The sequence below is a fragment of the Cetorhinus maximus genome, chromosome 23 (genome assembly GCF_964194155.1).
Source record: "Cetorhinus maximus chromosome 23, sCetMax3.hap1.1, whole genome shotgun sequence".
Lineage (NCBI taxonomy): Eukaryota > Metazoa > Chordata > Chondrichthyes > Lamniformes > Cetorhinidae > Cetorhinus > Cetorhinus maximus.
Window position 1 is genome coordinate 8,621,630 of NC_135901.1, and position 144,179 is coordinate 8,765,808.

At 43.9% G+C, this 144,179-nt stretch overlaps 4 protein-coding genes, 2 non-coding genes and 1 gene segment (V, D, J or C); 3 read left to right on the plus strand and 4 right to left on the minus strand.

Moving 5' to 3' along the window:
* Window positions 1–19,048: 19,048 nt before the first annotated feature.
* LOC144698209 (uncharacterized) lies at window positions 19,049–20,315 on the minus strand. The gene has a single exon (XM_078570176.1). The coding sequence runs from the start codon at window positions 19,881–19,883 to the stop codon at window positions 19,209–19,211; it is 675 nt and encodes a 224-aa protein (XP_078426302.1). The 5' UTR covers window positions 19,884–20,315; the 3' UTR covers window positions 19,049–19,208.
* A 3,995-nt stretch (window positions 20,316–24,310) lies between these two features.
* LOC144697776 (uncharacterized) lies at window positions 24,311–41,932 on the minus strand. The gene is given in 4 exon segments (XM_078569774.1): window positions 24,311–25,515; window positions 30,878–31,942; window positions 33,567–33,893; window positions 40,920–41,932. Coding segments are annotated over 4 exon segments (2,148 nt in total). The 5' UTR covers window positions 41,591–41,932; the 3' UTR covers window positions 24,311–25,430.
* On the minus strand, window positions 24,317–24,815 carry LOC144696870 (uncharacterized). Its single transcript, XM_078568583.1, has one exon. The coding sequence runs from the start codon at window positions 24,813–24,815 to the stop codon at window positions 24,453–24,455; it is 363 nt and encodes a 120-aa protein (XP_078424709.1). The 3' UTR covers window positions 24,317–24,452.
* Window positions 41,933–46,154: 4,222 nt separating the features above from the next.
* LOC144697778 (uncharacterized) lies at window positions 46,155–60,675 on the plus strand. Its single transcript, XM_078569775.1, has 3 exons — window positions 46,155–46,708; window positions 51,955–52,138; window positions 60,529–60,675. The coding sequence occupies exons 1-3, from the start codon at window positions 46,245–46,247 to the stop codon at window positions 60,673–60,675; spliced, it is 795 nt and encodes a 264-aa protein (XP_078425901.1). The 5' UTR covers window positions 46,155–46,244.
* trnav-aac (transfer RNA valine (anticodon AAC)) lies at window positions 51,116–51,188 on the plus strand. Its single transcript has one exon. It is a non-coding gene; the product is annotated as a tRNA-Val (tRNA).
* On the plus strand, window positions 52,820–52,892 carry trnav-cac (transfer RNA valine (anticodon CAC)). The gene has a single exon. It is a non-coding gene; the product is annotated as a tRNA-Val (tRNA).
* Window positions 60,676–63,753: 3,078 nt separating the features above from the next.
* LOC144697779 (Ig heavy chain C region-like) lies at window positions 63,754–82,399 on the minus strand. The segment is given in 6 exon segments: window positions 63,754–64,169; window positions 65,412–65,723; window positions 66,075–66,380; window positions 66,594–66,893; window positions 78,943–79,305; window positions 82,336–82,399. Coding segments are annotated over 6 exon segments (1,734 nt in total).
* Window positions 82,400–144,179: the final 61,780 nt, after the last annotated feature.

A 144,179-nucleotide genomic window follows, 5' to 3' on the forward strand; every position in this document is an offset into this window, starting at 1 on the left:
ATCCCTCTGTAGACTCTTTGTGTCATCCTCACCACTTGCCTTTCCACCTATTTTTGTGTCATCCACAAACTTGGTGATAGTACATTCACTTCCTTCATCCAAGTCATTAAAATATATTGTAAATGATTGTGGCCCCAGCACTGATCCCTGTGGCACTCCACTAGTTGCAGTTTGCCAACCTGAAAATGCCCCATTATCCCAACTCTTTGTCTTTTATTAGTTAGCCAATCTTCTATCCATGTCTCACAGCTTTGCCTCCACTGGGCTGATGCTCTTTGAGCCTGGGAGTGCACATTTCCACTGAAAAGATCCACAAAAGCTGATGAAGTACATTTGTTTTATCTTGGATTGTAAGTCGTGTTTTTCCTACCACCACAGGTAGATCTCAAATAAATATATTTGTCTCTGTTCCATTGAGTCTACAGCACAGGGCCAGGCCAGTCAGCTCAATTCGCCTTTGTCAGTATTTATGTTCCACATGAGCCTCCACCCACTCCATTTCATCTCCCCCATCAGCAGATTCTTCTAGTCCTTTCTCCCTCATGTATGTACCTAGCTTCCCTTAAATGTATTCGTGCGATTCACCTCAACCACTCGCTGTAGTAGTGAGTTCCACATTCTCATCATTCGCTGGGCAAAGATGTTTCTCATGAAATCCTTATTGGATCATTGAACCCCTTCATAATCTTAAAGACTTCCATCAGGTCACCCTTCAGTCTTCTCTAGAAGTGAGAAAAATGCCCCAGCCTTTCCTGAGGGTTAAATGCTCTCAGTTCTGGTATTATTCTTGTGAATCTTTGTTGCCCTTTCTCCAGTGCCTGTATTTCCCTTTTCTAAATAGAGACCACAAATATTGACAATCTTCCCAGTGTAGTCTAACCATGGTTCTGAACAAGTTGAACATAACCTCCCTGCTTTTCAACTCTATCCCTCTGGAGAGGGACCAATATGGGCCCCATATTGAAGAAAAGACATCAAGTTCTTTAAGAGGCTGGAGAGAGGATTTAAGAGAATAACACCAGGGATGAGGGACTTCAGTTAGTTGGAAAACTGCAGCAGCTGAAGTTTCTTTCGATCATAGGGTCATTAGGGTAGGGAAGATGGCCATTTGACCCATCAAGTCCACACTGACTCTCTGTAGAGCAAACAAGTCAGTCTCATTACCCTGTTCTCTCCCTGTATCCCTGTAGTTTTATTTTCCTCAAGTGCCCATCCAATTTCCTTTCAAAATCATTCCAACACCTCTGCTTCTACCACCCTCACAGGAAGTGGGTTCAAGGTCATTACCACTCGCTTTAAATGTACACAAGACTCCTAGAGCGCAGAATGAGGCCATTCATCCCATCATGCTCAAGCCAGCTATCTAATTAATCGCATAGCCCTGCAATTTTCTTTTCATTTCAAGAATCTGTCCAATTCCTTTTTGAAAGATAGAATCAAATCTGTTTCTTACACAGTTTTCAGGCATGTCATTCCAAATCACAACAACTCACTGTGTTTTAAAACAAATAATTCAGGATTTAGTGTGTTTGGTGTCAGAGACATGGTTGGAACCAAAGTTAAGGCTCAATCTTTATTAATGATTTTTGTTGTTGGGACTGAGTGTAATATATCCAAATTTGTGGATAATTAGAAAAAAAAATGCATTTTTATACCACAGGATGTCCTGATGCATCTTACAGCCAACGAAGTACTTCTGAAGTTTAATTGCTGTTATCGGAAACTTCAGGTAGCCCTGGGTAATCAAATTCAGGTTTAAAAATCAATCACTTTCATTTTGTATTCACTGTTATAGCCAACAAGGTCAAGGAAGACATTTTATCCTCTTACATGTGGCACCTTTCTGCCTTTTCACATTCTGTAACTTTTCTTTATTGAATATAGATTGAGTTTGTATTAAAATCTAGTCATGAAACATAATTATTCAGTAATGACCTTGGTTAATGAATCAGTAATAGATAATTATATTGAAAAGGTCAGATCTTTATTTTAAAAATTAACACTGGATAATCCAAAAAGAAACTGCAGAGCTAGCAGAAATTGTTTAAACAAAGAAATTCTTTTCTAATTTTGATAAGCTACAGGACATCATATCCTGCCAAAGTACAGCTCAAGGATAAGGCTCATTGTTCAATCTGATCAAGATTAGTAAGAAGCAAAGCTATTGTCTTCCACAAACTCTTTTTGAACCAGACTATCTTGTATTAACAAAATATAATAATTAAAGGTTACTGTATTAATTAACTACTAGTCAACAACGGATGATTGAATAAGTAATGAGCCTTGAGTTACAATTAATAATGAATAATGAATCAGTAGTTATAACAAAAAGGTGAGTTTTATTTGCTGTAAAGATGAAAAACCTTAATTGCTGTGTGTATGTGAAGAATGTGTATGTGAAGATAAATGTAGCGGCAAGAGAGATCTTCAAAATCTGCTTAGCCTCAAAATTGAACTTTATGAATAAGGGATTATATAGAATCAGATGAAAGGACAGTATGAAACAGTTCTATTGTTCTCCTGTCTGAGATAATGAGTTAAGGTGATGTAAGTAATTGGGAATCCAGTTAAATTAATCTAGTAACCAGAGTGACCAATTGTCATGCTACGACAGGCCCCACTCTGACTTGAGTTAATGGTCACTTTGGGGATAAAAGTAGAGATTCCAACGGTCTTCCTTGCTATCCACGTACTGAAGATTCCCAAGGCCGAGATCCAAGGAAATTACTGACAAAGAAGGAACCAGATCCCGAGGCCGAAATCCACAAGAATTACTGTCGAAGAAGGAGCCTGGGAGGGTCACGCTTCTATGGGCTGATCACACATATGAAGTTGTAAAAGTCAATTTCTTAATGTTTTTAAGGAAACACTTTTCTTTCAGTAAACGTTTTACACTAACTACCCAGAGAATTCTGCCTTTGCCTTAATTGGTGAAAGTCTTGTCCGAAGGAAAGCAAATTTATTAAATGGCAAGTTGGAGTTGGCTGAAATCAATTAACTTACAGACCACAAGATCAGATAATAGAAATTTCAAATTTAAATCTTGCATTTATATAGCATCTTTTATGGCCACAATACATCCCAAAGCCCTATACAGCCAATGAAGTACTTTTGGAATGCAATCACTGTTATAATGTAGGAAACTCAGCAGCCAATCAGCAGCAGCAAGATCCCGCAAAGAACAATGCTATAATGACCAGATGATCTGTTTTTAGTGATGTTGATTGATAAATATTGGCCATGATACCGGGGTTAACTCCCCTGCACTTCTTCGAAATAGTGGCCATGGGAACTTCTCAGTGTGCCCAAGGCAGCAGACTGGCACTTGCATTAACATCTCATCCAAAAGACTGCAGCTCCAACAGTGCAGCACTCCCTCAGTACTGGCACTTGGAATGTTGCACATGAGTTTGCCCTCAGGCTCCTGGACTGGCACTTTTCCAAAACGACTTTCTGACTCAGAGGTGAGAGTGCGATCCACTGAGCCACGGCTGACACGATAGACAATACAAAGTTAGAAAGGGAAACATACCCTTTGCCTCCAGTGCCTAAATCTAAACCTTAAAAAACCCCATATTAAAAACAAGTATTTGACAGACAAATATTCAAATTTTGGTTTAGAAACACAAGTTTCGACTTCCCATTTGAGCCTCCAGCACTTTTCTGTCTCTATTGCTTGTGTCAATGAGCCGAGAGCTGAATTTAGCTGAGAATAATGGGGCCTGTGCCCCAGTTGGGAAACTGCCATGAGTGTCAAACTAAAAGAGACAGGAAGGTTCTGGTGGACTAATATGGAAATTGGTCTCCAACCAATTGGGGAGGGAGGGGGTGAGTGGGGCTGATGGTGACGCGACCCTGAGGTTCAGTTTCCTCTTGTCCAAAGTGGGGAGTCATGGGAACAGGGTACAGACGAGATAAAGAGAAACCATTTGGGTCCTGAACATTTTACATATTGTTGAAAAAAGAGACATGTTTAAGCTTTTCATCTTGCAATCATCAGGATACTTGCAAGAATACCAATGTAAGGAGGAAAACAACAATTTATACTATATGTGAGGAGAGTGCTGATTGGTAGGCAAGTGACGTTGCCATTCAGAATGTACCATTATTGGTGACTGACAGGTAACTGCCACATATTGTTTGAAATTTAAACCAGGCATCTTGACCCTGATTGGTCAGGGCATTGCCCTGAGGAATGAGTCAGTGAATGGCTGTCACTTATTTTGTTTAGCTGAAACAGATACAATGTGTGTACATGTTCTTTCTGTCTGCAATGAACAGGACCCTGTATTAATAGATGTAGCTTCCAGTACATGCATATGCACTACATTGCAACCTGGAATTACAACCTTAAATTGGTTGTCAGCGTAATTCTTAGCACATTGAGGGTTATTTATTAAGTGATAGGGGGAGGCAAAGAAGAGGTTACCAAAGATGTCATAGACAAAAGGACAAAGGGGTGTTGACGGTGGTGATATTAGCTAAGGAATGTTCTAATGGTGACATTAAGGGTAGAAAGCAGGACGAGCGAGGTACAGATAGCCCTAATGGGGTTGGGGTGGGGTGAAGGGCATCTCATGAATGGGCCTAAGGCCATCACTTTCAGCCCTGAAAAGTGCCCAGTCTACCTCAGGTTATCTTGGAAGGGCAAGGTATCTCAAAAATTTGAGCAACAGGTCAAACAGCTGTTTCACGCTGCTACTATGCAGTAGCAATATAAGTGGTATTCACCACTAACAGGATGCTGCTGTCAAACCAAAAAAACATTCTATCACACAAATGAATAATGTAGTATGTGAATTTCAGTGCCAGTGTGACGCTAGGTATGTAGACTGTACATCCCAAAGACTGGTGGATCATATCAAACAGCATGTCCCAGCTGCTGTTCACAATGGGCACGGTACAGACTGTACCCAACCAGCCCGTGCCTGCAAACCTCAAAACAACAGTGTCCCACATTCGACGTGATTCTGCAATTGGACAACATTGGCTAAATAATCCTCAATGTGCTAAGAATTACGCTGGCAACCAATTTAAGATTGTCAGTTGAGCTTGCAATTTAGTGTATTAGGATGTACTGGAAGCTACATATTAATGCATAGGGCCCTGTTCTTTGACAGCCATTCACTGACTCATTCCTCAGGGCAATGCCTTGACCAATCGTGGTCAAGCTGCCTGGTTTAAATTTCAAACAATGCTTGGCAGTTAACTGTCAGTCACCATCAGTGGTGCATTCTCCATGGCAACGCCACTTGCCAACCAATCAGCACTCACTTCACATACAGTATAAACTGTTGTTTTCTCCTTTATGTTGATGTTCTTGCGAGTGTCCCTGATGAGTGCAAGGTGAAAATCTTAGTCATGTCTCTTTGTTCAGCAATATTCAAGTCCTATCTTACCAAATGACTATTTTGCATATCCTTTTACTCTGGCTACCCTTGGTCCTCAAGAAATGTTCTTTTTTTAACCATATTTTCTTTCATTAATAGACTTTAAACAATAAAAATATTTGATTTTGCTGAACTTTTCATGAATACATTTAAGAACTTTAGGGAAAGCAGATGAGAGTGTTTATTAGACTCTTTAACAGAAAGTGAATCCCTCTTAGGTAATTGGCAAAGTAGCCTTAGGGGGGAAGATGAGATTTTGTTATTGACACAGTAATGTTAGAAAATGGAGTTCAGGGAATCAAATAATCCTTTATTCCCTTTTCCCAAACTCTGAAATGATTCGCAGTGATAACCCTTATTGGTGACAGAGGTTAGATTTTATTCAGTATAAATGAGACCTGACACTTACTCATGCCTGAGCAGCAGTATCAAAGTGCAGCAGCATTACCATTGCACTCTGGGTAGAAGCACCATCTCCATGTAAATGCTCCCTGGTTGCCCCAGACGCTATGGCACCAGTCAATGTAATGTATAAAACCTCTGCAAATCTCTGTGCTTGGGGAATCCCTTCTTATACTTTTATACATTACAAAGTCCATGGAGACTGATTTCACCCAATCATTGCCTACCAAACATTTGAATGGACCAATTACAAAACCTGTCATTGAACCATCTGTACCCATCCAAGCCATGTCAAACTCTCAAACAACTGGGCCCCCACACTCCATCCCTGGTACAGAGAGTCAGCATTTCCAGGCCAAGCAGTGAAAACATGGTGGATTTGACACCCAGACGTCATCTATAATTAATGGTACTCTTCTTTTCTCTGTCCTCCGGGAGCTGATTATCTCCCTGTTCCCACATAGAAAGTCATCTGTTCTTAGTTCTGCTAGATTTCTGCTGAGGTTTGACCCCTTTTACACCTTTTGGATCAATAAAGCATTGGTCAATGAAGACCCAAATCACAATTTCCTATCCTGTCACCTGGCAATCAGCCTTTCACAGAGCATAATCACAACAGGAATAAAACCAGAAGTGTAACAATAAAATTAAAAATAAATGTACCGCCAGTTATAGAATTTAATTTAATGTTCACTAATTAGCAAGAAAACCCAAAGTAAGGGTCTCCCAGGATTCCTACACCTTGAGAGGAGAAGAACTCTCTGTCTCCGACCCCTCATTCAATTTCACTCTGTTATTTTCCAGTTCTGTTCTGACCCTGACCGGGGTAACATCTACTCAATCTTTTCCTCTTCTGAGGGAACACTATGAGTTCTTAGTTACTAATACATAAGGATGTACACTTCAAGCAACAGATCATGCATGGATGCACAGGGTTCTCCAGCTCTCTCTTTACCCCCATCCAACTTGAGGACAGTTCTTACTGAGTATTATTTTTCCCAAGCCCTTAATTATGCAATCCAAATTTTTATCCCTTTTACTTTAATTTTACTCCTTTTGACCATGACCAGTGTTTAATTCTATCCTGGTTGTTTTAAAGTTAGTTTCTCTATGGAGTATGTGTCAATGCCTTGATAGTGTCAAAATGTTGTCTCATTCCCCTGGCCACATGAATCATTTCATGTCATGCTATTTGTCAAGTAGCTGCATATGTCTGGGACCCAGTCTTCAGTGGAAGTTCATCATGCATTTCCCAATGCTAGTTGAAACACATGTAAGAAATGATATCTGCACACTCACACCAGTATCCCAAGCTGATGCTACACATTCTTGACATTCAGGTCATCTTATCAAAAGGTCCAAGGGAGTGTCATGGTGTTTGTCAAGTGGCTGTGCTTGTTTGAGGCCCATTCTTCAGAAGCATTTCGCCATGAATTTATGTGTTGGTTGCTTCACATGTAACAAATTACATCTGCACACTCACATGGGTATTCCAATATCATGCCACATATTATTAACTTCCAAGTGCTCTTATTAAAAGATCAGAGTGGGTGTCAATCTTGACATATTTGCCTATCTCCCCCAGTAAGGTCCTGATGTTTCATGTAGTGACGATGTGGTGTTCTTTAATTTAAAAAATCATAGGCAAAGGATGCAAATATCTCTGAGAAATCTGTCAACTTATTCACCTCATCCACACTTTCCTGACTTTCACTAGAATGTAGGTGGATACCAGATTGATATATTCCATTCAACAACACCCAAGGTGAGTTATTCCAATTCCTTTAGTGTCCAGAACAATATGTTCATCATATCTTTAAAGCAGCAATCAAGCATTCCTATTTGATTTCAGGCATTAACGTATTCTGTTTGCTTGTTCTTTATTTTAGATATCAGGCTGATGTTGTTCTCCTTGGAGTAAAGGAGCCTGATGGGAGATTTCATAGAGGTGCACACAATTTTAGATAATGTGGACAAAGAAAAGCTGTTCCCATTCGCTGAATGTACAAGGATGAGGGGACACAGATTTAAGGCTTTGGGTAAGAGATGCAGGGGAATGTGAGAAAGAACATTTTCATGCAGCTCACTGCCTAAGAGGAGCAGGGATGAGGAATGATTTCGAAAGGAATTGGAAGGACACTCGAGGGGAATAAACTTTCAGAGCTACAGGGATAGAACCAGCCTCCACCACCAATGCATAGTGGCAGATGCACTGCAGCAACTCACAAAGGCCCCTTCAACAGCACCTTCCAAACCTCTGACCCCGACCATCTAGAAGGCCAAGGGCAGAACAACATGGGAACACCACCACCTACAAGATCCCCTCAAGCCACAAACCATCCTGACTTGGAAATATATCGCTGTTCCTTCACTGTCGCTGGGACAAAATCCTGGAACTCCCTCCCAAACAGCACTGTGGGTGTACCTATGCCACAGGGACTGCAGTGGTTCATGAAGGCGGCTCACCACCACCTTCTCAAGGGCACCTAGGAATGGGCAATAAATGCTCACCCAGCCAGCAATATCCAGATCCTGTGAAGGAATAAAAACTAAGAATAGACTTTTTTGCTCTACTGAGCCCTGGCATGGACTCATGGGTTAAACAGCCTCCTCCTCTGCCCTAATAACTCAATGACCTAAAGAAAATAATTTCAATGAACTGAAGTCCCTCTTGTCAATCCCTGCTGCAACCTTGCTAAGAACGTCACATCTTTCCTACCGTGTGGGGCCCATATATAGGGTTCCTTTCTAGAGAATTGAAAAGCAGGGAGGTTATTCCCCACTTGTTTAGAACCATGGTTAGACTACACCGGGAGGACTGTCAATATTAATGATCTCCATTTAGGCAAAGAAAGCAGAAGCACCGGAGAAGGTGCAACAAAGATTCACAAGAACTGAGAGCATTTAACCCTCAGGAAAGGCTGAAACGCTTTTCTCTAGGGAAGAGAAGACCATAAGGTGACCTGATGGAAGTCTTTAAGATTTTGAAGGTATTCAATAACCCAACAGGGATTTCATGACAAACATCTTTACTCAGCGAGTGGTGAGAGTGTGGAACTCGCTACCACAGCGAGTGGTTGAGGTGAACAGCATGAATACATTTAAAGGGAAGCGACATAGATACATGAGGGAGAAAGAAATAGAAGGATATGCTGATGGGGGAGATGAAGTGGGGTGGGTGGAGGATCATGTGGAATATAAATACTGACACAGACTAATTGAGCCAACTGGCCTGGCCCTGAACTGTAGACTCAATGGAACAAAGACAAATATATTTATTTTAGATCTATCTCTAGTGGTAGGCAAACACTATTCACTATTCAGGATAAAATATATGTACTTCATCAGCTTTTGTGGATCATTTCTGTGGAAATGTGTACTTCCAGGCTCAAACAGCATCAGCCCACTGAAAACAAAATCGTGAGACCGGCCAGTCCAGCAGAAAGAAATCCTCCGATCCTCCCACTCCAATTGCAGAGTGAACATGGTTCAGTCCTGGGTGTGATTAACAGCAGCAATAACAGCAGAATCCAACCCCTGTAATTGTTTGTGAAGTCGCTGGTGTCTCAGCAGACTGGATAGCTGAGTGAATCCATTCCCACACGGGGTCTGGGGCCTACCCCAGAAGTTGATCCAGTTCCCAGTCCAGCCGCGGTTTCCATTCCTACCCCGTGCTCACAATCTCCTCCCGCCTCCCGAACCGTCTGCTCCTCCTCACTCTGTCACCATGACTGACACTGAGCATGCTCAGAGCGCACACCCACACTGCACCTGCGCACTGGGAGCGGGCTCGCCGAACGCCGCCATTTTGGGAGAGCAAGGCGGGTCTTGTTCAGGGAGCCGGGCGCATTGGCGGCCATCTTGGTGAAGGCAGGGGGAGAGAAGGCGGGGCTTCCTCCCCGGTGACACGCCCGGGTTACCCGGACAACCGGCCGCCGCCATCTTGCGCTGAGGGTTTTCCATCCGGGTCTTTAGTGAAGGAATGGAGAATGAGCTGGAGTCAGTTTGAAAACTGTTCAGAGGAAGGTCTGAAATCAGATTTACATCCAGATACCTGTAAGGACAATAAACTTTACATCAATTATGTGTTTAAAATGAAATCAGAATGCTGGAAACACTCAGTTCTGAAGAAGAATCATATTGGATTGGAAATGTTAAATCTGTTTCTCTCTCTTCACAGAAGCTGCCAAACCTGCTGAGGATTTCCAGAACTTTTTGTTTTTATTTCAGATTTCCAGCATCCACCGTATTTTACTAAAATTATGTTTCTTTGCAATTTTTTTGCATAAAGAGTAAAATAATTGTGACCATTTAAATGTACAAATCAGTGATATTTATTTGTGTAACTGAGACTCGACTCAAGTTAACCCGCACCCGACAGTGACCTCTCACCTGGCAGCTCACAATGCCCGGCTGATTGACGGCAGCTGCGAGCCAATAGGAATAGAGGGGCGGGACTAGAGGACCGAACAGGAGCTGTTGGGCGTCGAGCCAATCGGAGTGATGGGGATGGGGGAGGGGCGGGTCTAGGCTCGGACTGAAGCATGCGCAGTACTAGAGCCGGAGCTGGAAGAAGGAGCGGTCGAGTTGAGATCACAAAGGGTGAGAAATGAAGTCGGCGCCTGGAGATTGTGAACCGGGGGGAGCCTGGAAACTGCGCGCGAGCTCAGACGGCGGGAATACGGTGGCCCAGTGGTAATGTCACTGGGCTAGAAGTCCAGAGACCTTGGGATGTGGGTTCAAGACCCAGCATAGCTGCTGGAATTTAAATTTAGTTAATAAATCTATAAAGTTATCATCGATTGTGGTAAATTCCGTCTGGTTCACCAGTGTCCCTTTAGGGAAGGAAATCTGCCGTCCCCACCAAGTCTGGCCTACATGTGACGCCAGACCCACAGTGATGTGGTTCACTCTGAATCGGCCCAGCAAGCCACTCAGTTATGAGTGCCATGTTATGTGGGCAATGCCCACATCCTATCATAGAATTAAAAAAAAAACACATGGTGTGTGCGGGACTGGAAACCCTGGTAAGAGGCCTGGCTTATGCAGGCAACTGCCTGTTGCCATCTTAGGAGGGGAAGGTGGGATGAATGGGTAGTGATATTGGTGAGGGAATTGTCATTTGTGGGAGGGAATTCCAATCTTGTCCCAGCTTTTGTGTCAATAATTGTTTCCACATTTCACTCTGAAAGACATGGCTGCAATTTTTAGACCATGATCGTCCTCACTTCCCCAGATTCAGTCAGCTTCAAAGAAGAGTCATAGTCCTGGACTCTGGGGGCACAGTGTAAACATGAGAGCCAGACCTTTCAGGAGTGAAGTTAGCAAACACATCTACACACAAAGGGAGGTAGAAGTTAGGAACTCTGTTCCACAAACAGTAGTTGATGCGAGATCAATGTTAATGTTAAATCTGACATTGAACGATCTTTGTTAACCAAAGGTATTAATGGATATGAAGCGAAGGCAGCTGTATAGAGTTAGATCACAGATCAGCCATGATCTCATTTCACGGTGGAACAGGCTTGAGGAGCTAAATAGTCAACTCCTAGAATCATAGAAACTTACAGCACAGGAAGAGGCCATTCGATCCTTTGTGTTTGCACTGTCTCTTTGAATGAGCAGTCACGTTTAGTCCCACACACATGTTGTGTTCGTAGACCTAAGAGTTCCTCATTCTCAAATAACCGCCAATTCCCTTTTAAAATTCCTTATAGAGTCAGGTTCCAGCACTTTTTCAGGTGTGAGTTCCCAATCCTGACAACTCTTTGTTGGTGCCGAAACTGTTGAACTCGATGCTGAGTCTGGAAAGTTGTAAAGTTTCAAATCAGAAGATGAACTGCTGTTCCTCGAGCTCCCATTGAGCTTCATTGGAACAGTTCAGGAGGCCAAGGACAGAGAGGTCAGAATGGGAGTGGGGCAGAGAATTAAAATGACAAGTGACTGGAAGCCCAGGGTCAAGCTCACAGACTGAATGGAGGTTATTCCACAAAGTGATCACCCAATCATGTTTGATCTTCCCAATGGAGAGCAGACCACATGGTCAGCACTGAAGACAGTAACTAAATTGAAAAAAAAATTACAAGCAAATCACTGTTTGTTATGAGCCGAGGAAAGATACTTCATTTGAAGAATAAGGGTTACAAAGTAAAACAAGCCGATTTCCAGAATATTAAAACTTCAGTCCAGTTACAAAGGTTATTAACATCAGCAGAAACAAACCCAAACTATCAGAATGAACATGGTTCAGTCCTGGATGTGATTAACAGCAGAACCAACCGCTGGAGTCTCTGCTGAACTCGCTGGTGTGTCAGCCAGTTGGATGATGGATTAAATCCCTTCTCAGACATGGAGCAGGTGTCCGGCCTCTCCCCAGTGTGAACTCGCTGCTGTGTGTCTTGGAGCTGATGGCTTCCCCCATGCACCAGCTGCTCTTGTCTTTCTATGTGGGTGGGGGCTATGGGAGATTCTACCAAAAATTCTGGTTGAATTGCAGATCTATGAAGTCCATCTCCTTTTCCCCTCCTCCACCTCTCACTCTTTTCCCATCGAGGCCAGAGTCTTGTGTCAGCCCAGATTGGGAGGCAGGTTCCCTTCCCTGAAGGACATTAATGAACCAATTGCGTTTTTATGACAATCCAGCAGTTTTCATGGTCACTTTTTCCTAGTGCCGACCCCACAAATTATCGGATTCATTCAGCTCAATTTCACAACCTGTCTTTGTGTTTTTGTGGGTTCTCTTTCACAGTTCTTCATTTCTGTTTTAAATTCATTTTACAGGCTGTTAGAAGGATTTGCAGTTGGGAAAGTCAAATCAAAATCACATCAAAATCTGCCAGAGTCTCTCGATTCATCAGAACCTGAAGATTGACAGCCTTTGAACATGGAAGCAAAAAGCACTGTTCACACCAGGGAGAAACCATGGAAATGTGGGGACTGTGGGAAGGGATTCAGATCTCCGTCTGATCTGGAAACTCATCGACGCAGTCACACCGGGGAGAGGCCATTCATCTGCTCCGTGTGTGGGAAGGGATTCACTCAGTTAATCGGTCTTCAGACACACCAGCGACTTCACACTGGAGAGAGGCCATTCATCTGCGCCGTGTGTGGAAATAGATTCACTCGCTCATCCCACCTGCTGAAACACCAGCAAGTTCACACCAACAAGAGAGAATTTCAATGCCCCGACTGTGAAAAGAGCTTTAAAAACCCACATGGACTGAGGGAGCACCAGCGCATTCACACTGCATATGCACCGTTCAGCTGCTCACAGTGTGGGAAGAGGTTCAGTACATCACCCCACCTTCTGACACACCAACGACTTCACACTGACGAGAGACCTTTTAAATGTCCAGACTGTGGGAAGTGCTTCAAAAGTTCTATGGATCTGCAATACCATCAACGTGTTCACACTGATGAGAGACCATTCAGATGCTCTCACTGTGGGACTGGGTTCAGGCAATCATCTCACCTCACTGCACACCAGCGCACCCACACTGGGGAGAGGCCATTCACCTGCTCCAAGTGTGGAAAAAGATTCACTCAGTCATCCAACCTGCTGACACACCAGCGAATTCACACTGGGGAGAGACCATACACCTGCTCTGAATGTGGGAAGGGATTCACTCGCTTTTCCCACCTGGTGACACACCAGCGAGTTCACAAATGATTGCAGGGGTTGGATTCTGCTGTTATTGCTGCTGTTAATCACATCCTGGACTGAATCATAAAGATAAAAACAAAAAGCTAAAAGCTGCCGAAGGGCCATGAGGGCTCGAAACGTTGACTGATTTCTTCTCCGCCGATGCTGCCAGACTTGCTGAGTTTTTCCAGATAATTCTGTTTTTATTTTGTTCTGGACTGAATCATGTTCATTCTGACAGTTGGGGTTGATCTCTAATGTCAGTTGCCCAGTTCAGACTTAGCGTGTACTCGTACCATCTCTCAATTATGAGTGAATAGATCATCATTGTCTGCAAACCTTGTTTTTAAATTTAAATCCACACAGAAACTGTATCGAACTAAAGATGAATATTAAACAGATCACAGTGCAATCCTGCAGCTCTATATTGACTGGAGAAAGTCTGTCCTGTAACTCGAGGATGAGGCTCGGTAAACTCTGAATGTTTGGAATCACAAGTAGGCTCGAGCTATTTGAGAGGTGGGCTGTTCAAAACTGTTAACCGTTAAGATATTGAAGGAATTACTCTGAAAGTAAACTCACCAGTTGATAACCTCAGACTCTGCTCCCTGCTGTAATTAATACTCAGCATCCATTCGTGCTGATTTACAGTGAATCACTGAATATCCTGTGGAGTCTTTGTTCCTTGTTTTGTGAAATAGCTCTCCCCATTAGTGCTGAACTGCTGGATAACTCTGATTACATTTAGACACGTCTATAAAGAGTCTGTGTGCCCACATTTCGCTGTGATTTGTAAACAATAAACAATGTTCATGGCCTGACTTGTAGTCTGGTATCCGGGTGATTTGTGAAGAAAGATTTAATTCACTCACTCAGCAGCTTGAGGGGAACCAGACTGAGGTTTATTGAACATAAGAAATAGGAACAGGAATAGGCCATTCGGCCCTTCGAGCCTGCTCTGCTATTCAATACGATCATCGCTGATCTTCTATCCCAGGTCTGCTCTCTCCGTATCCCTTATTTCCCTTCAAAAATACTCAAATCTCTATCGACCTGTGTCCTAAATATAACTGAGAACCCACCCTGAGGTGGAAAATTGCAAAGATTCGCAACCCTCTGAGTGAGGAAATTCCTCCTCTTCTCAATTTTAAATGGTCAACCCCTTATTCTGAGACCACCCCCCAACCCCCCACTCCCTTCTAGATTCCCCAGCCAGGGGAAACATTTTCTCAGCATCTACCCTGTCAGGCCCCTTAAGAACTTTAAATTTCAATTAGATCACCTTTCATTCTTCTAAACTCCATTAAATTTAGGCCTAGTCTGCTCGATCTCTCCTCATGGGACAATCTCCTCATCCCAGGAGCCAGTCTGGTGAACATTTGTTTCACTCCCTCTAGGTCAAGTATGTCCTTCCTTAGGTAAGGAGACTAAACCCGCACACAGTGCTCCAGGTGAGGCCTCACCAATGCTCTGTGTAATTGTAGTAAGACATATTTACTCTTATACTCCAATCCCTTTGTAATAAAAGCTAACAGACCATTTACCATTGCTTGCTTTACCTGCACATTAACTACCTGTGATTCATGTACAAGAACAGCCAGGTCCCTTTGAATGCAAATATTTCCCAGTCTTGCACCATTCAAAAAAATATCCTGCTTTTATAATTTCCCTCTTTTATAATTTCCCTATCAATATTGATAACTTCACACTTCACCACGTTGTATTCCATCTGCCATGTCCTTACCCACTCTCCCAATCTATCTATCCCTCTGCAGACCCTTTTCGTCCTTGTCACCATTTACTTTTCTAATTAACTTTCTTCAACAGCAATCTGGATACATTACACTCAGTCTCCTCATCTAAATCATTGATATCGATTGTAAATAGCTGAGGCTTAACTACTGATCCTTGTGGTACCCACAAGTTACAGCCTGTCAATCTGAAAATGTCCTGTTTATTCCTATTCTCTGTTTTCTATCCATTAATTAACTCTCAGTCCATGCTAGAATATTACCCCAATCACCTGACACCTGATTTTGTGTAATGACCTCTTGTGTGGCACCTTATCAAATGTTTTTTGAAAATCCAAATGCACGACATGTGCTAATTCCCTTGTTATCCACCTCACCCGTTACACCCACAAAAAGCTCTAAACAAATGTGTCAAACATGATTTCCCTTTCATAAATCTGTATTGACTCTGTTTAATCAGTTAATGATTTTCGAAGTGCCCTGTTACCACATCTAATAATAGCAGTTGGCAAAATGCTAGAATCTGATGTTAGACTAATTGGTCTATAGTTCCCCATTTTCTCTCTTCCTCCTTTCTGAATAGTGAGGTTATGTTTTCTACCTTCCATTCCTTGGGAACTGTTCTAAAAAAGCTAAGGAATCCTGGGATATCAAATCCAATGTATCCACCATGTTATGATCCCTGTGGAGATCAACAAACCAAAAGAACCAAATTTACTGAACAACACCAACAAGAAAACCATTGAACAAGATTTCACCTTTGATACCTTTTACTTTAATAATCAAATCAAAATCAACATAAATTAAACATGAATTAACAGGCAAATTGCAGCCAATATTAACTAAAACTTATATATTAAAGAGCAGATGCAACAAAGGGAGATCTGCATTTTTCAGAAGTCTACCCAGCAGATATGGCACCAATTTCAGCCATAAACTCCTTCAAAACTCTGAAAGTCCTCAGGTGGAATTCCAGCTTCTTTTCTTTCAGGATTTAGGTGCCGATTACATATTTCACTCCTGGGAGTGGTTTGTTTCTTGAAGGTGAGATTATTATTAAAATGACAACACACACTGTGTCCACCCAGGGATCTCTCTGGACTAACCGGCACCACACAGGGTCATGTGTCTATGAAGAGGAGGTTGTTGTCCAGTATTTCCTAACCAATTCTCTATCTAAGTGATAGATTGTCTCTAATTCCAGGCACTTTCATTTTGTTAGAATCTCTTGTATGGAACTTTATCAAATGCCTTCTGGAAGTCAGTATAAGTAACATCATTGACATTCCCTTAACTACCACATTAGTGACCTCCTCAAAAATACAACACAGTTATTTAGACATGAATTAACCTTTTACAAATCCATGCTGTCTCTCTCTGATCAGCTCATATTTCTCAAAGTGATAATGGGGTGAATAATTCAGAATTCACAAACCTCCTGAATCTTTCCTATTTATGGCAGACAGAAGATGTAGAGTTAATCTCTCTTTCTGTTTCCCTCTTTCGCTCTGTCCTATATTTCTCCCTGGATTTCTTTCTGTCTCTGTATCCTCTCTCTTGGTCCTTCTGTCTTTTGCTTTGAAACAATTTCTTGTCTCTTTTTGTGTGTCTCATTCTCTCTGACTATATTTATCTCTCTATTTGTCTTTCTCCCTCTCTCATTCTGTCATGTTGTCATTCAATCTTTCTGTCTCACTGTCTCTCACTCCCTTTCTGTGACTGTCTTTCTCGCTCCATCTGTCTCTCCCCCTCTCTCTCATCCCCTGTCTGTCTCTCATGTTCTGATTGTCTCTTATGTTCCGACTCTCTCTCACTATCTGTCTCTCGGCCTCTGTCTGTCTCTCAGTCTCTGTCTCCCACCCTCTGTATGTTTCTGATACTTTTCTGTCTTTCAGTCTCTGTCTGTCCTTCCCTGTCTGTCTCTCACCCTCCATCTGACTCTCACTCTCCGTTTGTCTGTCACTCTCTGTCTGTCTCTCACTCTCCATCTGTCTCTCACTCTCTTTCTCTCACTCTACATCTGTGTCTCACCCTCTGTCTGTTTCTCACCCTCTGTCTGTCTGCCACTCCCTGTTTGTCTCTCACCCTCAGCCTGATTTGCACTGTCTCTTTCTCACTCTGTCTCTCACTCTCTGTCTGTCTCTCACCCTCTGTCTGTCTCTCACCCTGTCTGTCTCCCACTCCCTGTCTGTCTCTCACCCTCAACCTGATTCTCACTGTCTCTTTCTCACTCTGTCTCTCACCCTCTGTCTGTCTCTCACCCTCTGTCTGTCTCCTACTCCCTGTCTGTCTCCCACTCCCTGTCTGTCTCTCACCCTCGGCCTGATTCTCACTCTGTCTCTTTCTCACTCTCTGATTCTCACTCTGTCTCTTTCTTACTCTCTGACTCTCACTCTCTGTCTGTCTCTCACTCTCTGTCTGTCTCTCATTCTCTGTCTGTCTCTCATTCTCTGTCTCATTTCCTATCTCACTGGCATTGATTCTCTATTTCAGACACAGAGTCTCTGCCACTGCAAGATGAACACAACACCCGAGATGAGCCCAGACCTCACATTGAACACAATTATACCAACATTCCCAATCATTTCCAATCAGAGTCTGTAAAGCTGACAATGAATAAGGACAACATTAACCAGAATGGAGGGAAATCAGACTCATCCTGGTATGAGTCAGGTACTGAGTTCGAGCCCCACCGATCTTCCCTTTCTGTGATATCACCATCCCCTTACTACGAGTGTTGGGAAATGGCTGACTTGTGCGCAGCAACAATGTTGATTTCTCCAGATATGTAAAATTTGCCACAATATAAATCGCAATTTAATTGGGTTTAACTGTGTGTTTGGATTCTTGGCACCTAGGGAGAGGTGAAGGTGTAGTGGTATTGTCGCTGGACTAGTAATCCAGAGATGCTCTGGATCTGTCATGGCAAATGGTGGAATTTGAATTCAATAAAACTCTGGAATTAAAGGTTTAACGTTGACCATGAAACCATTGTCGATTGTTGTAAAAAACCCATCAGGCTCACTAACGTCCTTTAGGGAAGGAAATTTGTCATCCTTACCTGGTCTGGCCTACATGTGACTCCAGACGCACAACAATGTGGTTTACTCTTAAATGCCTTCTGAAATGCCACTCAGTGGTATCAAACCACTACAAAGTCACTGGAAAAAAGGAATGAAACCAGACAGACCACCCAGCATCGACCTAGGCACCGGAAATAACAACGGCAATCTCAGCCCCATCGAGCGCCATTCCTTTACTGTCACTGGGTCAAAATCCTGGAACTCCCTTCCTAACAGCACTGTAGGTGTACCTACACCACATGGATTGCAGTGGTTCAAGATGGCAGCTCACCAGCGCCTTCTCAAGGGCAACTAGGTATGGGCAATAAAGCCAGCCCAGCCAGCGAAGCCCACATCCCGTGAATGAATTAAAATAAACCTTCAGAAAGTGTCATCGACTTCAGAAAGTCTCTCCAGACTCCTGTTCAATACATTTGCTCAGTGGATTTAAATTTAAACCAGGTTTACAGATGTGATGCTGTATTCACACATCAAAGGCGAGAGCGATGCTGTGGGACATACACTAAGTCCAGTAGCTGAAAATGATTAACAGACTGGGTTTTGTGTTCAGTGATCCCAGGAGTGTTACTGACACCTTCCCTGCATCCCAAAGCTAGGGGAGCCACTCTGAAAGGTATGGGGAGCTGTGGCTTGTCCATGAGAGTAACTGAAGGTTTGAGAACTGAAGTAATCTAAAGTTGGAAAGGAGAAAAGACCCAAAATAGAGCAGTCAGTAACAGGATATCAAGTAACCTCCTCTTATCCTGGAGAAATTAAAGACTCAACAAAGTGTGTGTCTGAAACAACATGAATTCATTTGACAGATATCAAAATATTGAACTCCAGCCAGTTATAGGGGTTATTAACATCAGCAGAAACAAACACCAACTATCAGAATGATCGTGGTTCAGTCCTGGATGTGATGGACAGCGGCAATAACAGCAGAATCCAAACCCTGCAGTCACTGGTGAATTCGTTGGTGTCTCAGCTGGTGGGATGACGAAGTGAATCCCTTCCCACACATAGAGCAGGTGAACGGTCTCTCCCCAGTGTGAGTGCATTGGTGTTTCAACAAGTCACTTTTGCTTTTATAGCTCTTCTCACAGTCAGAACATTTAAAAGGTCTCTGATCACTGTGAACAAGTTGATGTTCAGTGAGGTTGCATAAGTGAAGGAATCCCTTCCCACACTTGGAGCAGGTGAATGGCCTCTCCCCAGTGTGAACTCGCTGGTGTCTCTGTAGGTTGGATACATTATTAAATCTCTCCCCACACACAGAGCAGGGGAATGGCCTCTCCCCAGTGTGAAATTGCTGGTGTGCCAGCAGGTTGGCTGACTGAGTGAATCCCTTCCCACACTCAGTGCAGGTGAATGGCCTCTTCCCAGTGTGAACTCGCTGGTGTCTCAGCAGATCCATTTTGCTTTTGAAGTTCTTCTCACAGTCAGAACAGTTAAAAGGTCTCTGATCAGTGTGAACAAGTTGATGTTTTGAAAGATGTGCTGACTGAGCGAATCCTTTCCCACACACAGAGCAGGTGAATGGCCTCTCCCCAGTGTGACTGCATCGATGAGATTCCAGCTGGGATGGAGTATTGAATCCCTTCCCACAGTCCCCGCATTTCCATGGTTTCTCCATGGTGCTGTCGTCTTTGTGTGTCTCCAGCTTGGACAATCAGTTGAAGCCTTGTCCACACACAGAACACATGTACAGTTTCTCCCCACTGTGAATGGTGTGATGTTTTATCAGCTTGTGTGACTGGTTAAAGCTCTTTCCACAGTCAGCGCACTGGAACACTCTCAGTGTCTGTCTCGGTGCTTTTCTAGTCACACTGTAAAAGGAATTTAAATAGAATTACACAGAATATTCAATGCAGAAACAGGTCATTCTGTTCAACTGGTCCATGCCAGTGTTTATGCTCCACATGAGCCTCTCACTTCTCTCTATCAGCATATCATTCTATTCCTTTCCCTCTTGTGTGCAGCTTCTTCTTAACTGCATTCACGCTGTTTTGCCTCAACTTCTCCCTGTGGCAGCAAGTTCCACACACTCTGGACAAAGACTTTGAACTTAAATAGTACGTTCTTGGGTTGCCGATGAGCACTGCTGCCTCTTTTCTGCATTTCCTGCAGAGGCTGAATCGTTGCTGATGAGAAAGCGCTGAGCTCTGTAGCTGTACTCCAGTTTTGTCATCTCTGGAATTCAGGTGTATGAGGAAAGTGAGCTCAGCCTTCTCAGCTCCCAGAATAAAGCTGATACCTTGTGAAGTAACTTCAGACAAGTGCAGTGGATCACAAACAACTATTGTATGAATCATTGTCTGGCTATGCTGCTGTAAAACACCTCTGGATGTTAATGGCGCTATGTGAATGAGATGAAAAGTATCTTCAATGAACAGATTGTGAATTGGAATTCTCTAACCTAGAGGGCTGTGAGTGCTCAGTCATTAAGTATAATCAAGACTGAATTCAGCAGATTTTTGGAGATGGAAGGAACGAAGGGAAATGGGGACAAGGAGGAAAAATGGAGCTGATGTGGATCAGCCATGATCTTATTGAATGGTGGAACAGGCTCGATGTCCTACACCTGCTCCTATTTGTGATGTTTTTAAGTTGTTCTTGCTGAATAGAGAACTCTTTAATTTAGTGGAATGATCAGCAACAACCTAAGATTTTCTTTTGGTTGCATTCATTTTCAGAGAATCTTCGAGGTGCATCGCACAAGAGGAGGTCATTTGGCCCATCATTCCTGTACTGGCTCTTAGAAAGAGCAGACTTGCTCAGTCCCACATCCCTGTTTTATGTCCGAAACTGTGTAACCTCCTCATCAGGTAACTGTCCACCTCCCTTTTAGAATTAGTTATGGAATCAGATCCCACGACCTTATCAGGCAGATCGCGACAACTCTCTGAGGTTTACTCATTACCCATTATGAAGGTTCAAAGAAGGTTTGAGCAGTGTAAGATGGTTTCAAGAATATCAACATCAAAATATGTTTAATTATTACAATTATTGGCTGGGAGGGCAGTTCTGTCAGTGTCCAAAAGATACTTGTCTCCTGGTCACTGGGAACAATGAAGCCCCGCCCACTTCCGGTTCCCTCACCAAGATGGCCGCACATGCGCGTCTTCCACGCATTGCATCTACCAACATGGCGGCCGTTTCCCCACCGTCAGGGCGGCTGTGAACCTGGTCTGTCAATGCAGGGCAAACAGCCTCCTCTTCTCCGAAGCTTTAAGCCTACACCTGGTGTTAATGAACGTTAACAGCACCATCCCCGCTTCCCCACCACCCCCATTCCACCCCGAGCCGCACAATATCTTTACCGCCTCCCGGAACCAGCTATGCACCGGCCCGTCTCCGCCATTGTCACCGCGCATGCTCAAAGCACATCTGGTACTGCACCGGCGCATTTGACCCTGTCGTCATTGATAGGGGACTTTCTGGCCTGCGGGGAATCTGGGTGAACAGACCGCCATTAAACCACGAACTGGCGATGAGAAAAATGTATTAATGCCCAGTCTCTCCACGTTGATGCGAAGTACAATGACCACCACTTTTCTGTTACTAACTCCAACCACCGGTTAAACCGCTAAATGTTTTCTCACAGTGTTTTCTAAATCCAATGCAGGCCTGTCATTTAGAGGGAAAGTTACGAGGCCTCATTTTTTGTCACAAAACAAAAACAAAAATACCTGGAAAAACTCAGCAGGTCTGGTAGCATCGGCGGAGAAGAAAAAATTTGACGTTTCGAGTCCTCATGACCTTTCAACAGAACTAAGTAGAAATAGGAAAGGGGTGAAATTTCCTATTTCTACTTAGTTCTGTTGAAGGTTCATGAGGACTCGAAACGTCAACTTTGTTCTTCTCCGCCGATGCTGCCCGACCTGCTGAGTTTTTCCAGGTATTTCTGTTTTTGTTTTGGATTATCCAGCATCCGCAGTTTTATGTTTTTATTTTTGCCTCATTTTTTGTGTCCTATCAAAAAATCTCATTAATAAATTGGCAGCATTATCTGCTTCAAGGTGGAAAGGGGTGAAATAGCTGCTGCCGATACACCAATGCCCATGGGACAGAGAAATTCACTTCACCAATATATCTGGTACAGGACTTAGTCTCGATTCCCTCCATCCACTGGTGCACTGTCTGTGCCGTGTGCACAGTCTACGAGATGTGTTGAGTCCACATCTAGAGAACAGAATTAATGGATAGCTACCTACAAATCAGAATTCAGAATATAAGAGTTAAGAGATGTTTCTCTGGTGTACTGGGATTCCCAACACTATGAATCTTACCTCCTGGGATAAAGTAATGATCCAGTTTGTGGGGCACAGGGGCGGATTAATGTTCAGTCTACAGTGCACTTATCTTGGGAGTGGATTATGGTTCTTCAAGGTACACTGCAGGGCCAACAGCTCAATCAGCTCCACTTTCAGCTCAGGAGACCTCAACAACTGCACATACTGTTCACAGGGGAGATCTACTGGTGCAGTGAGGCCAACATTCATGCTTTAACTAACACCACCAAAAAACTGGATGTTGTGAAACAGTAACAATGTGTATTTATAAAATGTAATAAAATATCCTAAGGTCAGAAGAGTTTCAGAAAGAAAAAACTGACACCAAGTTACATTGGACGATATTAGGGTAGACGGCCAAAACCTTGATTTGACAGGCAGATTTTAAGCAACTTTAACCAGGAGAGTGAAAGGTTTAGGGAGGGAATTTCAGAGCTTCACACCCAGGCATGGCCACCAATGTTGGAGTAAATAAAATCAGGGATGCTAAATAGACCGGATGAGAAGAGTGCAGATACCTCAGAGGGTTGTGCGACTGGAGATAAGGAGGAATAAGGGCATGAATGAATTTCTGAACAAGGATGCAAAGTTTAAAATCGAGACATTATTTGACCAGGAGCCAATGTAGGTCAGGGAACACAGGGATGATGTGTGAATGGGACTTGGCATGAGAATGCAGCAGAGTTTCGGATGATCTCATGTTTCCGTGTTGAGGTGGGGTGAATGTGAGAAGCTGGTCAGGAATGTATTGGAATCGTGAAGTCTAAAAGTGACACAGGCATGGATGAGGGTTTCAGCAGGAGATGAGTTGGAGTGGGGTGGAGACAGGCGACGTTATGGAGATTGAAATATGGGGTATTAATAATGGTGTGGATGTGTAGTTGGAAACTCATGTTGGGGTCAAATATGACACCAAGATTGTGAACAGTGTGGTTCAGCCTCAGACAGTTCCCAGGGAGAGGGATGGACTCACTAGTTAGGGGACAGATTTTGGAATGTTGACTGAAGACAATGGCTTTGGTCTTCCCAATTTTTAACTGGAGGAAATTTCTGCTCATCCTGTACTGGATATCGGATAAGCAGGTTGATAATTTAGTAACAGTGGAGGAACGGAAAGGGATGGTGGTGAGGTAGAGCTGGGTGTCGTCAGTGTACATGTGAACCCTAACACGGTGCTTTTGGACAATGTTACCTAGTGGCAACGTGTAGATGAGAAATACAAGGGCCAAGGATAGATCCTTGGGGGACACCAACTTCAAGGACTCTGGAGAGGAAAGGGAGGTCAGAGTGGGGTGTGGCAGTTTACCAGGATGGTGGGGTCAAGTGGTTTTTTTTCAGGATGGGTGATGACGGTGAATTTAAAGGTAAAAGGGACAGTGCCAAAAGAGAGAGAGAACCCCCGTTAACAATATCAGATAACATTGGGAAGATGGATGGTCAGCAGTTTATTGAGAATAGAGTCAAGGGAGCAGAAGGTGGGTCTCACGAGCAAGATGAGCTCTAGGGGAGATAGAAGACAGGAGAGAAATAGGAGAAAGAAGTGAGTTCAGGGCTTGGACAAGGGGCAGTTTGGCCCAATGAGCTAGTGGAAGGGAGGGAAGCAGCAGAGGCAGCTGATCGGATTGCCTCAATCTTAGTGACAAAGGACCTCCATGAGCTCCTCACACTTGTTGTTGGAGGTGAGAATGGAGGAGATGGGAGAGGGAGAGCCCTTCAAAATGAATTAACCTGTGTTAGAGATATTAAAAAGACCTGACAGTTGTGTGTTGAGCACAAAGCTGATTTATTAGACTTTTATCCAGAATATTAGCCCCTATAATTGGGTTGCAGTTTATTAACATCAACAGAAAAAGATCCAAATGAATATGGCCCAGTCCTAGATGTGATTAAGAAAAATTCAATCACTGTAGTTACTCGTGAACTCGCTGGTGTTTCAGCAGGTTGGATGAGGTTGTGAATCCCTTCCCACACTCAGAACAGGTGAACAGCTTCTCTCCAGTGTGAATTCGCTGGTGTGTCAGCAAGTTAGATGACTGAGTGAACGCCTTCCCACAATCAGGACAGGTGAATGGCCTCTCTCCAGTGTGAACTCGCTGGTGTGTCAGCAGGTGGGATGACCGAGTGAATCCCTTCCCACAGTCGGAGCAGGTGAACGGCCTCTCTCCAGTGTGAACTCGCTGGTGTACAATCAGATCAGATGAACATGTGAACCCAGTTCCACAGTGAGAGCACCTGAATGGTCTCTTGTCAGTGTGAACACCCTGATGAAACATCAGTTCCCTGGAACTTTTATAGCACTTCCCACAGTCTGGGCATTTAAAAGGTCTCTCGTCAGTGTGAACTCGCTGGTGTGTCAGCAGGTGAGATGAGTGAGCAAATCCCTTCCCACACTTTGAGCAGGTGAATGGCCTCTCCCCAGTGTGAACTCGAAGATGCACAGTGAGGTCAGATAATGTCTTGTGCCCAGCCCCACAGTGAGAGCACCTGAACGGTCTTTCGTCAGAGTGAACACGTTGATGGCCATTCAGTTCCCGGGGACTTTTATAGCACTTCCCGCAGTCTGGACATTTGAAAGGTCTCTCGTCAGTGTGAACTTGTCGGTGTTTCAGCAGGGTGGATGAACAAGTGAATCCCTTCCCACACTCAGAGCAGGTGAACGGCCTCTCCCCAGTGTGAACTCACTGATGATTTTCCAGCTCTGATGGGTAATTAAATCCCTTCCCACAGTCCCCACATTTCCATAGTTTCTCCCCAGTGTGACTGCATTTACGTTTGGGCAGGCCAGATGATCTGCTGAAGCCTCGTCCACACACACAACACGTGTACGATTTCTCTCCACTGTGAACGATGCTTTTTCCTTCCATGTTCAAAATCCAATGATATTCAGGTTACAATAAATGGGGCAACTTCTTCAGATCCTGATGTGATGTTTTGTTTCTGTTTCCCAACTGCAATTCCTCCCCTTCTAATATCCTGTGAAATTGATTTAAAACAGAAAAAATGGAGTGAGAGAGGACCCACAAAAACACAAAGGTAGGCTGTGAAATTGAGCTGAATGAATCTGGTAATTTGTGGGGCCGGCACTAGGAAAAAGCGACCATGAAAACTGCTGGATTGTCGTAAAAACCCAACTGGTTCACTCATGTCCTTCAGGGAAGGGAATCTGCCACCCATTCTGGGCCTATACAAGACACTGGCCTAGATTGGAGAAGATAACAAGAGAGAGAAGGGTCAGGTGGGAGGGGCAAGGGTTGAAAAAGAAGGATTACAACTCAACCAGAGATCTCACAGAACCTCCAAAGCCCTCAGCCTCCACCACTTAGCAGGACAAGGATAGTAAGTGAATGTGAACACCATCACCTCCAAATACCTCTCCAAGTCACACACCATCCTGACTTCTCTGACATCCAGTACTGGATGAACAGAAATTTTCTTCATTTAAATATCGGGAAGACCAAAACCATTGTCTTCAGTCCCCGCCACAAACTCCACTCCCGAGCCACTGACTCCATCCCTCTCCTTGGCAACTGCCTGAGACTGAATCAGACTGTTCACAACCATGGTGAAATATTTCACCCCAGACTGAGTTTCCAACCAGATAGCCACATTATCACCATGACCGTATGTTTCCACGTCAGCAACATCACCCGACTCTACCCGACTCTCAGTTCAACTGCTGCTGGAACCGTCATCCATTCGTTTGTTACCTTTAGACTTAACCATCCTAACATGCTTCCAGCAAGCCACCCACATTCAACATCCCTGTAATCTTGAGGTCATCCAAAACTCTGCTGTCCATGTGCTTACTCACACCAAGGCATGTTCAGCCATCCCCCTGTGCTCGCTGACCTACAAAGGTTCCTGGTTTATAAACACACCTGTGAAACACCTTGGAAAGGTCTAATACATGAAAGGCACTATATAAATAAAGATTGTTGTTGTGATTTGGACATTTATCACTGTTCCTTGGAGAGGAAGACAGAGTTAACATTTCGAGTCTATATGACTCTTCGTCAGAACTAAAGAGAAATAGAAATGTGGTGAAATATAGGGTGAAATTTTACGGCAGCGGGGTTTTACGTTTCTGCCAAAGCCAATGAGGTTAAGAATGTCTTGCCGCATTTAATGGCCTCGTCCCCGCCGAAACGGGGCCGTAAAACTCTGCCCATAAGCTGTTTAAGTGGGGTGGGACAGGTGGAGCTGGATAGAGGGCCAGTGATAGGTGGAGGCAAAGGAGAGATTGCCAAAGATGTCATAAACAAAAGGACAAAGGGGTGTTGACGGTGGTGATATTATCTAAAGGATGCGCTAATGGGGACATTAAGGGTAGAAAGCAGGACGATCAAGTGACAGATGGCCCTAGTGGGGTGGGGGGGAAGTGATCGAAATAGGCTAAAAGGTGTAGATAAAACAATGGATGGAAATACATTTTAAAAATAATAATAGAAATAGGTGGGAAAAGAAAAATATATATATAAAAAAATAATAATTATCAGAAAAAAGGAGATCAAAAAGGGGGTGGGGATGGAGGAGAGAGTTCATGATCTGAAGTTGTTGAACTCAATGTTAAGTCGGGAAGGTTGTAAAGTGCCTAATCAGAAGATGAGGTGCTGTTCCTCCAGTTTGCGTTGAGCTTCACTGGAACATTGCAGCAGGCCAAGGATGGACATGTGGGCATGAGAGCAGGGTGGTGTGTTTGAAATGGTAAGCGACAGGAAGGTCTGGGTCATGCAACCTCGTCCACACACAGAGCATGTGTACGGTTTCTCTCCGCTGTGAATGGTACTTTTTTCTTCCATGTTCAAAATCCAAAGCGGTCACCCAGTCTGCGTTTGGTCTCTCCAATGTAGAGGAGACCGCATTGGGAGCAGTGAATCGAGTAGACCAAATTGAGGGAAGTGCAAGTGAAATGCTGCTTCACTTGAAAGGAGTGTTTGGGCCCTTGGATGTTGAGGAGGGAGGAAGTAAAAGGGCAGGTGTTGCACCTTCTGCGGTTGCATGGGAAGGTGCCGTGGGAGGGGGTTGAGGTGTAAGGGGTGATGGAGGAGTGAACCAGGGTGTCCCGGAGGGAATGGTCCCTACGGAATGCTGACAGGGGTGAAGGGAGGATGTGTTTGGTGGTGGCATCATGCTAGAGCTGGCGGAAATGGATCATCCTTCCAGTGAAGCTCAACGCAAACCGGAGGAACAGCACCTCATCTTCCGATTAGGCACTTTACAGCCTTCCAGACTTAACACTGCGTTCAACAACTTCAGATCATGAACTCTCTCCTCCATCCTCACCCCCTTTTTGATCCCCTTTTTTCTAATAATTATTATTTTTTTCATATATATATTTTTCTTTTTCCACCTATTTCTATTATTATTTTTAAAATTTATTTCCATTCATTGTTTTATCTCCACCTTTTAGCCTATTTCAATCCCTTTCCCCCCACCCCACCCCCACTAGGGCCATCTGTCACTTGCTCATTCTGCTTTCTACCCTTAATGTCACCATTAGCACATCCTTTAGCTAATGTCACCACCGTCAACACTCCTTTGACCTTTTGTTTATGACATCTTTGGCAATCTCTCCTTTGCCTCCACCTATCACTGGCCCTCTATCCAGCTCCACCTGTCCCAACCCCCTTAAACAGCTTATGGGCAGAGTTTTACGGCCCCGTTTCGGCGGGGACGAGGCCGTAAAATGTGGTGAGACATTCTTAACCTCATTGGCTTTGGCAGAAACGTAAATCCCCGCTGCCGTAAAATTTCGCCCTATATTTCACTGCATTTCCATTTCTCTTTAGTTCCGACAAAGAGTCATATGGACTCGAAATGTTAACTCTGTCTTCCTGGTAGAGGTTGCATGTTTGAAAGGAGCTGTTGAGGGAGCCTTGGTGAGTTGCTGCAGTGCATCTTGAGATGGCACATGTTCATAATTTACACTATAACTTGATTAAACTTTTTAGAACCCTACATGAAACCTCATCCCGCCACTGGATGAGGTTTCATGTTTTCTCTATTCCCCGCCGGGGCTCCTGGCCTGCCCGCTAACCTTAAGGTTGGACGGGCAAGTCCTTTAATTGTTTAATTGAACATGTCAATGGCCTTAATTGGCCATTGACAGGTCGGTGGGCCCGCAGCTGATTTTGCTGCGCCCCTGCCTTCCTGAAAATTTAAATGGGGCGCGATGACATCAGGGGTTCCGCCCGACATCACCGTGTGTCATTTTACACATTGGCGAGTGGGCCCCGCCTCCTGCTCGCTGACGGCAAAATTCTGCCCTGGGAGTACAAAGGTCAAGGAGGCTCACTATAAAAAACATTATTTCTGCCCTGGCTGGAGGGTTGTGTCCAATTCTGAGCATCACATTTTAGGGAGGACATGAAGGCTTTGGAGAGGGCACAGAGGAGATTGACTCCAATGATTCCAGGGTTGGTGGATCACAGGACCACGGATCAATGAGAGAACCTGGGGTTGTTCTTCTTGGAACAGAGAAAGCGAAGAGGAGATTTGATTGATGTGTTTAAAATCATGAAGGGTTTAGATAGAGTGAATAAGGAGAAAATATTTCCAATGGCCAGTGGGTTTGATAACCAGAGGACATTGATTTAGGGTGATTGGCAAGAGAACCAGAGGCATCAGGAGGAAATCTTTTCAGTAACAAGTGGTTAGGATTTAGAATGCGCTGTCTGACGGGGCGATGGATACAGGTTCAAGAGTGACCTTCAAAAGGGAATTGGAGAAATACTTGAAGGAGAAATGATGCAGGGATGGGATAAAGAATGGGGGAGTGGCACTAACTGGATAGCTCGTTGAAAGTTACCAGCACAGATTCTATAGGCCAAATGGCCTCCTTCTCTGCTGTACTATTAGGAGATTCTGTGATTTATAATACAATGATTCATAGTAAACATGATATGATAGAATCAAGAGCATGGATGGTGGCCATTCAGCCCATTGTCCCTGTACTGTCCCTGAAAATGTTACCAATCTGTCCCACTCCCCTGCTCTTTTCTGATTGCCCTCCAAATCTTTCCTAATTAAATAAAAGTCCAAATCACTTTTGAAAGTTACTATTGAATCTGCTTCTACCAGTCATTCCGACAATGAAAACAATGACTTCAGTCTTCCCAATATTTAATTGGAGGAAATTTCTGGACATCCACCACTGAATATCAGACAAACAGTCTGATAATTTACCAAGAGTGGAGAAGTTGAGAGAGGTGGTGGTGAGGTAGAGCTGGGAGGTGTCAGTGTAAATGTGATAAGTGACAGTGTTTTCAGATGATGTCATTGTGTGGAACAGGTTGATGAGAAATAAGAGACCAAGGTGGATCCTTTGGGGACACCAGAGGTGACTGTGTGAGTGGGAAGGGAAGACATTACAAGTGATTCTCTGGCTATGATTAGATGGAGAAGAATGGAACCAGGAGAGAGCAGCCCCACCCAGCTGGACGACAGGGGAGAGGCGAAGGTGCAGAATGATGTGGTCAACAATGTCAAAGGCTGCAGACAGGTCAAGGATGAGAAGGGAGAATTTATCTTTGTCACAGTCACAAAGGGTGTCATTTGTGACTTTGATAAGAGCTGTTTCAGTACTGTGACAGCGGCAGAAACCTGATTGGAGGGATTCAAACATGGAGTTCTGGGAAAAATGGGCACAGTTTTGGGAGGTGACAACATGTTCAAGGACTTTGGAGAAGAAAGGGAGGCTGGAGATGGGGCAGTAGTTTAGAAGGATGGTGGGGTCAAGGATTTATTTTTTGAGAAGGGTATAATGATGGCAGATTTGAAGGTGAGAGGGACAGTACCTGACAGAGAAAACTGTTAACATAGTCAGTGAACATGGACAAGTTGAGTGATCAGTAGTTTAGTGGGAGTAGGGTTGATGAAGGAGGCGGGTTTCATGGACAAGATGAGCTCTGAGAGGGCCTGAGGTGAGATGGGAGGGAAACTACAGAACGATGTGAGTTCAGGGGTCAGGTAACAGGGAACTTTAGAGGCAGTTCAGCCCCGTGGGCTAGTGGAAGGGAAGCAGTAGAGGCAGCTGATCAGATTGTCTTAATCTTAGTGACAAAGAAGCTCCATGAGCTCCTCACACTTGTTGTTGAAGGTGAGGATGGAGGAGACGGGGAGAGGGAGAGCCCTTCAGAAAGAATTAACCTGAGTAGAGATATTCAAAAAACCTCCATGGATTTGTGTTTAACACAAAGCTGCTTATTTGATTTTTATCAAGAATATTAGCCCCTTTAAGTGGTCTGGAGATTAGTAACATCAGCAGAAATAGACTCCAATTAACAGGGTTCAGTCCTGGATATGATTAACAGCAAAATCAAATCACTGTAGTTACTTATGAATTCGCTGGTGTCTCAGCCGGTGGGATGAGGTAGTGAATCCCTTCCCACACTGCGAGCAGGTGAATGGCCTCTCCCCTGTGTGAACTCGCTGGTGTGTCAGCAGGCTGGATGAGATAGTGAATCCCTTCCCACACTTGGAGCAGGTGAATGGTCTCTCCCCGCTGTGAATTCGTTGATGTGTCAGCAGGCTGGATGATTGAGTGAATCCCTTCCCACACTCAGAGCAGGTGAATGGTCTCTCCCTTGTGTGAATTCGCTGATGGTCAGTGAGTTGAGATGATTGTCTGAATCCAGTCCCACACTGAGAGCACTTAAATGGTCTTTCATCAGTGTGAATACGCTGATGGTACATCAGTTCCCAGGAACTTTTAAAGCACTTCCCACAGTCCAAGCATTTAAAAGGTCTCTTATCAGTGTGAACTCGCTGGTGTGTCAGCAGGGTGGATGAGGTAGTGAATCCCTTCCCACACGTGGAGCAGGTGAATGGCCTCTCCCCAGTGTGAATTCGCTGATGCTTCAGCAGGTCGGATGACTGAGTGAATCCCTTCCCACACTCGGAGCAGGTGAACGGCTTCTCCCCAGTGTGAATTCGCTGGTGTACAGTGAGTTGGGATGATCGCCTGAACCCAGTCCCGCAATGGGAGCATTTAAATGGTCTCTCGTCAGTGTGAACACGTTGATGGTACATCAGTTCCCAGGAACTTTTATAGCATTTCCCGCAGTCTGGGCATTTAAAAGGCCTCTCTTCACTGTGAACTCGCTGGTGTCTCAGCAGGTTGGATGAAAGAGTAAATCCCTTCCCACACATGGAGCAGGTGAACGGCCTCTCCCCAGTGTGACTGCGCTGATGCTTTTCCAGCTCAGCTGGAGATTTGAATCCCTTCCCACAGTCCTCACATTTCCACGGTTTCTCCCCAGTGTTACTGCACTTGTGTTTCCACAGGCCAGTTGATTGCCTGAAGCCTCGTCCACACGCAGAACACGTGTACAGTTTCTCTCCACTGTGAATGGTGCTTTTTTCTTCCATGTTCAAAATCCAATGATACTCAAGTTCCGATCAACTGGACGACTCTGTCAGATTCTGATGTGATGTTTGGTTTGAGTTTCCTGACTGTAAATCCTCCTCTTCTAATACCCTGTGAAATTGATTTAAAACAGAAAAAAGGGAGTGAGAGAGAACCCACAAAAACATAAAGGCAGGTTGGGGAACTGAGCTGAATGAATCTGGTCATTTGTGGAATTGACATGAGGAAAAAGTGACCATGTAAACTGCTGGATTGTCATAAAAACCCAACTGGTTCACTAATGTCCTTCAGGGAAGGGAACCGGAAACCCAGACTGGGTCTACACAAGACTCTGGTCTCCATGGGAGGAGAGAGAGAGAGAGGTGGGAGATGGAGGGGGTGAAGAAATGTTTTATACATCTACAACTCATCCAGGAATTTCACAGAATCCCCAGAGCCTCAACCACCACCACCTAGAAGGACCAGGGTAACAGGTGTCAGTGAACACCATCACCTCCAACTCACACACTATCCAGTCTGACATCCAGTACAGGATGAGCAGAAATTTCCTCCATTTAACTATTGGGAAGAGGGACGCCATTGTCTTCAGTCCCCACAACAGACACCACCCCCTAACCACTGACTCCATCCCTCTCTCTTGCAGCTCTCTGGGCCTGAACCAGACTGTTCACAATCTTGTTGTCATGTTTCAGGCCAAGCTGAATTTCTGACCACAAATCACTAAAACCACCCATTTCCACCTCAGTAACATCACCCAACTGTGTCCCTGCCTCAGTTCATCCGCTGCTGAAACTCATCCATTCCTTTGTTCCCTCTAAACTGGACGATTCGACTGTGCGTCTTGTCGACCTCCCAGATTCAACTCCATGGAAACTGGAGTTCATTCAAAACAGCTGCTCGTCCTTACTCACACCAAGTCTTGTTCACCATCACCCCTGTGCTCTCTGATCCAGATGGTGGTAATTTCCAGTCTTACAGCCCTCCAGGATTATCTGGGATAATTGAATTCCGGCCCACCCCCAGCTCCAATTCCTCTCGTGCGTCCACAATCTCCTCCGGCCTCCTGAGCCGCCTGTTCCACCTCAGTCCCTCTCCACAAGCTGCACTGAGCATGCTCTGAGCACAGCCCGGCCCCCACGCCGGCGATCTGGGTTCCTGTTCTCATTGATAGGGGGATTTCTGACGCACAGGGCATTCTGGGTAATCCTACCTCCATCGAGACCAATCAGTGAACGGGCAATTTTTTTTCCCAGTTGGTAAAATGGAAGTTCCATGGACAAGGGGGATATTGGATGGGAAGCACAATGAAAGGTTCAGACACTTTATTGAATACTCACAGCAGAAGCACATTAATCTGATCGGAGATCACTTCCACACGAGCAGCCAGCGGAGTGGAGCATCTTGAGATTCCGGTCCCTTTCCAGTCAGTATTCACAGGAGCTGGGACATGGAAAAGAGTCTCAGTAAAATCTAGAATTTATTTGTTCACTGTTTTACAATGGGTCTGGGCGCACACTCGAAGTTTGTGCAGCCTGTGACTCCCTGGGATTATTAATCCTCCCCCTCCAAACCCTTTGGGCTCTCTATTGTTGGACTCTATTGTTTTTCAATGTCCTCCTGCCCTTGTTGTACCTGATCCAATAAAAACCCTCCTTACATCACACAGGGAACAGCTTTAGACATGTTCTGACTTTTCACCTCAATCTTATTCTGCTGAATGATCTCACTGACCGTTCCCTTTCTCTCGATCCGTCCGTCCACCATCTCTTTTCTGGATTTCACTCCTTCTTGTTGTTCCAGGATTTCATCTCTATGTCTTTTATTTCTTTTACTGAAGATTCCTGTCCATTGCTGCCTCACAGCCTCGTCCTGTTCCGACATATTCTCCATGTCTAAGTGCTTCCCAGCGGCCGTGCCAGCCGTGGCCCCTATTCCAGCCCAGTCACTGATCCCTCTCTTCCCTCCACCCTTTTTACTGGTGTCACTATCACAGGGACGATTGCGGTGTTTTCCCAAAACTGCCTTAACACCGGGGTCTTGGCTACTGGGTGATCATAGTCCACCCATCTCTCTCCCTGCATTCTGACTTATGAAATTCCTGGATAATTCCCTTATCATCTGAACATCAAGGTCCTTGTAGATGGGATGACATAACCTTGGGGACGGGTGTGTGGTGTTCAGGGCACGTATTACAGGAACTATTTTAAATCTTGTATCATTATATAGGCTTTGTGAGTACGGGTGATGATTAATCCATTTGTGGGACCAATTTCTTATGGCAGGACAGATTGAGGGGTAGTTAGGGAAATATCTGGGATCTTGGGCTTCATAAATAGAGGAACTGAGTATAAAAACAGGGAAGTGCACCAACAGAGTTGTCCTGATCTGGAAATCTCTCCCTGAAAAGGTGCTGGAACCTGATTCTATGTTTAGACTCCACCTGCTTGTCCTAGATTCCCCAACCAGTGGAAATAGTTCCTCTCTATCTACCCTCTCAGTTCCAATCAATAACCCAAAAACTTTGATCAAATCACCTCTTAATCTTCGAAATTCCAGGGATTACAACCCTCACAGTATTTTAGCAGGAGGAATAGGGAGGGGAAGATATAATTCATGGCACAGATCTAAAGAATGTGAATGGACAGAAGGACCTGGAGCTGCATGTTCTTTGATCTCTGAAGGTGACAGGATGTATTAAGAGAGTAGTTAGCACAGCAGATTGGATCTTGAGCTACATAAATAGTGGTATTGAGAACAAAAACAGGGAAGTTATGCTGAATCTTTATAAAGCTTTGGTTAGGCCAGAATTCAAGAATTGCATTCAGTTCTGGTCACCTCACTTTAGCAAGGGTGTGAAGGTCCTTGAGAAAAGTGCAGAGGAGATTTACCAGAATGGTTCCTGCAAAGGAGGTTGAGGGCAGATTGGTAGAGGTGTACAAGATTATGACAGGTTTAGATAAGGTGGACAAAGAAAAGCTGCACCCATCAGCTGATTGTACAAGGACTCAAGGACAGAGGTTTAAGATTTTGGGTAAAAGGTATGGGAGGTGTGAGGAAGAATATTTTTACACAGTGAATGGTAATGAGCTCGAATTTGCTGTCTATGAGGGAGGTGGAAATGGACATGATGAATGATTTCAAAAGGAAATTGGATAGATGCTCGAGGGAAATAAACTTGCAAAGATACAGGGATACAGAAGGGGAATGGGGCTGATTGGATTGTTCTAGAGATCTGGCATGAACTCAATGGGCCGAATGGCCTCCTCTGTGCCATAATGACTGTGGCTTTTTTGAGTAATCTCATTCTGTAATTTATCCCTTGGGGCTCAGATATCACGCAGGTAAATCAGTGTTACACTCCCTTCAAGACCTTTCTATCCTTCCTGATGTTTGTTGCCCAGAACTAAACATTGTTCTCCAGGTGTGCTGTAACCAGGGTTTGTGTGTCTCAGCATTTTTCCAGTCACACCTGAAATCTTCTCCCATAGACAGTTCAGACAAAGCTTTTCCTTCCCACATTCAAAGAGCGATGATATTCAGGTCCGGATGAAACGAGTGACTCTGTCAGGTCTTGATGTGATATTTGGTTTGAGTCTCCCGTCTGTCAATCCTCCACTTCCAGTAACCTGCAAGTTTACGGAAACCATCACTGTAAATCCAGGATAGAAATTGAAGAGAGAAACATTTCTTTTGATTTAGTTTGCTGTGTGTAAATCCTCCCCTTCTCACCCCCTGTAAAAGGAGTTTCCAAAAATCCATCCCTGTCAGTCAAGGATAGAAATACACAATATTCTCTCCTCCTGCTGACAGGCATATGGATAACCGCGCATGCGCCCTGCTGCACATTGGCCACTATAAAGATGGCGGCCGTTAACCCGGGCCTGTGACCCAGAGGAGTTCAAGCGATCTCGCCCCGTCCCGGGTAAACAGGACCGGTAGTTTCTTAGTCGGGGTTTGAGGCCTCCACCGAGTATTTATGAAGCCTCTCCGCCCACTCTCCTCGCTCTAATCCTCTCCACCTACCCAGCGGCTCCATTAGTCAACCGCAGTCCATTATTTCTCGCTTCTCCGGCTAACGCCAGGCACAATCTGCACTGCGCATGCCCTAGTCAGAGACCGCATTGCGCATGCTCCGGTTATGCCCAGCAGTGCGCATGCGCAGGAAGCTCCTGTGGTCTGGATAGGATACATTCTACCCCGCGGAGAATGCTGGGTAAACATCCCACCATTGAAAGATGGTCCTGTTGAAAATTATACTCTTTGTTTTCCGATTTCGGTTGGAGCCATTAGGGCAAAGATGTAAACTTATTAAAATCAAATCAGCTAACCTGCTCCTCGCTAATAAGAATGTTCTGATTGTGCAACAGATCCTTTGAACTTTTAAAGCTCGAGTGCTAGCAGGTGGGAAAATAGAATAACTCCCTCCGCACAAGTGAAGTATCTGAATGGTGTTCCTCCAGTGTGACTGAGCTGTTGTGTCAATAAATGGGATAACCGAGAGAATCCATTTCCACATTCAGCTGGTGAATGATATTTTGTGGTGAGATTTTACTCATGAGTTTCAAGCTCAGACAAGGATCCAAAACTCTTATGATAATGAGATCCACACTCTTAACATTATCCAGTTAAAGAAAAGCAAAATACTGCAGATGCTGGAAATCTGAATAAGCAACAACAAAAAATAGTTAACACATCTGGTAACATTTTTGGAAAGGGAGGCATAGTTTACATTTAAGGTCTATAACCTTTCATCCTAACTGCACCACATCAGTTCATAGACCTGAAACGTTAAGTCTGTTTATCAATCTCCAGATGCTGCCAGATATGCTGAGTACTTCCAGCATTTTCTGTTTTATCTCTGGTTAAGGAAGTTGCTGCTGAATTGCACATTAGATTTATTACTGACTAAGTTATATTTATTTTCGACCTTGGCAAATGGAAATTCTTCCACTTATCAACCCTGTAAAAACACTTTTGTTATCTTAAATTCCTTGATCAGGTCACCCCTCACTCACTTTCCCAGAGAAAACATTTCCACCCTGTTCAAACTTTCTTGGTAGGTATAATCCTTCAGTTACAGCAACACTCCAGTAACTTATTCTTGCATCTTCTCCAGTCCTTATAATATGGAGACCTGGGCTAATCTGAGCAGCAAATGCACCATTGTCCCCAAATGCCCGTATGTTGCAGCATTTTAGTCATTTTCCCATGAGCTGAATAAAAGATTGGATGGGCCGAGCAGATCCAACAAGCCAGCCTGTAACACTATGGAGTCTCTACTCCTTACAGTGAAGCAGTTGGCCATTTCACTCTTAATTCTTCAATTATGACATGCAGAATAGCGTGTCTGAGAATGACAAGATTTGAGCATGGTGACAGTAGGTCAGGTTAAGTTCAGTTAATGATTGCTGAACAGTGATAGGGGGAACTTGCAATTAATGTGCACCTTCATTGTGCATTTTCCAGATTAAAATGAATTGATCTTAGCCTTGAGTATATTCATAAGCAGCAATCAGACGAGTGACCAAGTAATCGTGTATTTTTGGTGTGTTAGTTAAAACATGAATGTTGGTCCCACCGCACCAGGAGAACTCCCATGTGGACAGTACGTGGAGCTGAAAACTCTTGTGTTCATTTAGAACCTTTCACGCCCTCAGAACAGTGGGGGATTGGGGAGGCAGTGGCATTGTGATGGGACTAGTAATCCAGAGACCCAGGGTAATGCTCTGGGAACTTGGGTTCAAATCCCACCAAAGCAGATGGTGCAATTTGAATTCAATTAAAATCAGGAATTAAAAGTCCAATGACAACCATGAAACCATTGTTGATTGTCGTAAGATCCCATCTGGTTCATTGATGCCCTTCAGGGAAGGAAATCTGCCGTCCTTACCTGGTCTGGCCTACATGAGACTCCAGACCCACAGCAAGGTGGTTGACTCTTAAATGCCCTCCGAAATGGCCTAGAAAGCAACTCAGTTGTATTAAAACCACTAAAAACAAGTCAGCATTGTTGGTGTACCTACACCACATGGATTGCAGTAGTTCAAGAAGGCAGCTCAACACCACCTTCTCAAGGGCAATGAGGGATGAGCAATAAATCCCACACACATCACATGAATGTATAAAAAAAATGTATCAATAATCAGGACACTGTTACATTAATAATCAGAATCCTATTGCATGAATAATGAGGATCCTCAATGCTTGGGTTCCTATTATATTAATGATCAGAGTCCAATTACTTTAAGATTCAGGATTCCAACACATTAATAATCAGGATATTATTACATTGATAGTCTGGTGCCTATTGCATCAACAATCGGGATCGTCTTATATAAATTATGTAAATATTAATAATCAGGATTCTATTACATTAATAATCAGAATCTAATTACATTAATTACATGGTTCCTACTGCATTAATAATCAGCTGCCTATTGCTTCAATAATCAGGAAGTTATTGCAATTATCATTATGCTAATACATTAATAATCAAAATTATTTCAATTATGATAGAAAGGTAGGTAGGAAGCTAAGTTGTGAAGAGGACATAAGGAGGCTACAAAGAGACACGGATAGGTTAAGTAAGTGGGCAAAGATCTGGCAAATGGAGTATAATGTGGGCAAATGTGGAATTGACCATTTTGGCAGGAAGAATAAAAGAGAAGCATATTACATAAATAGTGAGAGATTGCAGAGCTCTGAGATTCAGAGGGATCTGGGTGTCCTAGCGCAGGAATCACAAAAGGCTTGTTTGTAGGTACAGCAAGTAATTAGGGAAGCTAATAGAATGTTATCATTTAGTGTGAGGGGAATTGAGTACAAAAGTAGGAAGGCTATACTTCATTGTACAGGACACTGGTGAGATCATATCTGGAGTACTGTGTATAGTATTGATCTCCTTATTTAAGGTAGAATCTAAATGCTTTATAAGCAGTTCAGGGAAGGTTTACAAAACTAATACCAGGAATAGACGAGTTGTACTGTGAGGAAAGACTGGACAGGCTAGGCTTGTATCTGCTAGAGTTTAGTAGAGTAAGAGGCAACTTGATGGAAGCATGTAAAATGTTGAGGGGTCTTGACAGGGTGGCTGTGGAGAGGATGATTCCACTTGTCAAGAACTAGGGGTCATTGTTTAAAAATAAGGGGCCACCCATTTAAGACAAAAATGAGAAGAATTTTTTTTCTCGCAGAGGCTTGAGAGTCTTTGGGACTCCCTCAAAAGGCAGTGGAAGCAGAGTCTTTGAATGTTTTCAAGGGGAGGTAGATATATTCTTTATAAATAAGGGGTTGAAAGGATATCTGGCGTAGGCGAGAGGTTACAGTCAGAACAGCCATGATTTATTGAATGGTGGAGCAGGCTCAAAGGGCCGAGTGGCCTATTCCTGCTCCAAACCCAAGCACAAAGACTTGGGTGTATATATGCATAGATCATTGAAGGTAGCAGGGCAGGTGGAGAGAGCAGTTAATCAAGCATATAGCACCCTGGGCTTTATTAACAAGGGTATAGAACACAAGAGCAGGAAGGTTATGCTGAATTTATATAAGACACTCGTTAGACCTCAGCTGGAATATTGTGTACAGTTCTGGGCACCATATTATAGGAAGGCTTGATTGCTTAGCAAGCAGAAAGACACCCAGCAAGGATGACATGCCAGCTGAACTGCTCAAGCACGGAAAGTCCCATCTACTGCCTCACCTTCATGATCTCCATCTTCTTGGTTGGAACGTAGGATCCATTCCACAGGACACGTGTGATGCAAGGATCATCACAATAAACAAGAACAAAGGTGACAGAGGAGATTTCAGCACCTACAGGGACATCTCACTCCTTCACGTCACTGGGAAGACCTGTGCTGGGTTATGCTTAAAGATGTCATCTACTTGCAGGCCAAGTACATCCAGAAGAACAGTGCAGTTTCTGTGCTTCTGGAGAGTGGGAGATGTCTGTCTCACAGGAATACAGCTCACAGTAGTGTGAGACATTTGTTTACTTCCATCGGTCAGTACTTCACCATATGCTGATTTCAGGGGATTAACTTTGGTGATGGTTGGACCATGTGCCTTTGACTCCATCATCCAAAGCACGGAGGTTTCTATTGGCACAGGCAGTTTGGATTTCTTGTCATAGGCTGATCCAGTGTTTATTTATACAGGATCTCCCTGTCTTTTGCACAACTGTCGTGGCTACATTCAAGTTATGCAGTGCTCTTGCTGTTGGGTCTCAAACCAGTCTCTGTTGTGGGTTCCACCTTTACCAAATGTTGCTGCTGCTGTGTTAGAAATGATTTAACTCAGCGACTTCCAAACTTCATCAATATCAATGAAAGCAAAATACTGCGGATACTGGAGATCTGAAACAAAAACAGAAAGTGCTTGAAAAACTCAGCAGGTCTGGCAGCATCTGTGGAGACAAAAACACAATTAATGTTTTGAGTTCAACCATCATATTCAACTCGAAGCGAACTCTGTTTCCCTCTCCATGGATGCTACCAGACCTGCTGAGTTTTTCAAGCATTTTCTCCTTGTGTTTAATCAATATCAATGTTAATTGATGACACTTTTATTGATGTCCCTGTAAAATATTTTACTGTTGTGTTTAATGTTCCTTATTAATTTAATTTCATAAAGAAGGTGCAACTGAAGAAGAATGTGCAAGTAAGTAACAATTGTCAGCAAAGATTAATCAGCACTTTCTAATTGGAGATGTTAATCAGTGGAACCTTTCAGACACTGAATTGTAGATTTTACACCAAAGATCAATTTAGGATTGAAGTAAAAGTTCATAATTTTATTACAAATGAGTTTATAATGAGAGATCTTGAGGATTAAGGGGAAAGATCACAGGTTGTATGTTTAAAAAGGGATACTGCAGCCCTGAAAATCAGCAACATCTGCAGAATATTAAACTTCAGTCACTTATAGTGGTTGTAAACATCAGCAGAAACAAATCAAATCCTGGATGAGATTAGCAGCAACAATAGCAGCAAAATCCAACCCCTGTAATCACTTATGAATTTGCTGATGTGTCAGCAGGTGGGATGACCGAGTGTATCCCTTCCCACACACGGAGCACGTGAATGGCCTCTCCCCAGTATGAGAACGTTCATGTAACAGCAGGCTAAAGGACTGAATGAATCCCTTCCCACACATGGAGCAGGTGAACGGCCTCTCCCCAGTGTGAGTGCGTTGGTGTGCAGTGAGGCTGGATGACTGTCTGAAGCTCTTTCTACAGTAGGTGCAGCTGAATGGTTTCTCCTCAGTGTGAATTCGCTGGTGTGTCAGAAGGCTGGATGAATGAGTGAATCCCTTTCCACACACAGAACAGGCGAACGGCCTCTCCCCAGTGTGAACTCGCTTGTGTGCATTGAGGTCGGATGAACACCTGAACCTCCTTCCACAGTGAGAGCAGCTGAACGGCCTCTCCTCAGTGTGAATTCGCTGGTGTAACTGCAGGCTAAATGACCGTGTGAATCCCTTCCCTCACATGGAGCAGCTGAAGGGTCTCTTCCCTGTGTGAATTTGTTGGTGTGCCATGAGGCAGGTTGACTTAGTAAATCCCTTCCCACACATAGAGCAGGTGAACGGCCTCTCCCCGGTGTGAATGCGTCGATGAGCTTCCAGCCGGGATGGATAATAAAATCCCTTCCCACAGTCCCCACATTTCCAAGGTTTCTCCATGGTGTGGTGTCTGGCCTTTGTGTCTCCCCAGTTGGATGATCAGTTGAAGCCTCATCCACACAGAAAATACGTGTATGGTTTCTCCCCACTGTGAATGGTGTGATGTTTTTTGTTAACTGGTTAAAGCTCTTTCCACAGTCAGTGCACTGGAACACTCTCACTCCAGCTGAAATATTCTCCCACAGACAGCAGAGAAACATTTCTCCTTCCACATTCAAAGGCTGATGATTTTCAGGTCCTGATGAATGGAAAGACTCAGTTAAATCTTGATGTGAAGTTTTTATTTAAGTTTCCCGTCTATAAATCCTCCCCTTCCAATATTCTGTAAAAGGAATTTCGAGAATTCTTAATTGTAAGTCCACAATAGAAATTCAAACCAATTTTAGTTTCTATGGAACATTTTTCCCCTTCTTGTTCCCCCAAAGCTGTAAATCCCCGTCCCACAGACTCTCCCTCCTCCCTGGGCTGAAATCCAAACCCATCTCACCATCTCCACCATTTCTTTCCTCCACCCCCAGTTTACTCCCTCCCTCTCCTCTGCCTGGGTTAATTTCTCCAGCTCCTGTCTGCAGACTGACAATAAAATCAAAGAGTCTTATTAAGGTTTTGGGGCCTCCAGCGGGTGTTTCTGAATCCTCCCCGCCCACCTCCCAGGGTTTCCTTCCTTCCCACAGATCAGATCCTCATTGATTTGAGCCCAAAGTGTAACCTCTTGTTTATTGTCTCCCCTCCCCCATCCTCTGATGTGAACCATCCTCCGCTCGCTGACCCAGGATGGCGGCCGTTAACCTGGGCCTGTTCCCGGGAGGGAGAAGCCCCGCAGCTGCAAACCAGGAGCTGACAATTATTCCTCAGGGTTTGCGGATCCACAAAGTGTTTCCAAATCCTCCCCGTCCAGCCGCCGGCTCCATCGCTCCCTCCCCCCCCGGGCCTGTCACCGCGGGGTAAACACGAGGCCTGGGGCCTACCCCAGAAGTTGATCCAGTTCCCAGTCCATCCGCGGTTTCCATTCCTACCCTGTGATCACAATCTCCTCCCGCCTCCCGAACCGTCCGCTCCTCCTCCCTCTGTCACCATGACTGACACTGAGCATGCTCAGAGCGCACACCCACACTGCACCTGCGCACTAGTCATTGATCGGGGACTTTCTGCAGCGCGGTGTGTTCAGGGTAAACAAGCCGCCATAGGGACGAGTCAGTGATCATAAAGTTTTTTTTTGTCTGGAATGCACTGCCTGGGAGGGTGGTGGAGGCGAGTTGTCTCACGTCCTTTAAAAAGTACTTGGATGAGCACTTGGCACATCATAACATTCAAGGCTGTGGGACAAGTGCTGGTAAATGGGGGTAGGTCAGGTGTTTCTCACGTGTTGGCGCTGACTCGATGGGCCGAAGGGCCTGTTCTGCACTTTGTGATTCTGTGATTAAGCTCCACCCTGCATTTTCTCTATTCTACTAATGCCTCCGCTGATTTGCTCCCCTTGTACCTGCTAAAATCCTCTCTTTTCCTTCTCATCGTATCCTGAATATCTCTGGTCATCCATGGTTCTCTGGGCTTGTTACTCCTTCTTATCACCCTAGAGGAAACATGTTGAGCCTGTACCCTTCCCATTTCCTTTTCGAATGCCCCCCACTGCTCTTCTGTAGATTTCCCCACAAGTAGCTGTTCCTAGTCTACCTTGGCCAGCTCCTGCTTTATTTTACTAAAATCTGCTCTCCCCCAATCCAAAACATTTTTTTTTTGCAACTTGTCTATTTTGTCCAAAACAAGCTTAAATTGTACCATGTTGTGGTCACTATCACTAAAATGCTCCCCACATGCGCGTTCATCCCTTTCCCTGTCAGCAGGAGGAGAGTATATTGTGCATGTCTATCCTGGACTGACAGGGATGGATTTTGAAAACTCTTTTTACAGGGGGTTAAAAGGGGAGGATTTACACACACCAAACGCAAACCAAGAGAAATGTATTTTTCCTCTCAATGTCTATCCTGGACTGACAGTCATGGATTTTGGAAATTTCTTTTCCAGGGTATTAGAGGCAGAGGATTGACGGACGGGAAACTCAAACCAAACATCACATCAAGATCTGACAGAGTCATTTGATTCATCAGGACCTGAATATCATCAAACTTTTAACGTGGAAGGTAAACAACTTATCTGTGTGCAAAGATTTCAAGTAAGGGTAAGAATAATTAATTAGGGGAAAGCCAACTTCAATGGGGTAAGAATGGATCTGACCCAGGTAAGTTGGAATTTCAAAGGGAATGGAGTTTAAAAATCGGGAAGTCTTGCTCAAACTAGATAAGGCACTAGTTGGACCACACCTAGAATACTGTGAACAGTTTTGGTCCCCTTTTCTAAGCAAAGATATACTGGCATTGGAGGCAGGCCAGAGAAGGCTCTCGAGGTTGATCCTGGGTATGGATGGATTTTTTTATGAGGAGAGGTTGAGTAGGCTGGGCCTGTACTCAGTGGAGTTTAGAAGTGTGAGAGGCGACCTTATTGAAACATATAAGATTCTTAGGGGTCTTGACAGAGTAGATGCTGAATGGGAGAGTATAGAAATAGGGGGCATAATCTCAGAGTAAAGGGTCGCTCATTTAAGACAGAGACAACGAAGAATTTCTTCTCTCAGTGGGTAGTGAATCTGGAATTCTTTACCGCAGAAGGCTGTAGAGGTTGGGTCGTTAAGTATATTCAAGGCTGAGATAGACAGATTTTTAACCTGTAAGAGAATCAAGGGCTATGCAGGAAAGTGGAGTTGAGGATTATCAGATCAGCTATGACCTCATTGAATGCCGGAGCAGATTCGATGGGCCAAATGGCCTACTTCTGCTCCTACATCTTATGGTCTTATGAATCAAAAGTTGGCAGGTGAAACTGTAACTGAACAATGCACTGCCTTCAAAGAAGAGAGTTCTGACACAGTAAAGATATATTGCCATGAAGGGGAAAGGTAGGGTAAACAAATCCACAGCCCCCTCGATGAGAAAAGAGATAGAGATTGAGATAAAGGAGAAAAAGTGTGCTTATGACACATGTTAGCTGGATAATAAAACCAAGAACCAGGCTGAATAGAGAAGGTTCAGAAGGTTTTGGAAAACCAAATAAGAAAAGCAAAGAGAGCATGAAAAGAGACTGAAAGCAAACATGGAAATAAATCAAGAAGTCTTCCGTGGGCATGTAAATAGTAAAAGAGTGGTAAAAGGAGGAGTGGAGGCAATTAGGGACCAAAGAGGTGATTTAGGCATGGAGGCAGGGGGTATGGATGAGGTATTAAATAAATATTTTGTATCTGCCTTTACCAAGGAAAAATATGCTGCACAGGTGATTGTGAAAGAGGAGATAGTTCAGACCCTTGTGGGGTTTAAAATTGATAAGGAGGAGATATTGGATAGTCTGTCTGACAAAGTTGACAAAGCCCCAGGACTGGATGAGATGCATCCAAGGATACTGAGGGGAAATGAGAGTGGAAATTGTGGAAACGCTGGCCATAATTTTCCAGTCTTCCTGAGATTCAGAGTTGCTGACACAGGGACTGGAGAATTGCAAATGTTACACCTTTGTTCAAAAAAGGTGTAAAGAGAAGCCAAGCTTCTACAGACCAGTCAGTTTAATCTCGGTGCTGGGGAAACTTCCAGAAATGGTAATTCAGGACATATTTAATAGTCACTTGAGAAAATGTGGGTTAATTAAGGAAAGCCAGCAGTTACTTGTTAAGGGAAAATCACGTTTAACTAAGTTGCTTTAGGTTTTTGATGAGGTCACAGAAAGTGTTGTTCAGGGTAATGCTGTTAATGTTGTGTAACATGGACTTCCAAATGGCATTAGATAAAGTACCATGCAACAAACTTGTGAGCAAAGATTATAGCTCATGGGATAAAAGGGACAGCAGCAACATGGATACAAAATTGGCTGAGTGACAGGAAACAGAGAGTCATGGTTAATGGATGTTTTTCAGACTGGAGGAAGGTTAAGAGCGCAGTTCCCCAGGAGTCAGTGTTCGGACCCGCGCTGTTCCTGATACATATAAATAACCCAGACCTCAGTGTTCAGGCACAATTTTGAAATTTGTGGACAGAGTCTTGAGTGGGCATAGACCACGTAGCAGGTTCCCTTCCCTGAGATGAGGAAAAATTTCTTCACTCAGAGGGTGGTCAACCTGTGGAATTCTCTACCACAGAAACCTGTGGAGGCCGGGTCACTGAGTATAGCCAAAGAAGAAATTGATCATTTTTTGGATATTAGGGGCATCAGGGGGATTAGAGAGAAAGCAAGAATATGGCGTTGAGATAGAGGAACAGCCATGATCATATTGAATGGTGGAGCAGGCTCAAAGGGCTGAATAGCCTTCTCCTGCTCCTAATTTCTATGTTTCTGAAGGATATTAGTGAACCAGTTGGGTTTTTAGGACAATCCAGCAGTTTTCATGGTCACTTTTCCCTGGTGCCGGCCCCACAAATTACCAGATTCGTTCAGCTCAATTTCACAACCTGTTTTTGCGGGTTCTCTCTCACTCCCTTTTTCTGTTTTAAATCAATTTCACAGGGTATTAGAAGGAGAGGATTTGCAGTCGGGAAACACAAACCAAACATCACATCAGAACCTGACAGAGTCGCCCAATTTGTCATAACCTAAATATCATTGGATTTTGAACATGGAAGGAAAAAGCACCGTTCACAGTGAGGAGAAACCGTACATGTGTTCTGTGTGTGGACGAGGCTTCAGCCAATCATCTGACCTGTCAGAACATAAATGCCGTCACAATGGGATGAAACCATGGAAATGTGGGGAATGTGGGAAGGGATTCAAATCCCCGTCTGACCTGGAAAGTCATTGGCGCACTCACACTGGGGAGAAACCGTTCACCTGCTCCGAGTGTGGGAAGGGATTCACTCGTTCGTCCTATCTGCTGATACACCAGCGAGTTCACACTGGGGAGAGGCCATTCACCTGCTCGAAGTGTGGGAAGGGATTCATTCAGTCATCCAACCTGTGGACACACCAGCGAGTTCACACTGAGGAGAGACCTTTTAAATGTCCGGACTGCGGGAAGTGCTATAAAGGTTCCATGGAACTGATGCACCATCAACGTGTTCACACTGATGAGAGACCATTCAGGTGCTCTCACTGCGGGACTGGGTTCAGGTGGTTGTCTCAACTCACTGCGCACAAGCACAGTCACACTGGGGAGAGGCTGTTCACCTGCTCTGTGTGTGGGAAGGGATTCACTCAGTCATCCAAACTGCTGAGACATCAGCATGGGCACAGTGATGAGAGGCCATTCACCTGCTCCATGTGTGGGAAGGGATTCATTCAGCAATCCCATCTGCTGACACACCAGCGAGTTCACACAGACGAGAGACCTTTTAAATGCCCAGACTGTGGGAAGTGTTTTAAAAGCTCCCAGGACCTGATGTCTCATCAAAGTGTTCACACTGGGGAGAGGCCGTTCAGGTGCTCTCACTGCAGGACTGGGTTCAAGCAATCATCTCAACTCATTGTACACCAGCGAATTTACATTGGGGAGTGGCTGTTCACCTGCCCTGAGTGTGGGAAGGGATTCACTCAGTTATCTACCCTGCCAACACACCACCGGGTTCACACTGGGGGGCAACCATTCATCTGCTTTGAATGTGGGAAGGGATTCACCCACCCATCCAACCTTCTGAGACACCAGCGAGTTCATACTGGGGAGAGGCCGTTCACCTGCTCTGAATGTGGGAAGGGTTTTACCCAGTCATCCAACCTGCTGACACACCAGCGAGTTCACACTGGGGAGAGACCATTTACATGCTCTGAATGTGGGAAGGGGTTTGCTTATTTATCTACACTGCAGAGATACCAGCAAGTTCACAAGTAACGACAATGGTTGGATTTTGCTGTTAATCACATCCAGGACTGAATTATGTGTATTGGGGTCTGTTTCTGAAGATGTTAATAAACTCCAGCCCAGTTATTCGGGCTGATATTGTAAATAAAGGTCAATTAGATTAGCTTTGTGTTAAACACACAGTGTCTTGAGTCTTTTCAATATTTCTAACCTAGGTTAGTTCCTTCTGAAGTGCTCTCTCTCACCCCTGTCCCCTCCATCCTCACTTCCAACAACAAGTGTGAGGAGCTCATGGAGCTTCTTTGTCACTAAGATTGAGACAATCTGATCAGCTGCCTCTGCTGCTTCCTTCCCTCCCTCATCGGCAGTGGCTGTGATTATTTGAATTAGATTTTTACATAATCACTTGGTAAGTGATCAGGTGTCACTGAACATTTGACAGAAAATTGTTCCATTATCATCCTCACAGTGACTGTATCTTGCAGACCAAGTGATTCTATCTACACCAGCCTTTCTGGAGAAGATCACCAGAGAAGAGTGAAGACATTACAGTCCACAGCCCAGCTCATAGTGGTGCACATATCTGATAAATCCAATTAAAATGCAGAGTATATCGGTTTGCTACAGGTTTATCAATATACATTGATTATCAATCATACGAAATAGGAATTATAGTTCCTGGGTCCCTGGTTTGAAACCAGGCAGAAACATTATCAAAACATATTTTAAGTGTGAGCAATAATTCATCTTTATTGTTAAACATTAACTGTATGTAATACCTTACAGCCATGTGACATTAGCTCTTCCCCTCTACAGTATGTACACACTGAAACTAGACAGAATCTTCCACTTGTTCCCATTTCCAGTCCTGATGGTTCAGAAAGCTTCCCTCAAACCTGCATTTGCCAGCTGATTTGTGTAAGGTTATTAAAGGCTCCTGCAGCATGATCTCCATCACGAACAGTCGGTCAAAGCTACATTTCAGACAGGGCAACAAACCCATCAACGATTCTGTCTTCCCTGCTCCGTAGTGAGTGAGACCGGGAAAAGCAGTAGGATTTTGCCCCACCCTCTCCAATCACCCACTGCGAACAGAAAGCAGTGACAGCAACTTCAATCAGTGGGTTACTGCCCATTCTTGGGATGCAAGATACTCCAATACAAGCCAAACCTCCTAATACACCAAGCACAGATTCAGATGATTAACTTTAAACATTGCTGCTGTTTTCCGGAGTGAACCCCAGCTCTCCATTCCTCCAGTAGTGTCACCGCATTTAAATGGAGTCTGTCTCCACCCCGCTTTGTTAACATCACAGTTGTTGGGTTAGGAGTGAAAACGGCTCTTTTCTTCACTGGAAGAGTGGGAGTGCAGTTTGTAGGCATGGGTCTGATATGCAATGAATGATGATTGAATATTTTTAAGGCAGAGGTAGATAGATTCTTGTTAGGCAAAGGAATCAAAGGCTATCGGAGTTAGACGGGAATGTGGAAATCGAAACACAAGATCAGCCATGACCTTATTGAATGGCGGAGCAGGCTTGAGGGCCCGAATGGTCTACTCCTGTTCCTATTTCTTATGTTCCTTTGACAGTTTAAAAGTGGCAAGTTCCACTCAAGCTCCTGCACCAACAGAATTGCTCAGAGTCACAGAATTAAAATAGTCACTTCCTGGAGGGCTGATTGCATCGGGTTCACATCCAATCAGTTGAGAATGGTCTAATTCATAAGATTACAGGAAGGAAATTAAGGAACTGTACCTGAAATTATCCAAGTCACAGTGAAGAACGAAATGTTTGTGCCGGGTAATGGAGGGGAAGGATTAAGAGTTTTCAGTGTGGGACAGAACTGAGAGCAGAGAGAACTGATTGATACAGAATGGCATCATCATCCCTTTTGTGCTTTTTTCATTCATTCATGGGATGTAGGCAGTACTGGCTGGGCTAACATTATATTGGCCATTCCTAATTGCTCTTGAGAACTGAATGGCTTGCCCAGCCATTTCAGAGTCAACCACATTATTGTGCATCTAGATTCACATGTAGGCCAGACCAGGTAAGGACAGCAGATTTCCTAAAGGACATTTGCGAATTGGATGGGTTTTTAATGACAATTGGTGGTTTCATCATTTCGACTTAATTCAAATTTCACCACCTGCCATGGTGGGATTCAAACACTACCCTGGGCCTTTGAAGTACTAGTCCAGTGACAATACCAGTCCGCTGCCCCCTCCATCTCCCCTCCCAACCTATCACAGACCTTCCCTTTTGTTCTTTCCTCCTCTCCTCTGTATCTGTTTCAAACCTGTTACATCTCTAGCATTTACCAGTTTTGATGTAGCATAGTGGTATTTTCACTGGACTGGTATTCCAGAGACCTAGGGTAATGCTCTGGTGGTCCAACCATAGCAGGTGGTGAAATTTGAATTCAACAAAAATCTGGAATTAAAAGTCTGCAAAACCCCATCTGGTTCACTAATGTCCTTTAGGGAAGAAAATCCACTGTCCTTACCCGGACTAGCCTACATGTGGCTGACTCGTAACTGCCCCCTGAAAAAATGGGCAATTTAAGGATGGGCAATAAATGCTGGCTTAGCCAGTGATGCCCACATCCCATGAACGAATAAGAAAAAAACTATTAACTCTGTTTCTCTCTCTGCCTGCTATTTCCAGCTTTTCCTGATTGAAAAGGCAGGAGTCACTCTGTAAAAAGAACAAAAGGGAAGATCTGTGATAGAGAGCGAGGCAGGATGGATTAACTGACACAAGAATGATGGACAGGGCAGCACGGAGCTGGTGATGGTGGACCCGGGTGGTTCGGAGTCAATGCTTTCTCCATCACGGCCTGGGCTCGATGGCCGGTGACCAAAGGTTAACCAAACAAACCATTTTGTGCGAGAAACCTGTCAGCAGTGTCAGTGAACTGAAGGGCAGTAACGGGTAAAGAGATGATCATCAGTGATTTGAAGGCTTGCTTGTCAGCTTCCCTGGTCAGTCCAACTATTAGAAACCTCCAAACATTCTGGCAGCTCAGCACTGCCCTGTTTGCGACACAAATATTTATCCTCTGTAAGATTCCGGTCCAGGAACAAAATTATTTCAAACCAAATGAATTAAACGAACAATTGAAGCACGTGATCTTGGCAGGGCCCTGTTAAACTCCGGAACAAACATTTTCCTCTGTGATATCGCACCGTCGATTGAAGGGCTGTGGAGCAAAAGTAATAAGATTGTAAAAATACTAAGGTTGAAAAAACAACACTTTCGCAAATTCGATGAGATCAATTGTATAATTATATCATGTCCATCTGGCGAAGTATATTAGGAACCCAAGTCCAAATCGTCGTGTGAACCTTGTGAATTAAGGCAAACCAGGCATGGATTCGGCAGAAACGACTTTTTCAAAAGGGAATTCAGCAATTTCATGAAAGGGAGGGAAAAACTGGTTCATTAAGAGAGAGAAGCAAATTGCGATTAATTAGTGTGCTCGTTTAAAAGGGGGCCTCGGATCGGATGTTGGAAGGGCCTCTAATGGCTTTGCTGGTGCTAGGCCATTTTATGATGACATTGTTACATCAGTCTCGCTGCAGCGTTCCTGAGAATCGCAACTGTATTTAATTTGTCTGCAACAGAGACTCCGATTGCTGCAGCGTTACAGCGCAGTTTAGCATGCCAGACAGGCTTAGTAACACCACAGCAGTTTCTGTAGTGTAGTGGTTATCACGTTCGCCTAACACGCGAAAGGTCCCCGGATCGAAACCGGGCAGAAACATTATGAAAACTTACTCATTAAATTGTGAGGATAATTTGCATCGTTAAAGCTTACCTGAATCTCCAATGTTGCAGGCATAATGCATTTGCTCTCACCGAGGTCATAAAACACGTGCAACAAAATCAGAATACCCGCAAAAACTCAGCAGGTCTGGCAGCATCTGCGGAGAGGAACACAGTTAATAAATAAAAAAGAGGTGAAATATAAAAGATATATGCGATGTTATATTTCACCTCTTTTCTGTTTTTACTTAGGTCTGTTGAAGAGTCATACGGACTCAAACGTTAACTGTGTTTCTCTCCGCAGATGCTGCCAGACCAGCTGAGTTTTTGCAGGTATTTTTATTTTTGGTTTGGATTTCCAGCACCCGCAGTATTTTGCTTTTACCTGCAGCAAAATCAGTACGTCTTTCGATGCAGCTTAACAGTTACTCACCATGTCAAAGGTGTCTCATTGCAACGTGTGCTCACAAAGACAGACAAAAAGTGATCAGATCTAATTAACGCATCATTCTCAAGTCTATTCCCAAAAAAATTCTTGGATTTTGTTTAAAAGCTAACTGCGCTCAATTTCAAATGAGCACCATATGATTTGCATTACATGTTGACTGACATTCTTTCGTCTATCAGTCATGTTTGCAATTCGGGGCTGGTGTATATTTCAGAGAGTCTCAATTCAGACGAAGGCATCAATAACAGATAAAATATGAATATTAAATATAGAATAACGGAACAAATACTGAGTTTCTTTAATTTCGTCTTCCAAGGATGAGAAGGATGTTCCTAATGATTGAGCAGAAAGCATTGCACCCGGAGACATTTGCTGGACGGACACGTCTACATTTTGAAATTCAAAACAAGCTGAGGCACCAGGATCAAATCAACAGTTGCTTCCCTGCAACAAGTGACATGGACCCTCAGTCCAACCGTTGGAAACCTCCAAACACCCTGGTAGCTCAGCACTGCCCTGTTTGTTCCACAAATATTTATCCTCTGTTAGATTCCGGTCCAGGAACAAAATTATTTCAAACCAAATGAAGTAAACGAACAATTGAAGCACGCGATCTTGGCAGGGCCCTGTTAAACTCCGGAACAAACATTTATCTCTGTAATATCGCACCCTCGGTTGAAGGGGTCTGGAGCAAAAGTAATAAAATTGTAAAAATAGAAAGGTTAAAAATAACACTTTCGCAAATTCGATATGAGATCAATTGCATAATTACATCATGTTCATCTGGTAAAGTATATTAGGAACCCAAGTCCAAATCGTCATGTGAACCTTGTGAATTAAGGCAAACCAGGCAAGGATTCTGCAGTAACGACTTTTTCAAAACAGAATTGTGTAATTTACTGAAAGGGAGAAGAAATAGATCATTTAGAGAGAGAAGCAAATTGTGATGAATTAGTTTTCTCGTTTAAAAAGGGACCTGAGATCGCATGTTGGGAGGGCCTCTTTTGCCATTGTTTGGATACATGGTGCTAGGCCATTTTCTGATGACATTGTTACATCAGTCTCGCTGCAGCGTTCCTGAGAACAGCAGCTGTATTCCATTTCTCCGCAATACAGACCCAGATTGCTGCTGAGTTACAGCGCAGTTTAGCATGCCAGACAAGCTCAGTAACACCACAGCAGTTTCTGTAGTGTAATGGTTATCACGTTCGCCTCACACGCGAAAGTTCTCAGGTTCGAAACCGGGCAGAAACATTATGAAAACTTACTCATGAAATAGTGAGGATAATTTGCGTCGTTGAAGCTAACCTGAATCTCCCATGTTGCAGGCAATAAGAGGTCACAAAATGAATGCAGCAAAATCAGCACGTGCTGAGATTCTATGACACACTTGAGTGGATAGATATCCGTATTTCACTGCGCTCACATATTAGCAGCTCGTTTAGTCAACAAGATAAAACAATGGATCTTTCGATGCAGCTTAAGAAAGTTCCTCACCATGTCAAAGGTGTCTCAGTGTAATGTGTGTTCATAAAGACAAAGAGGGAGCAGATCTAATTAACGCATCATTCTCAAGCCTGTTCCCTGTAAAATTCTTTGATTTTGTTGAAATGCTGACTGTTGTGCTACATCTCAAATCAGACCCATTTCAAATGCAGTACCTGGTGACACATTCTTTTGTTTGCCAGTCAAGTTTGCAATTCGATGTTGTCTATCTCACAGAGCCTCAAGTCAACCAAGGGCATCAATATCAAATACATTAATACTGAATGGTGAATAAGGTAAAAAAATTGCTGAGAAAGGTTTGTTGAATTTCTTCTGCTGAGGAGAAGTGTGTTCATAATGATTGAGCAGAAAGCATTGCTGCCTAAGACATTTGCTGGACCGAGCCTTCTGCATTTTGAAATTCAAACAAACTGAGGCACCAGGTGGAAACCAAGAGTTGTCTTCCTGTAACAAATGACATGACCACTCAGTCTAACCATTGGAATCCTCCAAACATTCTGGTAGATCAGCACTTTTTCCTAAACAAATATGTATTCTATAAGATTACCTTCCCAGAACAAATGCATTTTAAACCAAACGAACGAAACAAACTATGCCAGCCTTTGATCTTGGCAGGTCTCTGTTGAACTGTAAGAATGATTTCCCACTGTGATATAACACCCTCGATTAGCCGTTTGTGGATGAAATGTAATTAATTGTATAAATCAATCAGAAATAATGAGATGTTTGATCAGAAAAATAAGCACTTTTGTCAATTCGATATGAAATCAATAGAAAAAGTAAATAATGTTCATATGCATAGCCATGTAAGAAGCACTAGTCTAAATCTTCATGGCATTGGGTGAGGGAAACAGTGTTAATTAAGGTAAAATAGGTATGGAATCTGCAGCATCTCCTTTTTCAAAAGGGAATTGTGCAATTAATTGATATTCAGAATAATAACAGGTTTATTAAAAGAGGGAAGGAAACTGAGATTAATTCGTTTGCTCTTAAAAAAGCTGATCGAGACAGGATTATGGAAGGGCCCCGTATGCCATTGAATAGATACATGGTGCTTTGCCGTTTTATGATTACATTGTTATATGAATCTTTCTGCAGCATCCCTGATAATACCAGCTGAATTCCATTCTACCGAAACAGAGACCCAGAGTGCTGCTGCATGACAGCATGGCTTAACATTCCGGATAGGCCCTGGTCAGTCGGACAGCTCACCCCTTCATTCTCCCCTGATTCCACTTCCTAAAGAGTTTGTAATTATTCATAGAACTGGAGACTGGGTTTCCTGTTTTGGTTCCTCCTCCATTTTTCCACCTGCCAACTAACAACATTTTCCAAAATCTCGTCACAATGTTCCGCCTTGCACCATGTTCAGGGGTGAACACATTCAGTTTTGTGGAGAGACTATAAAGGCTGGGATCGTTTTCTTTAGAGCAAAGCAGGTTAAACCGAGTTTTCATGGTGTTGTTTAAAATTATTGGGCTGAGGAAGGGATCGGCGGCGGGCGGTTTGATAGAGCAGTTAGGGAGAAACTGTTTCCACTCTCGAGGGTCAGTCACCAGAGGACTGGAGTTTATGATAATTAAATAAAGACAGGCTTGCATTTATATAGCACCTTTCCCGACCAGCGGACGTCTCAAATCGCTTTCCAGTCAATGAAGGACATTGTAAAGTGTCGTCATTGTGGTGTAGGAAACACGGCTGCCAATCACCGCTCAGCAAACTCCCACAAACATTAACGTCATAATGAGCGGATAATGTGTCTTTGTGACGTTGATTGAGGGATAAACGTTGACCAGGAAGCGGGGAGAACTCCCCTGCTCTTCTTTCAAATAGGCTCATGGCATCTTTTACATTCTGGCGCCTACATCCCGTTCATGTCTCTTTTTTCCGTACTGAATATGAAAGGACCTGCACCGAGTCGTGGTTTCCTCGGTTCCCTGGTAGTTTTTCCTCTTCCTCTATTCTGAAGCCCGATACAAAGTAATCCTGTGGCATACCTGCCATTTCCTCGGTTTCAATTACAGTATCGCTTGTCATTAACAAAGTTTCCCAGACCCAAAGACATTAAGAGTTGGACTTTAGATTCCGATATAATTTTTGAACCAAAAATGTATTTATGCGGCTGATTTCATACCGAACTTTCCAAAGAGATTGATTCAGATCAAGCATGTCCTCGTTTTTCTCAGTCGCTCTATACAATCTAATTTCCCTTGCTGTACAAACTGTTACAGAGACTGTTTTAGAAAAGAGGGAAAGGTTTGCTGCAGCTACACAAAGCCCTGGTTAGGTCACACCTGGAGGACTGTGGATAGTTCTGGGAACGGCACCTTATAAAGGATCAATATTTGCCTTGAAAGTTTCAGAGGAGCCGCATTGATTCTGTTGGTGGGTTTGGAAATTGAAAGTTGTCCATCCGCAGCTTGTGGCACAATTTCCCCTCACTGTTCACGTCATGTTCATGTCGAACACACTCGATGCTGTTATTGGCTGAACAAGTCTTCTGTGTTATAACTAAACATGCTGTTATTCGGCGCTCTCTCTCTTGCCGCCTGGGTTTGGCCCACATCAGGGAATGTTGTTTTCTTGTTGCTGTGTGAACTGTCACAATGAACTGATCCCGGAGTCTCTTTCCCCTGGGATCGACAAAACCCGTCACTTCTCTTCCTTCATTCTCACTCTTTCATTCCAAGTTTGAGTCGGTTCTCCTTTCGGGTTCTTCAACAAATCCATTTGGACGGACAAGTGGCTGAAATTTAATGTCCGGAAGTGTGAAGTGATTCATTTTGGTCGGAGAGGAGAGGAAACAGAAAATTCAGGTTACAATTTTAAAGGGGCTTCTGTGTTGCACAGCGAGTGGTTCGGATCTGGAATATATCAATTCGGTTCAGTTCCACGAGGGGGTGGACGCATTTTACCATCGCAAACTTCATTCACATTAGTTGTGTAGCTTCATATTAAAAAGGTTCAGGGAGAAAAAGCAGATTGGGAAGATGCAAGAGGAGATTGTTTCTTTCTGTATGTTTTTACATTGGATGCCGTTCAGTTACTGAGCGTTACAAAGTGGACGGCGATTGAAATTTCCAGTTAAGACAATGACAATTTTAGACGTCGCAGTGGCCGAGCGGTCTAAGGCGCTGGATTTAAGTTTCAGTCTGTATGGAGGCGTGGGTTGAAATCCTATCGCTGCCAGAGTTTCAGACTGTCCGCATTTTCAATCAATTTTGCCATCCCCTTCAGTCATTGAGTTGGAGAGGGCTGCAGCACAGAAAAAGGCCCTTCGGCCCATCGAGTCTGCGCCGGTCAAACAAATACCTAATTATTCCAATCCAAATACTTCTTAAATGTTATGAGGGTTTCTGCCTCTACCACCCTTTCAGACAGTGAGTTCCAGATTCCCACCACCCCCTGGGTGAGAAAATTCTTCCTCGCATCCCCTCTAAACTTCCTACCCTTTACCTTAAAATCCGTCCACCAAGGGGAAAAGTTCGTTCCTGTGTGCCCTATTATGCCCCTCATAATTTTATGCACCTCAATCGTTTCCCCCCTGTGTGTGTTCGGTGTGCAGTGCTCCATTCTGGCGGAAAGATCGAGGAGAGGCAGCAGAAATTGCAGGACAGCCAGGAATAGATGGGGCTGCATTTCTTCATTCCCTTCTGTAACCACTCTGTTGTTTTATGTACAGAACATTAAAAGGTACATGGCGACGATGTACGGAACTGACTTGCTTATGTAATGGGTTTGAAACCCTTTAGAGTTTCCTGGTACAGGTGAAAATCCGACATTTTGAACCTGCAATCTACATTTAGTAGTTTACATTTCTCACTGTTCCTGTTTTAAGAATGAATTACAGAATTTATTATCTATTAAATGGACTAAAAAACCTTTCAAACACTTCCCTGTATTTTTCATTTCCGTTCATCTGCCGGCATTCATCAAATTTGCAGCTGGAAATGGAACAAAAACGGAGCCAATTTGGTGACATCCTTGATTTCTGCATGTTTGTCTCCCTTTAGACCGCTGCCTCTATCGGTGCCTTTGTCTGTGTGTGTTCCTCTGCGTGTGTCAATGTGATTCAGTACCCTGAGGGGGATGAATGCATTTTTACCATCATAAACTTTACTCACTTTCGTTGTGCATCTTCATGGTAAATGACACAGAGAATTACAGTAGGTTTAAAAGTTGGAAGAGGACCTTAGCCTTTCTGGCGCTGTTGGCGTAACTCGTGGTTAAAATAGTGGACTTATCAAACTAGATGCTGTGAGTTCGATCCCTGCTGGTGCCTGTGGATAAAGTTTAGCTGAGGGAAGCGGTGGAAATGTAAACTGTGGGGAGGCGTATCTCGGCTGTGAAGAGATTTAGACACGTCAGGGTAACAAGGATAGAACATGGGAGAATACTTTCCAGATGTGCAAAGCTATTAAGAAGGTCTGACAGAAATTGAAAAAATGCTGAACCATTTAGGTACAACAAGTAATTAGGAAAGCTAATAGAACGTTATCATTTGCTGTGAGGGGGAATTGAAATAAGAAGGTTATACTTCAGTTGTACAGGACAGTGATATCAGGAGTACTGTGTAGAGTATTGGCCTCCTTGTTTAAGGAAAATGTAAATGCGTTAGAAGCAGTTCAGAGAAGGCTTATTGAACTACTACCAAGAATAGGCGGCTTGTCTTATGAGGAAAGGTGGCAGGCTAGGCCTGCATCCCATGGAGTTTAGAAGGCTAAGAGGCGACTTGATCGAAATCTTTCAGATCCTGAGGGGTCTTGACAGGGTGGATGTGGTGAGGATCTTTCGTCTTGTGGGAGAATTTAGAACTAGGGGTCACTTTAAAAATAAGGGGTCGCTCATTTAAGACAGAGATGAGAGAAGTTTTTTCTCAGAGGATTGTGAGTACTTGTAACTCTCTCCTTCAAAAGGCAGTGGAAGCAGAGTCTTTGAATATTTTTAAGGCAGAGCTAGATTGATTCTTGATCAACAAGGGGGTGAAAGGTGTTCGGGGTAAGCAGCAGGTTTCAATCAGATCAGCCGTGATCTTATTGAATGGCGGAGAAGGCTTGAAGGGCCGAGTGGCCTACTCCTGCTCCGAGTTCATATGTTCACATGTTCTTTGAGTCCAGACTGCTTCCTGGCTCAGTGCCCAAATGCCAAAAAGTCAAGGATGATTGAAATTTTCACTGAGCAACATGTAAACTGACAATGGATTCATTCGGTGCGATGGTGTGTTCCAGTTCTATATGTGCAATCATAGAATCAATTTCTATTTGTTGTTTTGAACCCAATATTTCTAATGGGCTGGATGTTATGCACATGTTTGATCTAATTTATCCCATTTACAAAAATAAATATTGGAAAACTATTTGTGTGGGAGGTTACTGGATAAAAGCAGGCCTGGAAATGGAGCAGAGAAAGAGGATCCCTGAAGTGATGTTCAGTCAGTTCAGGAGGATGGTTTCAGAGTGAATGGAGAAGGGAGAGAGTATCCCTGGGGTGATGTTCAGTGAGTTCAGAAGAAAGGCATGAGAGAGAATGGAGCAGGGAGAGAGGATCCCTGGGGTGATGTTCCGTGAATTCAGTTGTTTGTTGCGCCTGGCAGGCCGCAGGGCCTGGGAATTTCCACGATTTGTGCTCCCTGGTGTTCCTAATAAGCCCCAAACTGTGGTAATAATTTGCAGGATTACTGCTCGATAATGTGTTTGTGTCAGATCGGCCCTAGTCTCCAGGAATCTCCCATGGTTTGTGTCAACGGTTCAGTCTGCGGTATTTGTGTATTTTTTGTTATGCGATGTGGGCGTGGCTCTCTGGGCCAGCATTTATTGCCCATCCCTAATTGCATTGAGAAGGTGGATTGTGACGTCTCTGCCTTGTGAGTGTTTAATTGGACAAGGTGGAGAGAGTCCAGGCGAATGCTCTGGGCGCATGGGTTCAAATCCCAACATGGCAGCTGCTGGAATGTGAATTCAATTATTAAAACCTGGGATTGAAAACTAGCCTCAGTAATGGTGACCATGACAACTGTCACCGATTGTCGTAAAAACCCATCTGCTGCACTAATGTCCTTTAGTGAAGGGAATCTGCCATCCTTACCCAGCCTGGTCGACATGTGATTCCAGGTCGACAGCAACCTGACTGACACTTAACAGCCCTCTGAAATGGCCTTGGAAGCCGGGCTGTTCTGGGCGGCCTTGCCAGCGACACCCACACCTCATGAAAGGGTAAAGAGATAAAAAAAAAACTTTTATTCCCTATCTAACCCCTGCTGCACCGACCCTGGGAGTGTTAGATGGGACAGTGTAAAGGAAACTTTCGTCCTCCATATACTGTCCTGTATGGGCCTCTGATGAAGCAGATCCCTGCTGTTTACAATTACCTGACATGTGACTGTGACAGGCCTGAGTATGAGTGAAATCACCGAGGTTCTCCTCGCTGTGCAATCATCCTGGCTCTGGGGTTTGCCATAAAAAGGTAGAGGTAAAGGTGTATTAACACCGATGGGTCGCTGGGTGGCGCAGTGTCTCTTTCACTGAAGGACCTTGGGCTCTGAAGAAGAGTCATGAGGACTGGAAACGTTAACTCTTTTTTTTCTCCACAGATGCTGTTGGGCCTGCTGAGTTTTACCAGCATTTTCTGTTTTTGATTCACATCCCAAACAGGAATAGTTAAAAACACCTGTCTGGGAAAGGGGAGGAAACAGTGTAATAGGGGAAATGGAGTGGTGTCGATGGGCCTGGGGGAAAGGAGTTCAGCAAAGTCAGTTCGTTTCACATTCATGATTTATTAACAATTTCGGAGAACATTTTACAGAAAAGTTTATTTTAAAGTCAACTGGACTGAATAAGATGACTGAGAGTCACACTGAGAGCAGAACACATTCGCTCTGAGCTGCCAACTGTATGTACAGCTGTAACAGAGACCAGAAAGAGAAAACCGGAGCTCAACATAAAGGGAAGGGAATAATTGTGAATGAGGAATGAGGAAAGCTACTTATTTACACATGGAATTCAAACTACTGGGGAATTATAAGCTACAATTACAACACAGCCATAATTATCTCGCACATTTCAAACAGAGAAGCGGAAATACCGTCCATGACTGTCTTAGTTACAAATTCGGAAACATGAACTGAAGGTATTTCATTTTTAGATTCACCGAGAGGACATATTTTAAATTCGTAATACAGAGATCTCAATAAACGGCTGAGGAAAATATACGGTGTCCAAAATTCAACTGGTCACTTGATCTGCAAAAGAGGATAAAATAATGAAGCAGATGTTTAGAATGTGGGACATTTATGTTAGTGTTTTAATCAATGAAACATTGAGAGATTTTTCAAACCGCTTCTGTCAGTTTGAAGTGTGAGTGGATTGAATCTTCTGACCTTCACCAGAGTGACGGCAGTGCTGTAGAAAATGCTCAGGAAGAACAGGATGATGAATGTGGAAGCGGTTGTCCAGATGTTGCCGTTATCATCCTCAGAGTCTTCAATCCAGGTGCGATCTGTGGAATCTGCGAGGATATAACCGAGGAAATATAATTAGGTTACTTATTAATCTAGGATATCTTTTAAAAATATACTCTTTACTCTTTCCTAAGTTATTAATGTATTCTCTAATTTAATGTTCAATATATATCTACTGTTAAGCTCGTGAATTTCAGCAACCTATCTATGTAACTATCTCCACAGCTGTTCTTGCTTTACAATCCTCGTATAGTCCGAGTCGGAAAATATAGAAAATTATCTCCAATATCATTTTATTTTCGAACAATTTCGTACGATCTATTATTGGAGAATATTATGATGGATATCAAGAGAGATTCACTGAGCAACTTATTTGGAAACTGTGAACGTTGCTTTTTTAAATCTCGGATGTGAGTTCCCATCTTGTTTGTCTATTTGTGATGGGAATGTTTGGTGCGTCATTAACTTAAATCAGATTCTCAGTAAGAACATTGTTTCAGTGTGCTTTTCGGATCATTATGTAATAGGGACAATTGCCGGAGGATACGTCGGTTAAAAAAGTGCATTTGAATTAAACCTTCTTCAATAGCCTGGCGTTTGTGTCATGCTTTAGCTTTTATGTATGTGTGCATGAGTATATCGTGCCTTGCATCACTCTTTGTTTCTGTGTCCATATGTGTGTAAGAGTATTGAGGTGTGTTCATTTGCCAATGAGTGCTGACTTGTGCATTTTTGTGTCTGCGTCTGCATGTATATTTTGTTTTTTTTGCCAATGTGTATGTATGAGTGTGTTATTGTGTGTGTTTATGTATTGATATCTATGTTTATTTATTACTATCTGTGTTAATGTGTGTTTATGCGTTCTTGTCTGCTAATATGTGTTAATGTTTCTTTTTGTGTTCCACGTATGTGTCAGCATATTAATGTCTGTGTCACAGCGTGTGTGTGTGTGAGAGAGAGAGAGAGAAAGTTTTTAATGTGTGCATTTGTGTGTTGATGGATATTTAAAACTATGTATCAATGTGTGTTTATGTTTTCAAACGTACTAACGTGTGTTTTTTGTGTTCTCGTGTGTATAAGAGTGTTTCATGTTTGTGTCTACATGTGTGCCTGTGAATGTGTTAGTCTGTTCCTCTATGTTTTTGTCTGTCTGGGTGTCGTCTGCTCATGTGTGTGCATGTGTTCATGTGTATCCATGTACTTGTTTTAATGTGTATGATAGTGTGTGTCTTTTTGTCTGTATTTCTGTCATTGTGAATGTGTGATAATGCATATTTGTGTCCTTGTATGAGTCTGCTTGTCTGGTTTTATCTGTTTGTGTGTGTGAGATTGTGTATGTGTGTGTGAGTGTGTGTGTATGTGTATGTGTGTGTGCACGTGTGTATTTGTGTGTGTGTGTGTGATTGTGTATATGTGTGTTCCTGTGCCTGCATTTGTGTGTGTATTTGTGTTTATGTGTGATTGTGTGTGCGTGTGTGTCTGTCTGTGCCTGTGTTTGTGTGTGTGCAAATGTGTATTTGTCTATGTGTGTGTGTTTGTGTGTCTGCCCGTGTTTGTGTGTGTGTCTGTGCCTGTGTGTGTGTGTGTGCCTATGTATGTATGTGTGTGTGTCTGCCTGTACTGTGTGTGTTTGTGTCTGCGTGTCTGTGCCTATGTGTGTATGTATGTATGTTTGTGTGCGTCCATTTGTGTCCCTTGTGTGCATTTTTACTATTTTTCAGTGTTTCACCAGGTCCCAACGATCGAGTCTGACCCTGATAGTGAAAATTTTGGTGAATATTTTCAATGTTCTGTATAAACGTGTTTTCTGTGAGGTGCAAGGTGATATCAGGTGAACGAATGCAAACAATCAACCATCTGCCTCATAAAATTCAGGGGCAGAACCGTGAACAACCCAGGGAGGATTTAATAATCAGTTTAGATTCGGATGATGGGAAATCAATCTTAGCATAAGATTAACAGGAACAAGAGTGTGAAAACTTCTTAAAATTATGTTGCATAAATATATATTTTACAACATTTTAAGCATGATGGGACTTTAAAACCTGTGGCCAGTAAGCTAGATGCCGACTTCTGCTGTTGGTAACTGGGTCCTGACAGTAGAGGCCCGTTCCCTTCCAGATTCTCTGCTCGGGGACTGAGAGTCCAGTGAGTTAATAGTTTTGCTCCGTCTGCTTGGCTAAGCTATTTCTCTTTCGGTTCTCTCTGCTGAGAAGGTGGAGACACACCGGGTTAACTAATGGCCTTCCTCGTCTTTCTGTTTAGGAAGTGGAGGTAAAATTGGCTAAAAATTTTCCTTTCAGTTTTCTCTGTTGGGGAAGCGGAGGTACAGGGGGTTAATAATTTCCCTTCCCCCTCTCTCTGTTAGTGAAGTGGGGGTATAGTGGGTTAACAATTTCCCTTCCCCCTCTCTCTGTTAGTGAAGTGGGGGTATAGTGGGTTAACAATTTCCATTCCCCCTCTCTCTGTCGGGGAAATGGGGGTACAGTGGGTTAACAATTTCCCTTCCCCCTCTCTCTGTTGGAGAAGTGGGGGTACAGTGGGTTAATAATTTCTCCTCCCCCTCACTCTGTTGGGGAAGTGAGGGGGTGCAGTGGGTTAACAATTTCCCTTCCCCCGCTCTCTGTTGGGGAAGTGGGGGTACAGTGGGTTAACAATTTCCCCTCCCCCTCTCTCTGTTGGGGAAGTGGGGGGTACAGTGGGTTAACAATTTGTCTTCCCCCTCTCTCTGATGGGGCATTGTTGGGACATGTTTCTGTGTGACCCTCACTTCAATTCCCAGTGGGTGCGATGCAGCAACTTAAAGCTGATATCCATTTAAAGGATTGGACAATAAGAGAAGCAGCAACACCGAGATCTAAATGTGCTGAGTTTGTTTGCCGGAAATGGGAAATTGTCAGATTTCTCCTCAGTGGGAGGAGAGTTGGTGATGTTATTTTGCAGAATCCCGTTATGAATGAGTTTTACTCTGTCTCTAACCCAGGATGCATCTGAGCTGGGAGCACTGGGTGTACAAGACTTGGTTCTGAGCCCTGGAAATATCCGATTTTAACTAAACAGCTCTAACATTAGCAAAAGTGGAAAACAAAATTAATTAAGCGACTGTGCATTTAAATCACGATTGGAGAAAAGGACTTTATTATTTTTTTTATTGAAGTTTGAAACGTGACCGAGAGATTCTCATTGACATGAATTAACGGTGTCCATCAGTGCAAGGGAAATATTCACAAAACTCGGTTTACCGCTGGATTTATCAACCGTTCTGTTGATGATCTTCAAGGGGATCGCTTCATGTCCCACCACACAGGAGTAAGAAGCGCCGCTGGCCCACTCCTCCGCTGCAATGGATAACAGGCTGTACATGAAGAAGGAGCTATTGCCGTTCTCCGCCACCACCCCGGTGTTCTTGTAGTTCCGGGGATTCACCGGCTTGTCATTGACGGTCCACTTGACGAAAATCTCTCGTGGGGAGAAACCTCTCACTAAGCAGCTGAGGGAGACGAATCTCTGAGCGGAGACATCTTCTGCCGAGGGCAGCAGGACAGACACGGACGGTTCTCGCAGAAAACCTGCATAAAAATTACAATAACTGTTAATAAACTGGACAATTTCAGAGCCAAAAAAAACGCTGCTTAGATGTGAGAGAAATGCGATTTGTATTGAATCTTAAAAGTTTCCATTTTCCATTTTGGGATCTATCTGGTTTTCCAGCTCGGAGCAGGGTTGGATGTCTAAGAAATTGGGCTCTTCAAAAGCTGCTATTATCTGGATAATAATGAACCTTTAAAGGGTTGCTAAATAGTATGGATTCTATCTGGAAACAGGATTTCTAAACACTTTGACCTCTAAACAGTCTCAGTTCAGGCTGCCATGTTGACACTCCTGAGTTGGGAGGCTGTAGTCTTGTGCACCCCCTCATCTGTGCAAATGTTTAGAAAGGACCAGGATGTGAGCATCAGCATGATGTAAACTTAAAATCTGACCTCGAGCAGGGGGGCGAACAGGAAGTTGGGGATGTGGTAGCCACCCTGGCAGTTTGGGTATATGTCCTTTAACCTTTGGTGAGAAGAGTTTGCATTGGTAATTGACACTGGATAAGTTAATAGCCCCCAGAGAAAGGTTATATTAACAAGTGCTCAGGCAAAGAGCCTAGGTCCTGGTGGGGTCATATGCTGGTGAGGTGCCGTGGTGAGGCTGCAGTGCCCGGTGGCAGCTGCCTTCCTCAAAACGGCCAAGGAGGAGGAGGAAGGTGAGATCAATTCACTTTGTGCCAAACATTTGTCCGCCGCCTGGGACCAGTAAACTGCTGTCAGCTGTCACCCGTCGTATACTTTTCCGGTCCAATGAATTCCTGCATCAGCCTAAACTGTTGTTTCTTAATAAACTTTTAAAAAATCTTAAATTTCCTGATGACCAGCTGACTGTCCTTTTCGGGATTTTGGCCCCCGAATCCAACATCTTACAGATACAATCCTTTTATCTGAGAACTTAAAGAGTTGGATTGGAAAGCTGCTTAAAGTTTACAGCACAGAAACAGTTCATTCGGTCCACCTGGTCTGTGCTGGTGTTTAAGCTCTACACCAAGCTCCTTCCACCTTTCTTCATCGAAATCCAATAGCACAGCCTTCAATTCATTGTTCCTACATTTACTTATCAATTTTCCCCTTAAAGTCTACAGGCCCAGAACTTTTAATTAGTGAAATTGCCAATCAGATGAGACCATTAGTACACTGGATTCTAAATATTGACTCTAGCACTTACCCTGGAAATAGACACAATGGCTCACTTATTGCTTCAATCTCACCGCTCACCTCCATTCTTGTGGAAGGAACTTCTTAAAGGAGTCGGCAGATCCTGATGGCTCACCACGCAGTAGAACTCAGCCCCACTCAGCCAGGCTTGTGTAGAGATGTTTACGTTGCTGACCACGCTGTCAGGATCCGCTCCCGGTTGGACGGCGATCTCTGATTTCAAAGGCTTCTTTTCTTGGGTCCAGGACACGAGGACTCCATAAGGAGCATTAGAAACGATGCAGGTTAATGTCACCGTCGCCTCCAGTAAGACCTGTTCTATTGGCGGTGGCAGTAGAGTAATTGTGGGATCATTGCGGCAGGGGGAATCATCTGTGAGACAGAAATGAAAATCAACCAAATTTTCACCTTCATAAGCAGGACAGCAGTAGTCAGCCTTCACTCCCTGAAGGAGAATAAATCACCTTGGACATATCAACCTTTAACTATCGTCTTTAATCTTCTTTACACAATGGAAAACCAGCTTGGTCTGTGTAAATTGTTCTCATAATTTAAGTCTTTCAGCCCCGGAAACATTCTAGTGAATCTGCTTTGCCCCAGTCCCAATACAAATATACCATTCCTGGGCCCTGGAATGCAGTACTGAAAGTCGTTTTATGGCTGCACTTTCCAACACTATTCCGAAGCGGTTACCAGTTACTGTAATGGGTTTGTATCTCTTACCAGACCCGGTGGTGTTTCGACTTTGGGTGACCCCTTGGTGAGTGACCTGACAGGTATAGACCGCGCCGGTGAACCATTCCCCAGCGGAGACTTTCAGCCGACTGGTCGCCGAGAAGGTCCCCTTCACTTCAAAGACGGGAGAGGTGACAATTCCTGAATCAATGGGTTGTCCATTCTTCAGCCACTTCACGGTCATTGACTTTGGACGGAGATCGATGATTGAACAGACGACGGTTGCAAATTTATTGATTGTGATTTCTTCCCGGGAACTCACGGTGAGGAGAACAGTTGGAGAGATGTCAGGACCTGCAAGAAACACAGGTTAGACATTTCTTGCAGAAGAAATTGATAACAAATACAATGAGTTCGTATATTTTAACAGGCTTTTACCGTTAATAGACACTAACCTGGAATGTCCAGCTGTTAGAACTATCCAATGAACGATAAATGTGTTATAACCAAGGCCCTATACAGGTTAATCACAGCTTTTCTGTTTCTCACAGGTTCCCCAACACTTACATGTCATTCCAATGCTCTTGTCTGAGCCGCTGTGTTGAACCTCACACTTGATTTTGCTGCATTCCCCCTCTGACTCGGTGATGATTATCTGGCTGCTCAGGGTGAAGGTTCCCTTCTGGTTTCTCACTGACGGGTAAGTTTTAAATCCAGTGGTGATCGGCTGTCCATCTTTCTTCCAGGTCAGTTTGGTGATTTCTGGGGAGTAGTCCATCGCCAAACAGACGTAGGTGACGGAGCCGTCGGTATTGTGTTGCTGACAGGAGGAGACCAGGCTGTAGAGAGTGGGCGAAGACGGTGTCGCTGGGAAAGAATGGCCGATTGAATAAGTTAGACACTGTGATTTGTGATCATCAAGTAACCAAACAACTCAAAATTTGACTATAACTATAAACATATCCAAATATATTCCAACTAAAACCCACACCCACATTTGATCATTTATTATTTCCATCATTTGGTGACCCTCACCTGTCGGTTCCCTCTTAAGAAACCCACACCTCCTTTTCCGCTTCTATCCCATTACTAAAAGAGAACATTTTGATGTCATCTGAATGACGTACCTTTCATTGGATTAAAATGGAAGAGCAGAGGATTTTCCCCATTATTTCGCCACCATTTATTTCTTAATCAACAGCACTTGGTGATAGAGAAATTGTCTCGTCATTGATATCATTGCAGTTTTGGAAATTGGCTCTGTTCAAATTGAGTGATGCCCCCTTCCCTCTCCACGTCCCCCAAAACAAAGAATAGCAAAGGCCCTTCGAAAGTACCTTTGTAATGATACCTTTATAATGACCAGTGAACTCTAAATTGAATTCCAGTTACAGTAATTACGACATTTTCCAATCGTATGTACATGTGAACATGCGGATCAGGAGCAGGAGTAGGCCATTCGGCCTCTGGGGCCTCCTCCACCATTCAATACGATCATAGCTGATTGATTGTGGCGTTAACTCCACATTCCCACATACTCTCGGCTAACCTTTGACTCCCTTGTCAATGAAGAACCTCTCCACCTCTGCCTTGAAATATTAATGACTCCTCCTCCAACGCTCCCTGGGGAAGAGAGTTCCAAAGTTTCACGACCCTTTGAGAGAAAAATAAAATCTCCTCATTTCCGTCTGAAATGGGAGACCTCTTATTTTTAAACTGTGTTCCCTATCGTTCGTCTCTCCCACAAGGGGAAACATCCTTTCAGCATCCACCCTCTGAATTCCCCTCAGGATCTTATATGTTTCAATAAAATCAGCTCTCATTCTTCTAAACTCCAATGGATACAGGCCCAGCCTATCGAAACTTTCCTCATGAGATAACCGACAACACCTCCCAGTAACATTTGAACGAACATTCTCTGGACAGCTTCTAATACTTTTATATCCTTTCTTAAAGAAGACCAAATCTGTACACAGTAATTCAGACAAGGTCTCATCAACGCCCTATTAAATTGCAGCAAAACATCCTTATTTTTATATTCTATTCCCCTTGTAATAAATGACAACACTCCCTTTGCCTTCCTCATCACTTGCTGTTCCTGTATTGTAACATTTTGTGATTCATGGACGAAGGGATCCACATCCCTCTGTACCTCAGGGTTCTGCAATCTCTCTCCCTTTCAAAAATATGCTGCTTTTGTATTCTTCCTGCCAAAGTGGACAAGTTTATATTTTCCCACATTATACTGCATCTTCATTTTTTTGCCCACTTACTTAACCAAACTATATCCCTTTGTTGACCCTTTATCCCCTCTTCACCACTTACGTTTGTATCTATCTTTGTGTTATCAGCAAATTTAGCAAATTCATTCAGTTCTTTCATTCAGGTCATTGATATAAATTGTAAATAGTTGAGGCCGCAGCATTGATCCCTGTGGCACTCCACTTCTCACATCTTGCCAATCTAAAATAACCAATTTATCCCTACTCTCTGTTTCCTGTTAGCTAACCAAACTTCTACCCGTGCTGAAATGTTACTGCTGACACCATTATTTTGTGTAGTAACCTTTGATGTGCCACTTTGTCAAATGCCTTCTGGGAGCACAAGTACAGCAGATCCACAGATTCCCCTTTATTCATGTTCATTGTTGCTTCCTCGAAAGGCCCCAAATAAATCAGCCAAACATGATTTCCCTTTCACAAAACCATGATCGATCCATATAATTGCAATTGGATTTTCTAAGTGACCCGTGATAGACTCCATAATAATAGATTCCAGCATTTTCGCTCTTTCAGCAGTAAAAGTGGGAGACAAACAGGTTGTGATAGGAGGGCAGCGAATACCTGCTGGAGAAAGGCACAGGGAGCCGGGGGGAAGCGCACAGAGACATTGTCTCCCTTCTATCCCAGGCACATAGCACCTTTCCCCGGGAATGGTAAGGATTTCGGGAGGAGGAGAGACCATAAGGGAGAGAGAGGGAGAGATAGAAAAAGAGGGGCCCAGGGTGCCTGGGGCCTCGGCTCGCAGTTGCTTTCGCCTGGCTCTGCCCACTATAGCCCGGTTCTGCGCTTCCCCCCGGCCTCTCTGCCCTTCCCCCACCGCTTCTCTGCCCTTTCCTCCCAGCCTCCCTGCCCCTTCCCCTTCCCGCCTCTCAGCCCTTTCCCCCTACCGCCTCTTTGACATTTCTTACCCCTCTTCTCTGCCCTCAACCTCTCCCCCCCAGCTCTCTGCACGGGTTTATGTGCTTTCGCCCGGCTCTCCCCACTATAGCCCGGCTCTCTGCCCTTCCTCCACCCCCCGCCTCCCTGCCCTTCCCCCCCACCATCTCTCTGCCCTTTCCCCCTCCACCGCTCTGCCCTTTACCCTCCCTCCTCTCTGCCATTTCCCCCCTCCCCTCTGCCCATTCCCACACCCCTCTGCCCTTTCCCCCCCACTGCTCTGCCCTTCTCCCCGCCTCTCTGCCCTTCTCCCCGCCTCTCTGCCCTTTCCCCCCTCCCGTCTGCCCTATCCCCCCTCCCGTCTGCCCATTCCCCCCTACCCTCTGCTCTTCCCCCTGCTTCTCTGCCCTTTCCCGCTCGCCTCTCTGCCCTTTCTCCCCTAGCTCTCTGCACTTAAGCCAAGGTTCACTGCACATTCGCCCGGCTCTCTGACCGTTCCCCCGGCTCGCTGCCCTTTCCATCACCTCTCTGTCCTTCCCCCCATGCCTCTTTGCCCGTCCCACCCCACGCTTCTCTGCCCTTTACCCCACCTCCTCTCTGCCCTTTCCCCGCCTCCTCTCTGGCCTTTCCCCCCTCCCCTCTGCCCTTTCCCCCTCCCGCCTCTCTGCCCTTTCCCCCTCCCGCCTCTCTGCCCTTTACCCTCACGCCTCTCTGCCCTTTACCCTCACGCCTCTCTGCCCTTTACCCCTCCCGCCTCTCTGCCCTTTACCCGCTCCGGTCTCTCTGCCCTTGCCCCCTCCCCCTCTCTGCCCATGCCCCCTCCCCCCGCTCTGCTCTTGCCCCCTCACCCCTCTCTGCCCTTGCCCCCGCCCCTCCCTGTCCTACCCCCTCCCCATCTTTGTCCTTGCCCCCTCACCCCTCTCTGCCCTTGCACCCTCACCCCTCTCTGCCCTTGCCCCCTCACCCCTCTCTGCCCTTGCCCCCTCACCCCTCTGTCTTTGGCCCCTCACTCCTCTCTGCCCTTTACCCCTCACCCCTCTCTGTCCTTGCCCCCTCCCGCCTCTCTGCCCTTGCCCCCTCACCCCTCTCTGCCCTTGCCCCCTCACCCCTCTCTGCCCTTGCCCCCTCACCCCTCTCTGTCTTTGGCCCCTCACTCCTCTCTGCCCTTGCCCCCTCGCTCCTCTCTGCCCTTGCCCCCTCCCGCCTCTCTGCCCTTTAACCCTCCCACCTCTCTGCCCTTTCCCCCCCGCCTCTCTGCCCTTTTCCCCTCCGCCACTCTGCCCTTTACCCTCGCTCCTCTCTGCCATTTCCCCCCTCCCCTCTGCCCATTCCCCCCACCCCTCTGCCCTTTCCCCCACACCGCTCTGCCCTTTACCCTCCCTCCTCTCTGCCCTTTCTCCCCTCCCCTCTGCCCTTCTCCCCGCCTCTCTGCCCTTTCCCCCCTCCCATCTGCGCATTCCCCCTCCCCTCTGCTCTTCCCCCTGCTTCTCTGCCCTTTCCCGCTCGCCTCTCTGTCCTTTCTCCCCCAGCTCTCTGCACTTAAGCCAAGGTTCGCTGCACATTCCCCCGGCTCTCTGCCCTTTCCATCACCTCTCTGTCCTTCCCCCCATGCCTCTTTGCCCGTCCCACCCCACGCTTCTCTGCCCTTTACCCCACCTCCTCTCTGCCCTTTACCCCACCTCCTCTCTGCCCTTTCCCCGCCTCCTCTCTGCTCTTTCCCCCTCCCACCTCTCTGCCCTTGCCCCCTCCCGCCTCTCTGCCCTTTCCCCTCACGCCTCTCTGCCCTTTCCCCCTCACGCCTCTCTGCCCTTTCCCCGCTCCCGTCTCTCTGCCCTTGCCCCTTCCCCATCTGCCCTTGCCCCCTCCCCTCTCTGCCCATGCCCCCTCCCCTCGCTCTGCTCTTGCCCCTTCACCCCTCTCTGCCCTTGCCCCCTCCCCCTCCCCCTCTCTGACCTACCCCCTCCCCATCTCTGTCCTTGCCCCCTCCCGCCTCTCTGCCCGTGCCCCCTCACCCCTCTCTGCCCTTGCCCCCTCACCCCTTTCTGCCCTTGCCCCCTCACCCCTATCTGTCCTTGCCCCCTCACCCCTCTCTGCCCTTTCCCCCTCACTCCTCTCTGCCCTTGCCCCCTCCCGTCTCTCTGCCCTTTCACCCACCCGCCTCTCTGCCCTTTCTCCCCCAGCTCTCTGCACTTACTCTACGGATCTCTGCCCATTCACCGGCTCACTGACCTTTGCCTCATCTCTATGCACTTTCCGCTGGATCGCTGCCCCTTTCCCTGACCCTCTACACTTCCCCCCGCCTCCCTGCCCTTTCCCCCAGGCTCTTTGCGCTTTAGCCCCGCCTCTCTGCCCTTTCCACCGACGTTCGTCGCTCCCTTGGGCCATGCTCCACTTTCTGGAACTGCTAGGCCTCAGGCCTCGCTTCCAGGTCTCTCTTCCCCGCAGATCCCGCCCTCCCACACACCGATTTAGGAAAAGTGATCGAGTGAGTGAGCGTGTGCATGATTGACAAAGTGAGGGTGGCTGAGTGACAGAACGAGGGAGGGTGGCTGAGTGAGAGAGGGTGGGTGGGTGAGTGAAGGAGTGAGGGAGGGTGGGTGGTGAGTGAGCGTGGGTGGGTGTCTGAATGTGGGTGAGTGAGAATGGATGAGTGAGTGAGAGTGGGTGATTGAATGAGGGTAGATGAGTGGGAGAGTGAGGGTTGGTGGGTATGTGAGGTTGAGTATGTGAGTGAGGGTGAGTGGGTGTGTGAGGGTGGGGAGGATGAGTTATTGATTGTGAGTGCAGGTAGGTGAGTAAGGATGGGTGGATGAGTGAGTTTGAGTGATGATGAGTGAGGATGGGTGAATGAGTGTGAATGAGGCTGGGTGAGTGAGTGTGGGTGAGTGAGGGTGGGTGAGTGAGTGAGGGTGAGTGAGTGTGAATGATGCTGGGTAGGTAAGGGTGACTGAGGATGAGTGAGTGTGAGTGAAGGAGGGTGAGTGAGGGAGGGTGGGTGAGTGAGTGTGAATGAGGCTGGGTAGGTAAGGGTAAGTGAGGGTGAGTGAGAGTGAGTAAGGGTGAGTGAGTGAGTGAGGGTGAGTGAGTAATTGATGGTGAGTGAATGAGGGTGAGTGAGTGTGGGTGAGTGAGTGAGGGTGAGTGAGAGTGAGTAAGGGTGAGTGTGAGTGAGTGAGTGATGGGTGAGTGAGTGAGTGTGAGTTAGTGAGTGTGAGTGAGTAATTGATGGTGAGTGAATGAGGGTGAGTGAAGGTGGGTGAGTGAAGGTGAGTGAGTGAGTGTGGGTGAGGGAGGGTGGGTGAGGGAGGGAGTGAGGGCGAGTGATTGAGGGTGGGTGAATGAGGGTGGGCGAGGGAGTGAGGGTGAGGGAGTGAGTGAGGGCGAGTGAGTGAGTGATGGTGGGTGAGGGTAAGTGATTGTGGGTAGTGAGGGTGCCCAGGTGCTGCAGGCTCATCAAGGCGATATTTCTCCGGATGATTTTCCGCTCCGGCTCAACTTTCCGTTGTCTGTTGTCCACAGCTGAGCTGGGGGTTCCTCCATTCGGCTCCACCACCTCCACCTCCTCCTCTTTCTCTCAATCGATCCTGTCCCGATTCTCCATATTGATCAGCTTTCAGTAACACCGGCTGTGTGAAGTCAGGCAGCAGTGTAGATCGCTGGCCAGCTGCTTTAATACCGATGCCTTTCTTTGAGAAACCCGTGTCAGTGCGCGAATAGGCAGACTGAGGGGGCTGGAGGGGAAGGTGACAGCAAAACCAGGATGGGCCGTGCAGGCATTTTGCACCAAGTGTGCACCAGTATTGGGGATCCAGGCGACCGTGGTCCCAATCAGATCCCTCCCTTTTCCTTGTTTCTATGTGTTTGGTTCAACATTTGGAAATTCTCCACATATATAGTGATGTCACCTGTGTAATTTCATTTTACACAAAAAGACATCAGAAATGGAACAGTGAACAAGCATGCAGCTTAACGGATTTTCATTCAGCAATTAATATTTTCAGCCCACTTCTGTATGTGAGAATGTGTGTGTGTGTGCGTGAGAAAGAGAGAGAGAGAGTGCATTCAAGTGTATGTGTGTTTTTCAGAGAGAGAGACAGAGACAGAGAGAGACAGAAAGTGTGTGTGTGAGAGTGTGTGTGTGAGATAGGGAGTATAAGTGTGAGAGTGTGTGAGATAGAGAATCTGCGTGTGTGGGAGAGAAAGAGTGTGTGTGTGGGAGAGAGTGAGAGAGCGTGTGTGAGAGTGTGAGATTGTCTGAGATGGAGAAATGTTTGTGTGTGAGAGAGAGCGACTGTGTGTGTGTGTGTGTGTGTGTGTGTGTGAGAGAGAGAGTGTAGGGGTGTGAGTGATAGGTAGTAGAAGTCTGTGAGAGTGAGTGTGTGAGAGAGAGAGAACGTGTGTGTGTGTGGGAGAAAAAGTGTGTGAAAGAGAGAGCCAGTGTGTGTGTCAGAGAGAGAGAAAGAGAGTGAGAGAGAGAGAGTATGTGAGTGTGTGTGAGAGAGAGAATGAGAGAGAATGCATGTGTGAGAGAAACAGTGTGTGTGTGTGAGAGGGAATGTGGTTGTGTTTCTGCGTGTGCAAGAGAGAGAGATCGAGGATGCATGTGTGTGAGAGAGTGTTATTTATCTATATGTGAGAGAGAGAATGGAGAGTGTGCGCATGTGTGAGAGTGTGTATGTGTGTGGGAGAGAGGGTGCATGTATGTGAGAGAGAGTGGGTGTGCATAAAAGAGAGGGAGTGTGCGTGTGTGTGTGTGTGTTTGTGTGTGTGTGAGAGAGAATGAGTGTGTGAGAGTGCATGTGTGAGTAAGAGTGCACGTGTGTGTTGGAGAGACAGTGTGCACGTGTGTGAGAGTGTGTGTAGTTGACAGAGTATGTGTGAGAGTGTATGTAAAAGAGAGAGGCAATGTTTGAGACAGAGTGCGTGCGTGTTAAAGAGAGTTTGTATGTGAGAGGGAGAATGTGAGAGTTATGTGTGTGTGTGTGTGTGTGTGTGTGTGACAGAGAGAGAAAGAGACAGTGTGTGTCTGTCAGAGAGAGTGCGTGAGAGGGAGAGAAGGCACGTGTGTGAGAGAGAGCGTGTGTGACAGAGAGAGTGAGCGAGTGAAGGTGTGTGGTAAAGAGACTGAGTGTCGAGGTAGATGAACCATGATCTTACTGAATGGAGGGCAGGATCGAAGAGCCTCTCCTCATGCTCTCATTTCTGTAATTCATTCCTCCCCCTGCAGACGGCAATCCAATGACTCAGTTTTTGATGGCGGCTCCTTTTCCCCAAATCCCCCGTGGCCGGTTATTTGGAGTGAGAGTCTGGTCATTGTCCATTTCAATCGTTTAAATAACTCGCAGCCTCTGATCAGATCAGAACAGGCGCTGCTCTCTGGAGCCTCACTGTCACTCCCTGATTCTGTTTGTTCTGAAATTGTGCTCAAGTTCAGGTCACTCACATTCAATGATTTCCTGATACTCAAAATGCTTAAACATAATTAATTCATTAAAATTTATACATGTTCTCTCCAGAAATATTGTTAATAACAATTAACGCACTTCATTTCAACCGAGCAATGGAACAATTTATTTTCACAGATCTGGCTCGAGAACCCACAGCCAGTTAGTTCGATGCTGATTCAGTTTGTTTGACCTCTGCGGGGAAAAGACTCTCAGGTAAGGAACAGGACAAGTTAAGATATGGATTAAAGCCCCCACTCCTCCCCCAGTACACTCCTGTCATCAGCTGCAAGGGTGGGATTCAACAGAAAGCCAACTCTCCACTGAATTGTCAAACACTCCGGGTCAGGTACAGCATCGGTTTGATATAAAATAAAACTCTCTCCACATTGTCCCATCAAATATGCCCAGGAGAGGGTTCAATCCGGTTTTGATATAAATACTGTGGCTGCAAGAGCCGGTCAGAGGCTGGGAATTCTGTGGCGAGTAATTCAACTCGTATCGCCCAAAGACAACTCACCATCTACAAGGCACAAGTCAGGACTGGGATTAAATAGTTTCCACTTGCCTCAATGAGTGAAACTTCAAAAAACCCCAAGAAACTCAATACTATCCAGGACAAAGCAGCCCACAGAATTGGTACCCCATCCACTACCTTAAACTTTCACTCCCTCCCCCACCGATGCACAGTGACAGCAGTGTGTACCATATACAAGATGCAATGCAGCAACTCACCAAGGCTCCTTCAAAACCCGCAACCTCTCCTAACTAGAAGGACAAGGGCAGCAGGTGCTTGGAAACACCTGTATGTTCCCCTCCAAGACACTGAACATCCTGACTTGGAACTATATTGCCGTTCCTTCAATGTCAATGGGTCAAAATCCTGGAACTCCCGACCTAACAGCACTGTGAATGTACCTGCAGCTATTCAAGGAGGTGGCATTTCAACACTTCCTCAAGGATGGGAAATTAGGATGGGCAACAATGCTGGCCTTGCCAGCGACCCCAACATCCTATGATAGGATTAAAAATAAGATACAGGCTAATTTCTTCCTCCGCATTGTCCAATCAAATAGGTAAAGGACTGCTACAGCACAGATTAAAATAAGATAAAACTCTCTCTGCATTTCCTAACCGAACACTCCCAAGACAGATACATCACTGGCTTAAAATCGACCAAACCTCCTTCGACAGTCTGTCTGTCGTTTCTGAATTGTCCTTTCTGACTGTCACAATGGGTTGGGTATCTCATTTCTGAGGCGCCTGGTCAAAAAGTCAAACTTTCACATTTCTCACAAATACAAGTTTTTTGAAGGAATAAATCAAATTGCACTTCCTGAAATACAGAAGAGCGAACCAGAAGGTTAACAACCAGCCAGGAAGATTCCTGGTCCCAACACAGTGACCACGCGCACAGAAACAGGACAGACACAAATGGTGCAACAATCGAGTTCCCAGCAGATAGATCTGTTCAATCTGTCCATTTCATTCAAGCTGTTTGATTCTAATTGATCAATGGCCAATTTGCTACAATTATTCTATGACTTCTTTGAAATGAAAAATGATTTTCATTTCAAAGCTCCCTTTGAACTCCATCTAATTCTCCGTCTGACTCAAATCTCCAAACAATGTACGATTTAAGTTACCCTTAAAAAGAGCACAGCAAATACTACAGATTCAGGATAATTGGTTGTCCGTAATAAAGACTCAATGACAGGGTAAGAATTAAACAAATCAGGAAACATTCACATTGAAAACCCATTAACCACTGATTTGATTTGATTTTAGGTATAAATATAACCAATAAAAACATCGAGGCGAAACACCTTATCGAGCTGAGCACAGCTGAGTAAGAAAAGTATTCTTTTCTGAATTCATTTTGGATACAATTCAAAATTCTCTCCACCCTTTGAGATTTTGCATCACTATAATGTCCAGTATACTATTTAATTGTTGGAGTTCATTTATGTTGAATTACTTATCACTGATATTATATTGTAAGTTAATTATCTTGTTATTGTCAATTCATTTTCTTGTTAGCTGATTTCTACTTTATAATAAAAATAGTTTTCAATAATTGAAAATTTGTTTCTCCCTGGTAATTGGGGTTTATTTAAATCAACCTGCCACTGAAACAATGTTGAACAATAAACTTCAAATTACTAGATGGTAACATTCAGGCAAGTATATCAATTTTACTTAAATCTGATCAATATTTACTATTTTATTTTTACTTCTCCTGCTCTGTTTTAACGGACAAAAATGTAAACTATGCGTTTCTGAACGGATTTAGGAATCATAAATTCCATCTATTCTCATCGAGTAATTCACACGACGAATTTATGAGTTGAATATTTGAAACACTTTCAAATCTGGCCAGGGTCACATCGCATTAACTGTCGATGAGCTGTAATATCATCTGTTTGCTGAATCAAACTTGTCTTAACTCCAAGCTATATGTAAACAAATGTTCCTGGCAGTTACTTATTATCAATAAAATTGCTTCCTAGATAACAATCCCTATAATTTAATTGTTAAATCTATTGTTCAATGAAAGAAGATCCAAATTGATCAGTATACAATTTGATGAGAATAATTCATTCAGATCATCTGCGCCACTGAAATATAACCGGCAAATTGATTCCAGATTTTGTTCTTCAATTTAATATTTATTAAGAATTAAGCATGAATCTCAGATATAATCTGCTCTTCTCCTATAGTTCTATTATGTGCACAGCACAGCAATGGGAGACAGGATGTTGTTATTAAGTTCAAAACTAATACGAATGTTTGCAATTAAATTAATCCGTTCGAATTTCAAGCTTTTACTTGTCAATCTCTATTTCAAAAAAATGTAAGAACAATTCCTTTACTGCCAGCGAATTACACCCCCCAGTAAACTGTTTAAAACTAGATTAGTGACAATTATCTCGCTATCCAAATCCCAATGACATTGAAGGAATAATGTGGTTACGGCTGCACAGAAAGGATTTAATAACCGGATAGACATATAGCCAAACTGCAATGTCAAACTGCTCTTTAAGTCAATGCAAATGTTATCAGCGATACAAAAAAAGTAATTAAAAATTTCTTTTGAAACTGAACAATTCTGTGGAGTCAGTATATTCTTACTGAAAGTTTTTCATGCATAATCACAAAATGTTTCCAGCCGAAAAACTTTCCCGATCATGTTAATTGTGTGCAGAGCACAGCAGAATTGTGAAAGGCGATTAATGATCAATCAGGGTAATATGAAAGCTGTTCCGTCAATATGGAGAAATATTACCACATTATAATTGTTTGAATTGTATTAATTTTACTCTACAATTTGAAAACTTGGTAATTGTATAGTTTCTGATTGCAGTAACGAATTATGTTCTGAATGAGCGTCATAATCCATGGTTTAGTTTATTCTGCAATTATCACTTAAAATAAAGACAAAATGTTCTAACACATCTGTAAATGCTTTTTTAGCCATTTCTGAAGCCTGTTTGTTTTCTGCCTACAATCGCGCTTCAAGCAGATACAAACGCGTAGGCTGCTTCGATTCAATCGCAAAACGTGTAACCGCTCAATGTCACCGAGTTTAAACAATGCAGAAACAATGCAGAACCGCCAAACCGTTTCATAAATTCTACTAATTCAAAGTCACCCAGATACACACTCTCCTCAGCAGAAAAACACCAAAATCACATCACTGAGGGACTGAAACCCGTTTCATGGAGAAGCAGCTCAATTGTACAAACACTTCCAACAGAATCCAATGTAACATTGCAAGAAAATCTCAATATCGAATCCAGACAACCGCTCGTCACCAAATGAATGAATAATTAAATTAAACAGAAATATGGAATAATGTCAACAGCATTGTGAGTAGGTGGAACATGTTCAATAAATTAATATTGAAACTTAAGCATATTTTGTTAATATTGGGTTTGATTTCAAACCGATTTAAACCCTTGTGCAACAGATGGTAAAACCAGCAGCCATTAAATGTCACCGGGGTTAAACATTGCAGAAACGTCAAACTGTTTTTATAAACGTTAGATATTTCAAGTAGCCCGGCCACACAGTATCCTCAGCAGATAAACACAAAATCACAACAACCAGGGTCTCAATCCCTCAGCAGCACTTTTTATCAAGACACAGCGGAATTATATAACTCAATTTCAGCAGATCACATGAAACATTGTAAAAACTTCTGCATACAGAATCCACCAAACCCAGGTTTCATTGGCCGAATGAATTATTAAAATAGACAAAAAAAGCAAAGAATCAAATAAAACAGTTACTAAATAAATGTGTGGTTCTTACCTGCAGTCACCGTCATAATGGTCCCTTGTCCCCAGTAGTCCGTCCCGTACCCCACTGCTCTACTTGCACAGTAATAGATGGCGGTGTCTTCAGTCTTCAGGCTCGTCATGTCCAAGGAGAAGATGCTCCTTGAAGTGTCTTTGGACGCAGTAAATCGATTCTTAATTCCTGGGGCATAGTAGTTGCTGGATGAACTTTTGTACCAAAGCAGCCACTCCAGCCCCTGCCCGGGAACCTGTCGGACCCAGGGCATGTAGTAGCTGCCAAGATCGAAGCCGCTGGTTTTACAGGTCAGTCTCAGGGAGCCTCCGGGACGCCCGGTCTCTGCCTCTGGCTGAGTCAACACAACCTCCGACTGGACACCTGTAAAAATATATCAAAAACCCCGAGGATTAATCCTCGTGAACTGATCCCTGACTCTGTGACATTCCAGAGAGAGATTAACACTGAGACGGTAACAGTGAGAGACTTGGACAATAAAAACTACTCACGGGATAAGAAAGTCAGCAACAAACTGAGAGAAATCGCCGACCTCATTCTTCTGGTCACTTGGGGAAAATGGTTCTGTCCAGAACTCAGTGAACAAACCAGCTCCCGGACTGTTGGATTCCGGTCCCAGTGAGCGGTATTTAAATACCCGGCAGAAGGGGGCGGGTTTCCAGGCGCCGCCTGTTGATTCCCTGGTGGAGGCGGCGACTGGATCCACGCCCCACCTTCCACATCCCCAACAGAATGGACTCAGATATTTACAATAGGTTATTGTTAAAAGTGGACATTTTATCTGTATCGGGATATTTGGCTGAATGGATTCATTGTCCTGACTCCAGTGGTTCTAATGGTGAAATTACAGTTGAGCATCTGTTAATAAATTATAATTCCATTGTAAATTAAATCCATCTATTTCTACATTACTTCCCAAGGGGTTGAACCTAATAAAATAAATTACATTATCAGGGAATAAAGGTCAGTCTGTTTTGCAGCAACCCCGGGTCTCATTACAATAATTAAGCATCATCAGTCATAGGAATTATTATTGATTTATGTAACTAAATGCAGGGGATGAACAAAGTGATTCTATTTACAGCCAGGGTGGCTATCGCTGTATAATTTGGGACCGAAGTTAAGAAGAATCTCCTCACATTATACAATGCCTCTCCTTGCATTTCTCGATCTGCTCCTGACCCGAAGACAGCCCTGTGAAAATTAGCGATAAAAGAAGCCCGCCTGCCTGATAATTCAACAGTAAGTTTACAGAGAAACGTAAAATTTACATCACCTGTTGACAAAGAAGTTAATGAATCAGAACAGACACGGAGATCAGAAAAGTTGTCCTTCAGCATCCAAATCATTGCAGCTAATTTTATTGGCCTCCCGCTGTCTACCATTCACTGGTATTGGGAACACAGGATATCAGAGCTTTGCGGCATATTACACAATATCACAAGAATAACTGTTTTAACTTCCAGCGGGTCATGAACTGATCATTTCTCCACTCATTGGCAGCTTTGAGAGGGACTGTTAAATAATCGAAATCAGCACAAATTAAACTGTACAGTACACGATACTAATGAGGTGTAAGAGACCCCTCAGGCTAAATGAGGTGCACAACTGGGAGAATATTCAAGGAATTCCTGCAAATTCAAGACAATTCTACGATTTTCTTTTAATTTAATTTCTTCTAATTTTTTGCCATTCAACTCAGCTTATTAGACTGGAGGATTGGGACCATCAACATCGCTCTCTAGCACTCCATGAAGTTCTTAACAAATCGGCTTTAATAACTGGAATGCCCTTTACTTAGAAATAATATAAATTAAGTAACATGTGGTGAATTTAATATTTTCTGATCGAGTTTAATCTCACAGTGAACACGGCATTCAGTCAAATATTTCCTTAGATGAAAAACCATTTAAAAATGTGTCTTTCGTGTGCGACAGAAACATTTATTGTTTGAATGGCTAAAACCATGTTGTTCATTCATATCCAGGCTAATCTGCCCCACACAGTATTTGGCAGCAAGCCAGCCGGCTGCAGTCAGGGAGGCTCGAATGTCCGATGCTGTTTACAGGAAGCATCAGGGAGTTTGTGCAGCTAATCAAAGATCTGTTTCCTCAGTACTGGCAAGCCAACTTCAAACTCTTAACATTGTCAACAAGGCCTATTTATAACAAATCTACCCAGCAACAACACTGGAGTCAGTTTTCTTTTTTAAGTTGTGAACCTATGTGAACTGTTCCCATCTCTCAGAGAAGAAAAGTTATCCAGCTTCTCTGACACCCTGTTAGCAACAATAGCTCATTGGAGGATCTCTCCAACACATCATAAAATTCTGATGGTTGGATGGATGGGAAGAATTACAGACAGACTATTAGAGAGGACTCAGAGAGAGGATACATTTTATAACAGTCAAACATATACATTTGTGTGATTTTTTTGCCTCTTTACTCCTTCACGGGATGTGGGAGTCATTGGCAAGGCCAGCATTTTTTGCCTGTCCCTAATTGCCTTTGAACTGAGTGCCTTGCTCGGCCATTTCAGAGGGCAGTTAGAGTCCATCATGTTGCTGCGGATCTTGAGTCACATGTAGGCCAGACTAGGTACAGTGGCAGATTTCCTTTCCTGAAGGGCATTAGTGAATCAGATGATTTTTTTTTTTGCACAATCGCTGGTAGTTTCACGGTTTCCTCCTCAGGACCAGCTTTCAATACCAGATTTATTATTGAATTTACATTCCACTAGCTGCCATGGTGGGATTTGAATTCGTGTCTTTGTTACTTATCCAGTGACATTAATACAACACAACCGTCTGCCAAAGAATGTAGGGATGACTGCAGTGATGCAGGAATGAATGGTAATTGGATGTCTGGCTATCTTGATTAAGGAATCAATGAATGGGTTGACCGATGTATCGATCGGCGGGCCTGAAAAACGCTGTTCCACCTTCCCATCTTGGTGCATGACTACTTTATGTCTTGAAGCAGGTTTAGTATTTCATTTGTGTCAGTCTAATACCTTCAGTCCCTCCAGATTTTCTGGATGTTTTCCATCCCCAGTCTAACGAGCTGAACGTCACAAGCGAAGGCTGGTGATGTCCCTGCGGTACTGATGATTCTTCCCTGCTGATGGTGAATCATCATCTTTCAGACAGAAAGCGGGTACATAATTCGGTTTCGGATGGAGGATTGTAATATTTGAAATATGTGGTCCTTGCATGTACAACAAAACATTCAACACATCCTCACCCAAATTAGTGAAGGTAACAGACATTACTCACTGGAGAGCCGCATTAACTTACAGTCAGGTCCAGGTAGTTTTATTTATACCATCGCTTTACAAATCCTCACACACTCCAGTTACATATCAGGAGTTTCTGTGTGATGATGAGGTGATTACTTGTCAATAAAGCGCAGAGGCTGCTGGGTAGCTGCTCATTATCCTCGGTCTGATTTAATTCCATTTCCCACTGAATTCTGGGACAGATGTGATTCCTTGCTGACAGAATGGTCAGTGTGGTCTCAATCAATGTTAATGATATTAAATGAATCGCAATTTCATTTTGTATGGAATCAAATGCTGAAAATGCTTGATTCAAACAATTATTAATCTTTGTGAATGGATGATATTTGCTGATTATAATTATTTGTCTTGTGAATTGATGGTAATTGGTGAATATAATTATTTATCTTTGTGGATTGATGATAATTGGTGAATATAATTATTTATCTTTGTGTTTTGATGATAATTCTTGAATATAATTATTTACCTTCGTGAATTGATAATGGTTGGTGTTCATAATTATTTATCTTTCTTCGCCTTTACGACCTTCTTCTTCTCTGCTGAAAGATAAGATCCGTTCCACAGGAGGTGAATGATGCAAAAATCACCACACTATCTGAAAACAAAGCCGACAGGTGAGACTGCAACAACTACAGGGATATCTCACTCATAGAGTCACGGAGAAGGCCGTTGCTCGGGTCATGCTTTAAAGATTTCATCTGGTTGCAGGCTGAAGCACAGTGTGATGTTTGTGTCAGAAGATATACTCTGGACATGATTTGTTCCATACGCTCAACACCGTCAACAGGGCACGACTCTAGAAGATTTTTGGGAGAATTGGCTGTTCACCAAAGCTCCCCAGTCTCATCCACTCCTTCCATGACAACATACCCTGCGCTGTACAGATTGATGATTCCACTTCCAACAGATTCGGAGTGAAGAATGGAGTGAAACAGGCCTGTGTCCAACCCCCACTCTGTTGGGCACCTTCTCCATGCAACTGATCTTTGTCTTCCCTGTCGATATGGAAGGAGTCGACTTACACACTCGATCAGACCGCAAGATCCACAATCTATAAGACAGAAAGCGGAGACATAAACAAATTGAATCCTGATCAAAGAATTGCTCCACGCTGATAACTCTGTCATCAAATCGGAAACTCATCCACAAAGGCTGATGAACTGACTCTCCCATGCCTGTAACTTGTTCTCCCTGACTATAAGCATGGAGAAAACAGTGGTCATGGGAAAAGGTGTTGCATTTCCGTCATTGATCACACTAAATAACAAACGGATGGAAGTAAATTCCGCTCCCTGGGTTCCAAGGTGACAGGCAGCCTGTTCCTTGATGAACAACTTGATACCCGCATGGGGAAAGCAGCTGCCACCTTTGCCTGATTCATGAAATGCCCCTGGAATAACATCAAACTGACCCTTAGGGCCAAGCTGATGATTTATAAGGCCTGTGTTCTCAGCACCTTGTTGAATGGCTGTGAAACATGGGCGACTTACAGTTATCAAGTAAAGAAGCTCCACAATTTCCATCTTCAATACCTGCTGCGCATTATGGGTATGTACTGGCAGGATAAAGTCACGAATGCAGTGATACTCTCAAAGGCAGAGCTCCCAAGGCTAAAAAACTCATCAAACAGAAGCGGTTTTGGTGGCTTGGGAACGTTCGCAGGATGGAAGATGGTCACATACACAAGGACTTTCTGTTTGGTGAGGGAGCTGGAGGCAGGCAACCAGTGGGACACCCAAAACTCCGCTTCAAGGATGCTTGAAGTGAAGGCTCTAAATATCGATTATCACAACTGAGTGTAACTAACTGACAACTGAGGAAAATGGCGACACCTCCTGTGGGTTGGCGTGAATCACCACGATGACCAGCGGCTAAAGCGGCTTGGAAATCGAGGCCAACACCGGGAAAAACAACCAAGCCACAACGACACTTTGTAGCTTCATGTGCAGCACTTGTGGCAGAGCCTGCCTCACAACAATTGGCCTCCTTAGCAATCAGCACATCTGAAATGGGTTTGTTTCCATTGTGTGTCTGTGACCTTTCATAGATGGAAGGTTGTCCAGGATCATCGTGAAATTCACTTGCAAACAATGCGATATGCTTCTCGCTCTTTCTCTCCCTCCCAATCTCCCTCACACACACACAGACCAAAATGGCATCTTGTGCTTCAACTTAAGATGCCACCTTGACTTCCTGGGAGGCTCCTTAGGCCTTAACTATTGAAGAAAATGACCCTAACTATCTAAGAGGTGGTATCATGAACCAATAAACTCTTCCCAACACTATGTTTGTTGAGGTGGACCTTAAAGCTCCCGCCGTCTCTATACAGCTCCCTGGTCAAAATCCCTCCCTTTAATCAAGATGAACAAAGTTATATCACTAGGAATTGGGCAGCTTTACTCTGGTGCTGACTTTAATGTGCGCTAATCAACCAGGTTCTTCTGAAATTAGTTGAATTTTGTTAAATTTTGACACGTCCCGCAGAAGGCGATGTGGACGACTACATCTGGGGAAGTGGATTTTTGATGCAACAATATCAAAGATCGAACCTGACAGCGACATTTTCACTGTAGCTGCAATTGCAAAGTTTGGCCAGCAGATGGATGTGAAATCTTGATGACCACATTCTATGAAGCAGGCATTGTCTCAATTAATACTGCACTCGACCCTGTCTCTGTCTTTTTAAATTGGACTCCATCTATTTTTATGTTAGGCCAAACACTGTCTCTCTTTATATTTCAATGTACCCTGTTTCAATTAATACTGCATCAGTCAACACCAATATTTATATCACAGTCTGGAAGTTCCCAATTCAAACCGGATCGGATTTACCTCTGCAGTCCTGTCATATCCAGTCGTAAATGGTGGTGGACAAGTAAACAAATAACAGGAGAATGGGGCTCCACAAAGTTGTGGGTCTGAAGTTATATGTATGGGAGGTGGTGGTGTGCTGGTATTCTCACTGGGCTAGTAAATCGCTGGGGGTCTGGGTTTGAATCCCACCACGGCAGATGGTGAAATTTGAATTGAAAAATCTAATGATGACCATGAAACCATTTTCGTAAAAACCCAGCCTAACAAGCCACACTGTTCTCAAGGGGGCAGATAAGGATGGGCAATAAATGCTGGCCTAGCCAGCACCGCCCCAATTCTCATGAACGAACAAACAAAATATAGGCCAGACTGGGTAAGGACGGCAGATTTCCTTCCCTAAAGGGCATCGGTGAACCAGATGGATGTTTAATATAATCGATTATAGTTTCATGGTCACCATTATTGAGATGAGCTTTGAATTCCAGATTTATTAATTGAATTTGGATTCCACATGCTGCCATAATGGGATTCAAACCCCGATCCCCAGGGAAAAGGCCTGGATCTCTGGGTTACTGATCCAGTGACGTTCCCACTGCATGATCGTCCCTCCCATGTTATACAGGATCCTGGTTCGATTATTAATTCCCTGGGAACTACTTTATTTCTATTGTGCTGGATCAGGCCTCTGTTTGTATTAAAATAGACCCTATCTCATTAATGTTCCACTGGAAGCCATCTCAGTTTGTATTGCACTGGATTCTTTCTCTGTTTATATTACACTAGGCCCTGTCTCTGTTTATGTTATATTAAATCTTGACTATTTCTACATTATAGTGGTCATTGTAACTACGGCACTAGGCTATGTTTCTGAAGAAGAGTCATATGGACTCGAAACATTTAACTCTGTTTCTCTCTCCACAGATGCTGTCCAACGTGCTGAGTTTGTCCAGCATTTTCTGTCTTTATTTCAGATTTCCAGCATTTGCAGCATTTTGCTTTTATCTATGCCTCTGTTTAAATTAGAGCTGCATTACTCCATGTTTCTGTGAGATAGAGAGATAATATTATAAATAAAGACGTTAGGCTAGAAATCGGTATCTGAAAGGACGGTTTCGGATCGGCCGTATATGCTACGCAGCACTTGATATTCATTTTCAGCGCAGTCAGCAGAATTATATTTCAGATATCCCTTCTTTTCCGGCACCAAAGGCCAATTTCCCACCTATAGAGTGGTATGTGTAGGAGGATGCAGGGCATTGTGTTCCCATGTGCTTGTTGCCCTTGTTATTCTGGGAGGTGGAGGTCACAGGTATGGAAGGTGGTGTTGAAGAGGCCTTGGCGAGTTGCTGCAGTGCATCTTGTGGATGACACACACTGTAGCCACTGTGTATTGTTGGCGAAGGGAGTGAATGTTTAACTCCTGGATGAGGAGCCTATCAAGGGGTTGATTTCCCCTGGTTGGTGTGGAGGTTCTTGAGTGTTGCTGCAGTTACATTTGTCAAGGAAAGTAAACAATTCCCAACAGGCATCTGACTTGCAGATTTGCAGATGGTGGAAAGGCTTCGGGGAATCCGGAGGTGAGTTATTCGTCACAGAATCCCCAGCCTCTGACCTACTCTTGTAGCCACAGTATTTATATGGCTGGTCCAGTTCAGTTTCTGTTCAATGGCACCTGCACAACGCTGATGGTGGGTTTCAACGACAGTAATGTCTTTTGAACGTCATGTGGAGATGTTTGGTTTCTTTATTGTTGGAGTTGGTCATTGCCTGGCACTTGTGTGCCGCTTATATCACTTGCAACTTATCAGCTTAAACTTGTCCAGTTCAAGATGCAATAAGTAAGGACAGTTTCATCGTCTGAGAGATCATAAATGGAACTGAACACTGTGAAAATATGAGCGAACATCCCCACTCCTGACCCGGTGATGAAGGGAAGGCCATTGATTAAGCTGCTGAAGATGGTTGGACCAAGGACACTTCTCTGAGAAACTCCTGGAATGAAGTCCTGGTGCTGAGATGATTGGCCTCCAACAACACAACATCTTCAGATGCGCTAGGTGTGACTCCAGCCAGTGGAGAGACTTGCCCTTGATTCCCGTTGACCTGACACTTTCCAAGGCTTCCTGATGCCACACTCAGTTAATAGCTACTTTGACATCAAGTACTGAAGCACTCATACATCATGTCTGGAAGTTCGCTCTCTTGTCCATGTTCAGACCAAGTTTACAATGAGGTTTGATGCTGGCTGACCCTGGTGGATCCAATCTGAGCTTTGGTGAGCAGGCCGGCGACACCTTCAATCACTTTACTGATGATTGAGTGTAGACTGATTGAGCTGCAAGGGGACGGACCTGATCTGTTGTCCATTACAAACAGTGTTCTAGCTTCACGCTATGGTTCATCATTTTCAGGTATGCCTGGCTTTGCTTCTGACCTGCTGGCCTACATTCCTCATTATTCCCAGGCTGGATGTTAGACTCATAGACGTTTACAGCACAGATGGAGGCCATTCGGCCCATAGTTTCCGGCCCATCGTTTCCACCCCGGTAAACAAAGATCTGACTACACTAATCCCATTTTCCCACGCTTGGCCCATAGCCCTGGAGGCTATGGCAGCTTAAGTGAACATTTAAATCCTTCTTAAATGTTACTAGAGTTTCTGCCTCAACCACCCTTTCGGGCAGTGAGTTCCAAATTCCTACCACCCTCTGGGTGAAAAAGATTCTCCTCAACTCCCCTCTTAGACTTCTACCTCTTATCTAAAATCACTGCTCTCTGGTTTTTGACTCCTCTACTAATGGAAAAGGTGCCTTCCTATCCACCCTATCTATGCCCCTCAGCACCCCCTCAACCATCGCTGCTCCAAGGAAAACAGCCCCAGCCTATCCAATCTTTCCTCATAGCTCAGATCCTCCAGCCCAGACAGCATCCTGGTAGATCTCCTCTGCACTCTCTCCAGTACAGTCACATACTTCCTAGAAATGTGGTGACCAGAACTGCACGCAGTGCTCCAGTTGTGGCCTAACCAACGTTTTATACAATCCCAACATAACCTCCCTGCTCTTGTGTTTTATGCCTCAGCTAATAAAGGCAAGTAACCCATATGCCTTCTTAACCACCTCATCTACCTGCTCTGCTACCTTCAGGAATCTGTGGATAGGCACACTAAGTTTTGAGTGAGGGATATTCTGGTCCATGAGATTACAGGGTGTGATTGAATGCAACTATCCTGCTGTTAATGACCAACAGTATCTCGTTGATGCTAAGTTTTGAGCTGCTAGACCTGTTCTGAATGTATCCCGTTTAGCACAGTGGCAGTGCCGCACAACACAATGGAGAATGTGCTCAGTGTGAATACCGGCCTTGGTTTCCGCAAGGACAGTGAAGGGGTCAATCTCACCTATATCGATAGTGTGAAGGGCCGGAGATCAGGTAAGGTTTTCCCTCGTGTTGGCTCTCTGACCATCTGTGGCAGGTCCATTCTGGCAGATACGTCATTCAGGACTCATCCAGCTATGGCATTCGTGGTCTTGTCAAATGGTAATTGATTTTGCAAATTCACAGCAAAACCGTTGCCCTTGCTACCCTCAGTGTTTCTTCCACGAAGTGCTAAAGTTGAAAGAGTACAGATTCATTAGCTGAGGGAGGGCAATAGGTGGTAATCACCAGGAGGTATCTCCACCCATATCTTATCTGGTTCTGTGGGACTTCAATCTGGTGTCAATATTGCTGCTCTCCACCATGCCTCTGTTCATACTGCACTGGGCCTGTCTCATTGTTACTGCTCTAGTCCATGTTTCTGTTCCTGTAACACTGGACCCTGTCTCAGTTATTGCAGCTCTCCACCATGTCTCTGTTCATATTATACTGGGCCTGCCTCATTTTTTTTTTGTAAAAATATACTTTATTCATAAAATATCTTCAATCACATTCAAAACCATTTCAAAAACAAAATTACAAGGGTACAATCCAGGTTAAACTTTTACAAAATGTATCACCAGGTGCATCAGTACAAACAATATTACAGTCATTTACAGCCTTTCATTTTGATCTGTACAGCCCGAGGGGCTCTAAACAGTTCCCAGTCTCTTGGTGCGCTGTGGTAGAAAGGTCTTAGACAGCGACCCTTCCCCATTGCGCCTTTGCGGCAGCTGCCCCAAGCTTTAGTGCGTCCCTCAGCACGTAGTCCTGGACTTTGGATTGTGCCAGTCCGCAACAATCGGTCGGGGACAACTCTTTGTGCTGGAAGACCAACAAGTTTCGGGCAGACCAAAGCGCCTCTTTCACCGAGTTGATGATCCTCCAGCTGCAGTTGATGTTTGTCTCGGTGTGTGTCCCTAGGAACAGCCCGTACAGCACAGAGTCCTGTGTCACAGAACTGCTCGGGATGAACCTCGACAGCAACCACTGCATCTCTCTCCAGACTTTCTTTGCAAAGGCACAATCCACAAGGAGGTGAACAACGGTCTCTTCCCCACCACAGCCACCTCGAGGGCAACGTGCAGAGGGGGTGAGCCTCCTGGCGTGTAGGAAGGATCTGACGGGGAGGGCCTTTCTCACCACCAGCCAAGCTATGTCTTGGTGCTTGTTGGAAAGTTCTGGCGATGAGGCATTCTGCCAAATGACTTTGACAGTCTGCTCGGGGAACCATCCCACAGGGTCCACCCTCTCCTTTTCCCTCAGGGCCTCTAGGGCGTTACGTGCTGACCACTGCCTGATGGACTTGTGGTCAAAGGTGTTTTTCTGCATAAATTTTTCCACCAGGGACAGGTGGTACGGCACGGTCCAACTACTTGGAGCGTTCCGCGGCAGCGTGGCCAGACCCATCCTTCGCAACACCGGGGACAGGTAGAACCTCAGCACGTAGTGACACTTGGTGTTTGCGTACTGAGGGTCTACGCACCGCTTGATGCAGCCGCACACAAAGGTGGCCATCAGTATGAGGGCGATGTTGGGCATGTTTTTTCCCCCTTTATCTAGAGGCTTGTACATCGCGTCCCTGCGGACACGATCCATTTTCGACCTCCAGATAAAGCGGAAGATGGCTCGAGTGATCGCCGTCGCGCAGGAGTGTGGAATGGGCCAGACCTGCGCCACGTACAGCAACAGCGAGAGTACCTCACACCTGATGACCAGGTTCTTACCCGTAATGGAGAGGGAGCGTCGCTCCCACATGCCCAGTTTCCTTTTCACCATAGCCACTCGCTCCTTCCAGTTTCTAACGCATGCCCCGGTCCCTCCGAACCATATCCCCAGCACCTTCAGGCCGTCAGCCCTGACAGTGAAGGGGACAAAGGATCGGTCAGCCCAGGGCCTGCCTCATTGTCACTCCTCTAGTCGATGTTTCTGTTTCTGTAACACGGGACCCTGTCTCAGTTACTGCTGCTCTCCACCATGTCTCTGTTCATATTACACTCAGCCTGTCTCATTGTCACTGTTCTAGTCCATGTTTCTGTTTCTGTAACATTAGGTCCTGTCTCAGTTATTTTTGTAATTGTCCTCTGTTTATATTACATTTGTATTTTACCTTAATTTATTGCAGTAGACCCTGGAAATAGGAGTTAAATGGTTTAATTTAAACAGCTGCAAGATAAGAGAGGTCTGTGGATCATGAACACAAATCTGGGATGCAGGGAGGACAAGTCATAACATCTAAATAGGCCCCCATGATAATTGTTCCCACCATCTTGCTGCCTTATCTTCACTATTTCCACACCAGCCAATTTCCACATTATTGCACTTGTGCAGTGCAGTAATAACCGAGGCAGGGTCTAATGTAATTTAAATACAGATATGATCTAGCACAGAACTGAGATAGCATCTACTGAAATACGGAGACAGTTCTAGATTAATATATACACAGACAGGTCAATTATAATATAAACAGAGACAGGGCCTTGTTTAATAGGAGCAAAGACAGGGTCTAGAGTAATATAAACAGAAACAGGGTCCAGTGTAATATAAATAGAGACAGGGTCTAGTATATTATAAACATACAGGGCCCAGTTTAATATAAACAGGGGCAGGGCCTAGTGCAATATAAACAGAGACCGAATCTAATGTAATATAAACAGAAACAGCGTCAAGTGCAAAATAAACGGAGACATGTAGAGTATAATATTAACAGAGATTTGCCGAGTGTAATATAAACAGTGACATATCAAGTGTAAAACAAACAGGGGCAGAGCCTAGTATAATATAAACAGAGACATGGTCTAATGTAATGTAAACCGAGACAGGGACCAGTGTAACATAAACAGAAACAGGGTCTAGTGTAATATAAACTGGGGTAGGGCCTAGTGCAATGTAAACAGAGACAGCGTTTCATGCAATATAAACAGAGGCATGTCGAATATAATATAAAGAGACATGTTGAGTGTCATATAAACAGGGGCAGGGCCTAGTGCAATATAAACAGAGAAACCTTCTAGTGCAATATAAACAGAGACATGTCGAGTATAATATAAACAGAGAACAGGGACAGGGCCTAGTGAAATACAAACAGAGGCAGGGCCTAGTGTAATACAAACAGAGGCAGGGTCGACTGTAATATAAACAGAGACAGGGTCTGGTCTGTGCAATATAAACAGGGACAGGGTCACGGTCGAACGCACTATCAAGACAGGGTCTACCGTCCCATCAAACACTCCCAGGACAGGTGCAGCATGGGGCTAGGCACAGAATTTAAAGCTACCTCTACATTGTCACATTGAACACTCCCAGGGAAGATACAGCATGGTTTAGAGAGAGGGAAACTCCATCGACACTGTCACCATGAAACACTCCCAGGGCAGGTACAGCATGGGTTAGATACGGTTGGACTCGGTCTAGTGTAATGCATAGACAAGACCCACGGCTCCATCAAACAGCCCCAGGACAGGTGTAGCATGGGGCTACATTAATAATGTAAAGTTCCCTCTACACTGCCACATGAAAATCTCCCAATGCAGGTATAGCACGGGTTAGATTCAGAGTGAAACTCCCTCGACACTGTCACCATCAAACATTTCCAGGACAGGTGCAGCACAGTTCAGATACAGGGTAAGACTTCCTCTACATTGTCCGCTCAAACACAGTTGAGGCATGTAGGGTAAGGGTTCTATGCAGTGTAAAGTTTCCTCTGCACTCTTCATCAGGCATTTCCCAGGCAGCTCGACACTGGGGGCAGGTAAAGAGGAAAGCTGCCTCTGCACCGTCACATCAGGGCTTAGATACGGGGCAAATCCCCCTCTACAGTATCTACAGCCATGTCAAATATAGCGTGGTTTAGATGCAGAGTAAAGCTCCCTCTAAACTGCCCTATCAATTACTCCCAGGTCAGGTATAGCACAGTTTAGATACCGAGTAAATCTCCCTCTACACAGTCGTATCAAACACTCCCAGGGCAGTCACAGTGAAGGTTAGGTGCAAAGTAAAGCTCCCTCTACACTGTCCCATCAGACACTCCAAAGGCAGGAACAGCACAGGTTAGATACAGGGAAAGATCCTTCAGCACGGCCACATCAAATCTTCACTACTGGCTGCAACACAGGTTAGATAGAGAGTAATGTTTCATCTGCAGTTTCCCATCAAGCACTATCAGGTCAGTGAATGCTCAAAACAGATTTAGAGTAAAGTTCCCTCTACAGATTATAATCCATTTCATTAGATCAATTTAGTTTGAAGTGTATGAATCGGGCTGAGAGAATACATTGGCTAGACATTGACTTCATGTTGTGGAGTAAAAACAGTGACCCATGGTGGAGAGACAAGACTAAGAACCAGAGAGGAGAAAGAGACAGAGAGAGAGAGAGAGGATACAGGAAATCTCTCCAAACACATTTGCCGTGACATTATATTTCATGATAAGTGGGAATCTTTCTTAATTCTGAGCATAGATATCATTGTGACATAATTCTCATATAACTGATTTTAAAAATGCCCAAAAAACAATTGCAATTGAAATCGGTTGATGTATTTGCATGTTTGACTCTATTTCTGTGCTGTGTTGATGGGGAAATATTTGTTGTGTTTTTGTGTCTCCAGAATCTAATCTGGGACTTCTATTTCTGTGTTTATTTACATAAACGCCTGACTGATTTCAATGAAGTGTTCATGGCAGCAAAACCAGATAAACACAGACACTTATTGATTGGTTTCAACTCAAAACAAGGGTTTATTTTAAGAATATTGACAGTTGGTACAAAATTAATAGAAACATCTTCAACATCCATTAGAACTGATGTTATTTATTTCAAATAATTAAAAATACATTTAAATTAATAATTCAATTCTGAAAGTTCTACTGTCACAATCAATGATGAATATTTGAACAGGCTGGGATTACACTGAATGTCAATTTGTTGGAAGATTTAACCGATTAAAAATGGACAATTTAAAACAGCAGCCAGAGGAGTGACCTATAATCATATTAATCTCAGAGTTTTCAACATGTCACAACTAGCATTTTAAAATGTTAACATTTAGGAAGAATTTGCATTTATAGAACGCTGCTTATGACCCCAGGACATCCTAAAGCCCTTGAAATTCATTGATGTACATTTGTTGAAGTTTAGTCACTGCTGAAATGTTGGAAATCCATCCGGTGATTTGTGCACTGCAAGCTCTCATGAATAGAGCTGTGAAAAATGACAAGATAATATGTGATTTTAGTTGAAGAATGAATATTGGTCCATGATAGTGGGGAGAACAGTCCTGCTCTATAGATTGGTACCAAGGGAGATGTTGAACTTGTCATCGGCCTGAACGTTTGACCTGTTTCTCTCTCTATTGATGCCCACTGACCTGCTGAGTGGTTATTTTTTGCCCTGCTTTAGATTTCCCGAATCTGCAGTATTTTGCAGCATTTTAATTCGTTCTTGGGATATGGGTGTCAATGATGAACTAATTCTAACACTTCGCCCTGTCTCAGTTTATTCTAGTGCAGACCATATATCAGGAATCACTGCACTACACACTGTCTCAGTTTATATTAATTTAGACCCTGTATCAGTACTCACTGCAGTAGACCCTGTCTCAGTTTACATTAATCTAGACCCTGTATCAGTCATCTCTGCACTGGACATTGTCTGAATTTATATTGATCAGGACCATGTATCAGTAAACACTGCACTGGACCCTGTCTCAGTTTCTATTAATCTAGACCCTGTATTAGTAATGACTGCACTAGGCCCTGATTCAGTTTATATTAGTCCAGACCCTCTATCAGTAATCATTGGAAAGGACACTGTCTCAGTTTATATTGATCCTGATCCTGTATCATTAATTACTGCACTAGCCCCTGTCCTAGTTTATATTAATCTAGTCCCTGTATCAGTTATCACTGCACGAGGCCCTGTCACAGTTTATATTAATCTAGATTCTGTCAGTAATCACTGTACTAGACGCTGTCTCAGTTGACATTGATCTAGACCTGAATCAGTAATCGGTTTATATTATCACAGAATCACAGAATCACACAGTGCAGAAGAGGCCCTTCAGCCCATCAAGTCCGCACCGACACGTGAGAAACACCTGACCTACCTACCTAATCCCATTTACCAGCACTTGGCCCATAGCCTTGCTAATGTTATGATGTGCCAAGTGCTCATCCAGGTACTTTTTAAAGAATGTGAGGCAACCCACCTCCACCACCCTCCCAGGCACCGCATTCCAGACCGTCACCATCCTCTGGGTAAAAAAGCTTTTCCTCAAATCCCCCCTAAACCTCCTGCCCCTCACTTTGAACTTATGTCCCCTCGTGACTAACCCTTCAACTAAGGGGAACAGCTGCTCCCTATCCACCCTGTCCACGCCCCTCATAATATTGTACACCTCGATCAAGTCGCCCCTCAGTCTTCTCTGTTCCAATGAAAACAACCCAAGTCTATCCAACCTCACTTCATAACTTAAATGTTTCATACCAGACAACATCCTGGTGAATCTCCTCTGCACCCTCTCCAATGCATCACATCCTTCCTATAATGTGGCGACCAGAACTGCACACAGTACTCCAGCTGTGGCCTCACCAAGGTTCTATACAACTCCAACATGGCCTCCCTACTTTTCTAATCTATGCCTCGATTGATAAAGGCAAGTGTCCCATATGCCTTTTTCACCACCCCACTAACATGCCCCTCCACCTTCAGAGATCAATGGACACACACACGCCAAGGTCCCTTTGTTCCTCAGAACTTCCTAATGTCATCCAGTTCATTGAATACTTCCTAGTCAAATTACCCCTTCCAAAGAGTATCACCTCACACTTTTCACGGCTAAATTCCATCTGCCACTTATCTGCCCATTTGGCCATCCCATTTATATCTTCCTGTAGCCCAAAACACTCAACCTCACTGTTAACCAACCAGTCAATCTTTGTGTCCTCCGCAAACTTACTAATCCTACCCCACACATAGTCATCTATGTCATTTACATAAATGACAAATAATGGGGGACCCAGCACAGGTCCCTGTGGTACTCCATTGGACACTGGCTTCCAGTCACTAAAGCATCCTTCTGTCATCACCCTCTGTCTCCTATAACTAAGCCAATTTTAGAATTATATTCTGCCTTGCCTCAGTTGTTATCAAACTAGACTCTGTATCAGTTATCACCGTACTAAGCCTTGTCTTCCTTACATTAATTTAGAGCCTGCATCAGTAATCACTGCACTGTGCCCTGCCACAGTTTATATCAATTAAGACCCCGTGTAAATAATCACTGCACTGGACACTGCCTCAATTTATATTGAGCTAGACCATGTATCAGTAGTCTCCGCACCAGACCTGTCTCAGATTATATTAATCTAGACCCTGTATCTGTAATCTCTGTACTTGAGGCTCTCTCAGTTTATATTAATCTAGACACTGTAACATTAAACACTGCACTAGGCCCTGTCTCAGTTTATATTAATTTAGTCCCTGCAGCAGTCATCACTGCAAGAGCTCCTGTCCCAGTTGTATTTATCTAGGCCCTGTATCAGTGAACATTTCACCAGGCCCTGTCTCAGTTTATGTTGGTTCAGACCCTGCATCAGTAATTACTGCACAAGAGCCTGTCTCAGTTTATATTAACCAAGACCCTATCTCAGTAATCATTGCACTCGACCTTGTTCTGGTGTTAATAATTTGCACCCTGAACCTAAAAGCACATGCACTGGACTGTTTCTCAGTTTATATTAATCTAAAGCCTGTATCAGTAATCACTGCACTAGGCCCTGTCTCATTTTATATGCATCCAACCCTGCAACACAAATCACGGCACCAGGCCTTGTCTCAGTTTATATCAATCTAGGCCCTGTATCAGTAATCACTGCACTAGACCCTATGTCATTTTATATGAATTTGGACCCTATATCAGTAATCACTGCACTTGAGCCTCTCTCAGTTTATATTAATCTCGGCCCGGTATCAGTAATCTCTGCGCTATGCCCTGCCTCAGGTTTTCTTTATCAATCTAGACCCTGTATCAGTAATCACTGCCCGAGCCCCATCCCAGTTATATTTATCTAGACCCTATACCAATGAACACTTCACCAGGCCTTGTCTCAGTTTATGTTAGTTCAGACCGTGTATCAGTAATTACTGTACAAGAGCCTGTCTCAGTGTATATTAATCAAGGCCCTGTTTCTGTAACCACTACACTCGTCCCTCTTCTGGTTATAATAATCTTCACCCTGAATTTATAATCATTGCACTTGGCCCTCTCTCAGTTTCTATTAACCTAGACCCTGTATCAGTAATCACTGCAGTAGGCCCTGCCTCAGTTCATATTTATCTCAGCCCTGTATCAGTAATCACTGCATTGGACATTGTCTGAGTTTATATTGATTGAGACCCTGTATCAGTAATTACTGCACAAGAACCTGTCTCAGTTTATATTAAGCTAGATCCTGTGTCTGTAATTACTGCACTAGAGCATGCCTCAGTTTACATTAATCTAGATCCTGTATCAGTAATCACTGTACTCAACATTGTCTGAGTTTATGTTGATTGAGACACTGTATTAGTAAACACTGGTCTAGACCCTGTCTCAGTTTATATTAATCTAGATCCTGTATCAGTCATCACTGCTCTATGGCCTACCTCAGTTTATATTAGTCCAGACCATCTATCAGTAATAATTGCATTAAGCCCCGTCTCAGGCTATATTAATCTAGACCCTGTATCAGTAATGACTGCACGAGGCCCTGTTTCACTTTATATTAATCCAGACCCTGCATCAGTAATCGCTGCACTGGACATTGTCTAAGTTCATATTGATTGAGATCATGTGTCAGTAATCACTGCACTAGGCCCTATCAAAGTTTACATTAATTTAGCCCCTGCAGCAGTAATCACTGCCCGAGCCCGTGTCCCAGTTATATTTATCTGGGCCCTGTCATTGAACACTGCACCAGGCCCTGTCTCAGGTTATGTTAGTTCAGACCGTGTATCAGTAATTACTGTACTAGAGCCTGTCTCAATTTATATTAATCAAGGCCCTTTTTCAGTAATCACTGCACTCATCCCTGTTCTGGTTATAATAATCCGCACCCTGAATCTATAATCATTGCACTTGGCCCTCTCTCAGTTTCTATTAACCTAGACTCTGTAGTACTAATCACTGCAATATGCCCTGCCTCAGTTTATTTCAATCTAGACCCTGTATCAGCAATTACTGCAATTTTCCCTACTTTAGTTTATATCAATCTAGACCCTAAATCAGTAATCGCTGCACTAGGCCATGCCTCAGTTCATATTAATCAAAACCATGTATCAGCAATCACTGCACTAAACACTATCTCAGTTTTATTTTTATCAAGACCTAGGATCAGTAATCACTGCACTAGACACTTTCTCATGTAATTTTAATCCAGACCCTCTATCATTAATCACTGCACTAGACCTTATCTCATTTTATATTGATGTACACCCTGTAACTGAAATCACTTCAATAGACACTGCCTCAGTTTATTTTGATCCTGATCCTGTATCATTACTCACTGCACTAGCCCCTGTCCTACTTTATGTTAATCTAGTCCCTGTGTCGGTAATCACTGCACTAGGCCCTGCCTCACTTTATATCAACCTGGACCGTCTATCAGTAATCACTGCAGTAGGCCCTGTCTCAGTTCATGTTAATCTAGACCCTAAATCAGTAATCACTGCACTAGGCCCTGCCTCAGTTCATATTAATTTAGGCCATGTATCAGTAATCACTTCAATGGACACTGTTTCAGTTTATATTGACCCTAATCCTGTATTATTAATTAATGCACTAGCCTCTGTCCTACTTTATATTTACCTCGGCCCTGCATTAGTAATCACTGCACTAGACTCTGTCTCAGTTTAAATTAATGTAGACCCTGTATCAGTAATTCTGGCATTAGAGCCTGCCTCATTTTATATAAATCAAACACTGTATAATAATCAGTGCAATGGACACCCTCACTTTATATTGATCTAGACCCCGTATCAGTAATCACTGCACTAGCCGCTGTCCTCGCTTTTATTTATTTTGGCCCTGCATCACTAATCACTGCACTATGGCCTGCCTCAGTTTATATCAATCCAGATCCTGTATCAGTAATAACTTTGCTGGACCCTGTCTCCATTTATATTAGTCCACACCCAGTATCAATAATGACAGAGCTAGAGAATGCCTCCATTTATATGAGTCCAGACCCTGTATCAGAAATCACTGCACTGGCCCCTATCCCAGTATATATTTATATAGACCCTGTATCAGTAATCACTGCACTCACCCCTGTCTCTGTTTATATTGATCTGGACGCTGTGTCAGTAATCACTGCACTAGACCCAGCATCAGTTTATATCAATCTAAACCCTATAGCAGTAATCACTGTACTTGGCTCTGTCTCAAGTTCTATTGATCTAGACCCTGTATCGTAATCAGTGCAATGGACACTATCTCACTTTATATTAATCTAGGCCCTGTATCAGTAATCCCTGCAGTTTGCCATGCCTCAGTTTATATCAATCCATATCCTGTATCAATAATCACTGCACTAGACCTTATCTCAGTTTAAATGAGTCCAAAACCTGTATCAGTAATGACAGAACTAGAGAATGCCTCCGCTTATTTTAGTCCAGACACTGTAACAGCAATCACTGCACTAGCCCCTGTCCCAGTTTATATTTATCTAGACCGTGTATCAGTAATCACTGCACAATGCCCTGTCTCAGTTTCTGTCAAGCTAGAGCCTGTATCAGTAATCACTGCACTAGACCTCGTCTCAGTTTATATTAATCAAGACCCTGTATCAGTAATCACTCTACTGGAAACTGTCTCAGTTTATATTGATCTAGACCATGTATCAGTAATCACTGCACTAGGCCCTGTATTAGTTTCTGTCAAGCTAGAGCCTGTATCAGTAATCACTGCAATAGGCCTCATCTCAGTTTATATTAATCAAGACCCTGTATCAGCAATCACTCTACTGGAAACTGTCTCAGTTTATATTGATCTAGACCATGTATCAGTAATCATTGCACTAGCCCCTGTCCCAGTTTATCTTGATCTAGACCATGTATCAGTAATCACTGCACTAGGTCCTGTCTCAGTTTCTGTCAAGCTAGAGCCTGTATCAGTAATCACTGCACTAGACCCCGTCTCAGTTTATATTAATCAAGACCCTGTATCAGTAATCACTCTACTGGAAACTGTCTCAGTTTATATTGATCTAGACCATGTATCAGTAATCACTGCACTAGGCCCTGTCTCAGTTTATATTAGCCTAGAGCCTTGTTCAGTTATCACTGCAATATGGCCTGCCTCAGTTCATATTAACCTAGGCCCTAAATCAGTGATCGCTGCACTAGGCCCTGCCTCAGTTCATATTAAATTAGGCCATGTATCAGTAATCACTGCAATGGACACTGCCTCAGTTTATATTGACCCTGATCCTGCATCATTAATCAATGCACTAGCCTCTGTCCTGCTTTATATTTACCTCAGCCCTGCATCAGTAAACACTGCACTAGGCTCTGTCTCAGTTTACATTAATCTAGACCCTGTATCAGTAATCACTGCACTATGCCATGCCTCTGTTTTTATCATCTAGACCCTGTATCAGTAATCATCACACTAGGCTCTGTCTCAGTTTATATTAATCTAGACCCTGTATCGGTAATCACTGCACTGGACACTGTCTTAGTTTATATTGATCCAGACCCTGTATCAGCAATCACTGCAGTAGGCCCAGTCGCAGTTTATATTAATCTTGACCCTGCATCAGTTTTCACTGCACTGGACACTGTCTCAGATTCTATTAATCTAGACCCTGTATTAGTAATGACTGCACTGGACATTGTCTGAGTTTATATTGATCAGGACCATGTATCAGTAAACACTGCACTAGAACCTGTCTCAGTTTATATTAACCTAGTCATCTATGTTGTTTATATAAATGACAAATAATAGGGGACCCAGCACAGATCTCTGTGCTATGCCACTGGACACTGGCTTCCAGTAACTAAAGCATTCTTCGGTCATCATCCTCTGTCTCCTACAACAAAGCCAATTTTAGAATTATATTCTGCCCTGCCTCAGTTTTTATCAATCTAGACCCTGTATCAGTAATCACCATACTAGACCTTGTCTCAGTTTAAATTAATTTAGAGCCTGCATCTGTAATCACTGCATTGTTCTCTGCTGCATCTTCTATCAATTAAGACCCCGTGTCAGTAAGCACTGCACTGGACACTGCCTCAATTTATACTGAGCTAGGCCATGTATCAGTAATTTCTGCACTAGACCTGTCTCAGATTATATTAATCTAGGCCCTGTATCTGTAATCTCTGTACTTGAGGCTGTCTCGGTTTATATTAATCCAGCCCCAGTAACATTAATCGCTGCACTAGGCCCTGTCTCAGTTTTTATTAATCAAGACCCTGTATCAGTAAACACTGCAGTAGAAACTGTCTCAGTTGATATTGATCTCGACCCTGTCTCAGTTTATATTGATCTTGGTCCCACATCAGTTATCTCTGCACTAGACTCTGTCTCACTTTATATTAGCCTAGTCCCTCTATCAGTAATCACTGCGCTTGATCCAGTCTGAGTTTATATTAATTTAGTCCCTGCAGCAGTAATCACTGAAAGAGCTCCTGTCCCAGTTATATTTATCTAGGTCCTGCATCAGTGAACACTTCACCAGGGCATGTCACATTTTATGTTGGTTCAGACCCTGTATCAGTAATTATTGTACAAGAGTTTATTTTAATGAAGACGCTGTTTCAGTAATCACTGCATTCGACCCTGTTCTGGTAATAATAATTTGCACCCTGAACCTAAAAGCACTGCACTAGACTGTTTCTCAGTTTATATTAATCTGGACCCTGTATCTGTAATCACTGCACTAGACCCTGTCTCATTTTATATGCATCCAACCCTGTAACACAAATCATGGCACTAGGCCTTGTCTAAGTTTATATCAATCTAGACCCTGTATCAGTAGTCACTGCACTTGAGCCTCTCTGAGTTTATATTAATCTCGGCCCGGTATCAGTAATCACTGCACTAGACCCTGCCTCAGCTTTTTTTATGAATCTAGACACTGTTTCAGTTATCACTGCACTAGGCCCCGCCTCAATATATATTAACCGAGACCCTGTATCAGTAATCACTGCCCGAGCCCTGTCCCAGTTATATTTATCTAGGCCCTATATCAATGAACACTTCACCAGGCCCAGTCTCAGTTTTTATAAATCTAGACCCTGTATCAGTAATCACCATACTAGACCGTGTCTGAGCTTAAATTAATTTAGAGCCTGCATCAGTAATCACTGCACTGTTCTCTGCCGTATCTTCTATCAATCAAGACCCCGTGTCAGTAAGCACTGCACTGGACACTACCTCAGTTTATATTGAGTTAGACCATGTATCAGTCATCTCTACACTAGACCTGTCTCAGATTATATTAATCTAGACCCTGTATCTGTAATCTCTGTACTTGAGGCTCTCTCAGTTTATATTAATCTAGCCCCTGTAACATTAGTCACTGCACTAGGCCCTGACTCAGTTTTTATTAATCAAGACCCTGTATCAGTAATCACTGTAGGAGAAACTGTCTCAGTTGATATTTATCTAGACCCTGTCTCAGTTTATATTGATCTTGGTCTCACATCAGTTATCTCTGCACTAGACTCTGTCTCACTTTATATTAGCCTAGTCCCTCTATCAGTAATCACTGCGCTTGATCCAGTCTGAGTTTATATTAATTTAGTCCCTGCAGCAGTAATCACTGAAAGAGCTCCTGTCCCAGTTATATTTATCTAGGCCCTGTATCAGTGAACACTTCACCAGGGCCTGTCACATTTTATGTTGGTTCAGACCCTGTATCAGTAATTACTGCAAAAGAGCCTGTCTCAGTTTATGTTAATCAAGACCCTGTTTCAGTAATCACTGCATTTGACCCTGTTCTGGTAATAATAATTTGCAACCTGATCCTAAAAGCACTGCACTGGACTGTTTCTCAGTTTATATTAATCTGGACCCTGTATCAGTAATCAGTGCACTGGACCCTGTCCCATTTTATATCCATCCAACCCTGTAACACAAATCATGGCACTAGGCCCTGTCTCAGTTTATATCAATCTAGACCCTATATCAGCAATCACTGCACTAGACCCTACGTCATTTTATATCAATTTGGATCCGAAATCAGCAATCACTGCACTTGAGCCTCTCTGAGTTTATATAAATCTCGGCCTGGTATCAGTAATCCCTGCACTTTACCCTGCCTCAGCCTTTTTTATGAATCTAGACCCTGTTTCAGTTATCACTGCACTAGGCCCCATCTCAATATATATTAAGCTAGACCCTGTATCAGTAATCACTGCCCGAGCCCCTGTCCCAGTTATATTTATCTAGGCCCTATATCAATGAACACTGCACCAGGCCATGTCTCAGTTTATGTTAGTTCAGACCATGTATCAGTAATTACTGAACAAGAGCCTGTCTCAGTTTAAAATAAATAAGGCCTTTTTTCAGTAATCACTGCAGTCATCTCTGTTCTGGTTATAATAATCTGGTTATTATTATAATAACCCTGAATCTATAATCACTGCACTTGGCCCTCTATCAGTTTCTATTAAACTAGACCCTGTATCAGTAATCACTGCAGTAGGCCCTGCCTCAGTTCATATTTATCTCGGCCCTGTATCAGTAATCACTGCATTGGACATTGTCTGAGTTTATACTGATTGAGACCTTGTATCAGCAATTACTGTACAAGAACCTGTCTCAGTTTATATTATATTAGGTCCTGGGTCTGTAATCACTGCACTAGCGCATGTCTCAGTTTATATTAATCCAGATCCTGTATCAGTGATCAGTGCACTTGGCATTGTCTGAGTTTATATTGATTGAGACCCCGTATCAGTAAACACTGGACTAGACCCTGTCTCAGTTTCTATTAATTTAGACCCTGTATCAGTAATGACTGCACTAGGCCCTGCCTCAGTTTATATTAATCCAGGCCATGTATCAGTAATCGCTGCACTTGGACCCATCTCAGTTTATATTGATCTGGACACTGTATCAGTTATCACTGCACTAGACCCTGCCTCAGTTTATATTAATCTAGGCTCTGTGTCAGTAATCACTGCACTGGACATTGTCTGAGTTAATATTGATTGAGACCATGTGTCAGAAATCACTGCACATGGCCCTGCCACAGTTTATATTAAGCTAGATCCATCTCAGTTTATATTGATCTGGACACTGTATCAGCTATCACTGCACTAGACCCTCCCTCAGTTTATATTAATCTAGGCTCTGTGTCAGTAATCACTGCACATGGCCCTGTCTCAGTTTATATTGATCCTGATTCTGTATCAGTAAGCACTGCACCAGACCATGTTTCAATTTAGATTAATCTCGACCCTGTATCAGTAATCCCTGCACTATGCCCTGCCTCAGTTTTCATCAATCTCGACCCTGTATCTGTAATCACTGCAATAGGCCCGGTCTCAGATTATATTAATCTACACCCTGTATCAATCATCACTGCATTAGACACTGCATCAGTTTCTATTGATCTAGACTTTGCATCAGTTCTTTCTGCACTAGATCCTGTCTCAGTTTATATTTATCTGGACCCAGTATCAGTAATCACTGATTATGGTCTGCCTCAGTTTATATCAACCTAGACCCTGTATCTGTAATCACTGCACTTGGCAGTGTCTCCGCTTTTATTAATCAAGACCCTGCATCAGTAATCACTGCAATGAACACTGTCTCCATATATATTGATCTAGGCTCTGTATCACTGAAATATGCCTTCCCTCAGTTTATATCAAATAGACCCTGTATCAGTAATCACTGAACGAGACCCTGTAACAGTTTATATTAACATAGAGCCTGCATTTGTCATCACTGCACAATGCCCTGCCTCAGTTTATATCAATCAAGATCCTGTATCAGTAATCTCTGCACTAGGCCCTGTCTCAGTTTATATTAGTCCAGAGTCTCTATCAGTAATCACTGCACTAGGCCCTATCTCCATTGATATTGATCTAGATCTTGTATCAGTAATCACTGCAAAGGACACTGTCTCAGTTTATATTGATCATGATCCTGTATCATTAATCACTGCATTAGCCCGTGTCCTGGTTTATATTTATCTAGGCCCTGTCTCAGTTTTTTTTAAATCAGTCTAGACCCTGTATCAGTAATCACTGCACTAGGCCCTATCAAAGTTTATATTAATTTAGCCCCTGCAGCAGTAATCACTGCCCGAGCCCCTGTCCCAGTTATATTTATCTGGGCCCTGTGACAGTGAACAGTGCACCAGGCCCTGTCTCAGGTTATGTTAGTTCAGACCGTGTATCAGTAATTACTGTACAAGAGCCTGATTCAGTTTATATTAATCAAGGCCCTGTTTCAGTAATCACTGCACTCGTCCCCGTTCTGGTTATAATAATCTGCACCCTGAATCTATAATCACTGCACTTGGCCCTCTCTCAGTTTCTATTAACCTAGACCCTGCATCAGTAATGACTTCAATATGCCCTGTCTTAGTTTATATCAATCTAGACCCTAAATCAGTAATCACTGCACTAGGCCATGCCTCAGTTCATCAGGTCATATTAATCTAGACCATGTATCAGTAATCACTGCACTAGACACTATCTCAGTTTTATATTTATCAATACCTTGGATCAGTAATCACTGCACTAGACACTGTCTCATGTTATGTTAATCTAGACCCTGCATCATTAATAACTGCACTGGACCTTATCTCAGTTTATACTGATGTACACCCTGTAACCATAATCACTTCAATGGACACTGTCTCAGTTTATATTGATCCTCATCCTGTATCATTAATCACTGCACTAGCCCATGCCCTAGTTTATATTACTCTAGTCCCTGTGTTGGTAATCACTGCACTAGGCCCTGCCTCACTTTATATCAACCTAGATCGTCTATCAGTAATCACTGCACTAGGCCCTGTCTCAGTTTACATTAGCCTAGAGCCTTGTTCAGTAATCACTGCAATATGGCCTGCCTCAGTTCATATTAACCTAGGACCTAAATCAGTGATCGCTGCACCAGGCCCTGCGACAGTTCATATTAATTTAGGCCATGTATCAGTAATCACTTCAATGGACACTGTCTCAGTTTATATTGACCCTGATCCTGTATCATTAATCAATGCACTAGCCTCTGTCCTACTGTATATTTACCTCGGCCCTGTATCAGTAATCACTGCACTAGGCTCTGTCTCAGTTTACATTAATCTAGACCCTGTATCAGTAATCACTGCACTATGCCCTGCCTCTGTTTTTATCGTCTAGACCCTGTATCAGTAATCATCACACTAGGCTCTGTCTCAGTTTATGTTACTCTAGACCCTGTATCGGTAATCACTGCACTTGAAAGTGTCTCCGCTTTTATTAATCAAGACCCTACATCAGTAATCACTGCAATGAATACTGTCTCCATATATATTGATCTAGGCTCTGTATCACTGCAATATGCCTTCCCTCAGTTTATATCAAATAAACCCTGTATCAGTAATCACTGAACGAGACCCTGTTACAGTTTATATTAACATAGAGCCTGCTTTTGTCATCTCTGCACAATGCCCTGCCTCAGTTTATATCAGTCAAGACCCTGTAACAGTAATCTCTGCACTAGGCCCTATCTCCATTGATATTGATCTAGATCTTGTATCAGTAATCACTGCAAAGGACACTGTCTCAGTTTATATTGGTCCAGATCCTGTATCATTAATCACTGCATTAGCCCATGTCCTGGTTTATATTTATCTAGGCCCTGTCTCAGTTTATATTAATCTGGACCCTGTATCAGCGATCACTGCACTATGCCCTGCCTCAGTTTTTTTTAAATCAGTCTAGACCCTGTATCAGTAATCACTGCACTAGGCCCTATCAAAGTTTATATTAATTTAGCCCCTGCAGCAGTAATCACTGCCCGAGCCCCTGTCCCAGTTATATTTATCTGGGCCCTGTGACAGTGAACAGTGCACCAGGCCCTTTGTTAGGTTATGTTAGTTCAGACCGTGTGTAAATAATTACTGTACAAGAGCCTGATTCAGTTTATATTAATCAAGGCCCTGTTTCAGTAATCACTGCACTCCTCCCTGTTCTGGTTATAATAATCTGCACCCTGAATCTATTACCACTGCACTTTGCCCTCTCTCAGTTTCTATTAACCTAGACCCTGTATCAGTAATCACTTCAATATGCCCTGCCCCCGCCTATATTAATTTAGACCCTGTATCAGCAATCAATTGATATGCCCTGTCTTAGTTTATATCAATTAAGACCCTAAATCAGTAATCGCTGCACTAGGCTGTACCTCAGTTCATATTAATCTAGACCATTTTTCAGTAATCACTGCACTAGACACTATCTCAGTTTTATAAATTTCAAGACATTGGATCAGTAATCACTGCACAAGACACTGTCTCATGTTATATTAATCCAGACCCTGCATCATTAATCACTGCACTGGACCTTATCTCAGTTTATACTGATGTACACACTGTAACCATAATCACTTCAATGGACACTGTCTCAGTTTATATTGATCCTCATCCTGTATCATTAATCACTGCACTAGCCCCTGACCTAGCTTATATTGCTCTAGTCCCTGTGTCGGTAATCACTGCACTAGGCCCTACCTCACTTTCTATCAACCTAGACCGTCTATCAGTAATCACTGCACGAGGCCCTGTCTCAGTTTATATTGATCGACACCCTGTGTCAGTAATCACTGCACTATGGCCTGCCTCAGTTCATATTAATCTGGTCACTAAATCAGTAATCACTGCACTAGGCCCTGCCTCAGTTCATATTAATTTAGGCCCTGTATCAGTAATCACTGCACTCGCCCATGTCTCTGTTTATATTGATCTAGTCCCTGTGTCAGTAATCACTGCACTGGCCCCCATCCCAGTATATATTTATATAGACCCTGGATCAGTAATCACTGCACTCGCCCCTGTCTCTGTTTATATTGATCTAGACCCTGTGCCAGTAATCACTGCACTAGACCCAGCATCAGTTTATATCAATCTAAACCCTATAGCAGTAATCACTGTACTTGGCCTGTCTCAAGTTCTATTAATCTTGACCCTGTATCAGTAATCACTGCACTAGACCCTATCTCAGTTTATATTGATCTAGGCCCTGCATGATAATCAGTGCAATAGACACCGTCTCATTTTATATTAATCTGAGCCCTGTATCAGTAATCACTGCACTATGCCATGCCTCAGTTTATATCAATCTATATCCTGTATCAGTAATCACTGCACTAGGCCTTAACTCAATTTATATTAGTCCAGAACCTGTATCAGTAATGACAGAACTAGGGAATGACTCAGTTTATTTTAGTCCAGACACTGTAACATTGCACTTGCCCCTGTCCCAGTTTATATTTATCTAGACCCAGTATCAATAATCACTGCACAACGCCCTGTCTCAGGTTATATCAAGCTAGAGCCTGTATCAGTAATCACAGCACTATACCCTGTCTCAGTTCATATTAATCAAGACCCTGTATCAGTAATCACTCGACTGGACACTGCCTCAGTTTATATTGATCTAGACCATGTATCATTAATCACTGCACTTGGTCCTGCCTCAGTTTATATTAGTCTAGATCCTTGATGAGTAACCACTGCATTAGCCCCTGCATCAGTTTATATCAACCTAGACCCAGTAACAGTAATCACTGTACTTGGCCCCATCTCAAGTTTTATTAATCTAGACCCTGTATCAGTAATTACTGCACTGGACACTGCCTCAGTTTATATTGATCTAGACCCTATATCATAATCAGTGCAAAGGACACTGCCTCTGTTTATATTGATCTACACCCTGTATCAGTAATCATTGCACTAGCCACTGTCCTAGTTTATTTTTATCTCAGCCCTGTATAAGTAATCACTGCACTATGGCCTGCCTCAGTGTATATCAACCCAGACCCTGTATCAGTAATCACTGCGCTGGACATTGTCTGAATTTATATTGATCGAGACCCTGTATCAGTAAACACTGGACTAGACCTGTCCCAGTTTATATTAATCGAGATCCTGTGTCTGTAATCACTGCACTCGAGCATGTCTTAGTTCATATTAATCTAGATCGTGTATCAGTCATCACTGCACGTGAGCCTGTCTCAGTTTACATTAATCTAGACCCTGTATCAGTAAGCATTGCACTAGGCCCTGTCTCAGTTCATGATAATCTAGACCCTCCATTAGTAAGCACTGCACGAGGCACTGTCTCAGTTTATATCAATCTGGATAAAAGCAAAATAGTGCGGATGCTGAAAATCTGAAAGAAAAGCATAAAATGCTGGAAAATCACACCAGGTCTGACAGCACCTGTGGTGAGAGAAGCAGAGCTAACTTTCTGAGACCGCATGACCTTCCTCAGAGCTAATGAGAAGTCAAAATGTGATGACATTTGTTGTTTAAGCAGGATGGAGCAGGTCAGGCTGGATAGAAGGCAAGCAATAGGTGGGGGTAAGGTGACACTACCAAACATATCATAGGCAAAAAGAAAAAGGGAGTGTTAATGGCAGTGGTAAGGCTGAAGTAGGTGCTAATAGAGTCATAAAGGTAATAAAGCAGAATGTGTTAACAGCAGAGCCAGAATCAGCACACTGTGAAAGAACAACATGGAACAAGTAACTGATGGCCCTTTTGGGGGTGTGGTAGGGGGAGGGGGCGGTGGTTGGGGAAAAACAGTATAAAAAGGGGATAAAAAAGAGGATAAAACAATGAATAAATGAAGAAGGCTGTAAAGTGCATAATCGGAAGATGAGTTTCTGTTCCTCCAGTTTGCGTTGGACTTCACTGGGACAATGCAACAGGTCAAAGAGGGGCATGTGCGTATCAGAGCAGGATGGTGTGTTGAAATTGTAAGGGACAGGAAGGCCTAAGTCATGCTTGCAGACAGACTGAAGGTGACCCACAAAGCCGTCTGCCAGTCTGTGTTTGGTGTCCCCAATCTAGAGGACACTGCATTGGGAGCATTGAATGCAGTGGACGAAATTGAAGGAGGTGCAATGAAGCGGGACTTCAATTGAAAGGAGTATTTGGGCCCTTGGATGGTGAGGAGGGAGGAGGGAAAGGGACAGGAGTGGCATCTTCTCTGATTGCTTGGGAAGGTGCCATGGGAAGGGATGAGGTGCTGGGGGTGATGGAGAAGTGGACTAGGGTGTCTCAGAGGGAACTGTCCCTGTGGAATGCTGACAGGCGTGGGTGGGTGGGGGTGGAGTGTTGAAGGGAAGATGTGTTTTGTTGTGGCATCATGTTGGAGTTAGCGGAAGTGGCGGAGGATGATCCTTTGGATGCGGGGATGGCGGGGTGAAATGTGATCAGAAGGGGGACCCTATCATGATTCTGGGAGAGAGAGGAATGCGTGAAAGCAGAGACGTGGGAGATGGGTCGGACACGGTTGAGGGCCCTGTCAACCACAGTGGGTGGGAAACCTTGGTTAAGGAAGAAGGAAGGCATGTCAGACGCATCGTTTTGGATAGTGGCATCATCAGAACAGATGTGAAGGAGGCGAGGGGACTGAGAGGATGGGATGGCATCTTTCCAGCATTTTCTGTTTCGATATCAGCCTAGACCCTGTATCAGTAATTACTGCATTGGACCCTGCCTCCATTGACATTAATCTCGGCCCTGCATAAGTAATCACTTCACTAGACCCTGTCTCAGTTTATATCAATCTAGACCCTGTATCAGTAATCACTGCACTAGGTCCTGTCTCAGCCTATAATAATCCAGGCCCTGCATCAGGAATCACTGCGCTAGACCCTGCCTCAGTTTATGTCAATCAAGGCCCTATTTTAATAATTCCTATACATTCCCTGTTCAATTTATTTCACGCCCTCATTTGTAACTGTAAATGCTAGATTACACTTTGCTTTAGTTATTGTTGTCTGGGTGAACGTCACTGTTAATAGTACAATGGGCCCTATCTTGTTTACTACTGCAGCCGTCCATATCTCTACATGTGGTGCAATTGGTCCTTTCCCAGTTACCACTGCACCTAACCCTGCTCCTGTTTATATCATTAGGTCTTGCGCCAGTTACTACTACATTAGGCCATGCTTCTGTGGACACTCCAATTAACCCTTTTCCAGTTTGCACTGTAGTACAACCATGTTTTAATTTATATTTCACTGCACCTTGTGTTTCGTTATATTACACTGAACTATGCTTCAGTGATCACTGTCCGTGACCTGTTGACCTTGTCTCAGTGATGACTGTACTGGGCCATACGAACATATGAGCATACGAACAAGGAACAGGAGTAAGCCATTCAGGCCCTCGAGCCTGCTCTGCCATTTAATAAGATCATGGCTGATCTGATAGTAACATGAAATCTGCATCCCACCGACCCCTGATAACCTATCGCCCCCTTGCTTAGCAAGAATCTATCCACATCTGCCTTAAAAATATTCAAAGGCTCTGCTTCCACTGTCTTTTTAGGAAGAGAATCCCAAAGAATCACGACCCTGAGAATGAAAAAAAAATTCGCCTCATCTCCGTTTTACATGGGCGACCCCTTATTTTAAACAGTGACCCCTAGTTCTAGATTCTACCACAAGAGGAAACATCCTCTCCACATCCACCCTATCAACACCCCTCAGGATCTTATATGTTTCAGTCAAGTCGCCTCTTACAATTCTAAACCCCAGAAGATATAAGCCTAGCCTGTCCAACCATTCCTCAATAGACAACCCACCCATTCCAAGTATTAGTCTAATAAACCTTCTCTGAACCTCTTACAACACATTTACATCCTTCCTTAAATAAGGTGAACAATACTGTACACAGTACACCAAACATGATCTCATTGGTGCCCTGTATAACTGAAGCATAACTTCCGTACATTTGTATTCTATTCCCCTCGTAATAAATGATAAAATTCTCTTAGTTTTCCCAATTACTTACTATTTCTCCTTTTATCTTTCTCTCAGCACTGTATCTGTGTATATAACGCTATCTGCAGTTTAACTTATTAATGCACTGGACCATGCCTCTATATACACTACAATTGACCCTTTCTCAGTTATTACTGCACTAGACTATGTCTCTACTTCTATTACATTATATGATGCTTCATTTATTAATGCACATAGCCGTGCCCCTATATATACTGCAAGTGACAATTTCTGAGCTGCTGTTGCATTGCACAAAGTCTCCGTTTGTATTATATTAGGATTTACCTGACAACTAACTTGTGAGAAAAGTTATTGCTCATGGAATTAAAGGGACAGAAGCAATGTGGATACAAAATTAGCTGAAAAAAAAGGAAGCAGGGAGTAACGGTCAATGGATGTTTTTCAGGCTGGAGGAAGGTTTGTTGTGGAGTTTCCCATGGGTCGGTATTTGGACCCTTGCTTTTCCTGATATATATTAACGATCTAAGCCTTGGTCTGCAGGGGACAATTTGAAAGTTTGCGGATGATACGAAGGTTGGGAGTGTTGTAAACTGCTAGGAGAACGGAGTGGAACTTCAAGAGGACACAGACAAGTTGGTGGAGTGGGCAGATAAGTGGCAGATAAAGTTCAATGTGGGGAAGTGTGAGGTGATGCATTTTGGGAGGAGGAACATGGACAGACAATATAAAATAAGGGGTGGAGTTTTGAAAGGAGTGCAGGAGCAGAAAGACTTGGGTGTATATATGCATAGATCATCGAAGTGGCTGGACAGGTGGAGAGAGCAGTTAATAAAGCATATAATATCCTGGGCTCTATTAATAGGGGCATAGAGTACAAGAGCAGGGAGGTTATGCGGAATTTATATAAGGCCCTCGTTAGACCTCAGCTGGAATATTGTGTACCGTCCTTGGTACCGTATTATAGGAAGGATGTGAAGATATTGGAGAGAGTGCTGAAGAGGTTTACAAGAATGTTCCCAGGGATGAGAAACTTCAGTTATGAGGATAGATTGGAGAAGTTGGGACTGTGTTCCATGGAGACGAGAAGGCTGAGAGGAGATTTGATTGAAGCTTTCAAAATCGTGAGTGGGCTGGACAGAGTAGAGAGGAAGAAACTGTTCCCACTCGTAAAAGAATAAAGAACGAGAGGGCACAGGTTTAAAGTGATTTGCAAAAGAAGCAAATGTGATGTGAGAAAAAAACTTTTTCACACAACGAGTGGTTCAGGTCTGGAATACACTGCTTGGAAGTGTGAGGGAGACAGGTTTAATTGAGGCATTCAAGAGGGCATTAAATGATTATTTGAACAGAAACAAAGTGCAAGGGTGCGGGGAAAAGCCAGGGCAATGGCACTAGGTCAGAATGCTCATTTGGAGAACCGATGCAGACAAGATGGGTCGAATGGCCTCTTTCTGTGCCGTTAAAGTTCTGTGATTCTATGATCCTGTGATATTACTGTACTAGGCTGCTTTATTCATTACTACACTCTTCTATGTCTCACCTTATATTGCAAAGGTCCTATACCATTTATTAATACACTACACCAAGTCTCAGTTATTACTGCACTATAACAGGTCTCTGCTAACTGGATAGAGCTGGAGAGAGAGCCAGATGGATAGGTGGATATTGCTTTTTAAAATGTAACATTAATAATAACATCCTGTCGGTAAAAAGGTTTTGGAAGAATACATTTAGTCTTGTTACTAACTATGAGATGTTGTGTGCAATTTCTAATTCTCTAGTGTGATGTGTGTAATGTTTGTGTTGAAAGGTTGGGGTGAATCTTGTAACATTCCCTTCATCAATGAGATTGAGGAATAGAAATAAAGGTGAACCACGTTGCACTGCACATTGCACAACTTAGTCACAAACTGCATTGTGTTGGAGATGACTAATTCATACTTGAGTTGATCAGTGGCAATTGCTCACAGTTTTCGTTAATTTCCAGATACTTTTCACTTTTCCAATAGGAATTGCTGTTTGCTTTTGGCGTGGCCACTGATTGTGAGAGACAGGGTCTGAAGCCGCAACCTCCGGCGAATGGGCGGCCGCAGGCTCCGAATAACCAATGTTCTTGTGTGTGAAAGGTGTGTGTGTGTGCATATGTGTGTGTCACTGTGTGTCTGTGTGTGTGTGTCTGTGTCACTGTTTATGTGTCTGCGTGGCTGTGTGTGTGCATTTGTCTGTGTGTGTGGCTGTGTGTGTGAATGTGTGCAGCTGTATTTGTGGTTGTGGATGCGGCTACGTCTAGAACATATCATGCTTCATTGCTTGCAAAAGACATAATTTTTTTTTTAGCACGTTACGATAGTTTATTGAGCATATATCTATATGCTGCCTATGCTGTCATTAATATTTATCGGTAATGCATTGTCTTGCGTGCTCTGGAAAGTAATGCCAAGCTGGCCATTCCGTTGTCAAGGAAAATACATCTTTCAAATGACTCACTGAACTTCTTCCCTCTCTTCCTCTGTCTCAGACTACACCTAAATCAGTTATCCTCTATTCCCTCTCTCAGACTTCACTTAACTCACTTACACAGACTCACAATGGCCGGATCTGGCAGCTACGAGCAACCAATGTTTGAATCTTTTGCTGAAGGCACATTATCACTGAAAAGATTAAGCGCCAAAGCCTCATCAGAGGAAAATTCAGTGCCATAAAGGCACCAGCTCACTCACTTAACCTCTCTCCTCTTTTTCTCTCAGGTGGCACCAAACCCTCTTAAAACTTTCCATTTCAGAATAATCCCCTGTGAGCGGTATTATTGTTTTAATTTCCCCTCTTTTCTCCCAGTGATAACCTTCAGTCCATCTCGTCTTCGGTTAATATGTTATAACCAAAATAACCTCATTTATTTAATTGTTTAAATTGGGAATGGAGGTGAATGCAATACTGAGACCGGCAGCAATCTGTGTGGTTGTTCTTGATGCTGTCAGAGTGAGTTCACCCTCACAGGCAGGAAGACTGTTCACGGTGATAACATGAAACTGACGCCTGTTGTTTCATTCTCAGGTAACACAACTTCCTGTTTTTCTGCTGCCGGTTCCAAACCGCACATCTCACTTCTGAGTAGAAAATAAATCCAGGGGCCACAATCTGGTGAGAACATCTGTCAAGGCGGCCTATATCTGGCCACAGAGTCAGGGCAGAGTCACACAGATCACATTGCGGTGACATTTACAAATGAGCCTGTGTGATCCGTTTTGAGCTTCCATTTCCAGGATTTAACCGAATGGTCAGTCACTGTGCTCTCAAGTCCCTGAAACGGGAAAATGAGATCTTGCTATCTTTCATTTGACGTTGTCATGCTCCAACGCCCGCCCCCACTCTAACTCCCCCTCCACACCCCACCAACACCGCATCCCACCACCACCCTCCGCCACCCGCCACGCGCACACACTCCCTGCACATACACTTTCCCTCGAAACTTGTTTCCTCTGTTTCTCTGAAACATTCCGTCCCCCTTTTTCATTTGAAGTCTCCTTTCCTAGTTTTATCTCTGTTTATCTCTCTAGTATATATCTCTCAACCTCTCGGTGTGCCTATTAAATAGAAGCGTTCAAAATCATGAAAATTTGGATAGTGTGAATAAAGAGAGACTATTTTAACTGATAGGAGGGTCGGTAACCAGCAGACGCAATTTTACATTTTTGAACAGGAAGGCAGGAGGATATTTGTTTATTTTTTTAACACGGCGAGTTGTTCTGAACTGGAATGCACAGCTTGAAAGGCTGATGGAATCAGATCAATAGTAACTTTGTAAAATGAATTCGATAAATACTTAAAGGGGTTAAAATTTGAAGGATTACAGGGAATGGGGCCAACTGAACGGCTCATCTATATCATTGTCCCAGCACCTTCCCTAAATCTACCTCTGTCCCTCATTGAGCCCAAATAAAATGCAATAATTATACAGCTTTCGTCTTCTGCTAATCCTGTCTTTTGACAGCGCTTGAGTGTGTGTGTGTCGATAATTGCCAGGAATCATTCAGAAGTTCACTAGTGTTTACAAACCACTACTTTGAACAAAATAATAACACTGAATAGAGCTTGTTTAGTAGAAAGCACGATTATCTTTAACATTTACGGCTCTGATTTTTCCTCTGGTGAGATTTTGGTGTTTAATCCTTTCAGTCACCATGTGCCTCAAGCTGAAGATTTAAACATTGGTTTCGACAAGCTGCCGGGTCCGGTCCTTGCGTGTCTGTGTAAATGGAGAACTGTCGGTAAGAATGAGAGGGAGCAGATTATTTTCTGTTCCTCTGACAGATGCAGCATTGACCCTGCAGATATCAGAAATCTGTGGAGTCCGCAATGATTGTCCTCCCCTTGGGTATAACAGGTCTCAGTCAGGTGGAGTCAGTCACACGGGCCTCTGTCATGATGTTTCCGCTCCGCTTTTACCACACAAATCCCTGGGTCACTCAGCATAACACAGAAGCCTGCGCTGAGGCCCTAAACATCATTGTTTCCTCACACTTTCACACCCTATTACAGTCAGATGTTTATTAGAACCCCTGCCTCTCTTTGTGTAAGATTACCAGCAGCCTCTGTTATTGACACAATGGAGCCGGCCTCTGTGATTATTATTGGACCAGGCCCCAGTCTGGCCCGGGCCCGGCAGTCAGAATTCCCTTTGCAAATCCAAGGAGGGAGATGTTGTTTGTATTTTTGGAGAGGGCGGGAAGGTGAAAGCAGCAACAATGTCCCAGGAACCTGCCCTTTGCTGGATGGAGAAACTGTCCTGAGTTTCTCCGTCTTTAATTCCTCCTCCTGGGTGTAAGAAAATAATGGATAAAAGAACAGAAAGGCTAACATATAAACTCTCACCGTGAGCACTGGGCGTTATTAAATGGACAACTCTCTGGATTGAGGCTTCAACCCACAACCGTTTGACCAAGGGGTAAAAGTGATGATAGTTCGTCAATGGTGACATGATGTATCCCCAGTTCCCATTGCATTAGTACAACGGCAACATATGACAGATGCTGGAAATCTAAAATAAAAACCGAATGTGCTGGAAATCCTCAACAGGTCAGACAGCAGGTGTCGAGTCTGTTTGTTTTCCGGATCGTCATATATCAGCCTTGGGGAAAGTGTGGAGAGGCGGGAGGATTTTGGAGGCTAATTAAAAACCGGCGTTATGTCAGACGGACACTCTTCCCGTGGCCAACGGAGCCTGGAGTAGAATTTGAACACAGACCTTACAGCTCAAAAGCAGGAGGACGACCAAATTTAGCACTCGGGAGTGCAGTGGCTGTGGAGAGAAGCAGAGTTAAAGTTTCTAATCGATGACCCCGGTTCTGCTGAAGGGTCATCGCCATGAAACGTTCACTCTGTTTAACGCCGCAGGTTCTGCCTGACCTGCGGAATAATTCCAGAATGTTGTGTTTTATTTGCTATTACACTAGACCGTGTCAGTGTTATTGCACCAACTCCATCCCATTCATATTGCAGTAGTGCTTGACTCTGTTATTGGGCATTGGCAAAAGATTTGCTATTGTATCAATTGGCGCGGTCTCACACACACTATTATATCAGACCCAACTTCGATTTGGGTGGATCAGGTGCTGACCGTATCGTTATCACACTGGACCCAGTAATGTGATGCACTGCAACCTGCTATCCTCTGTTATCATCAAACATTGTACTAATTACACAGAGCTTTATCGTTTTTTAATCTGTTCCCTAGATCCAATCTCATTGTATAAAACGCTGTCTCTGTAATGGTTGCCCGAAGAGCCTACATGTCATTCAAATTCTAATGCAAACCTCTCTCATTATTTCTGAAAACCTTGTGCCGATCAGTTTTCAATTGTAACCAGATGCTGATATTGTTAACGTTGACCCAGTTTCTGCTAGTGTTTCGCCATGTCCTCTTTCAGTTGTTATTTTATACAAATTATTTTTGTTATTATGATCACACAATTATCGGTTCATTAAATGTTATACCAAGTCCTCCCTCTCTCTTATTCCTCAACTAGCCAATTTCTCTGTTTAATTAATTCTTGGATCAATTTGTGTTATCACCGCACTGGCACATGCCTCTGCCTGTACTATATTAGGTATTGTGCCTGTTATTACTTACACTAGCCGATAAATATGCTTATATTACACCAGGTCCTATCTCTGATATTACTGCACGGGCCCATATCCCTGGTTATATAACACCAGGTCTTGTCTCTATTATTACTTCATTAGTCGATATCTCCATTTATGTTAAACCAGATACTGTCTCTGTTATTAATGCAGTAACCCATATCTCTGCTTATGTTACACTAAGTTCGGTCTCTGTTTATATTCGACTAGGCCCTGGTTTATTTTCGTTAAGATTACATTGAATATACAACCTGCAGTTAAACCAATCCGTCCAAACATGATTCGAGTGGTTGTGGTGGAATTTGTGAAGATAACAGTTAAAAAAGTGGAAATAGAAATAGTGAAAGTCTCTGGAGAGCAGCAGGAGTTTCAATCCTTCCCATCAACAGGAATAATAAATTGGAGAATTACAGGTGTATTAGTCTCATGTCAGGTGTAGGTAAAGTTTGATATTTGCCATCACTTGCACAAATCATCACACATTCGAGATTATCAGGAGCTTCTGTGAGATATTGAGGTGATAATTTGTTAATAAACTGCTGATTCTTCTGGATGTGATTTACTCCGCTTTCCAACTGATCACCGGTGACAAATAAAGCACCTTAGAAACGAAATCGTCAGTCTGACATCACTTTATAAACAAATGCGCACAACAGACTGATAATCAATAAATAATTACAGTATTAAACAATCTACAATTTAAATAAATGCATAGTTTTGGATTTGAACACAATCACTGAAGGCAGGATTGGACTGAAAGTTGTCACTGGGAGAAATGAAGACAAATTGCGAGAAAAAAAATCTCCAAAGAGTGTTATTAGATAACAGGAGATTCAAAATAAATAAGGGACTGTCTCAGAGAGAAAGAGAGAGAGAGAGAGAGAGCGGGGGTGTGGGGGTGCGGGAGTTAGATGTTGGGTGGAGAGAGAGCGAGAGAAAGAAAGGTTGAGAGAGAGAAAGAGAGAGAAGAGGTTCAGTGAGTTAGACGCTGCCTCAGGCGGAGAAAGAAGGGTCATTCAATGAGTTTGGTGATAAACATCAGAAAGTGTCAGTATGACATCACTTTCTAACCTAAAGTACACAACGAAACATGTTATCAATAAATATTTACAGTACTAAATCATCCACAGTGACAGTTTGAGTAAAAGAAAATTAAATATTGAAACATTCGGGTAAAGATCATCATTTGTCTTTGAGAAACGGCGGTATAAGCAAGAGGCATGTTTTTTTCCTATACGGCACACATAACTGAACATATCTGACCTATAATTTCTTTGACTAAAACTAAATGAACATAACTATCAGGTGCTGCAAAAAACGGGCCATCCAATACCGCCCGTTTTAGGCCAACGACAGGGAACAATTCCCACCTCAACATCTTTGTGTATAATATTATCTCTCCAACTCACAGTTGCAGTAATCACAGAGACATGGCCCAGCGTAGAAATAACTGAGGCAGGGTTAGCGCACTAAGCACTGGGTCAATTGATATTAATCCTCTCTCGGGGCTAGAACAGTAATGATTGATCCGGCACATGGATTACTAACACCCCAGACAGGGTCTGGTGCAATAATAACTTAGACTGCCTATAGTGTAAGACAAACAAAAACATGATCAAGTGGAATAAAAACAGGGACAGGGCGAGTGTAATAAAAGGAGATGATTGGACTAGTGCAGCAGCAACTAAGACAGAGTTTGGCGTTGTATATACAGACACAGGGCCGAGAGCAGTAATAACTGAGGGTTTTCCACATGTAATACAACCAGAGCCACGGCTGAATTCAGGAACAGCTGAGACGAGGCCAAGCACTGAAATAACTGAGGCAGGAACTGGTGTAATATTATCATAGACATAATCCATTTCAATATAAATAAAGTCAGGGTCTGGGGCAGTAATACTGAGACAGGGCCGAGTGCACCAATTATTGATACAACATCGACAGTAATACAAACGAAGGCTGGACCTAGTGTCAGCAATTATTGAGCCAGGGTTTAGTTCAGTAATAACAGACTTGGCCTTCTGTAGTATAAACAGAGACATGGGGTCTACACAGAGATTTCTGTGTAACAATGACCGGGCCTATTTTAATATAAACAGAGGCAATGCCTGGTGTAATATAAACGGAGTTAGGGTCTGGTGTAATATAAACTGAGACGGGGTCTAGCGTAATATAAACTGAGACAGGGTCTATTGTAATGTAAACAAAGACGTGCTCTAGTGTAATATAAACTGAAACGGGCTCCAGTGTAATATTATCTGAGACGGGGTTTAATGTAACATAAACTGAGACAGGGTCGAGTGTTATATTAACTGAAATAGGCTCTAACAGAATATAAGCAAAAAGGTGATCTAGTGTAAGATTAACAGAGGCATGATGTAGTGGAGTAAAAAGTGAGGCAGTGCCGAGTGCAGTAATAATTGAGGCAGTGTCTTGTGTAATATGAACACCGACATAGTCTAGTTCAGTAATAACTGAGGCAGGATTTAGTGAAAGGAAACTGACACGGGGTCTACTGCAGTTTCACCTGATACAGGACCTTGTCTAATATAAACTGAGAGAGAGCCAGTGCAATAATTACCAACACAGGGCCTGGATTAATATAACAGAGATGTGGGCAAGTGCAGCAATAAGAGAGAGGCACGGTATTATACAATAATAACAGTGACAGGGCATCGTGTGATATAAACAGAGACATAGACTGGTGCAGCGTTAGCCAAGGCATACCCTAGTTTAGTATAAACATGGCAGAGTCCTGTAGTGCAACAACAGAGACAGAGCCTCCTGTCATGTAAACAGGAACATGTTCTGGTTTCGTATAAATAGACACAAGAACCAGTGCAGTAACAACTGAGACATGGACTATTGTCATGTTAGCCAAGACATGGTTTGGCGCAGTGATAACTGAGAGAATGTATAGTGTAACATGGTCTTTGTCCTGTTTATTGACTGAGATTGAGCTATTATAGAAACAACTGAGACACAACCTGCTGTAATATGATCAGAGACATCACTAAGTGCAATATACACAAAGGTCAAGTTTAATACGAACAGGGAAAGGGTTCAGTGCAGAAATGATTGAGACAGTGCTTGTTTCACATAATGTCAGTTTTCACTGTTTCACTGCCATCTACTGGACGGACTCTACTATTGCAGGTGTTGTAAAAATGTCGATTTTAGTTGCTGCTTCCGACATTAATGATAGAATCAGAATTCTTACAGCGCAGGAGGATAGCATTCGGCCACTCCTGTCCGTGCTAACCCACTGACGGAGTAATTGACCTTGCGCCACAACTTTCCCCGTAGTCCAGCATCTTTTTTTCTTTTCAGATAAGGATCTAGTTTCGTGTTGAAAGCATCAATTGTCCCTCAATCCACCACAGTCAGGCAGTGCATTCCAGATCCTAACCACTCACTGCGTGAAATGATTTTCCTCTTGCCTCGATTGCTTCTTCTCCAGATTACTTTAAACCTGAGCCGTCTGGTTCTCAATCCTTCCACCAATGGGGACAATTTCTCCCTATCTACTCTGCCCAGACCCTTCATAATTTTTAATACCTCTATCAAATCTCCTCTAAACTTTCTCTCCTCAAACGAGATTAAAGCCAACTGCTCCACTCTTTATACATAACTGGAGTTCGTCATCCCTGGAACAATTTCCACAAACCTTTCCTGTGCTGTCTCTCATGCCTTCAAATTCTTCCAAAAGTGTAGTGCCCGCAATTGGATGCAATTCTCCAGTTGAGGTCTAACCAGTGTGCCACACACGTTTAACATAACCTCTTTGCTTTTATACGCTTTTCCTGTATTAAGAAAGCTCAGGATGTTGCATGATTTATTAATCGCGCTCTTTCAACTTGTCCTGACACCTTCAATAATTTTTACACATAAACACCCAGGTCACTCGGCTCCAGCAGCCCCTTTGGAATCGTACCCTTTCTTTTATATTGTCTCTCTGCGTTCTTCCTACCAAAATTTCATCTGACACTTGTCCGCTCTTTCCACCAACCTCTCGGCGTCTTTTTGAAGTTCTAAACTATGCTCCTCATGGCCCGCAATGCTTCCACATTTCGCATGGTCCGTATATTTTGACATTGTGCCCTGTACACCAAGGCCCAATTTATGAATAAATATTATGAAAAGTAGGCGTTGTAGCACTGAACCTTGGGGAACTTCATTATAACCCTTCCCCGAGTCCGAAAAACAAACGTTCAAAACTACTCTTTGTTTCCTGGCACTCAGCCAGTTCCCAATCCATGATGTTATCGTCCATTTTATTCCAGTGAGCTCCAACTTTGCTCACAAGTCTGTTGAGCGGCACTTCATCTAATGTCTTTCAGAGACCTTGTAATCCACGTCAAAAGCATTACCCTCATCAAACATCGCTGCTACGTCATCAAAAAAACTCAAGCAAGTTAGTTGAACATGATTTGCCCTTAACAGATCCATGCTGGCTTAATGTGTCCAGAAACGACTTCTACTGATGTATCGGCTCATTACCTCCTGTGCGAACTCCCAATACTTATGGTGCAACTGTGGCAGATTAACATGGCTGATTTGCGCACTTTAAGGTCACGAGAAGAGCAAAGTGTCTCAATTCATATTGATTAATTCTTGACGATTTTGTTTCAACCGAAGAATGTGGACCAAGGCGCACATTGTGGGAATGATGGGAACTTTAATGACCAACTCAACCGGTGTGAAGTGAGGAGAGATTTTTTCTTCATGGAACCACCTGAAATGTGGTGGCGGTGATTTTCTCCGATTCTTCAGGTGCTACAGAGCCTCCGAGGGCGGGGTGGGTGCTGCGGGATGTGCGGTGGGGCTGGTGCGAGTGCATGAGATAAATTCGATAGTTTTTTTTTAAATGCTGGTACAATCCTGAGGGACTGAATGACCTCCTTCCCAGCCCGGAGCACGAGTTCATTCTAGAAGTCTATGACTTATTGGCTCAATCCAACACTTTTCATTTTGCACCTATACTTCATAAAAAGGAAAAGGAAAATAAAGAATATATGTATATATATATATATATTACAGCGCTTTTCACGATCACCGGAAGTCTCCGAGTGTTTTACAATCAAATATGTACTTATGATGTGTATTCACAATTGTAATATAGGAAACACCGCAGCCTGTTTGAGCACAGCAAGCTCCCACAAACCGCAATATGATAATGACCAAGTAATTTACCTCTTTGCGTATTTTAAAATGTTTATTGACTGATAAATGCTTAGGCACCGGGGATAACTCCCTGCACTTCCAGATGGAATAGTAACATGGGCTCTTTCACATCAACCTGAGAGGGCAGACGGCCCCCAGTTTAATGTCAGAGGGGAAAGTGCTGCCAACTGAACCACAGCTGGCAACCAAAGCCCCTTGTGAATGAATATGACATAAATAAATATAAATCCAGGCAACCAATGGCTCAACTATATACATAGGTACATAGTTAAGTCAGACTGAACCTGGCCCCAATGGTACCATAAACCCTATCACAGAGTTCCACTGGTAGTACAGGCACTGACTGTGGATGTGATCTTGATCCTGACAACAGAATAGCTCCTTCACTGTGTGAGTTGTGCTCTAAGATCCAACCAGTTTGTAATTTAACCAGAACTTCACAGTAATTCAAATGATTTGTGGACCAACTACCTCATTTCCTTAAACAAAAGATTATTCATTGGGTATTGAATCGTTACAGAATTGGAGACCATTAATAGATTGTGAAACACCAATCGATTAGGAGTGGTGAAAGGGTTGAGGATTATTGATACAGAGAGAAACATCATTCAGTTGCAAGCCATCGATTGTATGGGAAAGTTGAAAGTTTGGAACTATCAATAGATCAAACCATTAATGGATTGAGGCACAGCTGGTGTTTATTAAACACAATCAATGGCAAAAATACCAAGAAATATAAATTGTTTTGAAATATGACAGCCTGGGATCACCCATTGTTACGAAAGTAGAATAATTTAATAATATTTTTCTGGTTTATCGTAAAGTAGGTTTATGGGAGTGAGTATAGTTGGTTCTGTCTGTGTAATTTAAATACATTTGGCATCAGATATGACATATGCAAGCTTGGAATTATAAAAAAGAATCTAGGTGTAGAAATGTGTTTGAAATACTAATGAATAAACATGGGTGCTGGCTTAGCATGCAAGGTGGGAAGGGAGTTTGCCTTTTTAGATAAATGAAAGGATTGTATGGATTTTAAATTCACAAGTAGCCAGCTAAGCAAGGCTAAGGAGTGTGTTTATTTTTCCCAAAGGTTACTGATAATATTGGAACATCAATTTTCTTTATTATGGGAATGGTACCTCTCCAAAGACATATGGAACAATAGAATTTACATATTAAAGAGAGATAAAATTACATAAAGGAGAATGAAAGGCTATGTGAGGTGAGGGCCATGTAAGATCTAACAGGAGTGAGTGAAACAGCCTTCGAGAAGCCTCCAGCTTTTTGTGCATAAGTCGGCTCGGTCCAGTAACTGAAGTTGGAGCAAACCATTTGCAATTCCACTGCCAAGTGAGTACTGGGTTAACTTGCTGGTTTTCTTTGAAATCTAAAATCACCCTGCCTGGGAGGGTGGTGGAGGCGGGTTGCCTCACATCCTTTAAAAAGTACCTGGATGAGCACTTGGCACGTCATAACATTCAAGGCTATGGGCCAAGTGCTGGTAAATGGGATTAGGTAGGTAGGTCAGGTGTTTCTCACTTGTCGGTGCAGACTCGATGGGCCGAAGGGCCTCTTCTGCACTGTGTGATTCTGAGATTCTGTGATTCTCTGATTTTGGACTGCTGCCTTAAAGGGGGGGTGTAACTGAGAGTCAGGTTAATTCAGAATTTTAGGATTTGCTACAGTATTGTGTAATAGCAGTGTTATGTATGTTTTTGAAATCTTTTATTTTGTCAATATATATTATAAATTAATTTTTAAAATCTCTAAAAGCCTTAGTGGACTCGTCACCTCTGAAGGCAGTTCACTCATACTCTCATAATAATTACAAATTGAAAACCTTTGTGATGGCGTGACCACGTTTACCTTGTGGATTTGGTCTGCCTGGCCACATATCATCTGCTATGCCGTAACACTATGGATCTGGAACTATCTCTCCATTTGTCTGTCACTCTTTCTGTTAGTTGGCACTGCGACAGTTACTCCTGATAGTAGGACATTGAACATGAATGGCAATGTGCACCGAGCAGGTAGTTATCCTCGTTAAAGGTAGAGATCCTCTTCTGCAATGTGTATTAAGGAACTCTGTGCTATTTACCTAAAAACATTTCCCCAATATAATATTAATGACTATATTAATAACAATATTAATAATTCATTTTGCCGCAGTTTTGAATATTCGCAAAGGGTCTCAAGGTATAAATTCAGAGCAGAAATTTGTGTGGAAAGGTAATTACTGAATATTCCCACATTGATTCATCGTTGGAGGCTTCATATCACAACACCATTTCTCTCTGATCCTAAAACGTCTCACAATGCACCTGCAACCGTATGAAAACCATCAGCTTGGATTCATACCGTCCCAGAGAGCACTGACCCTGTATTCATGTTCAAAACTGTGATTCAAATCACTTCAGCCACTTCACCGACTCAGTTCTGTCCAATTCATGCACCATGTCCGATCTAACCAGAATCTCCATCGCAGCGATCCTGAGCACATCTCATCGGAGTAATGACATCACCCATCCAACTCGTGAAGAATTGATTCTCTGCACGAATGTACTGTTTTGAAAGCTTCTCGGGAGTGTGGTTAAAGGGGTTAAGGGCTTTTGAATTTGCGACAACAATCTGTAATACCACATTAGTCATGACATTAGTCGTCTCAATTTCTCGGCTCCTCTCACCCACTCTAACTTGTCTCTCTCTGAACTTGCTGTACTCCGTTCTCTCAGGTCAAACCCTGACATTGTCATCAAACCCGCTGACAAGGGTGGTGCTGTTGTTGTCTGGCGCACTGACCTCTACCTCGCAGACACTGAGCGTCAACTCGCAGACACTTCCTCCGACCTCTCCCTGGACCATGACCCCACCACTGAACATCAAGCCATTGTTTCCAGGACAGTTACTGACCTCATCTCCTCTGGAGATCTTCCTTCCACAGCTTCCAACCTGATAGTCTCCCAACCTCAGACGACCCGCTTCTACCTCCTACCCAAAATTCACAAACAGGATTGTCCCGGCAGACCGATCGTATCAGCCTGTTCCTGCCCCACGGAACTCATTTCTTGCTATCTTGACTCCATTCTCTCTCCCCTTGTCCAGTCCCTTTCCACCTACATCCATGATTCCTCTGACACCCTACATCATATCAAAAATTTCCAGTTCCCTGGCCCCAACCGCCTCCTCTTCACCATGGACGTCCAATCCCTGTACACCTCCATCCCCCAGCGGGATGGTCTGATGGCTCTCCGTTTCTTCATCGAACAGAGGCCCGAACAATTCCCATCCACCACTACTCTCCGCCGTCGGGCTGAACTTGTTCTCACACTGAACAATTTCTCCTTAAACTCCTCTCACTTCCTCCAAATAAAAGGTGTGGCTATGGGTACCCGCATGGGCCCAGTTATGCCTGTCTCTTTATGGGGTATGTGGAACATTCCTTGTTCCAGTCCTACTCCGGCCCCCTCCCACAACTCTTTCTCCGGTACATCGATGATTACTTCGGTGTTGCTTCATGCTCTCGTCTGGACCTGGAAAAATTTATTAATTTTGTTTCCAATTTCCACCCCTCCATCATTTTCACATGGTCCATCTCTGACACTTCCCTTCCCTTCCTTGACCTCTCAGTCTCAATTTCTGATGATAGACTGTCCACCAATATCCATTACAAGCCTACCGACTCCCACAGCTACCTCGACTACAGCTCCTCACACCCCGCTTCCTGTAAGGACTCCATCCCATTCTCTCAATTCCTTCGCCTCCGTCGCATCTGTTCTGATGATGCGACTTTCAAAAACAGTTCCTCTGACATGTCCTCGTTCTTTCTTAACCGAGGTTTTCCACCCACGGTGGTTCACAGGGCCCTCAACCGTGTCTGGCCCATCTCCCACGCATCCGCCCTCACACCTTCTTCTCCCTCCCAGAAACATGATAGGGTCCTCCTTGTCCTCACTTATCACTCCACTAGCCTCCGCATTCAAAGGATCATCCTCCGCCATTTCTGCCAACTCCAGCATGATGCCACCACCAAACACATCTTCCCTTCACCCCCCCGGCGGCATTCCGCAGGGATCGTTCCCTCTGGGACACCCTGGTCCACTCCTCCATCACCCCCCTACACTTCAACTCCCTCCCATGGCACGTTCCCATGCAACCGCAGAAGGTGCAACACCTGTTCCTTTACTTCCCCTCTCCTCACTGTCAAAGGGCCCAAACACTCCTTTCAAGTGAAGCAGCATTTCACTTGCACTTCCATCAACTTTGTCTATTGCATTCATTGCTCCCAATGCGGTTTCCTCTACATTAGAGAGACCAAACACAGACTAGTGGCCGCTTTGCAGAACACCTTCAGTCTGTCCGCAGGTATTACCCAGACCTCCCTGTCGCTTGCCATTTCAACACTCCACCCTGCTCTCATGCCCACATGTCCGTCCTTGGCTTGCTGCATTGTTCCAGTGAAGCTCAACGCAAACTGGAGGAACAGCACCTCATCTTCCGACTAGGCACTTTACAGCCTTCTGGACTGAACATTGAGTTCAACAATTTTAGATCATGAACTCTTTCCTCCATCCCCACCCCCTTTCCGTTTTACCGTTCCCTTTTGTTTTTTTCCAATAATTTATATAGATTTTACTTTTCCCACATACTTTCATAATTTATAAATGTATTTCCATCCATTGTTTTATCTCTACCTTTTAGCTTATTTCCCCCCCCACCCCACCCCCACTAGGGCTATCTGGACCTTGCTTGTCCTGCTTTCTACCCTTAATTAGCACATTTCTTTAGATAATATCATTACATTCAACACCTCTTTGTCCTTCTGTCGGTGACATCTTTTGGTTATCTCCACCTGTCACTGGCCCTCTATCCAGCTCTTCTGTCCGCCCCCCCCCCCCACCCCACCCCGCCCCCCCCCCCCACCTCCCCACCCCCACTCCCCTTAAACCAGCTTACATTTCACCTCTTTTCTATTTTTCCTTAGTTCTGTTGAAGGGTAATTCGGACTTGAAACGTTAATTGTGCTCCTCTCCGCAGATGCTGCCAGACCTGCTGAGTTTTTCCAGGTATTTTTGTTTTTGTTTTGGATTTCCAGCATCCGCAGTTTTTTGCTTTTAATATGTAATACCCATCGGATATGTTTCATTGTGACAATCGGTTTTCAATCAATATTTTGCCGTAAAGAAAGTCACAGTTCATGCACGTTTTTCCCGTGGTGTTCAGAATGGTGTGACTGCACCAGAATCACAGAGCAGCAAGAAATTACCAGGGAAATGGGAAAAAATGCATGTATTCAACCATCTGCTTTGTTTCTGCTGCGATTGAAGTAATTTGGTTGAGAGTATGCTGAGTGCTTTGTTGTACGTGAAAAGGCAGCATGTTGCACATGTTATAATCCCCGTTTCTCATCACAGTCATGAAACCGCTTTCTAACTTTGAGATGAAGATTCAGCATCACCAGAAAAGGATCATCAGCGCCGCAGGGATATCTCCAGGTTGCACTTGGTGACGTTCAGCTCGTCAGTTGTCAACAGTCAAGGAATTGGAATGATCCAGAAAATCGGGAAGGACTGAAAGCACCAGACAGACACAAATGGAATAAAGGTCCTGCTGCAAGTTATGGAGCAGTCAATCGTAAAGATGAAAATGTGGAACCGCATTTTTCAGGCACATCCACCCACACTCCACCGATCCATCCATCCATCTGAAGAAGTGTCATACGGACTCTAAACTGTTAACACTGGTTGTGTCTCCACAGATGCGGTCAGACCTGCTGAGCTTTTCCAGCATTTTCTGTTTTTACATCCGTCCATCCATCCATCTCTCCAACCCCCGATCTGTCCATCCCTCCATCCATCTATCTATCCATCCACCCGTCTGTCTGTCTGTCTGTCTGTCTGTCTGTCTGTCTGTCTGTCTGTCTGTCTGTCTGTCTGTCTGTCTGTCTGTCTGTCTGTCTGTCTGTCTATCTGTCTATCTATCTATCTATCTATCTATCTATCTATCTATCTATCTATCTATCTATCTATCTATCTATCTATCTATCTATCTATCTATCTATCTATCTATCTATCTATCTATCTATCTATCTATCTATCTATCTATCTATCTATCTATCTATCTATCTATCTATCTATCTATCTATCTATCTATCTATCTATCTATCTATCTATCTATCTACCTACCTACCTATCTATCTATCTATCTATCTATCTATCTATCTATCTATCTATCTATCTATCTATCTATCTATCTATCTATCTATCTATCTATCTATCTATCTATCTATCTATCTATCTATCTATCTATCTATCTATCTATCTATCTATCTATCTATCTATCTATCTATCTATCTATCTATCTATCTATCTATCTATCTATCTATCTGTATATTAATTCATCTATTCGTTATCTGTTGTTCATTATGTTTCCATGGTTAACCATGAAATAATTCCTGCAGGAGTGAGTTCTGGACGTTCAGTCGGACAGTGGTCAACAGAAGCCCAATAACTGGAAGGAATCTCGTTGAGCATAAATTGCATCTATTCAACTTCCGAAGTGAATTATTTTTTGCAGCTTCATCGTCAAAACCAGAACCCGGCTCCAGCTTTCGTAATTCGGGCACATTCTTGTGGAAAGAACATTAAAGGTCGCTTTTCAGTCATTCGAAAAATACCCAAGAATATAGCTGCTTTCACCTTGTTTGTGCTTCAGGTCGCTGACAACCCCGTGTATTACTGTGTGCTGAGACCCTCAGTGAGAAAGGCCTCGGGGCAATTCGCACCGTTCCCGTGTTTTGTGAGATCAGTGAAAATAAGATTCATTAAATTCGGCCACCAGGTGGCGCGTCAGGCCGTGGATTCCAACCTCCTGACAGATACTTTCTTAAAAATACTTGAGGAGAAATTGCGTTTGATCTCGTATTTATGCTCATTAGTATGAGGTTTACTTAGAGACCCATAATTGGGAAGTTTATTTCAGTGTTAATCAACAGCCCAGCTCCAGTACATTGGGATGGGATGCCCAGTTGTTCTGTTCCCCACGACAGATTCAGCCCCTTCTTTTAACTGATTTCAACTATGAAGGTATCTGTAATTACAGAATAATACAACAATTCCCCAATTCTTATCGCCAGACTGTTTTCTCCAGATTTGAAATGACCATGAACGTAACACAGCTCTTACAGACCGGCAGAATTATATAATTTCTGTTGAGCGCATTAGTCTTGAATTCAGCTCATTATAGATAGATTTTACGAGTGACAACAGTGCCCGCGGCCGCCTCCCCCATAGTACTGTTTGTTTCTCTCGCTCTGACCTTCCTTGCCTTTCCTGTGATTTGGAAAGTTGTTTTCCACTGTTTCTGGTTTGACGTTGGTTGGATCAACAGTACAGTGCGCCGGGGATCGGCACTTCTGCCCTGACAGAGGATTTGGCGGACTGTCAAGTTACAGACTCAGGGAGCATCATGGGGAATTACATCACACCCGGTCCCCATCATTATATCACTTCTTAGTAAGTACTTCCTTCCCAGAAAAAATCCGTTATCCCCCTGACTGTTGTAACCCACATGTTATTAATTGTGAGGTGATGCTGCTAATGATGAAGCTACTTGAAATGATGGTGATGATGATCCTGCTATTGATGACATCTACCCAACTACTTTATGTTAGGATGGAGCCATCCAGACACAGTGATCGGGTCGGTTGCTGAAATGATGCCGAAGCTGAAATGATGCCGAAGCTGAAATGATGCCGAAGACGGCAGTAACACCACGTGATCTGCATCTTCAAAACAAATCTCCATAACCATACAAAGAGTCATACGGACTCGAAACGTTAACTGTATTCCTCTCCGCAGATGCTGTCAGACCTGCTGAGTTTTTCCAGCTATTTTTATTTTTGCTCCATAACCATTTGTTCTGGTATAGTCAGCAGCCCGGGAAACATCCACAGCTCCCGAATAATCTGATCGGTGAGAATGAAAACAAGAAGACCGACATTGTTGGTCAATTCTCTTCTACATTTAACAGATCTACCAAGATAACGGAGCTGAGGCTCTGATCTGCGACGCAGCCGAGTACTTCTGCGCACAAGCCCCACGGCAGAGATACGGCGGATCCCGGTCAAAATGCCAGAACGAGCAGCTCAGTTAATGCTCAGCAGAGGGCGCGCGAACACCGGGAAACAAGGGCAAATATTCAGCCTTAGTGTCAGATTCAGGCGGAGCTTCCTTAAAGGAGCAAGAAAACCGTAACATTCTGTTGGCCCATGACCTCCGAGCTCCAAGGCCGTGTAACTGGAGGAGACACCAAAGATGCGCCGGGGAACACCCCGCCCGGAGTTCCCAGGTGAGGTTTGCACGGCAATTGTCCGGGAAGTGGAAACTTCCCACGGGCAATTGCCCTATACTGGGAACAAACAGAAAATACAATTTACATTGCAAACCTCGAATGGTTCCGACTGTCCTACATCAAGAGTTGCCCAGGAAAAGTTAGAATTAAAACCACTTCTAGCTTCTGGGTAACTTTGTACAGAACAACATCGACACCCACGAGTCTCCTTCCACAACCCGAATTCCCAGGGACTCCCCCCACCTCTCAGACTCCAACTCCCCCCACGGGACACCCCCAACCCCCGAAACCCCAGGGGACTCCCCGCACCTCACTACTACTCTCAGCCGCCCAAACCCAGCTCCTTATATAAAGAAAGTCCAGCGAATTCAGTAAATAGACGGAGAATTTCTCACCGCCTGAGAGCGGGGGATCCTGTGATTTGGAAACAGAAGAAGGAGACGGAGAAAAAGAAGCATAAATAAAAGCAGAAATGATATAAATAAATCGAGTTTACAAATCCAGGCAGAAAGCAGAAAAGGAGAGAGCGGGTTAAAATTATTGAATCGTGCAATGGCAGTGATTGAAAGGAAAATCTGAACATTGTCCCTGTGCACGCGAGTGCCGCCTGCTCCAAGGTGCGTCAGCCCCACACTTTATACCGAGTGTTTAAAACCTGAACAATGTTCCGGTGTCGGTGAGCGAAACCTCCTCCTTCCGCCGCCGCCTCCACCATCACCGTCGTATATCGGCTCAGTGCCTGTCTGGCCTCAATGGTTAAAGGCCTGAGAGATTGACCTGTGAAGATCAGCGAATGAGGTCCCCATGGTGAATAATTTCAGTGCCGTCTGCTCTCACTAGTTAAAGATTTGAAACATTGAGCTGTGACAGGCGAATGTGTACCTCGTCTACAGATTATCCCTGTGTCTGTCTGTGCTTTCAGACACCTACACAATGCCGAATATAAAGTTGAGACTAAGAACGATGGGCGATGCATAGGGAGTTTGATAAAAATGAGACTCAGTGTGGTGATAATGCAGAGAAACACTAACAGTGGGACATAAATGAAGGTGAGATTGATTACATTGAGTGGTAGAAGGACATATTAACAGAGGGAGAGATGTATAATGCTGAGGTGAGGACAGTGAGTGGTACAAATCGAGAATAGCAGAAGGGCATTGATGCAGAAATGTATTTATAAATATAAAGGCACAGAAAGTAAACAGTTGATAATGGCTATTCTCCCATATGACATTTGGTGCAGTGAACTGCGGGAAAGGGATCATCACTGCTCTGTATAATACAAATGGACAAGAGAGACCAACACTGACTGAAGTTCTGGGACACACACACAATCTGTAGACTCCTCAGTGACACCAGGAAACATGAAAATTGGAGAATCCTGGGGATTTTAATCAGCAAAATGGGGATGACGCTAAAGGAAATAATGGGAAACAAAGGCAAACATTAGCACACAGCTAACAGAAAAAAACAGCAAGTTAAAATAAAACAAACTCGTGGTATGGGAATCTGAGCACCTTTACTGTGACTTGAGTGACGGCCACCTCAGTGGATGAGCTCAGTGCCTGGTTGTACACAGTTACTCATGAATTAAGCAATACTCATTTATTAGTGCCTTGTACAATCCCTCTGTTTATATTAAACCAGAGGTCGCCTCATTTATTACTGCACTGGGCTGTTACACTAGATGATGTCTTAGCTATTACTACATTTGATATGCCTCCACTTATGTTAGACGAGGCCCTATTTTTGTTATTACTGACTACAACATTCTAATGCTTATGTTTATATTACATTAGACATTGTCCCTATCGAACTAGACTAGGCCACATCTCACTTTATATTGCATTCGTCCCTTTTTTCAGTTATTTGCAATAGATTGCATCTATGTCTATGTGATCCTCGGTCATATCTCAGTTCTTATTGCAAGAGGTCATCTCCATTAGTGTTAGGCAACATCCTGTCTCAGTATTACACATGATAATGTCACTCTTTATATTACAATAGCCTGTGTCTCTGTTGACGGTACAGGAGACCCAATCTCATTTATTGCGGCATTACACATGCCTCTGCTTGCATTACGCTCGGCTATGTCTGAATTACTACTGCTTCAAAAGGCTTTGAAGTGTTCGATCAGCCATGATTGTATTGAATGGCGGAGCAGGCTCGACGGGCTGAATGGCCTTCTCCTGTTCGTATGTTCTTATGCTTCCAGATCCCGTACTATTGACATTATTCCGAAGCAGACACTAGCCACATAGCCAAGTAAGGTAACGAGCTGCTACTTAGTCTTTGTGTATGTTGTGTACATCTGCCAGGATATTGGTAATGTCACTGGACTCTCTCATATTGTAACCTGGCCCCCAGTTGCCGGGCCAGGAAAGATGCCGAGTCTGAGGCGCTGGGCTTCAGATCAGAAGTCTAATTGATGTTCCGCCAGTCTGTTCAGGGCGATGTTAAACAATCTCCGGAATATTGGAATAAGAGCGGGGCGGGGGGATTCTCCTGGTACCCTGGGCCCACATTCCACCTTTAACAAACACCACCCAATACAAACACATGCACCGACCTCCCAGTTCATTACTGCGGGGAAAGGAAGGCGAGAGCACAACTGGCAGAAAGTAAAGCTCCCCTCCCCCACCCCTGTACACCAGACTATTGTGGGAGGGGCTTTCACATCCGGATCACAATCCAAATGTAGAGTCAGAAAATTGCAACCTACTTTTATAAACCTGTCTCTTATTCACACAACACTTAGCCAGTGACCCGGGAACCGTGCGGCCCATCAATAATCTCAACAACACTGCCCTGTGCAAACCAACTCGGCCCCGCGAAAGTATTTCAGTCCAGCTCTGAGGTTCGGTCTCCCAGTGCAGCCCAGGGCTGCAGTCTCCAGCTCCCAGTCATATAAAGCCCCAGCTCCAGGCAGCAGAACGATGGGAATCCTCCTTGTTTTCACCCTGTGTGTCTGTTTACCCCGTGAGTAACGATCAAACAAACCGACATTGTGTGGATTGAATATAAAGCTTCCCGAGTCCATTCCAATTACAGACACTGCCCGGGGTTTTAACCCCGTTCTGTGTTTCAGCTCTGATGGTCCATTAAACTATCTCTGTTTAACTTCCAGGCTCTTTCAGTCAGTCAGTGGTACAGACCCCGGCAGCGGTGACCAGGAAGGAGTGTCAGTCTCTCACCATCACCTGTGTTTTCTACGGTGCTTCGGGGTATTATTTCCAAACGGGACATTTCTTCAGACAAACCCAGACCGGGACAGAGTGGGAGAGGATCTCCAGCGGGGGGAGATTTGTTGTGTCGGTGAATGAAGCAGAAAACACATTTTCGCTGGAAATTCAGGAATTGAGAGTTGAAGACACCGCCACCTATTACTGTAAAGCTCAGTACAGGTACAACACACAGTGATGGGCCTCGGCTTCCCGCGATACAAAAACTCTCACTGCCGATTATCACAGAAACAAATGAAAAAGCGGAGTTAATCTGCAGTTAAACCCCCACAGTTCCGCCTCACACCGTCTGCCCCACTGTCTAGTTTATAATGAGATTGGATTATTGCCGTTAACATCTTGAGTTTTATAAATGCCGAGTGTGTGCGGATGCCGATGTCTTTCCCGGGATTGGTGTCAGTGAATGGGGATTGGGAATGACTGATCACAGTTACAAACCCCGAACGCCAGATGCGATTCTGGTCTAACAGCTGGAACCGGGAGCCGCTGTCCCCTCTGTTTAATTAATGTTCCCACATCTCAGCAAGTACCCGGGGGATTTTATACTGACTTGTAACACTGTGTGGATGGATGGGGGAGTCACAGTGGGGGAGAACTTAACAAATACCTCTGTATAATTTAAATATAAATTCTCGGGGCCTGGATAGTGAATTGTCGGGTTGATGTTATTGTCGCTGTAACCTGGTTACATTTCATTGTAATTTCCACCATTCAGTTATCTTTCTTTGATATTTTTCCCGCTTTATATGAAGCGAGCATCTCGTTCCCGGGACCATTTACTCGGAGCTCAGGGCCTCACAAAGATTAGTTTGAACCGACAGAGACTTTGAAACATTGAATATTGTTTATTTATTTAAATCCGCTGAATAATTGAGCAGTTTCTACTGTCTGATGATGATTTCCCGGCAGGTTGAGGAGTCGGTGGTTGATGTACCGGGGAGACTGAGAGCGGAGTCACTGTGGTGTGTTATAAATATTTGGATGGATCAGGGACGGTGGTGACTGTCACAGCCGGTAAGTGACTCGAAACCCCGCCGGGTTACAGCCTGTCCCGGGTAATGTTCACCATCAGTTTATTATTGATATCAGTGGAGTTTGGGTGGGAATGTGGGAGTTGACGGAATCTGGACCACTATTGGTTTAACGGGCACACCGGGGACAACATCAACTTCACGGACTCTCACACTCTTAATCGCTTTTAATGAGCGCAGATTGTCGACAATCCGGACTCCACTCCCGGTGTTAACTGTGACCGAGGGAGCTCTGTCTGTCCCTTAGAGCCCGGGAGCGGGGTCACAGAGCTCTCTCCTGGGCAGCAGATTGCAGTCCGAGCCGCGCAATGTGAATGAGTTACCGGGTGAATAAACTCAACACAACTGCGGCCAGTTCGGGTACCTGCAGCGGCTCGTTCCAGACCTGATCCGGGAGAAAAACGGGAGAGTGACACAACGGACTTCAGATATAAGAGATCCTGATGTGGGCCCAGATGGAATTTTATTATTGGACAGTCAGTGACTGAAATTAACGACATTGTCCCCGCCATTTCTTTCATATAACCAACACTTTCCTTCTTTTCCACCCTCAGACCGAAATGTGAAAGTTTGGAACTGCAGACACTTCTCTATATTGAATGTAGATGTTTGAGAGATGGGATTGCTGTAATTTATCTGTATCCCTGATTACTGTGAATTGAAACAACACAGTGTAGTGAGAAAGTGAGGATGATGCATTAATCTCATAAAGGAGAACAGGAACATAAGAAAACAATTGTAAATTGTAAATTGAGGGAATGTTCATTTAGAAGCAGTAATTCATTGAAAGGGAGAGAAGGATTGGAGGATCTCTGGTCAATTCAAAGCATAATCCGAGCCCAGGGCGGGCGGGTGAGGTTTATGGAAGGAAGGACTGAAATGGGCTCCAGTCTGGAATGCTGTGCAAAGTTTTGGTCTCCTTACTTAAGGAAGGATCTACATGTCTTGGATGGCACGCAAAGGTTCATCAGACTGATCCCTGACATAAAGGAATTGTCGTATAAGAAGAGATTGAGTTGTCTGGGCCTATGTTCCCGATGAATGAGATGTAATTTCATTAGAAATCTAATATCCAGGGCGCGATAGATTCCCGGTGGGTGACTCCCCAGGCTGAGAAGCCTATAATTAGTGGTCACAGTTTCAGAATAAGGACTCGACCATGAGAAATGAGAAGAAGAGAAATTTCTTCAGTGAAGCCATTGTTATGAATCTCTGACATTCTCTTCCTCAGAGAGCTGTGGATGCTCAGTGCTTGAGTGTATTAAAGGTAGTCTTCAATGGATTTCGGGATGCTAAAAGAATCCAGGGATATGGGGACATTGCGGCAAAGTGATGTTGAGATAAGAGATGAGTCAGGTTATTTTTGAATGGCGGAAAAGGTTTGAAAGGTAATATAGCCGCTCCTGTTTCTGTTTGTTACATTAACTGCTTTGATCTGTTACACTTCTGAGAAAAGAAATCAGGAATAATCTACATCTCTGTGGAGAGATGGAACAGGCAGGGCCTCTTGTCTCTGGAGAACAGGGAAAGAGGAGGAGAATTCATGGAAATCGTTTAAATAACGAAAGGGTTCATTGGGGTATTTGTGGAATAGCTGCTTATTTGTGGGTGAGCCTAGCGCCATTAGAATAAGACAGTCACTGACAGAACAAATAATGACATTAAGAAGAAGAAGTGTAAAAACAGGCAGGTCAGAATGTGGAAACTGCTGCCGCAGGGAGTAGTTGGAGCAGAGAGTAGTGATACATTTATGGGAAGACTTGAAAATACAGGAGGGAGAGCGGACAGACTGACTCAGGGAGCTGACTGGAAATGGTCAATTAGATTTCGGGCGGATGGGGGCTGGTCCGCAGTAAATACACAGGCATAAATCTTTTGAGCAGTATGGATTATTCCTCTTCTGGCAGATATTGTGTAAAGTAAAACTTTCAGATAACTTCAACCAGTAAATGGGCGGAAAAAAATTGAAATTGCCAGAGAGGGGGAAGAGGCAGTTCCCAGTGAGTAACAGTAAAACCACTGCGGAAACTGAACAGACTGACCCCAACAGACAACTGAGAGGCCTTGGGACAAGTTCCCACGATTGCTACGTTCCCATGCAAGAAGCCCAAACTGCAGAAAGGAAACGGAGAAATAAAATGAAACTAAATGTAAATTTATCAAAGTAAATGGAATTGGAGAAAAATTAAACCTATTGATAGAAGAAATTATGTTTTTTTCCAAACAAATGCTGATTGAAAAACATTCAGATAATATTGCTCCTTCCGGTTGCTTTTAAAGAATCGTGGCCTCTTAAAATGAGACTGCTACAATCTGAATGTTGGTAATCATGATGCCAAAATGTATCCGTGTTCCCACATTGCAGACGGTGACTCGGGTGATCGGCCACATCGGCCTCTCAGGATTCATGATTCACATAGATCACTGTCACTACCTGCTGAAGGGACCTTTCATTGTATTGAATGTGCTTTAAAATACAAGTTGTATTTGTGGTAGCTCTGAGGCAAAACATGTTTATGTCATGCGCTTTTCTGCGCTGTTTCACGCCAGTAGCATTCAAAATCAGAAGGAAATTGGACAATATTTAAGGTGCAAAACTTGTGTCTGAAGCAAAAAGGCCTTGTCAGGTTTTTATTTTAGTATTCGATGAATCAGATGACGTTTATGTATTTGATTTCAAATTAGGGATCAGCGGCAGCCCATCCGGAGCTACTCAAAGGTGGATTAAACAATCGACCACTTTTGAGTGACGTATGATCGGCTATGTTTGTGTGATGTACAGTCCACCAAAATAGTGTGAGGTCCTCTGCTCCTGAAGGAGTTTCTTGGCCCTTTTCTGCCCTTTGCATGCCTGCCTGGATTACTGAGCAGCTCCATGTCCTTGTCCCCGTCAGTTTCCAGGAGCATTTGACCGCGGCCGGTTCACAAGGTTCACTTCAACAGAGCGTGTTGTTAGATCCAGGACAGTTTAAACACAACTAACAGATTTCACCAAGGTAGTGAATGCGATACATTAAACAAGTCCCAAACACAGTGTCCGCTCCAATTTCAACTGTCCCTCTGAGTGTGGCTTCAAGTTCTAACATTGCAACTGGAAACTCTCAATTATCCAGACTAGGAAATCAAACATTGCTTACTGGAAACATTATTTCAAATGCAAATCACAGAGGAAGGAGTGCAGCACGCATTTCTTTCAATGATGTGGACACTTTATTCTTTCCGGTCATTATGTACTTCTGCCTCAGTTTTGGCAAAGTCACTGGGCTGCCTTCTAATGCAACCAGGTTTTCAGTTGCTGGATTAAGGCGGGTGTAAGGTTCCTTCCCATTGAACAGGCTTTCAACTGAAGATCCACCAGCCAGTTCAGGGAGATGTTTAATAATTTCCGGCACAGTTAGCTCTGAAGAAGAGTCATCCAAACTCGAAACGTTAATTCTGTTTCACTCTTCGCAGATGCTGCCAGACTTGCCGAGTTCTTTCCAGCATTATCTGTTTTTTCATGACAGTTAGAATAACATTGGGGAAAGAGGGATTCTCTCACACCCAACTCTCATAATGTACCATTTGCCAAACACACATGGGCAGACCTGCCAGCTCAGTACTGTGGGAGAATGAAGGAGGCAGACTTCACTAATGGAAACAACTCCACCTCCCTTGCCCCATTACTAGGGCACTGTACCTCAGACAAATCGGAGAGGCGACTTCACATCAGGCTTACAGGCCGAATGAAGCAACATGAAACTGCAGGTTCCGTTTTTAAACCTGTCACTTAATCACATAACACAACCCAGAGAGATGGGAACCGTGTGGCCCGTCAATGCTCCGTGGGACACCGCCCTCTGCAAAGAAACTCTAGCCCCGAAGGTATTTCAGTCCAGCTCTGAGGTCCGGTATCCCAGAGCAGCCCAGGGCTGCAGTCTCCAGCTTCCCGTCATATAAACCTTCAGCTCCAGGCACCAGAACGAAGGGAATCCTCCTTGTTTTCACCTGTGTGTCTGTTTACCCCGTGAGTACCTGGTGAAACGAACCGACATCGTGTGGATTTAATATAAAGCTGCCCGAGTCCATCCCAATTACAGACACTGCCTGGGGTTTTAACCCCGTTCTGTGGTTCGGCTCTGAATATCCATTAAACTTTCTCTGTTTAATTTCCAGGCCATTTCATTCACTCAGTGACACAGACCCCGGCAGCGGTGACCAGGAAGGAGTGTCAGTCTCTCACCATCACCTGTGTTTTCTCTGGTAATTCTCATAGTTTAGTGAACGGACATTTCTTCAGACAACCCCAGACCGGGGCAGAGTGGGAGCGGATCTCCAGCGGGGAGAGATTTGTTGTGTCGGTGAATAAAACAGAAAAAACCTTTTCGCTGGAAATTCGAGATTTGAGAGCTGAAGACACCGCCAACTATTACTGTAAAGCTCAGTACAGATATAAGTGTTGGAGCACCGTTTCGAACGATGTTTATGAAGACGGATCCGGGACGGTGTTGACTGTCACTGCCGGTAAGTGACACCAAACCGCCATGTGTTACAGTCTATCCAGTTTAATGTTCACATTAGGAAGGGGTGGTCTAGTTGTAATGTCATTGGACTCGTAATCCAGAGGCCAAGGCCCATGAGCTGAGAAAATTGCTTCAAATCCCACCAACGGCAACGCGTGGAATTAAAAATCTAATAATATAAACAACTGGAATTTAAACTAGTGATCAGAAAACCATTGCTGCAAGATGTCTGATTCACTGATGCCCTTTAGGGAATGATATCTTCCGTTTAAACCTGGCCTAACCTACATGCGACTTCAGACACAAAGCAACGTGGTTTACTCTTTAATGCTCCTTGAAATGTTGGCCTAGTCACTCAGATGAATGAAATCGCTACGAAGCCTGAAATAAAAAGGAATGAAATCTGGACCCACCACTCGGCATAGCACCTGCGATCGACCCAGGTACCCAATATGACCATGGCTAAACCCTGCCCTGTCGACCTTGCAAAGTCCTCCTAACTCTGGAGGCATGTGCCTAAATTGGGAGGTTTATCAAGAAACAGCCTGACAGAGTCATACTCACGGAATCATAACTTACTGACAATGTCTTATACACCACCTTCACTATCCCTGTGTGTGTCCTGTGCCACCGGCAGAACAGACCAGAGGTAGCAGCGCGGTGATATACAGTCTGCAGCGAGTTGCCCCTGGGAGTCCTCAACATTGAATGCAGGCCCCATGAAGTCTCATGGCATCAGGGCAAATATGGACAACGAAACCTCCTGCTGATTACCATCTATCTCCAGATCAGCTGATGAATCAGTTCTCCCCCTTATTGAGCATCAATTGGAAGAAGTATTGAGAGCGGCAAGGACTGTAATGGACTCCAGTCCGCATGCTGTGTAAAGTTTTGCACTCGGTGTTAAGAAAGGAACTAAACGCTTTGAAGGAAGCGAACAAAGATTCGTCAGACTGCTTCCTGAGTTAAAGGGAGTGTCCTAGGAGAAGAGATTAAGTAGTCAAAGCATATATTACTGAGAGTTTAGAGGAATAACAGCTGATATCATTGGAACATAAAATATTCTTAAGGGACTTGACAGGCAGATTCTGGGTTGGTGTTTCTCCAGGCTGTGCAGTCTATAACTAGGGGTCACAGTTAAGATTACACTCAGTGGTGAGTGTATTCAAGGCAGTGTTCGATAAATGTTTGGACTCTGATAGAATCAAGGGATATGGGGACAGTGTGGGAATGTGATGTCGAAGAAGGAGATCAGCCAGGAAATTATTGAATGGCAGAGCAGGTTTGAAAGGTGTCATGGTGGCTCCAGCTTCTATTTCTTATGTTATCTGCTATGATGTCTTCCGCTTTTGAGAAAAGAAATAAGCAACAATCGACATCTCTCGGGAGAGGGTGAGCAGGCTGGGCCTCTATCCTCTGGAAAACATAGAACCCCGAGGAGAACTCGGGAAAATCGTTTAAATTATGAATGGGTTCATCGGGGTGGATGTTGAGCTACATGTTATTTGTGGGTGTGTCCAGAGCAATGGGCCATCAAATGTATGCTCCTCACTAACAGAATAAGCGCGTTAAGAAAAATACATTTAAACAAAGACGCGACAGAATTTGAAAGTTGCTGCCACCGGGATTGGTTGGAGCCGATAGTAAAGATGTATTTGGGGAAAGGCTTGAAAATACATGAGGGAGAGCGGCACAGAAGGGCACAGGGAGCTGGATGGAAAAGGGCGGTTAGATTTCGGGCGGGGACAGGCTGGTCTGGAGTGTACACACAGCCATGACTCAGTTGAACCGATTAGCGCTTTCATCTTCTGCAGATCCTGGACAATGTAAAACTTAGAGAAATCTCTGCCCAGAGAACTAGGGATAGGATCAATCAATGGGCGGGAAGAATTGAAATTGTCAGGGAGCCGTAAGAGGCAGTTCCCAGTGAGTAACAGTAAAACCACTGCGGAAACTGAACAGACTGAACTCAACCGACAACTGAGAGGCCTTGGGGCAAGTTCCCACGATTGCTCCGTTCCCATGCAAGAAACGCAAACTGCACGGAGCAAATGTAGAAATAAGTTGAAACTAAATGTAAATATATCAAAATAAATGGAATTGGAGAAAAATTAAACCTATTGATAGAAGAAATTATGTTTTTTTTTTCCAAACAAATGCTGATTGAAAAACATTCAGATAATATTGCTCCTTCCGGTTACTTTTAAAGAATCGTGGTCTTTTAAAATTAAACTGCTACAATCTGAGTGTTGGTAATTATGATGCCAGAATGTATCCGCGGTCCCACATTGCAGACGGTGACTCGGGTGATCGGCCACATCGGCCTCTCAGGATTCATGCTTCACGAAGATCACTGTCACTACCCGCTGAAGGGACCTTTCATTGTAATAAATGTGCTTTAAAATACAAGTTGTATTTGTGGTAGCTCTGAGGCAAAGCATGTTTATGTGATGCGCTGTTTCACGCCAGTAGCATTCAAAATCAGAAGGAAATTGGACAATATTTAATGTGCAAAACTTGTAGATGAAGCAAAAAGGCTTTTCAGGTTTTTATTTTAGTATTCGATGAATCAGATGATGTTTATGTCTTTGACTGCACATTGGGGATCAGCGGCAGCCCATCCGGAGCTACTCAAAGGTCGAATAACAATCGACCACTTTTGAGTGACGTACGATCAGCCATGTTTGTGTGATGAACAGTCCACCAAAATAGTGTGAGGTCCTCTGCTCCTGAAGGAGTTTCTTGGCCCTTTTCTGCCCTTTGCATGCCTGCCTGGATTACTGAGTAGCTTCATGTCCTTGTCCCTGTCAGTTTCCAGGAGCATCTGACCGCGGCCGGTTCACAAGGTTCACTTCAATAGAACGTGTTGTTAGATCCAGGACAGTTTAAACACAACTAACAGATTTCAACAAGGTAGTGAGTGTGATATTTTAAACAAGTCCCAAACACAGTGTCCGCTCCCATTTCAACTGTCCCTCTGAGAGTGGCTTCATGTTCTAACATTGCAACTGGAAACTCTGAATAATCCAGACCTGGAAATCAAACATTGCTTTCTGGAAACATCATTTTAAATGCAAGTCATAGGGGAAGGTTACAGCAAGCACTTGTTTCAATGAAGTGGAGAGTTTATTCTTTGTGGTATTTCTGTACTTCCACCTGAATATTGGCTAAGTCACTGGACTGTCTCACATTGTAATCTGATCCTCAGTTGCTGGACTAAGGCGGGTGTAAGGCTCCTTCCCTTGGAACAGACTTTCAACTGAAGATCCACCAGCCCGTTCAGGGAGATGTTTAATAATTTCCGGCACAGGCAGCTCTGAACAAGAGTCATCCAAACTCGAAACGTTAATTCTGTTTCACTCTTCACAGATGCTGCCAGATTTGCCGAGTTCTTTCCAGCATTATCTGTTTTTTCATGACAGTTAGAATAACATTGGGGAAGGAGGGATTCTCTCACACCCAACTCTCATAATGTACCATTTGCCAAACACACATGGACAGACCTGCCAGCTCAGTACTGTGGGAGAATGAAGGAGGCAGACTTCACTAATGGAAACAACTCCACCTCCCTTGCCCCATTACTACGGCACTGTACATCAGACAAATCGGAGAGGGGACATCACATCAGGCTTACAGGCCGAATGAAGCAACATGAAACTGCAGGTTCCGTTTATAAACCTGTCACTTATTCACATAACACAACCCAGAGAGATGGGAACCGTGTGGCCCGTCAATGCTCCGTGGGACACCCCACTCTGCAACGAAACTCTAGCCCCGAAGGTATTTCAGTCCAGCTCTGAGGTCCGGTATCCCAGAGCAGCCCAGGGCTGCAGTCTCCAGCTTCCCGTCATATAAACCCTCAGCTCCAGGCACCAGAACGAAGGGAATCCTCCTTGTTTTCACCTGTGTGTCTGTTTACCCCGTGAGTACCGGTGAAACGAACCGACATCGTGTGGATTTAATATAAAGCTGCCCGAGTCCATCCCAATTACAGACACTGCCTGGGGTTTTAACCCCGTTCTGTGGTTCGGCTCTGAATATCCATTAAACTTTCTCTGTTTAATTTCCAGGCCATTTCATTCACTCAGTGACACAGACCCCGGCAGCGGTGACCAGGAAGGAGTGTCAGTCTCTCACCATCACCTGTGTTTTCTCTGGTAATTCTCATAGTTTAGTGAACGGACATTTCTTCAGACAACCCCAGACCGGGGCAGAGTGGGAGCGGATCTCCAGCGGGGAGAGATTTGTTGTGTCGGTGAATAAAACAGAAAAAACCTTTTCGCTGGAAATTC

What these genes read in the sequence shown, in the direction of transcription:
- LOC144698209 (XM_078570176.1), bottom strand. Translation starts at nt 19,883, where the DNA reads ATGGAGAAACCATGGAAATGCGGGGACTGTGGGAAGGGATTCAATACT.
- LOC144697778 (XM_078569775.1), top strand. Translation starts at nt 46,245, where the DNA reads ATGGAAGGAAAAAGCACCGTTCACAGTGAGGAGAAACCGTACATGTGT. An exon ending in ACTGATGAGAGACCATTCAG is followed by an intron (nt 46,709 to 51,954) that starts GTGCTCTCACTG and finishes TCGTCTTCCAAG; the next exon opens with GATGAGAAGGATGTTCCTAA. An exon ending in GGAAACCTCCAAACACCCTG is followed by an intron (nt 52,139 to 60,528) that starts GTAGCTCAGCAC and finishes GACCTTCACCAG; the next exon opens with AGTGACGGCAGTGCTGTAGA.
- LOC144696870 (XM_078568583.1), bottom strand. Translation starts at nt 24,815, where the DNA reads ATGTTTCATCAGGGTGTTCACACTGACAAGAGACCATTCAGGTGCTCT.